Below are 120,341 nucleotides of genomic sequence, written 5' to 3'. Positions count from 1 at the left end.
AGCGGAGCCGCTGAGGGACCGCGGGGAGCAGGACGGAGGGACGGGAACACGGGGGACCGCGGGGCTGGGACGGGAGAGTCCAGGGCAGGGAAGGCGGTGCAATGTCCCCATCCTCCTCCCGTTCCGCTTAGTGGCGTGCTCCCCAGCCCTGCTCCTTCACCAGCTCTGGGTAGGCACTGAACAACCCCGTGGTTCCCAGAGGCTCTGAGGAATGGCGGTACCATTCCCTATAAAGGTCTGCTTGGTAGTGGGAGCGGAGAGGGTGAATTTGAAAGAGCTACATGTTACTCTCGAGTTGATACTGACCTGAGCTGCTTATTGCACCTCAGAAATCCCCTCTTGTTTTCTCTCTTTTTATTTACTTACTTATTTTTTTCTTTTTTTCTCTTACATATGTGAACTGCTGTTTATGCCAGGTTTTAGGCAGACTTTCCTCTACAGAGGAAAGTTACACTCTGGAAATTAACCAAGAGACTGACATTTGGTGGACCCAGCAATCTGAGAATAGGCCTGGCCATTTATGGAATGAGTGAGGTGATACAGAGGGAAAACAAAACAGAAAAAAGCAAAAGACAAACAATCCCAAAACAGCAGTAGTTTAAATGCTTTCATTTGTCAGGAAAACAAGGAAGAACCTTACTCTTGTTAACCTTTAGAGAATCTCCAAAGAATTAATTAAAGAAAGATTGAGGCATATATATGTGTGTGGAAGTTTTTGTGTGTAAGAAACACATGGGTTTCCATATTGATTCAGTTAATGAAATGAAAGAAATATTCTTCAAACATTGTCTGTGTGGGTTCTTCAATACAATTTCCTAGACATAGGCTATCACTGGTGGGGATCTGTTATGTCTGCCATGCTCTTTGAGAACATGAGGGGAAGCCAGCCAGAAGTCCCTTTTTTCCCTACCAGACTAGATAAGGAAAAGTACCTTTTAGGAATTTTTCATCACCTTTGATGCTTCCTTTGGATTATTTTGGCCATGTTTGAAATAAATTTCTGTTTCAACAATAATATATTTCTAATGTCTCTTTTAGGAAGTGAATTTTCTCCTGACCTTCATCTGACCCAGATTATGGTATTAGATGGGGTATTAGATACATTCCTATCCAGCAACAGCATCAAAAGTCTTATTAAAGCCACCATATCTACTGGTTCTTTATCCACTCTAAGCCTGTTATTCTGTGTATGATTGGACAGTGGAATTCAGCCACTGCAGTGATTAAGAAAGGAGTTAAAGGCAAAATCTAGAAACTAGTTGGCTTACAAATTGTCCATATCCACTAGTTATTGCTAGTAAAGATTATAGGGAATGTGAGACATCTTCTTGTTGAAGAGACCTTTACACTGTAGTCAGTGGGGGTAGATTCATCCTCCAACACTTCTTCGTGGTTTTGTTTGTTGTGGGTCTTGTTTTTACCTTCTTTATCTTACGTGCTTATGTCATCTGGGATAGTTACTAGACTGGGCTGCAGATCAAGTCTAGGGTAATTTGTCTCCTGTTTCTCATCATGTGGATTCTTTAGTTTCTGATGGGGTTCTTGGAGCATTTCTTGTCCTGTCCTGCATTCCAGTGCTGTCAGAATGCATCTCTCTTCCTGTGTAATTGAATCAACATAACTAATTAAATGTAATTATCCCCAGTTAAAATGAATGCATTACTATTGCTCTAATTCCATTGTCTTAAATGGAATTAAATGAGACTGTGCTGTAAAGGCATTTTTCTCTTAATGTGTCTCTGTTCTTCAAAAGAGTTGTCTGATTTCAGTTTTTATTTGGCACAACTAGTGAGTGCTGTTTGGTGTGTTTCTTACACATTCCTCATGGCTGGTGTCATAGCAGGGGGATAGTTATGAGGACACTGAATAGCCTGGCTCCATGGAATCCATGGAAATTTCTGCTGGCATGAATAAAGAAGAAACACGGGGTGGGAACTTATTTGGTGACTTCAAGAAAGCCAAATTACTGTGAGAAGACGTAAGGAAATATTAATGTCTGTTTGCTCTCAGGTTTCTGGCTGATAGAAGGAAAATGGAGTTGTTTCTGTTTGTCTGCCCCTCACTCATGGTGATAATATACCTCCCTGATTTAACGACTGGCTACTGATGGCAGGGGCTTTCTGGTCTTCTCCCTTGATTTGCACTGGTGCATTCCTGCCCTGTCAGCAGGGGCACTCCTCTGTGCCAGTGAGCTAAATTGGCAAGAAAGTATCAATATAAATGGAGGTGTATTATTTTCTGTGTATTTAGCTCTCTAAACTGGCTCAGGTTTGGGTCAGGTCAGCTGAAGAAGTAGAGAAGAATTACTGGTGGAAGGGAAGGAATGGGGAAAGCCATTTTCACTGGCAGCTGGCTGTTGATTAATTAGTCTAATCTCTGTAGTAAGGTGAAGGGCATAACATTCTAAGCTGCATGGATAAATCCTCCTTTCTGCATGTTGTCCCTGCCCTAGTACAGTAGAAGTGCTTTGGAGACAAGGCAATCAGGGCTAAAGTAGGAGAGATTATTTGTAACCTGAATCAGGTTTCCCAGTCCAGTGCATCTGAGATAATGCTGGGCTGACAGACTAAAGAGGTCACTGCAGGGTCAGTTTGTGGCTCGAGCTGGCCTCTTTCCTGAAGGGCTTCCTGACCTGTGCTGACTTGTTGGCCTCTAGGAAACAGAGAGATAACCTCAGGGTGAGTCCTCAGAGCTGGGTGAGTGCTGTATCCTTGAGTGACCAGTGTCCCTTCATTCTCAGCAGCAGTGAAGGGAATGTGGCTTGATGTTTATCAGGTTCAATTTTGCACAGGGACTTTTAGATCTGTAATGGCAACAAACCTTTAAAATATTTGTCATCTGTTATTCCGTTTCATCTTTACCAAGGTAGCATTAGAATTGGAATGGCAGCCCTAAAGTAAGTTTGGTTGACAGTTGTAAAATGTTCTAAATAATCACTAAGACCTAACAGTTCTGGATTAAATTTTAGCCATAGTGAGAATCCTGCTCTTTGTGGTTTGGAGAGTTAACCCAAGGATTTCACAGGATGCTAAAAATTTTAAGGTTTAACTCTGTTTGCTTGAACAAGTTATTTGTGTGTGGTTTGGTTGTTCTTTAATTGGTTGAAATCTGTTCTTTGTGCACAGATACTCATGATCAAGTAGACAATTTGTGAGTTTCACAGTATTTCCCACTGTGCAAATGTGAGGTGCTTATTGCATTTTGTCATGCCTCAGTAATATTCCAACGGACAGGGTACTGGGGAGATGATATAAGAATGGCACTGAAATAATACATGGAAATTCTTACTCCTGAAGATTCTTAACGTGCTTAGCAATGTGCATGGCTTCTCTTAACTTCTAATGCTCTTGAAGCATAGGAAATAAATGCTTTGAGCAAACTGCATTCAGTTTAGTCTGAACTCAGTAATTTTGTCTGCTGAGTGGTGGAACAAATCCTGTTTATATTCATTCCCTGGTAATAACTGGTGCCACAGAAGTATTCTGGAATGTTTTTTAATAACCTTCTTGAGCAGATACATGGAAGAGAGGAGAGAAGTTTCTTGTGGATCCAGATCAATGATTCCCTGTAGTAGGACAAAGGCTTGTTTAAAAGACTAGACATGGATGAACTGGGCTTACAGGCCACTTCCGAGAGGGATTTAATACAGTGCACGAGTTCATACTGTCAATAGTTGCATTTTGGGTGGTTCTGTGCTGTGAGATTGTGTAACTGGAAAAATGACTGATGTTCATTTGGGAAGGAGCAGCTTCTGGTAGTTTACAATGCTTTTGTTTCATGACCAGTTTTCTTCTTCTTCTTTGCCTTTATGAGGAGGAGAAGTAAACATCAGTAGCAGAGGAATTCTACATTGCACAGCAAGAAAAGGAGTCTGTCGGGTTTGATACAGAAAATCCTCTTAAGGACACGCCAAAGGGAACATCCAAACAGTCCATGTTTAGTGAACAGTAAAATGGGTGGAAAGGATCAGACAGTGGTATTTTATCTATGGTTTTTAAGTTGAAAGTGCTCTACCATGCTACAGCTGTATGTAATTCTCCAGGGTAATTCTAAAGCCCCAGCCTGTGCCTGACCATTCTTTTTTTTTTCACTCAGAGAAGGATCTGTATCAATAGTTGCTTTTGTTGCAGCGAGATTCCTCTTGAATGTCCTCTTTCCATGTCTTTCTGTATTTTTCTAGGGCTTTAGAAGATTTTCAGTGAACAGGTGTTGTGCACTGTGAAAGTGAGTAGGTCAGGGCTTTTGTGGGAAGTCAGACCTACAGATTGAATGTTTTTATGCAGGGATTTAATGTGTGCTAATGGCCCTGATGAGGCCATGCCATACAGATCTGCTCATCTGTGGAAAGAAGCTGTGTGTCCCACTGCCAGGAAAGCAGGTAGGTTTGGTATAAGACATTGAGAAGGCCTAGATTCTAAACTGCTGAAAATTTCTGTTATTCTTTGACTGACTGTGTGGTCATAGATTCACAGAATGGTTGAGGTTGGAAGACACCTTAAGATCATCGAGTTCCAAGTCTCTGCCACGGCAGAGGCACCTGTCACTATACAGCAGATTGATCACAGCCCCATCCAGCTTGACCTTGCACACTTCCAGGGATGTCCACAACTTCTCTGGGCAACCTGTTCTGGTACCTCATCACCCTCCCAGTAAAGAATTTCCTTCTGAAATATAATCTAAACCTGACTTTTTTGGTGTACAGTCATCATCCCTTTGTCCTAACACCACATACCCATGTAAAAAGTCCCTTTCCAACTCTTCTGTAGACCCCTTTAGGCAGTGGGCTGCTGCTGGATATCTCCCTTGGAGCCTTCTTTTCTCCAGGCCAAAAAACTCCCCCTCTCTCAGCTTCTCTCAGCACAGGGGAGGTGCTCCAGCCCTCTGATCCTCTTTATAGCCTTCTGGACTCACTCCAGCAGGTCCTTGTTGTGCTTATGGGAGACCCAGAGGTGCATGCAGTAGTCCAGGTGGGGTCTCAGGAGAGCCAAGTAGAGGGAGAGAATCTCATCTCTCAACTCACTGTATGCATCTCATTTTTTTGTCAGATACCTCCTTTTTCTACCCTTCATTTGACTTGTTTATTTGGATAATATAACTATTAAATTCTCTGTTGTCTGGACAACAGCTTGTTGTTGACAACCTTGATGTTAGCCTGTAAGCATTGTTGTAACGTAAGCAGCCAATTCACAGAGAGAAATAATGGCAAGAAGATGAAATAAAAGGAAAAACCATAATAAAAAAATACATGAAAGAGCAAGACAGTATTGTCTATGCATGTGTTGGAAAGCCAGGGTTTCTGTATGTTAGGTTAAAAGCTTTCTTATTAATATCTGGAATTTCAAAGGATATCCTGATATGATGCCCAAGCCTTCATGCTGAGAAAATGGCAAAGTTGTTTTGTTTTTGTTTTTTTTTTCTAAAACCAGTATCGGTTGATTCTGGAAGTAAACATGTGCTCCTTTTGCTGCAGTGATATAATTCTCTGTATCTACTTTGCTTTTAAGGAAAAGAGTTTTTAACCCCATCATGATAATAATGATACACAATGCCTGATCAGGACAAAAAGTTGAAGAGCACAGCAAAAGCAATAAAAACAAAAGCCTTCTGGGATCTCTATGAGGTGTAGTATCTGACGTTTTACTTTGAACTTCAGTGGGACTCGTGTGGAATTTACACTGGCCGCCAAAGCAGAATGCTTCAATTTGAAGTGCAGTATAAACATGACAACTGTTACTCTGGTCACAAAGTTTATTTATACCTATGTTGACTTAAGGCATTCTGGAGAAGCTGTGAATTCTGCTGTACGCAAAAGTGGACACCAGGCAACGCTAGAAAACTTTATTTTCTGTCAGTGGCATTGTTGCTTGTTGACCTTTTTTACACTTATGGAAATACTTTTATGTAACTATTAACGCACACTGTTGTGGTTTTTTCCTAGGGATTATTCTGATCTAAAAAGGCTTCAGTCTCTCTTAAGTGTTCAGTCAAGGAACCAACAGGTATTTTTCAATAACTGTTATTAAATGTGCTTTAGAATTATAATTAATGGTGATTATGGTTTCTGGCATATGCTTAGAACATTATGTACTATAGTGACTAAAACATGTTAGCAAAATCTTGAATGGAAGATGTCTTTCATCTTGTCTCTTTTTTCTTGGCAGCATTAGACCTTCTGTGTGGCACAAATCACATTTAGAATGGGTAAAACCACGAAACTGATCTATTTCCCACTCTACTACACCATATTTTTTATTTTAACAGAAAAAAATTGCTTTATTTTGTATCTTGAGCAGGTTTTATCCAGTTATTGTTGCATATATTAAAGTAGCATAGCAGATTTTTTTTCCTCTGTGCCCTTTTGCCATGTCACCCGAAGGTAGGCTTAAAGATGTGTGAGTAACAGCATGGGGGAGAGTGGTACAGAATATAAAATAAGATCAGCATTTTAACCATAAACAATTTGTCTTTGAGGAATAACACCTCAGCTAAAAATATCCAGGGCTTAAATACCAACTTACAGGAGAAAGTCAAATCTCCTTCACCTCAGCTCACTTAGTAAAGCTTGTATTTGCCATTTGAAGCAAAGAAAACCAACACATGATTATGGGTGTGAGTCTGGAATCACAGAACATTTTCTCCCTTTCAATTCTGTAAAAAGATATGACAAAATGACTAAAGGATTCATCCATGTGAGGTAGGAGTTACGCACTTTCTACCTGGTTAGAGGCCTGGAATTGCTTCTGAGCAGAAAGCTGAAACATGTGAGTTGTACAACCTAAAAAGAATGTGAAGACTGTGCAGTTGTGGAGTTGGGACAGGTAAGAAACACAGATAATGAGCATGTGTTGCAGATTTTGTCAAGCTTTGCTATCATAAATTTAAAAAGATGTCATTCTTCACATTTTACTTACCTCTCACTACTTGTTTTTCAGTCTTGCTTTGCATCAGTTTTCTACCACGTCAGTGTTGTTTTCCAGAGGAGGTGTGTGTTTTCTAGAATGGCTAGTTTTAGGTCCAAAGTTCAAGTCAGAACTTGAGAAAACGTACTTTGGCATGATAATATTCTCAGAAAACTTAAATTGCAGCATTTGCCTCATGACTACTATCCCTTCCCTCTTTAGCTTCCAGCTAGATATATTGAAAGTGGTCAAACTAGTGTGACAAGAACTTGGCAAAATGTCAAAAGCGATGAACAGCAGTCCAATGGTCAATGCCAAGCATCAACAGAAGCTGTTGAGCTTGAGAAATTTAGGTAAAAATAATTTAAAGCTGATGATGACACACTCATATCCCTGAACGAGAGATACCTTTATGTATCTAAGGGTATCACCTTGTTGAGGTGTTGAAGGCATTTGTATTTTTACATATGTACTATTTACTTGTACTTTTCATGTTAATCCAGTATTTCAGATGAGAATTACGTACTTCAAATTTTTACACCTGTTTATGTTCCTGCCTTTGTAAGTTTCAACCTTTCCCACTCAGCAGAGTATACTAGTGAGAGTTAATAAACTCATTTAAAATGTGATCATTTCTTTATTTGGAAAAGTTATACCATTCTGAGAGTCCCAAATTATGCATGAGACAGACTGTTAATGTCTGGCAATCTGAAATCGTGTTATTCTGTGGTAACTGCTGGTATGACATTTCTTAGTTTTTGTTGCTAGTTTTAAGTTGTAGCAGAGCAAAACTATCTTGTAGCAAGTTAAATTGTAATTCACCATTTTTATTTTTTTCTTTCTTTTTAGTGTGACCTACAAGAATGAGAGAAATTTTAGCAAGATCAGTATATAAAGCACATTCATAACCAAGCAGGCAGACTACTTTATTGAGTTCCATGAGGAAGCAAGATGTGTGGATAATGTCCCATATTGTTACAACACCACACATTTTTGTGGATATTACCAGCAGCACTTGTGGTTGTTTTAATTAACCACTTTTGTATTGGCTTTGAGGAGCAGTGGCCAGGTTAGTGGGGCAGAAGAACACAGGACTGGGTGCATGACAAACCTTGGATGACCAAAATCCTAACTGCTATGTTTTCTTGATCATTCATCTGTACATGGTGTCTGTAATCTATTATTTGCTTTTCTAATTTATTGTCCTGATTCTATTTGTATTTTATGGACTGCTGCCTCTATAGTGAAAGGCCCGTGGTTTCCATAAAATTCAGATGAGTTGATGCCACTTGTTTGTGTTTATTTGTATTTCTGTGTATGACAGGATTGGAAAGGGTAATACCATTTCTTATGCTGTTCTCATTTGTGTGAGGAAAAAGTACAGGACCTTACAAAAATAGAGGGGGCAGAGAAAGATATTTTCAGGGGAAAAAAGGTGTATTTTCTAGATTTTTTTTTACTATTCTCCTTTGCAGTGTATTGTATTTTCCTTTTTAAAGCCCGAATACATTTTCTAAAAAACCCTTAAGTGGTACAGAAGTTTAAAGATGGAATCCTCAAGCACTTAAAGGTATTAATATGCTACTACTAGAGGAATTTAAAAACATCACATGGTTTGCTTATACCTTTATTCACAACCAACTGGGGAACTAGGGGTGTCTTCTTTGATTATCTAAATGACAGTGAGTTTAAAACAGATTATTTAAGTGGTTTTTAAATCTGGTACCTCTTTTTTACATGTGAGCTCAGTATTCACCAGTGGGAGGTCAGTGGCTCAGCTTCATTTGCCAGAAATCCAAGAATAGCTTACACTGTGATTTCCCAAGTTCTGTTTATACATTGTGACATACTTGGCTTATATTTTGGTTTTCTTTGGTGTTCTTTGTGATAGTGATATTGCAAAACAAGCCTCTTGTATTAAGAATGAAAGCACCCAGGCAAGGTTGGTGAAACAAGCATAAATTAGTAGATATGTAGATAAGCTGGATATACCCTGGTGTGTCTAGTAATGTGTGTTGTAAATGTAACTGTAGTAGAAGGGGCTCTCAAATGTTAATCAGGCTCAGGGAGTGACTGTCAACCATGGTAATATCTTCAGGCCACTTTAAAATCTGACCTACAAATTTTGCATGCTGTTTTCTTTCCATGAAAGTTTTGTGCTGTTCTGAAGTAGCCAATTATGGAATCATAATGATAAATGGTATTACTAGGGCAGAATATTGGCATAAAAGGGCTGAGAGTTTGTTAGTATCTATTTGTAAAACATTTATTTTTATGGAATTATTTTTAGCTGTTGGCGTCATTCCCAACTGCAAATGATGAAATGGGAAGAGAACTGCCATGACCCATACACTTTTTCTGTTTCCAAGAAACCTATCCAAACAAATTTTGTCCTCTCAGTTAAAACAGCAACAAAAAACACATGGCAAAGATGTCTAATTTTAGGTTTATTTTAAATAGGAAAATGGGGATATATACTTTCAACAGGCAATGGAAATAGTGATTCCTTTACTGGTATTTTGTGCAGGATTACTGCCCCTGGACACTTTCTGCATATCTGATTTGTATTTTCTGCCATGTCTTATGCTGGTGAATCATATGGAGAAATATAAAGGAGGAAGTTGTATAACAATCCTATTTCAAGAACATTTGAACTAAATAACAATTTATTTCTAGCATAATACAATTAGAATTTTTAAAAGCCAGGATAGATTATGAAAATTCAAAAGAATATTTTAAATATAGCTATTTTTACTTCTGTAGCACCCATATTTTTGTATAAGTGTATTTTGTGCACTGAAGTTTGCTCTGTGGTTTCTCATTTACTTTGCTCTTTTGGCCTCAATTCAACCACTAAAAGTTTATATCAAACCACAGTTAGTTTGTTCTTACAGATGAGCATTTACTTTCCCTCATCAGTCCAGTGATAATAAGTCATGGCTGGTAATGCTCCTATAATGTAATCAATTTATTTACAGCTGCCACTGTGATTCAGTATAAATGGTATTAAAAGTTCTATGGTATAGTATGTTGAGCAGTTGTTGTAGCTCAGTAATGATGTAGTCAACTGATCCTGAATCAAACTGTTTTAAGTATTTAAACACTTTTTAAATTGCATTTGATTTATATTTTAAATATTTAATTTACAGGCAATGGGTTACTCAAGCTCTGTGCATGCATTTTCTTAGATCTTATTATTCTGCCTGAGATTATTAATAAGAGATCCATGCTACCAGGTCAGTATGTCAAAACGTTTCTTGCTTGGATAAGGGGATGCTTGTAAGTGCCACGTGTACAGTTGTGTTGGTGCTTGTGTATAAAAACGTTTGTTCTTATGAATGCACATGTACATGTATGCATGTGTATTTCTGTATGTGAGGGTGAGAATTGCAAACAAACTGATTTCAAGGGTGATTTTAAACCATTACTGTATAACTTGCTCAATTTCTGTTGTTCTTTATGTCATGTCTGTTGTTGCTGACCCTATCAAGGAAACTGTAAATCTCCATAACAGATGGCTTGGTCATTGCTCTGAGCCCTAGACTTGGTATTTGACTTCATCACAAAGATTTGTAAAATTCCCATAATGTAGTTACTGAAGGAAACTGAAAGCTCCAGTTTAAGAACCTTTAACATTCCACCTCTGTGTTTTTATTTATCTACTTATTATAAGTAATTCTGAAGATTTTTTTTTTTTTAAATTTTCCTGTAGGAAATGCTCCACAGCCTGGGTGGAATTGAAAATCTAGGTCAAGTAGAATTTCTCATAGTACCTTTGTCCATTATGTTGCCTGTCAGTTTATTATGATTAAAATGATATATACTGTAGAAAGCAGTGTACAGATATTCTTGGTTCATGGAAAGAAGTGAGTCTGTTTCTCTGTTTTCACATGAGAAGTTGGTGTGGGTTTTTTCACTAGTTTTCAAGACAACTGTCATATAATCTAGCTGCATTCATCTAGGATTTCTAGTTAGGAGACTTCAGAAATGCCTCCTGAAGTGGGAGAAGAATTAGAAAAGTCAATGCAATTGGTTCAGTCAAAAGAAACTGTAGACTTTTGAAGGAAGATGAGCAAAGTCACCCTGCACTGTAGCAAATGACTTTTCAAAGGGAGAAGCATTCTGATAATTTATTTTTTAAATGTTGAAACAGGTTTAAACCTTGTGGCTACACCACTATTGCATTACAGAATTTTTTTCATGAAACAGATGCACCACCTGCAGGCTCTACCTGTGAAGAACAGTCTAGGTTTGTGAAGTCTGCAAACTTTTTTGTCTTAATGGTATCCTTTATTTTTCCTCCCCTTCTTGTAGTATATGGAAACAGTAGCAAATCGTTATCTTAATTACAAGGAAGAGCAGCGCAATGCAGACAAGTTGGTCAACATGACATGTAGATGCAGTAGCTGTTAACAGAAATCATAAGGCTACCCACAACTTTTTGTGTGAGGCTTAAAATGTTTAAAATACTTCAGGTTGTCATGAAGTAAGACAGTAGTATATTTACTGTAGGCATCATCACATGAGTAAAAGCTAAAATTCCTGTAGAAGGGAGCAGCTTGTTTTTCTACATAAGTAATATTTCTTTAAGAAATCACTATCTTTTTAAGCATTGAAATAAAAGAGTAAATTGTGCTAGTTATGGTTCAAAGAAGTTATACAGTATTTTTCTCTGTTATCTGACTGGTAAAATAAAAATATTAGTGAGAAAGTCAATTTGTGTGTCTTCCTTTGTTCCATAGGTATTTTCCAAAACCTTGCTGCTGTTAGAAATCAAAGAGAATGACTTATAGCAAGTGGAGCACATAAAGTAAGTGCTCTATAAAATTGTTAATTTTATTTAATTAGCTACTTAATAGAATAACACATGCTTTACAGATTTGACCTAGGTGGGAATAAATTCCTTACCTTGTCAGTCTTGTAAGGTAAGATAATCTCTGTGTTTTAGAGATGTATTAATAGTATCATAAAAAGAAGTTCTTCTCTGTAAGTTAATTGGTCTGATGTATGATTAGTGGCTGTTTGAGAGAAACAGATTGTAAAAATTTGGACTAAACACTTGTTCTATAAAAAGTAGTGCTCCTGTATACACTGTCTTGAGGTACACCTTACTGTGATTCAAATAGTTTTATTTTTAAAATTTTATTTTATTTTAAAATTTTCTTGCACAAATTTCTGCTGTGGTTTTTCACTTGTAAAGTATTATGTGTCTAAATATTCTGTGTCAACCCAGACATCCATTACTATACATTACCATCAGTCTAAGAATCTATAATTAACTATTGCTGGTTTGTGGCTAAACTGAGATACAGTTGAGATCAAAATCAGTATAACTAGGCTTTCATGATTCTGTCATGCTGCAGAAAAACAAAGGCAATTGTGATCATATGCAGACAACCTATTTTTAGAGAATCTAGACAAATACAGAGTTTATTTAGATATTAATCATGAACAGAAATGCAGACAGGGCCTTAAATTACTATGCTGTTTAAATATAAGCTGAATATTAACTTTTTACTTCAGGAGGCCTGAGTTAGTGTTCTGAAGCGTTACACAAAACCAAATTTTTACAATGGTGTAATAGAGACATTTTAGCAGTCAAAGAGATACTAATTGTAATTTGAGAAGAAACATCCTTGATTGTCCTAATGGGTGTATTCTAAGATTTTAGTGTATATTTAAGTGTACTTTAAATGGCTTTTAACATATTGTGTAAGGACTTGCTACCTTAATTTTTACATTTCATTAAATATTTCTATATGTTTCTGAGCCGTAAAATAAAGTAATATACTTTATATTTACACAGAATCACACATTTACTTACCTTTTTTTTTCATTTTTTTTCCACACCTTGGTAAATTTATTATCTGCCAGAGACAGTTATGTGTTTTTTGGTGCCCTCCTTGCTCCTACTAGCTTAGTAGAATGGTAGGTTCAACTTAATGTGCTATAATTAACAAAAGTTTTTTAATGTTTTCTCTTGACAGAATATTAAAATTGCTCTTTATGAGGAAAACTTAAATGTTCTTAATTTTATATTGAAGCAATAGAAACTACATAGAAACTTTGGTCTTTGCAGCAGACTTCTTGTTCATGTGGATGGCTCTGCAATACTGGAATCACAGAATCTGTTTTTTCAATCCTCATGCAGGATTCTGGAATTCCTATTGACTTCGTGCATATGAAAGTCATCTGTCCTCAGCTTAATATAACAGTGCCTCACAATAATCAGGTAGAATATTGTTCAGTGTAGTAAATAATAAACTCATGCAGTCAAATCCATGTATATGTGCCCTCTTCTCATTAATTAGTGGTAAATAAAGATTAAAAGAGAAAAAGGAGCCAAAAGCGGGACAGAGCAACTTTCATCTGTAATAGTATTATAGAAGAAAAACTGCTGTTATTGATCTGCTGTCTTCCAGACTTCCCAAAACTCTGATTCAGTTTAATTTGGTTCTAATATCTGTGTTAATTTAAATGATGTTGTACATACATTTTCAACTTCCATTTAACTTTCTTCACTGAATGGAATGTAGGATTTTGTGTTACATTTGGACTGGGCAATAAAGAGTTTGTGGTATATTACAAATGTTCATAGAAATTGTGGTTGTTTTTAAAAATTAATTTCATTTCCTTAATTATCAGTAAGACACAAAATTTAGTTGTGTCTTTATTTTTACACATTCACATTTACTTTTTTTTTGTACTAGGAAAACTGGAAAATTGTTGCACTATTTCTCTTGACCCAGCATATATTTGTGGCTTTAAGTGCTTGTGTGCACAAGTTGGTATTATTACTTAAGACTTGGGGGAAAATAATTCATCAAATGTACAAAGAAGGAGGCTAAAAAGCAATGTGTGTTTTTCGTATAATTTCATCTGGTATAAATGCCAGGAATAATCAACTTGTAGTCCAGAATGTAGAGAGGAGATAAGTGAGATTGTTGAGAACTTGCTGGTGATATTACATGGATATGATTTTCTCTCTAACGGGTGAGAGTTTTTGTGTGGATTAATTATGTTAAAATAAATTTTGACTTTTTTATTTAAGGATGCGTGTATTTAGAGGAATTAGAAAACATGACACTTTAATATAACCAAGGTCAAATTCTGAAACCTGAGTATTTTCAGTCACATACTGATACAGCAAAATCTTTTCCAGCAGTTTCATTGTAATCCATCTTCTCTCTCTCTCTCCACTGTTGGCCTCCAGTTGCAAATGAGTTACAATGTTATCATAAAGTGATTGCAATCACTTTTCTTGGTCCATCTCTTCCTTGCTCCTGGCGGACTTGAGGGAAAGCATGCTGAGCCCTGACAGTTCCTGGGATGCCCAATATAAATGAGTAAAATTGCAAGACCTAGAACTGCTGTAGTTTATGCCAGAGGCTGAGTCAATTCCAAATCCTCTTCATCAGAAAATCATCAATGTTCCTTCAATTGTTTAACCATCTCAGCTAAGACTGCTAGCAAAGCATTACTGAATTTTAGTGAGAAACAAAAAGACTATCAAATTTGATAATACATCACTTATCACCTTTAAAATTCTGAAGAGGTTTTAAAAATTTCATGCTTAACTATTTCACACATATAAGTGACCTTATATGTGACTAAGAATAGACAAAATTAATATATGAAAAGGTTTTATTTAGTTTCTGTGTCAGAAAATGCTGGGCCATATGTAAATCAAAAGTTAGATGTAAGAGTTGGAATTTGATTGTAGACAGGAAGATGGTGAAGTTCAGTGCCAGTTAAGGATAATTTTAAATTCAGATATGAATCTGAATTCACATGTTTCATTAAACACACATGGAGCTTTTTGCTTCAAGTGGAAATGGATATCCTTAACCATATTTTCTATGGGAAGTCCACCTTCATTGCAGTTAATGAAAGTCTTATAAAAACCTTTTAAGATATATATCCAATCGCTTTCTAAATATAATATTCAAACTATACTAGAGAAGAATGATGCATTTTTGTGTTATCTGTGGAACTAGGCTATTTGAGTTCCACAGATGCACTTCACAAGTCCATGCAATCAGTGCTACTTGTACTACTAATGCCATTAATAAGAAGATGGTAGCACAGATAACTGCAGCCCACCTGGCCATCTCCCAACCTGGCTGGGGATGCCTGGTTTTTTGGGGTTTTTTTTGGGTTTTTTTTTTTTTCAATAGGAGATCTCTGTTCTTTTTTAAACTTCCTGTGTTTTTCCCCCTTTTCTAACTGACAATACAAAGTAGTGATGGAGTTATTGTTGAAATTTCTTGCTGATTTTTTTTTTTAGGTTCAGAATAGAGTTGCTATGACTCCTTTGTGCAGAGTCATGAGTCAAAGAGCAAATAAAAATGTACAAAGGAATTCCAGTCTTGCTCAGTTTGCTCCATTCTGATCGCATCAAAATTCTATGGAGTGCAGTTTGGATTCTGGTACAGGTTTGTGAAGCTCCTGAGACTAGTGTGGAAATTAGGATCTGGGGTAGAGTCAAGCAGCTCCTTCATATGTTGCAGGAGTAGGTTTTCAGTCCTCAACATTGTGGCAATTGTATAAGACTGTTTGTTCTTTTAAGATATATTTGACCAAGCCCTGTTTTATGAAAGAGCATCTTTGGCTTGTTCAGCTGTATGTGATACCAGCAAAATTAAAAAGACTATTTAGAACATAATGAATAAGCAATATTTTTTCCAGCCTTTTGTATTTCATTGTTATCCTAAGGTGTTTTTCATATTTTTAATGTGTAAACTAAATAATGAATAAGTCATAAATATGGCATTACTGTCTGTTTAGTTCTCCTATTAATCAGACACCTATTTAGTGAGCTAGAATTGTGAATATAATTGATGAACATGGTAAAGGAATTTTCTGTTTAAAGGCTTCTTTTCTTTTTCAAAGTGTTAGCTAATTTAGTGAAAACATACACATTTTCAGAACTTCATGAATGGTTAACAAACACATATTAAGCCATTTTTAACACTGCAACTGCAGCAGGGAGAATCCAGTATCTTCATTTGTCAGATGAACTGAGTCCTGATGAGATACAAGAAAATACTTTCTCACTTCAAGCAGGTAGGTTTATAAGGTCTAGTACTCTGTTATGTCTTTACATACACTTGTGCAAAAGGATTAAAATATTACAAATTTGTAAATAATTACACCTGCTTTAGGGAGTAGGAGCATCAAATTGGATTTGTTTATTTTCAAATGAGTGATACCAGCACTTATTTTCAAAAAGTATACTTTTGTTAGAAGAAAGCAAAACATAAAGTATTAAGAATCTGGGAATCATATGTATTTCTTCACCTGTAAAAACAGTGACAAAAGAGTTATTTATTTATTTAGTTAGTTAGTTAGTTTTGTGTTCAGTATGAAATTATTTGATCATACTTTTCTTCACTATTTATATTTTCTATGAAATATCAATATGAATCATATGATTTCAAAGTAGTATTTTAATGACTTGTATTTAGGTGAGGATTCATTTGTAGTTGTGGAGCAAATTCCTTTTGGAGGAGATTTCTCAATAGAGTCAAATGGCCCTAAATGTTACTTCTGGATTTTTATTCTAGCTAGTTGTGCTGCAATTACTGAACTAGTGCTCAATGAGAATAATGCTTACTAGGTTGTACAGGTAGGAAGATTTTATTCAGTAAAGTTTATAATTTATAAATTATAGTTTATAATTTCACTTAATTGTTGTTCTTTGTTATCATAATTTAAATATGCCTATCTATAACTTTAGTAGTTCTGTTTCTTTATCATTTTACACACAGAGACATAGACACAAATGTTATCAACATAGGTGTCTGGAAGAATAAACAGCTTTATTCAGACAAGGTTCATTTTGGCATCTCTTACTATGCTTTTGTCATATTCAAAATAGGACAGTAAATAAAAGTAATCATAGAATAAACTGAGAAATGCAAATTCTGAATTTCTTGATGTTTATTACAGAAAGCTGTGCACCTAAAAATTGACATGTCGCTGTTTCACAAACTATTTCTCTTTTCGTAAGAGTGTGATATTTCTGAGAGGACTTCCTAGCATTCTGTCTCCAGGGATAAACCATTCTTAAAATTCTTGGCTAAAATCCAGACCTAGTCAAAGATATAAATATTAAGGGCATTAATATCAGCTAAAAGCTGTGGCCAGCTGTTAAACTATAAATGTTAAATCAAAACCTTCAAGTTAGCTTAAAATCCAACTAGAGGTATTCCTGGAGGAACCAAGAGAACAAGAACCTTAAATATGAACAGGAAAGAAGTTTGTGAATATTTCAAAACCATTGGTTAAGAGAAAATGAAAGTAAGTCTAGAAAAAAAAATTATTATTTTTGCCCACTAGAATTGTCACTGAACTTGACTGATTTAGACAACTTTTATCTAAACAGTATAAAGATATATTTTATGCTGAGACTGATTTCAGTAAAATAAAATATCACTTGTTTAAATTAAATGGATTTAACAGAGAGGTTTTCTGCATTGCCCCAACAGTGCATGGTGATTGTTCTGTCAGTAAATCACTTAAAAATTGATGGTACAATGTGCAGAGCTGGAAAAGGTGTTTCAAACTTAACTTCCTCTGCTCATTATGTCAAAAGACACAGACCTCTCAATTTGTTTAAACACCAGCCAACATCCCCCTTTCAAATCAGGACATAGCCTCAAGCATGTTCTTTTCAACTGGAGTTCCAGCCTCCAATACCACTGTAGTAATTTTAAATCCTACCTCTCTCTTTTGCTAGTATAACTTCAAGAGTTGCATAATGAGCAAGGTGAAGCAACTCACTTGGGTTAAAACAGAGGGAAAGGTGTGCAGCTTTTTCAGTTATGTGCCAAGGAGGTCAATCTGAGTAACCTGTAAAGTTTTATATCCTTGCTGTCAAAGGGCTCTTGGGAACTTTTGCTTCTGTTGTAGCTGCTCTCTACCTGTCTGTCTGTCCTCTGTCCTTGTCACAACCTTAGCAACAGTCTGCAGTAATTCTAGTAGCAGACAGAATGTGTTTGATCAATGGCTCTACTGCACAGCCCAAAACCTAAGCTTAACCATGGTCTAAGCCTAATTCTACCTTCCTGACCAGTAGAAGAAAACATCAGGAGCTGCAGAAGGGCCTCTGCAGAGCTGACACAAGTCTGCTAAAGAGGAGACTAGTGTCCATCAGGGACCTTGTCAAGTAACTGGGAACAGTACTCCAACTAAATCTACCAGTGCCCATCTGTCAGACCTACCAAGTGGAGAGAATAGTGGAGGATACATGGTTGCATGAAAATGGAAGCTGAATTCAGTATGGTTTTCACAAAATTCTGGAGGCATGGATGAACTTCTCAGGTTATCACTTTTGGTGTTTCTCCAATTTATTTTTATTAAGACTTGAATTTTGTTTGTGACAATTCAAAATATGGTGCCACATGGTGACAGGAGATCTATTGCTGCAATTTCCTTCACCTATAGAGATAGAAGCATTTCTTCTTTATCTGTTCACAGGCTCTCTTTGTGGTATCAGTTTAAATGTAACAATGATTTAATTCTTATACATGTTTAAGCTTATATTTTAGGTGTGCAATAGGATGTTGAGAACATGTCCATTGCTATTAGCTTCTGATTTATCTGAACATTGATTTTTATTTGTGGTTTGCATGCAAAGGGGCATTATTAATGCTGACCTTTTTCTGTTTCCAGGCAAATGCAATATATACAATAGCAAAGCTAATTTTATCAAACAAAGAAAGGAATGCTGAAAAAGCCAGTTTATTACAGGTAACTCCCTTTATTATCATTGCACAATGAAAGCCCCAACAGTCCCTGAGAATTTTTTATGAATGAAAGTTTATTTTGAAGTACAGTAGAAAAAAATCATATTTAAAGGGGAAACCCCTACACCAAAACAGTAGCCCAGGAACTGAAAGTTAGAGACTCAATTTCTGTTCTGATTTACTTTGTTTCTGGCACCTCATATAGTGTAAAGGAAAGTCAATATTTTTCTTGTGATAATCTTTCCTCTACTTTTTCAGGCTGTCTAGCATCAGACCTTTATAGAGCCTTGATGTTCATTGAAACTTGCCCTAGACTTGACACTCTACTAATATCTGTTTATTTCTGGAGCATTTTCTCTGGATGTTAAATATACATGAAGTCAGTGTATAAAATAGAGAAAATTTAAGTGTAGAATAAATATAGGCCAAATAAGCATAGAATGCCTCTTGGTTTTGCATGCCATTACCCCTGTAAATGTACTGGTTAGAGTCAACTTAGGCTAAAGGTCATCAATAGTAATTAACTAATTACCTGGTAGCTTTTCTCAGGCTCTGTACAGTGGTGTCTCTCTAAGATATGGGAATGTAGTGCTCAGGGGTTCAGGGATTGTGGATTCTCTGTATTTTCCACCTCTGTCAAGGTAGGGATTGAAGGCACTTGAGACAGTATTTCATGTCCAGACTCAGGTATTTATTATTTCTTGTAAGTGTAACAGCCTCACAACCATGAGTCCTGCAGCCTTTCATTAGCAAGGCACAGAATGGCTAACTATCTCTTGTTCCAAGGTCTTTTAAGACTAAACTATCCAGTTAAGAAATGACACCTAGATTATTTTCCCTTTTAACCCAATAACTGATCCCTCTAAGCCCACAATGTGGACTTTTCTGTCCAATTACAAAATACCACCCAAACTGTTAAAGAAGAAGGTGAAGAAGAGCAACCTGCCTCCACCCAAAAATTTCCATCTTGCTGCATATTTATTACTATATTCTAAAACCCCAAACTTTAAGTTTTCCACCCTGTGATATTGCACGCTTCTAACCAACTACACACCTGTAATCCCAGTGCTGTTAATCAAATTTGGAAGTCTTCTCCACAGCCTCAGGTCAAATGCAGTGATCTCTTGCAAGTCTGTGCCTTTCAGCACAGAAAGTTTAAAATTCTCTGCATCCAGCATTCCAACAAGGGATGAACACAGCTGCTGCTGCTGTAGTTGGCCAAGTCCTTAGCACAGCTGCATGCATTCATGATCCTGCCTCTCACATGGTCTTTGTTCTGACATAGCCCCTAAAATGTGTGTATAGCTACTCCACTAGCTAATCAGGTAGGTGTGCTTGGATAGCAAAGAAAGGCACTTCCACGAAAAAAAAAAAAAATCATTCTACTGCCATCTGTCTCAGCACAGTTCTTCTAGATTAGAATTGGAGGGCAGATTCAGTACAGTTGGTGCCTTTCTACTGCAAGGAGATTTTATAGTGCCCTTCATCTTAAGGATGAGATAAATACAAACCTTCCTGGTGGGTAGGTATATGGAACTAACATGTAGTCTAACAAACTGGAGGATATGCTCAGTATAGTTGCCTCACACCACTGTAAGAAGCTTAATTTATGCCCACTGGGGTTTTTAGATTCCAGCAGAATGTGTAGGAAATAACTCACAAGAGCTACCAAGCAGCTGTAGTTGGGTTGAACATGAAGCCGTATGAATTAATAATGGACTTAATGATCACATATGAAAACTAAGTCTGTTTTGGACAAGAAGTTTATGGAACCTTGTTCAGCTTCTCATACTGCTACCTACATTGCCTTTGAAAATGTTACTGGTATGAAATAGAGTTGCAGATATGGGAATATCCTTTTTGAGTTTCACAGATATTTTTCTTAGAATATTTGCAGTGCTTGTGTGGTTTCTCTACTGACCCATTGTGTGTTTTCAATGATGAAATTTTCATCTTCCTTCTGCCATGCTACCTTAGTGATCTTAATTCATGACAGTCTTTGTTTGCTCAGCTATAAATCTGCTATATCATTGGGTCTTGACAAATAGAGCTAGACATGAGTTGCATCAAAGCATACATATTAGCCACCTGTCAGTAGCTGTTTTAAAGGTAAGTAAAAACCTTAAACCTTCATAGTTTTAAGAAGTTGTATTTGTGCATATTCTTAGCACAAGACAGGCATGAAATATTTTAAATTTATTTATTTGTCATGTAATTTATGACTAGGAGGATGTATTGAAGCAAATTGCTGAAAGTACTGAGAACATGAATCAGAATAAGGCACCCACAAATCGTGTAGGCAATGATGCAATTTTAGAGCACCTTGGCAGTGGAGCTTTTGGAAGAGCATGTAAGGCCAACCTTTCTTTTGCTATTATTTTACAGACTTGAGGAGAAGCTTCATGAAGAGGGTCTAATACCTGTTCTAGGCACAACTGTCTTTTGAATTTTAGTTGGAAAATGTAGCTGCAAAAAGACCTTTGTGGATCTGAGCTTGTTGTTAGTGTTTGCTGTGATTTTGTTTGTTCTATGTTGTACTTTTATGATTGACCAGTGTATCTCTTAGGTTTCCTACCTTATTTTCTCTTAATTCCTTTCCACTAACAGCATTTGTCTATTGCAAAGGCTAATCAACCTGTGCAAAACCACAAAAATTCAAGCATGTTTCATCTGAAAGGCAACACTGGGCACAGATAATATTGCTTCCAATACCATGCAAGTTCAGAAGTGTACTGCTAACCTGTACTGTTGGATTGTAGTTCTTCTACTAATCACATCATACACAAAAAAAGCAATGATTACATATTCTGTGAGAAAATTTTGGACTCTGATAACTAATCTGATAGCCATAGTACCATTCTTCTGTCCCCGTCCTATATTTACTATTCAAAGGTTTTACCTTGGTTATAGGTTAGAAAGCATAAATGGACAACATCTCCTGGCAATGAAAGAAGTCAATTTACACAATCCAGCATTTGGAAAGCACAAAAATGACAGAGATAGCAGTGTAAAAAATATTGTCTCTGAATTAGCCATCATCAAAGGGCAGGTGTTTCTTATGAACTCTAGTTTGATATGCTAGCATTCTGAATTACTGACTGTGAGTTCTCATGTGGGAAGCTGCCTGGTGGAAAAGGAGACCTGGGGCTGCTGGTTGGCAGCTGCCTGAACATGAGCCAGCAGTGTGCCCAAGAAGGCCAAAGACATCCTGGCCTGTATCAGCACAGTGTGGCCAGCAGGACCAGGTCAGTGATTGTCACCCTGTGCTTGGCGCTGCTGAGGCAGCACCTTAAATCTTGTCTTTTGTTCTGAGCCTCTCTCTACAGGAGGGGCATTGAGGTTTTTTAGCTGAAAAGGGGAATGGAGCTCGTGGAGGGTCTGGAGCGCAAGTCCTATGAGAAGTGTTTGAGGGAGCTGGGAGTGTTTAGCCAGGAAGAGTACCCTATTTTCCTGCTGATTACTCTGGTAATGTGCAACGTTTCTCTGCATTTGGGGTAACAGTGAAGGAAGGTGCACTGGAGTTCCTAGACAAGTTTGTAGAATCTTTGTAATATCCTTCCTTCCTACGTGTAGCTGAATATTTTAAATACTGTGCCATCAGTTAAACTATTCTAAGCATCTGCATTTCTTTCCTCATTGTAGCTTATCATCCAAATGTTGTATGGTATTACAGAACCTTCTTGAAAAGTGAGTATAAAAGCACAGAATTATCACATTATGCATAATGAAGAAATAGAACTATATAATAAAACCATTTACAGGTTGGCAGGAGCATGTCAAATTTGAGCAATAATCTTTCTTCCAGAGCTGGTACAAGTTCAAACAGGCTTATATTCCTTTAAAATTGAAAAAAATAATGAGAAATAGTGTTTGTATTTGTTTATCTATTAGTAAAACTAGATGCAATGTAAACATGTAGCAAGCATCATTATTCTCCTCTAAAGATCCAAAGTGTACAATTGAAATACTAAATAGGGAGAAAAACTATGGTGAGTAGTAGAATGAATGATACAGATTGCCAGCCATATTGTTTTAATTTGCTTTTCAATAAAGAGTTACCTACATACACCTGCCTGCTGAGTGATTATCAGGCAGTGGTTTCCTTATAGTTCCTGACATAAATTGAGGAAAAATGAAAACAAAAAAGAATGGAATGAGATTAAGCTGTATCTATCTGTACAAATACAATTTTTAAAGACTAAAAAGTAACAGCTTTTAAAATACATTTTAACCTCAAATACTCAATTTAAAAGTTATTTCTATATAAATACAGTATTCTATTAATTTCTTTTATGAGATGACAGGTTGTATATAGTGATGGATCTCATGGAGGGGGTGCCATTGGGAGACCAGTTTCACTATTTCAAGAAAAAGCAACAACAGTTTACAGAAGAGGAATATGGCATATATTTATCTGAGTAAGGGCCTCCATTCTTTTTGCCAGGATTTTCCTACCTGTAATTAGTAGCACCATGTTTTTAAGCTAATAAATGATGAAGTAATGTTTATTATATCAATCATTAATACATAGCTGTGAATTTAATATGTCTTTATTTAGGTTGTAGTTAAGAATCTTTGTGAAGCTCTTTCTGTTTGGTTTTTAACTTTGTCTAGCTCTTTGTTATTTGCATAAAGAGAAAAGGATTGTTCATTGAGATCTCACTGTGAACAATATCATGTTGGAGGATAAAGACAAAGCTACAATTATTAAGTAGAACTGCTTTGCTTGGAGACAATTTCTCAAGATGTACCTGAGAAGCATTTCTTTACTGAAACTCTGAGACGGTTTCAGATTCCTGCGTGTTGGTTATCATTCTTAGAAGCTAGTAAATTATTGCATTATTATACTGTTGTATGAAATCATTGAATCACAGAATGGACTGGATTGAAAGGGATCTTAAATATAATCTATTTTCAACACACCACACCCCCCCACGCAGAGGGCCTTTCTCTAGACCGGGTTGCTCACAGTCTCATGCATCTTGACCTTAAACACTCCCAGGGGTGGATGACCTGTTCCAGTACCTCACCACCCTCACAGTAAAGAATTTTTCCTAATGTCTTATCTAAACCTACCTTTTCCAGTTTGAAACCATTCCCCCTTGTCCAGTCACTATGTGCTGTTGTTAAAAGTTCTTCTGCATCTTGCTCATGGGCTCCCTTCAGGTACTGGAAAGCCCCTATAAGGTCACTCTAGAGCCTTCTCTTCTCCAGGCTGAATAAACCAAGTTCTCTCAGCCTCCCCTAACAGGAGAGGTGCTCCATCCCTCTGATCATCTTGTCGGTAATCCTCTGGACTCATTCCAACAGGTTGATGACCTTCCTGTGGTGGACCCTAGAGCTGGATGCAGGGTTCCAGGTGGGGTCTCACCAGAGGGAAGCAGAGGGGCAGAATCCCCTCCCTTGCCCTGCTGCCCACGCTGCTTTGGACACAGCCCAGGAGCCATTTGGGTTTCTGTGCTGTGAGTGCCCATGGCTGGATCACGTCCTCTCACCCACCAGCACCTCTGAGTCCTTCTCTCCAGGGCTGCTCTCCATCTGTTCATTCCCAGCCTCTGTTGATACCAGGGGTTCCCTGACCCAGGTGCAGCACCTTGCTCTTGGTCTTGTTCAACTGAGTGAGATTCCCATGGGCGCATTTCTTGAGCTTGTCCAGGTCTCTCTGGATGGCATCCCATCTCCAGGTGTGCCAACTGCACCCCTCAGCTTGGTGTCATCTGCAATTTATTTAGACTGATCCCTCCATCTATGTCAATAATGTATATATTACAGTATGGATCCTGGAGGGACACTGTTTGTCACTGGTGTCCATTGGGACTTTGAGCCATTGATCATTACCCTCTGGATGCAACCATCCAACCAATTTCTAATCCATCTAGCAGTCCACTCATTAATTGCTGTTTTGGGGAACCATGCCAAAAGCTTTTCAGAACACTTGATGAATGACATTTGTAGCCCTTCCATTGTCTACTGATGTAGTCAGTCCTTCATAGAAGGTCACTATGGTCAGGAAGGACTTGTCCTTGTTGAAGCCATGCTGACCATCTCAAATCACCTCCCTCTCCTACATGAGGCTTAGCATAGCTTCTAGGAGGATCTGTTCCATGACCTTCCCAAGCACTGAAGTAAAATAATTGCTGATGCAAATATTGTGTCATCAGCCAGAGCTATATTTTTTGCAACTATGGATGGTAAATATCATGGAGATGATTTAGCCTTAAAATGTTTAAACTATAGTTATGCTTCAAGGCCTGTTTTTATTTAAATTAGCAAAAATATTGAAATAACCAGCTGTCTATTCCATTCCAATTCTGTCATGAAATTGCAGTGAGGTGCTTTTTGTATAAGTTTTTAGTAGTGAATATTCTTGAGTAATGCTTCTGTAATCACCACAGGGTGGAGGAAGGAACCTAGACAGGTTTCAAGACAGACTTTGAAAGCAATATGTGTGTCAGCAGTACAAAGCATGGCAGAGTTTTAGTCTTTGAGCAAATTAACACAACCTGGTACACAGAGCAAGCCTTCCAGGAAATTCAGATCTTGTAGTTTTTGAAGTTCTCAAAGAACTGCTGCATGTTTTCTTGCTGCGCATGACACTGAAGAAAACAAACAATTTGAATGCTGCAGAATTGTTGGGAGAAGTCTTTATGCAAAATTCCATTTTTCTTCTTTAAATATAACAGTAAACTGAAGACACACATGCACACCCATCCACAAAACACTCAGCTATAAATAGTTAGGAACTGTTGTTTCATAGTAAATATTTTTACCTCATGATCTACATATTTAAATTTATTCATTATGAAATGGTATGTGCTAAACACCTTTGGAGTCTTAGTAATGATGCAGTTTTAAAAGACTGAGATTTAATGGTGCAATTGTCTTTGAGTGATGAAAATAAATATTCCAAATATTATTTTAAAGTATCATATAATTGTATTTTATATCAACTACTGCCACTGAGGGGCACTCTTGTCTCAACAACCTTTCCTTATCCTTAGTCCATTCTAAATATGGAGAAGTCTAAATGTACTTTCAAGTATAAGCTCAAAATTGCCCTTGAAAAGCATTTATATTTCTGTCAAAGATTTACAGGAGTTCAGGAAAATTGGAAGAACAGAAACTTATTTGGGTCATTTCTACAGCAATTAGTTCAAAACTGTTTCAGTATTTAAACAAACACTTTATTTAGTCCTACAGCTACTACTAGTGTAGTACCTAGTGAATTTTTGGGGAGAGCTGAAGAAATTTTATCTATTGTTTCTGAATTTTATTAAGCCTTGCTTTTTTATGACCTTAATGAAATTAAGATGAATTTATTTTCTCTCTGATGATAGTTAATATGTACTGTATAGATGCATGCTGTGGTATTGTTCCTAACTCATACAGTCCGTGTATGCCAAAGACTGGAGCGTTTGTGGTCTTAATGATTATGTCTCACAATAGCTGAGGATAAATTTACTGTTCATTTAGTACATTTCAAGTGTTCTTGGTGAAAGTTTGTCCTCATTTTGTTTGGGATAGAGTTAATTCTCTTTCTTGTAGCTGGTACAGTGCTGTGTTTTGAATTTAGGATGACAGTATTTTGATAACACACTAAGGTTTTAGTTGTTGCTGAGGAGTGTATACTCTAAATCAAGGACTTGTCAGTTTTCCATGCACTGCCAACGAGGAGCTGCACTACAAGCTAGGGCCAGGGAGTACATCCAGAATGGTTGACTTGAGCTAGCCTAAGGGATATTACATACCATGGAATGCCATCCCCAGTATATAAACTGCCAGGAGTTGCCAATGGCTGCTCATGGACTGGCTGGGCACCTTTCAGCAGGTGGTAAGCACTGCAGTGAACATAATTTATTTTTCTTGAGTTTTATTCTGCCCCACCTTCTTTTAATTACAATTGTGGTTAATATTATAATAAATTCTAATACTACAATACTGAAATATTACAATAATTTATTTTGTTTCAGTCATCAAACTGTTTTTACACTGACCCATTTTTAGTTCCTTTTGTTGTGCTTCTCCTTCCCAGTGAGGAAGGTGAGAAATTGAGTGCGTGGTGCTTGATTGTTGACTGGGTCTAAACCATGACAAAGTTACAACAAAATGTCAGATGAATGTGAAGCATATGCTAAAATGCTGAGAAATGTATGAATTTAATTTTTCCTGTCAGGTTTTTAAAAAGAGAAGGTCTGCTCTAAGATCTACTAAAAACGTTACTTCCGCGTTTACAAGCTGCAAGCTCATCCAAAATAGAGAGAATTCAATTTTCTGGAGTCTTTCAAATCTGAAAACTGACCCAAACTTGCCTTGATCTTACTAGAGTAGTAAACTGCCTGTGAAGCAGAGTTGTGTGACTGTAAGTGGGATATGGCTGAAATTATTTTGCTTTATGAAAGAATCTTATAATACTGCTCTATTTTCTTTTCCTCAATCAGTCCTTCTGGAAATAGTAACTCTTGTTAATCTCTTGCGATGAGAATCTGCAGGCTGACAGTATAATAAAGGCAGATCATTTGTCTGTAACTAATATTCTTAAAAATATTGTCTTTAGAGATGTGCCTTTGTTTCAGACTCTTATGGTGTATTTTCATTAAAAAAACCTAGTGAAGTGATCAATACAATGGAGAAAGACTTTTTAGAGATTCAGACTTTAATTCTGCAACAACCACACCAATGAACTGCTTTAAGAAAATTCTTGGATTCACAGATAGGCATTTTGTACTTTCTGTATGAGAATGGGATCATCATATTCCAAATCCCTTGAAGATCTCTTACACAGTTTCTTCTTTCATGTTGGTCGAAAAGGATAGGAGTGCATAGAGTGGGAGACACTCCCACCTTGCTGTCAGAGTGGAAAACAATAAACCTGATAAATAATTATACTTATTTGTCCTGAATTCATGGAGAAGTGTTCTACAGGTGGCACTTGTAGAACAATTCCAGCAGAACTTGGTAGGCAGGGACTTATGGTGAAAGAAAACAAGAATTCGTACAAAGAAATCTGCAGCTGGCCTGGCACAATGCAAGATTAAATTTGAGGGACCTCTTCTTGGGATGGTCTCTGAATATCATGTGTATAGGTCTTATTGAAAAAGAAATACAATACCTGAGATAATACTTCACTCTCTGGTAAGACCTTTCCTGAAGTACTGTGTCCAGCTCTTGGGTCCTCAGCGCAAGAAGGTCATGGACCTGTTGGAGTCAATCCTGAGGAAGGTTATGAAGAGGATTGTGGTGGTTTTGCATGGGAGATCTGACGAACCAAAACCACTGCACAGATTAGAGGAGTGGAGTACCTCCGCTATGAGGAAAGGTTGGAAGCGTTGGGATTGTTCAACCTGGAGAAGAAAAAGCTCTGGGGAGACCTTAGTGCGCCTTTCTGAACATAAAGGGGACTATTAAGAGAGCTGGAGAAGGACTTTTTACAAGGCCTGTAGTTGCAAGACAAAGGGTTATGGCTTCAAACTGAAAGAGAGTAGACTTAGATTAAATATGAGGAAGAAATTATTTATGGGGGCAGGGGGGTGGTGGGGCTCTGGAATCAGAAGTTCTGGATGCCTTGTCCCTAGAAGTATTAAAGGTCAAGTTATATGGGTCTCTGAGCAGCCTGGTGTAGTGAAAGATGTCCTAGCCCATGACAGGGAGCTTGGAACTAGAGAATCTTAACATCCCTTCCTACCCAAGCCATTCTACAATAATATTCTGAGGAATTTTTGAATATTTATAGTCACACTGTGTTTTCTTTTTCTTAAGCAATGTGTGTGGTTAGATACTTTCTTTATTCAGATCTTTCTTTATGGTTTTGTTTTTGATTTTATGCAAGACAGAAATAAAAGTTCTAAGCCCAGGAGGTGCTTCATTCTAATGTGAAAATTGTATAACTTTTTTTTATTTCCCAGGACATCTTTAACACATATCAATTAAACTTGAATTATCCTAATCTTTTTCAGGCTCTATAAAGTTGTGTTTTGTTGCAAATGTAAACAGACATTTACAATCTGATCCCAGTCAGCTGTTTCTGACTGTAGAGAACTTTAAGCATGTTGTTGTTTTGTAGTCTCTAGAAGTGCCCACCCTACTTAGAATTAAACCTTTCTGTTTAATTCTTGACATAAATTCCATAGGAAGGGGTCCATAACTACCATCTCTTATGCTGGTACAGCATTTAATCATAATTGATTGAACTACCAATGCTATGAACATATAAATATTAAATCATGCCAACCTGCAATTTTGTAAGACATCTCAGTCTAAATTGATAGAAAAGTACAACCAAAACTGTACATCTCTGGTCAGACTGAAAGTCTCATGTATTGTCTCAGACATACACAAAAAAGGTGGAATTTGAAGTGCAGCCAGGTTGAAAGTTGTTTTGTTATAGGGTTTTTGAGATTGATTGAACCAATATTGTCAGTGGCTTTCCTTTTCATCTGCCCAGCCTTTTTATATAAGACATTGAGAAGTTACAGTTCTAAATTGAATATGTGTATCTGCTTTTATTGCAGCTATATTTTACTGCAGCTGTGTTTTGGTTCTAGCACAGTGTATTTCTGTCTAGAGCTCCATAGCTGCATCTGTTTGTAGGACAAAACAGAAGACTCTGTAGATCATCACTTTTCCTCAGTGTCATTTAGCTGCAGAAAGGTTTACACCTTAATGGTCAGAGGGCTGTGTGGAATCACTTTCAGACACCTTTCAGAGCTGGTATCGAGGAGAATTGTGAAGGGTACTCTACTCTGTTTTAGGAAGTATGTTCTGTTTAATGTTTAGTTCACATGATAAAATAGCATCTGGAAAGATCTGTATGGGTCTGAACCTAGGATTATATAACAGCGGAATGCTTGTTTTGAGACAACTCACCTGTTGGATAAACTTCTAATCATAGCAGGCAGCCATGGAGTGTTAGAATGGTTAAATGAATGTGACTTGGAAAGTTCAAAGAGTTGCTGGGTACTGGAAGAAAGTTCCCTGTTAGTTTTATAATTCAGAATATTTGCTTGAGTGTGTTGTATAAAACACTTACTGGCTCTGGATTCTGTTCCATGCCCAGAGAAGCAGTGGCCATGAGATAAAGTGGACATAACCAGTGTCTGTTGTGTGTTAGTCACTGCTCAGATTCACTTGAATCAGTAAGTGCTAATTTTTTAGCAGATTATATGGCTCATTTATCTAATATTCATAATCAGAATTGCTACCCTTCACACTGAGGTTCAAGGAAGTCCTTGTAGTACTTTATTTTTAAAGTTATTTTCATAATACGCTGAGTGGAATCTTCTACTTTTTTATATTCACATTGTAATTGAAACATTCTGGAAATCATTGGTGAATTAATACCATGATCACATCTCTCCACAAATCTCAGTTCTAGATGTGGATCAGTGCTTAAGTTCCTAGTGCAGAAGTTACAAGCTTCACAAATCTAGCAGTAGATTGTTTACAAAGCATTATTAAAAGCACACAGAAAGGAGAATGATAGAATAGCTAAAAGATTTATTTGGGAATGAGAAGTTAATTCTGTTCACATTCTATCGGTGGGTAAAAGTAGAATAAGTATGTACTGTTGTTGATTAAATTGCAAATTATCTTGATTTTGGCATATGTTTTTATAGAAAATGAAGTTGTAATTTTATACTCCAAATCGCTGTACCTCAGTAAGTTGTTTATAAATCTGCTTGATAGCAATTGCAAACTTGCTGAAGAGAAGCAAAGGGTTTTTCTCCCATCCCTCTCTACCCTTCAGGGTAGAAGAAGAAACTGTTCAGCTGATACACAGTGAAAATCTGATGTGAGCAAGTCTGAAGTCCATAGATGGGGTGGATTTGCTGTTCTTTTTTGCGCTGCTTTTGGAGAACAGAAAAGAACACCAAATCCATTTTGTATTTGATTTTAGGAGAAATTAATGGCATTTTCAAATGGAGTTCAGATATAAATTAAGGCAAGAAACTTGCAGATATGAAATCAGTGTTGTTAAGTTATATCTGGATAATTTTTGTCTTGTTTATATTGCAGAAGAAAAATTTAGATCAGAATTTTGGGAAATGAAACAGCAAATGAAAATCCAGATTCTCTTAATAAAAAGAGTAATAAGAAAACCATTGCAGGTATCGGAAATGCTCATTGGAAGAGACTGCTAAGATTTGGAAAGCTTCTGTAATTTGGCTATCATGAAAACTGAGGAGACCATTAATAGGAGGTTAAGATACTATCTAAGTAAGCCTAGTCCTATTTTCATAGTTCTGTCTTTCCTTCATACCCTCTTCCACAGATTTTTAATCTTTTTTGAAACCACCTTGCTTCATTATCACTTATTCTGCAACTCTAAACATAGTGTAAACAGGTGAAAAAAGAGAAGGAGGGTGATCAGAATCTAAAGGGTTATGACTACATCATATTATTTTAATTTTTCTTCCTGTATGAGGATTGTCTTGTATACTTGTTTGACTAATTTTTAACAATTTTTAAAAAATTAAAATAAAACTAATTAATAGGGGTCACCTTCCTATTTGGTCATATCTTCATTTAATGATAAATGAGACAGGCCTGTCACAGATCTCAGAAGATGTTTCATTTGTTTGTTAGTCATTGTAGCAACTTTTGGCATCACATACCAAATAATCATGGAATATTAAACTTTTTAGACCTATTTATTTATTTATTAAGACAAATGCTTAAATAAATTAAAAGAAGCAATGTCCTTAGTTTTATGTAGTTCAACAGTTGGCAGTTCTTTTTCATTTGAATCTCTATTATAGGCTTGAAAAAGCTAAGAAAAAAAATTTATGCTTAATGTAAAGCAGATTGTCCTGGGCTTTACATTCCTTAGCTCTGGCAGCACCAGTTTTATGTAGGAGTTTCTTGCTGGTGTCAACAAAGTTTAGCCGAATTTGGAAAAAATAATTGCCACTGAAAGGGTTTTATCCCTCCATTTCTGAGGACTTAAAGTGAAGAGAATATATTTACTCCATCTGGCTGATTTTTCCCTCGCTTTCTTTTTTTCTCCATAATCACTCATGTTGTATTACAATCAACTACTATTTCCAGAACTGAGATGTTCAGCTGCCTTCTTTCCTTTACTAAATCTCTCAACAGGAACTGAATTTATGAATTGTTGTAATGTCTCAATACTCTTCCTTCATCAAATATTATTTGAAGAATTCTAAAGAAAGGAATTTAGAATGATTCAGCCCAATTAATACAGGGAAGTATCAACACTGCAAAAACCTCTGGTCCTTTGGGGATTAATATTTCTTGTGGTGAGCTGCCTGAGGACTGCCTTAACTCAAGGGAAAAGGGAGGCTTCTTGGTTATCCTGTTAATTTAGCATTCTTTCTACTTAGATTTTCCAAGCACTGCAGAGCTAGTTCTTCTTTGGACATTTTGTTCAAAGAAAAATGATCTGTGGCTTGAGCGTCTAGATTTGGCTTTCTTATCAAAGGCCCTTTCTGAATTCAAGAACTGCTCTTTTTCAGACCCTGAAGGCTCACACTGAGCAAGAGCCAACAGAAACTAATTTTTCTTACCTGTATCTCTTCTCATCTCCAGCTTCTTTTGATGGGTAGTTACACTTTGAAATAAAATTTTTATGAACTGTGTCAGAGTGAAAGCAATTGGAATAGGCATGCTATGGGCTCTGTCCAAGTAGAACAGAAGTTCTTAGAATATTTTAAACATTGTGATTTGTTACTTACAACAAAAATCTTCTTCTGAAGTTGCGTTGCAATACAAAAATTATTAACAGGATTTATGAAGTACAATAATGTTTTCTGCTCTTTGTGTTTGGACTTAATGAAGTGTGATGCATCTTAACTGCATTGTTGTGTGGAGGCAGCAGTAGAATATTGAATTGGGAAAAACAAACTTGAACTGTTTGCATGGAACTTTGATTAAAAATATAATCTCTAAAGACTGTGTGTGCCATTTTGTCAATGACTACCTGATAATTACACAAGGCACTTTATTAACATAATTACATGATCATCTAAATCTACAGCTTTTTTCACAAGCTAAGGCTAAGATTCACCATTATTTCTTACCAAATTTCATTTTTGAGCATGAACTACCAAGCTATTAGACCCCCCCACCCCCATGCTCCTTTGAAATTAAATTTCTTGTAAAGTCCATCCTTCCCAATCATCATAATTTCAAGGAAAGAAAACTAATTACCATAGATTTAGATTATTTGAGATTAGTATGAGATCACTGCTTATTAGATACATAGCATTGTCATATTAGTAGTATGTTTATTGAAATATATTAGTAGAAACCTGAAACTGGTCATAGTTTACACTGAAACCATCAGAAGTGTGCTTATGGTATTTTTAAAGCAGATAGGCCTAATTCAAGTGTAAGTTGTGGATGAATGTGGAGATAAAAAGATATTATAGTCAAGTTCTGTGAAATGTAAAAGATAAAAAAATCCCAAACCTCCCTTTCACCCTCCCCCAGCTTTTCAGCTGATGTGACTGAGCACTGATTGTCTTCAATCAGTGGAGGTGGTGGCTATTGAGATGTGAATCTTTTTGTTCCCTTTTTTTTATTGTTGTAGCTGACTTTGGTCTTGCAAAGTGAAGGCAAGTAATCTGCAAACTTGCGTAAGTAATGGTATCCTATAATATAGGTAATCCTATAGTTATTTATATACATATATATATAGGTATACCTATCTATCTATATAGGTGTTTATATATTACCTATAGGTAATCCTATTATCCTATAATAATAGGTAATCCTATATTTCTGGTAAGTACTCCTGCATGTAGCTTTTAGTCCAGGGACTTCCCTCTTCATGGTTACTCTTGGAGCAGACAGGGAAGTTGCAATGAAGTAAGGAACAAGGTGTAAGTCACGAGCTACTCTGCAACAGTTGGTTGTCTCCCTATTTTGATGTTGCCTGTTCTTAACACATGGTGGTTACTGTGGGTTAAGTTGGTGCAAAAATGAACGAGCTGCAGTAATGTAGTAACTTATTCATCTATATATAGAATACCCTTATAGATAAGGAAATGTGTGTTTAAATTATAAAAAGGTGTATGTAAACAGTATCAATTACCACGACCATATGTGAAGGCCTTACACCTGTGAGAATGTTTGGCCTGCAGGATGTGATAACAAATTAAAAGGTCCAAGACATGAGGGGAGCTGATGGTTGTTCCTCTGAATTAAGAGTCAAGAACTCAGGCATTTGGCAGTTGAACATAATTCATTTTGCCATTTTTGAAATTGTTGCTTGTGAATTCCTAGTGCCAGAATGATAATGATTGACACTTATTCCCTAGAAATCCCTAAATCCTAAAATGGCTTCAAGAGTGAGACCTTGTAATATGTTATCACATACCTTGGAAGACATGCTTATAGCTCTTAGTGAGCAAAGGTAAGAGGATTGCAAGGCTGCCTTAATTGCTTATCCAAATATTCCTGAAGCATTGCACAATTTCTGAGTGACATTGGATCTGTGAGTGATAGCTGGGGTATATAAAGTGTAGTAAGAGTTTGGTGTAACTAGTTATGTGCCATCTTTTTTTCAGCTTCTCTGAAATAATCAATTTGTTTTGTTCACTTACAGCTGGGAAGAGAAGCTGTTGATGAGAATTTATTCTGCTCTTTTAAACATCAGTTTAAAAATAGAGGTGTCAGAGGTGTCAAAACCATGCTGCCATGGCCCCGAGGCACACTGAATTGTAATTTTTCTTATCCCATCTACATTTATTTCTTCTTTTTCCTCTGTTAGATGCCTATTTTGTTTTCACTGATATCTTTTGGGGTTTTAATATTTTGCAGGAAATTTTTCTTTGAGAGTCGTGTTCTGTATATTTAAATACTTTTTAAAATATAATTTTTGCTTATACTATATTTATTATTATTCTTATACCCTGTCTTTGTACATAGAAGTTCATATCAGAGCTAGAACTTTGGCAGGTCTTTTTCTACCTCTTTATCCAGTTATTTGGATGCAGGATTGAGGATAAAATGTCCCTTACAAGTTGCAGTCTCTCAAGTAAGTGGTCTTTTGGGACATTACTTGTCAGTTCTACTCCACAGGCAAAATTATGGAAGCAGTGATCCTTGTCTGTCTGCAGTCAGAAAAGAGAACAAGGATAGAGTACAGATGTCTTTGTATTTAAAATATATGCTTGAGTAATATTTAAAATGACAGGCTAAGATATTAGTCCTTCCAATGTCATAATAATTTAAGAATGCTAAAGAGGCTTTGCAAACAGCACCATACACTGGAGGCCACCTTCAAGGTGCTTGGTTAGTTCTGGGTGTGACAGTGGGCTTTTTGAAAGGAAGCCTGTTCACAAGGAATAAGATGAACTGACAGAGTATTTTATGACAAGTCTTGAATGAGAAATCAGACCCTGTAGACTTAAGCAGTGCTTGGACTAGACTTTTTAATGGTGCTTTTTTGTATGATTTAAGTAGATGTTAAAGGCTATTAAAAACCAAATAAACTGCCTACTTATCAATGCACGAAAAAACCCCCCAAACCAAAAAGAGAAAGAGAAGTGAGAGATTGTTTTCATCTTAGAATGGCAGAAATAGCTTTCTTCTGAATTGACAGGTAATAGTTTTGAGTAGTTTGAGATGCAACCCACCCTTCTTTGAGCAGACAATACTGTGCAGAAGAAAGACAATAAATATCAAAAGTAGCATTTGATGCTTATTGTTTAAATTTGACTAAGAAATATTATGCAAAATGCTTCAGATTAAAACACACCACCGTATGTACCAAAATGTTTGTATTTGGGCTTGGCTGAATCAATTTGTTAATGCAAGTTTTTGAACCTTGTGTCATCATAAAATAACTGCAGACACTGTTTTTTGTTTAGAGAGGGGCTTATATAATTATATTTTGTAATTGTGATGGTTTTTAATTTTACTTCATACTAGGTTGCATTCTACTATCACACGAATTAGATTCCTTTTAATTGATTATCTCCCTGAACTAAAAAATCCAGCAATGTGTGTGTTTAGAATACCAAATGTATTAAACGGAGGTGTTTACACTTAATACATTAAAAGTTGAGGAAAAGATTGCTTTAGGGAATTGGTAATGAATCCTGAAGTCTTTTCGCAGCTCATAAGTCACTAGAAACAATCTGCTCCAAGTTAGTGGTGACAGTCTTTATTATTGTGCTGTCTCAAAGGCCTTCCCAGAAGAGACACAGCAATTGTCCATTGTTATAGAGAATGGTGTTTCCTTTCAATTATACCTTCCATTTCTTTGTTTCAAAAAAAGGATTATGATTTAGGAAAAAAAGGATATATTGCCAGCAGATCAAGAGATATATATAACTGTATATGTATAGAGACAATTTAGATGAACTCTGGGAAATTAACTTAATTTTGAGATTGGATGGAATTGAGAGTCCCATCATAATTGCTCGAGAACTTGACTGATCTTTAAAAGCTCTTGAGAAACTATGAGTAGATCCCTCAGGTGTCATTAAGAAGCGGGCAAGAAAGTTCTGCCTTAGTTGGTGAGCTAACTTGATCTTTCTGAAACAAATTTTTTTTCAAATGTTAGAAAACTGATGCACAGAACAATTTTGTTTATTTAGCTTTTTGTGCCAGTGTTGGGGAGTTTTCTTGCTGTGGTGTTTTGAAGAAACTCCCATTTCAGTGGCAATTGGACATCTTATTTTACTCCCTCATCTTCTCTGCTGTGGAGGAAAAAATATTCGTTGATCTTAATTTATGTTTAGGGAGTACACACTTTGTCTGTGTATTGTGTTGTGTTAACCAGATTGCTTCTCTTTATAACCATATGTTGTGAGAGCATTGCATAAATCAATAGTCTGGTATGATTTCTCATGTAGAGACCTGCAGTAGCTGCATTGCTTATTATGGTGACATAATATTTTCGCTTAATTAAAGAATTTTTATTTTGGGAAAGGTAATTTAAGTTGAGGGAGTGTGTTGTATTTTCAGAAATACTTTATTTTTAGCGTTTATGATGCTATATGGTCAAACTGATTATGAGATTTCCCAGCAGTACTTTATTCCTCCAAAAATAGAATCTGAAACATTTCACCAATTTCAAGTATGTTTGAGAGTTTAGCTTCTTTCAATGTATGTGAAAATTTGGTGATGGTTATCAAGTAGCGAAACAATTCAGTCTTGGTGAGAAAAGTTTTTAAATTCATCTGAATTTTTCCAAATTTCCAAAATAAGCTGCAGGATATGCTGTTGTGTGACAGCAGTTTGGTGTGTTTAGATAACCCAGAGAATAGGAAACTGAAGGTATTGTGTGATGGTGAGAGGAAGCAGAAAGCTAGTGGAAAATTGGTCTTGTGCTAGTTTTGCCCTTCATGGAACAGATGGCCCCTGGAGGGGATTTGTTGATTTGAATAGAAAGGTAACAAAAGTTAAATAATGCTTTCAGTACATCAATACCGATTTTTTTACCAGAGGATCTTCTGAAAGTTGTTTAATACAAGTGTTCACTCTGAGAATGAAAGATAGCAATGAAATACAATTGTGAAAATTTGGTTGTAGTGTAGACGTAAGTTTATAATACTGTGTATCAGCAAAATGTCCAGTCCAATTAGAGATGGAATCCACAGGGAGAATATAGGTTGGACAGGCAGGCAGCACTGTCCCTGTGTGTAACCCACAGGACAGCTCTGTTTAGAAATTATGTTTCATTGTGAGCACCTGGACTAAAAAGGTACCTGGATAAACCTCAAGGAAGAACATTATAAATACTTGACAGAGACTGCCTTACAAACAGATGTTCAAATGATTTAATTTTTATAGGTTTTATTAAGTAAGAAGTTTGTCTAGTTTACTGTCACCTGACATTTGAAATATACATAATACCATGTTGTGAGATAGCATTATACTTGGGGGTAAAACTGGAAATTATGTGAAACAAAGTAAGAAAGCATGAAGATATCTGTATTTATCTCCAGAAAAATGTTCCAGTGGCAATTATACAATTCTCACCATAAGAGATAACTGAATACTAGACAGGAGAGAAGGAGGAAAAAAAAAAATCTTGGACTAAAAGAAAACCAGCCACTTTATAAGTAACATGAACTAGTCCATATTATGAATTTTTCCTAACCTGAGTAGAGTTGTACTCACAAGGGCTTGTAAGTAGCCTAAAGTCATAGTGCAAGTTGTTTACATGAAAGGGAATGTGAAAACAGTTTTCTGTACTTCTTTTCTATCAAGTGAATGGTGCTGATCCAGCTTCTAAAGAGTTACTTTAATGCTGAGGGGTGGAATGTAGCACCTAATAATTTTATAGGCTCCATGGTGACTTCAGACTGCTACCTTGAGGGAAAAAAATAGTACTGTTTTACTACCATAAAACATTATAAATCAACAATGTACTTCTCAGAAATAGTTATTTCTGTAAAACTTATACAAGTTCTACAGGAATTATTTTAATGTATAATAATCATTATATTATTATCTCTTTGGAAGAGATAATAATGATAATGAACAAACACTTAGAATAAGATTAGTCATTTAATCAGACTAATTTATCATCTTCTAAATGTCTTTTAGTACAATGTTACTGGCATTTGTTTGCTGGAATTCTTCTTTCATTTTTGTTTTAAGTAGTGTTAAATGAGTTACATTAAGATAAACTATGTTCTTATGACATCTGAACTGCAGGACTTAGAATAGTTTTGGTGAGTTTATTTCTGCCTTTTCCATTCTATTCTATATGCAAGATGCTAGCTGTATTAGTACCTTAGCAAATCCTTACTATTTCTAAATCTTACTATTTCTTGTTCTCCTTTACTTTGCTGCTCAGTATATAGTGTGCTGTTTGAATTTCTTGTGCCACTATGTGGCATCTTTCTATCTTGGATATTTCCTAAAGACCCTCTTTGCTATTTTACCATTTCTTTGATGGTCAGTTAAAGCTGTTTGCTCTTTTCATTTGAGTCTTGGGGTTTAGTTTCTTGTCTGGCCTTGGTTCAGGTGCTTGCTTTCTCATAGAAGCCAGATTTCAAAGCTCTATCAAGGATTGTTTAAACTTAGTCTTTCCTTGGTTTGTTGTATCTATTCCAACTGAAAGAGTTTGAATTTAAATACCCTGTGGTTTCAGACAGACTCATGTGTCTGCATTTGTTCTGTGGAAGAAAGCTGTTTTCCTGGGTTACTGCCCAGTATCTCTATTGTAGGTTCTCCACAATTTAATCTACACAAGCAGGGGTAAATGATTTTATGACTAGAGAGATAGTACAGTGTTACTAACTATGTGATACCTCTTTCAGACAACTAGTCTGTGTATTTTTATGGAGAGCAATGTGCCAAATTATTAAATTGGGAGAAGAGGATATGTAAATGTAATTTGTGGGTAGGTTTTGTTGATTATTATTTACAAATTCGTGTGTATGTTGATTTTCTTTCTACTTCCCATCTCAAGGAGAATTTATAAAAGCTTTAGTTTATCCTGAAAAGGATTTTTAGAGAGAATTTGGTGAAGAAAGCTGTGGAATTAAATATTTTTCTCATTGAAGGATCATGTGACACTTCAATTTGGATGTCTTGTCTTATTTTGCTTCTGGTCTATTTCTCAAGGATGCCCATTGCTGGGGTTTGGTAGTGAGATGAACAGAATGAGGTGGTATCTCAAATCTCTTCCTTCCTTCTCTTTAGTCTTTGCTCAGTTTCCCATGTAACCTTACTTTTTCAGTTGGTGTAACCTTACTTTTTCAGTAAGTGAGGTAGGAAGCAATACATTTCAATAAAAAATACAATAAAATATGTATAGATTATTGTGTTATAAGCCTGTGTGTTTATTTAATCTATTGACTTTCATCATGGTTGTTGGGGGCATCTGGATCAACAGATCCAGATTTTATTTAGATTGGAGAATTTTAAATTCTATGCAAAAGAAAACAATGAAGTCCCCATCTTATTAGGTAAAATTTTCACCTGTCTGCTTTTTTTCTTGGTTGTTTTTATTTTTCCATTTAAGCCATACTGAATGTGATAGACAGAAGAGTTGTTATTAGTTAATTATATTGTGTATTATTTTCCAGCAAATCCAAATACTTGCAAAGTCATCTAATTCATACCTTATTGTGAGACACAAGTTACAGTCAGAAACAAGTCTCTGTGTGGCTGGGATTCATCTTATGCAGCAATTTTTAAATTGCTTATATGCAGCAATTTAAAAACTGGGCATCTTACTCAAGCAAGCAGCTAGATTACTGAAAGTAATGGAAAAAAATGGGCATTCTGATAATGAATTTCATCCCATCTACCTTAAACAGTTATGTTTAGTTGATGAGATGAATCAACCACATGATGTGTCTATCTTTCATTTGCTACAGAGGGATCTTAGCATAAATCTCTTAGAGGAGTTTAAAGTTAGGTGAAATTGACACCTTCTTTGAAATCAGTTATCAAAGATCTCGGTTTATTTTAGACTTGTTGTAGAGTAGGATTTGCTATTGCTTGTGTCGTCTTTTTGCAGATACTTACTTTTCCATGTCTCCCTCAAAAATGTAAATATTCATGCAATTTCTTGATAAGCTTGGTTATCCAGCTTTTAAGCCTGATAAAGGCATTGAATAAAGTTTATTCTAAAAGGCATGTATCTCAGTATGCAAAATCCTTTACCATTTTTAACTGTTCAGATTTCTGTTCCATAGATAAAAGGAAAAAAATATTTTCTTGAGCTGTTTGTACAGTTACAGACTTAAGGCAATTCTTGAAATATTTTACAGGAAATTGGGATATGAATTCACTGAAAAACATCTCTAGTTGGAAGGAAACTCTTCTTAGAAGAATCTGCCAGATGCATGTTAGGAGTACCTTTTTAGTATATGAGTGGTTCAGGTTTTTACGTGTATGGATAACGTTTGCCACAGCTTACAATTTGTCTACAGCATTTCTTTTAAAACTGACAGCTTGACAATTTGCTAGGTATTTTTGTATAAATGGTATAACATCCCATGGGTGGACCGTGCAGTGATGCTTGGTTTTGATAATATAAATAACAAATCATATCAAAAGGAAATTTTGGTTTTTTTAAGTTTCAGAATGCAGCTTATACTTCCTTGTGTTGTTTTATACTTCATCTTGTTCCATGATGTGTCTGAAGGAATGACAGATATAAATTAGAACTTTAATGTGCTTTTCTGTTTTAAGCCTCCCAGCAGTTCTGTATGTAGTACTGGAACACTGACTTACAAATTAATGGTACTGTGATTTGTTCTTATAACTTACTCAAAGATGCATGTAATACTCTCAAAAATTCAGAAGTATAAAAAAGGTGAAACAGCTGTGCACATTTTGAGTTTAATTAGGTAAGTGTATTTTTATCCCAATGTGAAAGGTGGTACTTTGTGACATTCTTTAGTAACAGTAATAGAACTGAAGAAAGAATTGGCTTGATGTAAACATGAACTTTTCAAATAGAGGCAGCAAGACTTTTTAAATTGTCCTTGACACAATTTTTTTTTAAATGAAGGCCGAGAGAGAATAGTATTTTTGCACACTGACTCCCAGCAAGTTTTTTCAGCAGATCGACAAATACAGTATATAGAGGAGAAGACCAAATTCAAGCAGAATTGTATCTTTATGGTACATTTTCCCAATATGCCTATACACCCTATCCTGATGAAGGGTAAAACACATTGCCAATAGATCTGTGTCATATTTAACCCCAGCCATCAAGCAGGCCCATGCAGCCACGAGTTGGACTGGAGAGAGAATCAGGAGAGAGGAAGCTGAAAAACTCATGGGTTGAAATAAAGGCAGTTTAATAGGGAAAGCAAAAGCTATGCATGCAAGCAAAACAAAGCAAGGATTTCACTGCTTCCCATGAGCAGGCAGGTGTTCAGCCATCCCCAGGAGAGCAGGGCCCCATCACATGTAGGGGTTACTTGGGCAGACAAATGTCGTCATTCCAAATGTCCCCCATTCCTCCTTCTGTATATACAAAGAATGATGTCATATAGTCTGGAATATCCCTGTGGTTGCTTTGGGTCACCTGTCCCATTCTGTCTCTTCCCAACCTCCCATGCACCCCCGATTTCCTTTCCAGCATGGCAGTACAAAAAGCCTTGGAAGGGGCCTTGGCTCTGTGTAAGCCCTGCTCAGCAGTAACAAACACGTCTCTCTATTTACCATGACTGTGTTCTGCACAAACCCAAACACTGCCCCATTCCAGCCACTGTGAAGAAAGTTAAATCTACATCAGCCCAAACCAGCACATTGTGTAACTTTTTAAGAAGTGTATAGAAGTGCTTCAGTTGAGGGTAAATGCACATCAGGGCTCATGAAACTCTAATATTTTTGGTCTACTTGTAATAAATACTTTTATGATACTTCTATGTTGAGTCCTGGGCCCTTGGATTATGTTAAGAGTTCTCCCAATTTTTGCAGCCAATATAACTCAATAGTACTGTACCCTGCAAGTGCTCCCAAACTTCTTTGTTTCTGAAATGAAACATTCTGTCTGGAAAATCCTAGAGATCCAGAATACATCTTTGAGCAGTAGTACTGTGTATATATGTATACACACATATCTGCACGTACATATATATATATGCATATATATACTGAGATGAACAAGGACGTACACATACACACACATATATGTAAAAATCAATGAGAGTGTTCACAGTTGTAGGGACTTTAGTTTACAGAGTGTAAAACAGATTCTATCATGTTTGGTTTTGTGTTTGGCTTTTTTTTTTTGGGGGGGGGTTGTGGTTTTTTTTTTTCTTTGTTTGTTTTGTCTTTGTGGGGTTTTTGTTGAATTTGTTGTTCCACAATGCCAAATTAAGCATAGATTGAATTAGCAACACTCTTTATGGCATAGCCACATATTCAGGAAGTTGCTATATTGATGTCTCTCATGCTTTCAACCTATGATATTTTACATAATGATAATTCTTTTTTTGTTCTACTGCTCTTAAGCCAGTGTGTCCTAGCAGGTGGTGTCCAAGCACACAGTTGCCATAGCTGGGAGTTGTTGGAGGATGTTGTTTTTTGTATTTTCAGACATGGGAACATTTAGAAATGGATGTCCCTTGGAAGCATAATCAGGAAATATATGTGAAATATATCCTTCAGTTTTAAAGATAGTTTTACAAAGACACTTGTGTAATGAGCTGCATTGCTCTATGAAATTCAGAAAGGGCTGAGATTTAGCATTTATTTTCCCTAGCACTAGAAGTTCATGTGTGTAAAAACAATGAAAGTATAAAGTTGCCACAAAAAAACAGGTCTGTCTGCCAGAGATGTACACTCTTGCAGAAAAGGTACAGAGTTCAAAGATGGGAGAATGTGTAGTAGTTGAATATAACTTGCTAGTCTTCTGAGTATGAAAACTAGTCCTGACAATAATATTCTTCTGTTCCTTTCACCAACTTTTTATCTAGGCTTTATGCCCAGAAAGAGGAACTGGTAATAGATATGCTGAAGTTTTTTATCCATTTTCTTGTATGGTTATATTTTGATTGACTTAATTTTTCTTGGTAAAGGTAAAAGAGAGTTTCAGTTCAGCATTATGAGCTAAGGGTAAAACTGAAAGCTGTGTTTCAGTGAAAGCTGATTTTATATTTCTAAAGCTGACTCCTTGGCAGTTCTATTTAGTATCTCTCTTCCACAGGAAAAAACCTCCCAAACTTCTGCCAGTACCAGTTGTTTCTGAGGCTGTGATAGAAACTGTGTCAATGAAATGATTCAAGGCAAAAAAATCAAATTGTGACAACAACCACCCAACCTAAACCAGCCATGCTCCAGGGCAAACACAAGAATTTAGGCAAACATATAATGATGAACTAGATTAGAGAACTGAGCTGGCTTAAAAATATTTTAGGTCTTTGATGTGTAAAGCAGCTGAAGTACTTGTGCTGGCACAGGAGAGCAGACCCTGGTGGAAGAGAATGACTGGGAACAGCAGAAGCAAGGCACCATCTTGGCTTTCAGTATCTTTTGAACATACAGACTAAACTACTTACCCCACATGAGGCTGTTGTGGTCTTCACAGTTTCATATTTGGTCTAAATTTTTGATGGGGGGAAAAAAGTAGTTACAAGTGTCTCTTTGCACTTAGGAATTGGGAAGAGGACCTTGTGCTCTTAACATGCTTTTGCCTTGGGTATTTAATGATTTAGGTATGAAGAAGGTGTTTGTTTGGTTGGTTTTGTTTAACAATGCAATATGAGTAAACAACAATAGAATAAACCTTTAAAAATGCTGTTTGATTTATATTCATATGCGGCAAGGGTGAATTAGAAGTGAGTTGGTGGCAGTTTTTCATGCATTCTGGAACAACGTCTTATTACAGTGCTAGGGACCAGAAGTTATTTTCCAAATTTCGTATGTTTGGCATTGCTATGCAATGTTGTATAAAGTTGACACACATAAAAGCTTGAAGGTTTGTAAATTCAAAGAAATATGAATCTGTTGCTGAATGTTAACTGAATGTCCATATCTTTATTTTCAAAAATATAGAATAAGAAACCCAAGAAAGTAAATTGTGAAACTTCTTGATTATTTCAAACACAGACGTAGTGAATTGTGTTGAAAGGAAGCAGTAAGTTAGTGAGTTTTCTAAATTGTTGATCAACAGCAGTGTAACTGAAATTTACACTGGTTTATTACTGGGATCTTGTTTTTGCACATTTCTCAATGCTCATTAACATTTGAGATTGAGACAGACTACACAAATTTACAACTATTTGCAGTGAAAAGCATCCTTCCACATCAAACCAGGTGTTTTTTTTGAAGATATTAGTAAAAATATAAGGTGGGCATTATGCAGTCTGCTGTATCCTACAGTTATTAGTGGCCTGTCACTGACTGTGAATTGGTTTTGCCACTCTGTAGAAGAAATTATATGAATGTAGCAGAGCTTTCTGGGCAGAGGCAGGCAATGGTTGGACTAGGAAATGAAACTGTTGAGATTACACTGATGAGAGAGCAATTATAGACATGGAGGTGGCCTCTCTTAGCTGACTTCACCCATTTTAAAATTACATTCCCCACCTGGTGGCGCAAGGATTTTTCACAATGTATAATTGCCATCTGAAGATAGTAAATTTCTTCCCTACCCCTGTACATTTTAAAACTTGGTGGAACTGATTAATAAGTGATAAATTTTTCTCTAAGTGTCAGTAGAAGTTTAGGATGTCTGCAAAAATGTCTTTTGTGAATAAGAAATTATATATATATTTTTTCCCAAAAAATATTTAACATAATTTATGGAGAAAAATGTATGGAGAAAAATGGTAGCAAGTTAGACAACAACATAATAAATTATTATAGACTTCCTTGGCCATACTTTTTCCATTTCAAAATAGAAAACTGTGAAGGTAAAATTTTAACTAGTGATTGAAAATCCTGTTCCTGCTTCATCACTCAAGGGATAGACAGAATATCCCCAAAAGGCTTGTGTTGAATTCTTTATGTGGGTGAGAAATGCAAATAGCTTTCAGCATTATTCACAGGACCTCTTTATTCAAACTGTCAGTTTTGTGGCTCGTGTTTCTTCTTCCATTGGTTTTAGTGGTAATTACGAAGCTATGGTAATGAATGTGTATCTGTAGCTTGCAGCAAACTATCCAGAGAAAAATTGTGACATGCAGCAACTGCTTTTCTATTTTTCATTTTGGGATTGTGCTGGTGGTGTTTCTTTTTTTTTTTTTTTTTTTTCCTCTTCCTCTTTCCTTTTTTTCCTCTTCCTTATTCCTCTCTCTTTCTGTGACTCAGAAAACTGATTCTAGAGTAAATTTAGGGGTATTTTTGCAGTGGTCTCCAAATACTCACATATTATCCTGCAGTAGTTTGGCAGAATGAAGATGGGTTTGTAAAAACCTAGAAATGGTGTCCAAACCAAAACATTTTCTCATTCGTTGCACTGCAGTGCATGGTCTTGGATCTTTTTTGAGAAAATAGACATGAATTGAAAGAGATTCTAACTTGATATATGCAAATATTTTTTTCTTACTTGTAACAGTAAAATATGGAAATGAAAGGTTATGTAGTCTTTACCTCTGAAGATTTTCAAGGCACTACAGGATAAATCCCCATTTATCTGGGCCAGGGAGCAGCAGGTTTCATTTTTATAGTATTCATTTTTATTGTTGCAGTCATAGGTACGAAGATTGTGAAAATCCTTCTCTCTGCTTTGCTTTGGTGAGTCCTGCCAGTAAGTAGTAAGGCTATCCATTGCAAGTGAGTATTATTATATAGGTATTTTAACAAAGATATCGACTTACCTGAACTTAGTAGAAGCTGCAGAGACTCTTAGCATTTGGGACCAAAGGAAACAAAAACCCCCATTGATCAGAGTTTGGCAAGCTTGCCTACTGTCTCTCCTACTGTCCTGTCTCCAACAGTGGGAAAAAAATCAATAACCTTAGGAAAGGGAGAATGGGATAAGCATATTGGATTCTTTGCAAATTTCCAGCTATTTTCAGCATGGATTATTTCCTGAAATAGATAGGGTTTCTAGGCAGGAGTGCTTGTATAGCTAATACCTACTATTCTCCATCAAAGTTTAAGTAATGAACTGGAGTTATGTTAAAAGCAATAACTGTCATTGTTAAAATCCTCAGCACTGGCAGATGATTCTTTGTTTAGCCTTTCATTATAACCATCGCCTTCTCTGAGAGTCAGTCTTGAAGGATCACTGCTGTTTTCGTTCATTCCTAACTGTCCAGTTGAAACCGAGTCTCATTTAAAAGTGCTCCTCCTACTGCGGGATGCCACATACCAGTGTGTTCCTACACCTGTTGGAAGCACCAGTGAACACTGCACCAAGATAAGTCATGAGTGGCTCTTTGAAGTTCTGTGCAGCTTGGGAAATCTTCACTGGTTGTGTGCCATGTAAAGTCAGCCTGAAAGTGTTAATAACATTCTTTAGAAGTTTCAAAGGCTCTAGAAAATTAATGCTGTTTTGGAAACATCATTCCCTCATCTCCTTTTTTCCTTCCTCTCCAAATTCAAGACTTCTTTTTTAATTTTGACACTTCTGTCCACTAATAACTAATGTGGACACGAGCAAATCTAGTGAGGATAGTCATCTTTCATATAGCTGTGTGGTAGTGCAAATGTAGCAGACTTAGATACAGTCTGTTTAAATCTATCTTAAAAGTGTTATTAAAGAAAAATAATGGTAAAATAACATCAGTAAGCAAAATTATAAATGAAAGCTTGATGGCAAAACTATCTCTAAGGCCATGTAGAGGTTATTTGGTTAAATATGCTGATGTGTTTGATATTTTACAAGTAGCACTGTACTGAAATATTTGTTTATTATTGTTTCTTTTCTAAAAAAACTCCTAATTATAAATGTGGTGTAGTATGGAAAACCTCTTCTGGATTTAGAATAGCTTCTTAATTTTGTAAAAAGGAGTTCAGAAGGAAAAACAGCTATTTGGATTAAGCAGTGGCTCATTTTGAAGCCATGGTCACGGATGATTCTATTATTAAGAATAAAAGCAGTGGTGGTATGTTGACCTTTCTGAGAAAAAATTATAAAATTGTCTGTTAAAGGATGCTGAGAATTTGAATGGTTATTCTGGGGATATAATTCTGTTTTTCATTTAAAAGAATTTAGTCTTGCATTTGCAATGGACATTTGTTTAGTGAAGGACTCCCTTACATTTAATATAATGATGCTGGAGTCAGCTTTTTCAGCTTGAATATGTAAATTGGAAATCACCAGTGATTTGCAAACTTAGATGAAAATTATCTTGAGCTATTAGATGAAAAATATCTTAGAGCTGTTATCTTGAATATGTTAGCTGCAAGAATTACATGCTGCCACTTCTAGTAGCTGTGGCTAATAGCACCAGCACTGCTGCTTAGTGGCAGTAAGCTCAGCCCTTGGAGCAATGGAAATTAAAATCTTTATAATCTCTTACGGGCTCCCCCTTTTTGTATTCTGTTTTGAATGCATTTTATGATGTAGGCTTCTGTTTGCTAAAAATTTAATTTGTACTGCTGTCTGATTTCAGTCAACTGAGTTATCTTCAGCTAAAAGTTAGAGTACTGCCTTTACAAATAATAATTATTAAAAAGTAATACTAATGCTTAAATTCTCAGTGTTTGTGAGTAAGACTGGTTCCACATATTCTTTCTGGTCTTGACCAGGCAGTGACAGTTTATACACATTTGTCATCTGAATTAGGCAAACCATATGTACTCCCACCACGCTCCTGTTGGTGGGTGGCAGTGTACAGGAACAAGAAGTGGGTACTTTCTCTGCTTGGCATCCCTGCCACTGGGGATCCAAAACATGCAAATTGGCTGCAGAACTGTTTTGCTGATCAACAACTACTGTACCCCACCCACATTTCTAACTAGCAGATGGTGAGGCAAGCCTGTAGAACATGGTGATGGATTTTACTACATCCCTTGAAAAGTAAATAAATAATATTTGAAAATCCTATTTAAAAATCTAAATTACAGAACTAATGAGCTACAAAAGCATAGCATCATATAAGTAATGGATTTATATTCTCTGTAAAACTTTCATGGTCACATTAAATAAACATTGCTTCAGTAATTTAAAGTACTTCTTAAGCAGGAGACAGTATTTTTTAAGGTGTTGGTCATCCTAATGTTCTCAATATCTGAGGTTTCTGACTAAGACATTCGTTCTGGAAGAAAAGAAACACTATTCTGCTACAAGTCGCTTGATTAAAAAAAAAAAAAGAGGAATTAGATAAGCATTTAGAACAAGAAATCTTTCAGCATGAATAAACAGAACAAATGACTTCATTAACTTTCAGCTACAGTGCATTTGTGTTAAACTATGCTAAAACTATAACCCTGTCAGCACTGTATTCTTTCTATGATTTGCAAATCACAGTATGATTTTTCCAAGTCACCAGCTGGTGGGCTGCTGTTTGCTCTGGACATCAGGCAAGATTTTTCCCTGAACAAATCTTCAGGAATCAAGATGCTGTAGGCTAGGTCATGGTTGCCTCTGTTTCTCTCTCAATTGTATTCAGCTTATTCTTTCTGTGGCTGCTGCACAGCTTTTTGCATAGTTACATAAATTTGGCTTGAATAATCGAAGTTTGGTATTTTAATATAATTTAGTAATATAAAATAATATTTTTTAACTTGATCTCTCTGTGGATGAAAATTATCCTTAGAACAAAAGACTAAAATTCAATTCAGATATTTTTTTCTGATCAGGAGCATTCTTAGAACTTGACTAAGATAGGTGCTTTGCCTTATTGAGCTCACCATCTATATGATAAGTTGCAGTATTAATGTTTGCTAGTAGACACTTTTAATACACAGAAAGGAAATTTTCACAAAGACATCTAATGAACTAGTGTCACAGGCAGTGTGATTACAGAAATACTAGTATGTCCTAAAACAATATTCAGTACCCACTCTGTAGTTATGTAACAGCAGCAGCAAGATTCAACGAAAATTGCTTATTAGATTTGACTCAAGAATCTGTATATTGCTTGATAATTTTATCAGAAGAGCGTGACCCTGTCAGTCCCTCTCACTTCCCTGCACTGTGACCTCTCTTCTGACTTTCTATTGTAAAGTTCACGTAATTAATCTCATCTTTTGTCTAGGGACCTCATCCCATATATTTTAAAAATCTGCATTTTGTATATAGCAGCAGGATATCATCTAGCATCACTAATTGAATTTACACAGTACCTCTGAGCATCAAAATAAGGCATTTTACCAAAGATATCAGTACTATAATTATGGAGAAAAAGTAGCTCCAAATTCTAATCTGAAAGGAAAAAGTAAACAAGTTGGTTTTCAAGTTGATTTTACAGATTAGAGTATTTTTCTATATCTCTGAATGAAAAAAACCAAACACATTCTATGATATGATCTTTGCTTGCTGCTAAGACTTGAACTCCAACATCAGAATACACTGACTAGTGTAAATTGTTATCATCCAGGTTCATAAAAAGCACTGAGGAAATTAAACAAAGGAAGTAAATGCTGTTTTGTACTGCATCAAAATTGAAGTTACTGCCTTCTTCCATTTTCTTTAAATGTATCTTTACAATGTTTTTTGTATTATCATTTGGCTGCCTGCTGAGTGTGCATGTTGCATCCTCACAAGGAATGCATTACAGCAGTTTTAAGAGGATGAAAATTATACAATGAGTCAAATTCATTTACTTACATTAATAGCAAAACTATATCCACTATCATTCTAAATACAGGAGTTGTATCAAATCTTTCTGATATCTGGATTATCAGATGAGATATCTGATAATACTTATAATATGTAATACGTACTTATCTGTTATTATTACTTATAATACGTACTTATTATTATTACTTATAATACGTACTTATCTGTTCTCTAGTCTGTTTTACTGAAATGTCATCATTGTAAACTTGTTCTAAATGCTGTAGTTCATGTCCGGTAAGTCCAAAGACAGTGTGAGTGGAAAGGACAAGTGAACAAAATGTGAACCCCTAGTGTTGTGAGAAAAAGTGCAGCAGAATTTGAAAATCTATTTACTGTACTTCCCCTCAAAGAATTTGGCTGGTAAATGACACATATGCAACCTTTTGAATGTAATTGTGTGTGTAATTATGTTGTAGTGAGTAACTAAATATTGGGTGAGTTGGGTGGTTTTTTTGTTGTGTTTTTTTTGTTGTTTTGTTATTGTTGTTGTTGTTGTTTGTTTGTTTGTTTTTTAAAGAAAATAAGCCCACTTCTAGGGGAGTTAATAAAACACTTGTGGCTTGCATCGCTTTCTCCCTAGTCCTGAAGTTGTAAAGGGTGAGCTGTGTGGAGAGAAGGCTGATGTCTGGGCTGCAGGATGCATCCTTGAACAGATGGCCACTCTGGGCCCACCAGTTTACAGCACCAATGTGCCCTCCTTGGCAACTGAGGTATCCACATTTTCCAGATCAACCTCCCAGTTATTTCTGCATCTGTTGTCATGATCAAAGAGAATTTATATTTAAGTTTATTGACACAAAACTGCTCTCAGCTCTAATGTGTGTGGCTTGTGAACAAGCAAAAGTGTTAATCATTGTATGAATTTCTATCTTACCATTCTAATTGCAAAAATTGCTTGTAAATGTTCAACATTGTAGCTCTTTAACCTACAGTAATTACCCTAATGTGGATACCTGACTGAAAGAGACAGTCTGTATCTAAGTTTTTCTGCAAGTTAGAGCTGCTGATGTAATGCTCATCAGGTAGTTTTAAAGGGACAACACTTATCATATTGGATGCTGAAATAAATACTGGAGTATTTTTCTTCAACAAACTGTAGATTTTTTTTAATCTTTCAGATAGTAGGGGCTGTATATGAACCTGTGCCAGAAGGACTGTACTCTGAAAATGTCTCATTTACCATTAAGAGGTAATTACTCATTTTATTTCAACATCCTGCTGTAAAGATGTTTTTGTTTTGTATGCTTCCAGCAGAGATAATGTGACAGTTTGCAGACTTAAGCAACTGCCAGTATTTGTCTCTGAATAGGGAATATCTTTGGATTTAAAGAAAAACAGAGCTATCTCCTTACACCAATCATAACATATAAAATATAGCTGCACACATGCAACTGGAAAACTCATACCAATATAATCAGGACATTGATTTAGCCAGTATAGGCTTTATATTCAGTACTGAAATTTACATTTAACGGTATCAGTGCTGTGCTTAATACCTTGCACATCATTTTTTTCCCGATAAAAATCCAGAATCTGAATAATTTTCAAATGCAGGTTGTGGTCAAGGAAATAACCCCATCAGAATATGTTATTTACAGATCACTGTATGATCATATTCATAGTTTTTTTCTGTTTATTTGACTGATAGAAATATGTCTTTCATTACCTTATAATTCTGTTAGCACAGCAGCAAAGGTAATGAAGCAATGGAGGAAAAGATGAGCCTGTACTTCCTACACTCACTCATCACAAATTTCTTAGCTACGTTTATATTTTCCTGGAGATAATGTAATGTGTAAGGCAAAGTATAGAGTGAATTAGAGATTTAGTTAGCTCCCTTGATTTTTCCATCTTAGAAAAAAAAAAGCTACTTAGTACAAAAATGCTTATACTTTTTCATTCAGATATTCAATTCTGTCTCTAAAAAGCACATTACAAAGAACATTTGTGTAAGGTTATAAACTAAGGTTTTTACAGTATGTTTTAGTGTACAGAAAGGTTTCTGTTACTTAAAGACCTTGTGGATAAAGGACAACAATGGAGAGTACAGGAGCTAATAGAACTAACATTTAAGTTGAAGAGATTCTGAACTGAATTTTAATGAAAATATTAAAATCTTTACACAAGAATTTTTCTACATATTTTACTAACAGTGGGAGGCATTAAGTGTTTTTTTTGTTATTGTTAATTTTTGGGGGGCTATTGTTTTTAATAATATCTCTTACTATGGGTTAAGTCTTAAATAATTTGTTATGTTTAGGTTTTTACTTATGCTTTGTGAGCTATTTAGAAAGAATAAAAACATTAAAGAAAAGCAGTAATAATGAGATTTTAGTTATATAGATGAGAAAACATTAACAGAAAAGATGTTATTTTCAAATGACTAAAACAGAACACATTTCAAAGATGAATGTTGGAAGTAAAAAAATAATTTCTTGATAATGATTTGAAGAAATATCGAAAGCTTCTTGTTGCAACTGTAAATTTTCATTTAGTGTTTTCATTACTATTCTTTAGTATTGTTATTAAAACAGGCAATTAAAATAGTTTTATTGCTTTAAGCTACTAAAGAATGTATGGCTGTGGATTCTATTCTGGAATCATAGCCATCAAATTCCAAAGTATATGGATTCTGTTCTGGAATCATAGCCAACAAATTCCTTCAGAGTTGAACATCAACCTACTTGATGTTTAGTCATAAATATTTTTTAGTCATAAATAATTTTTCCTGTAAATAATTACAGGAATTATTATGCATGGAAATAGATGCAGGACTTATTAAAAATCTCTTCTAGCTCCCTTTGGTCTTGGAACTTTTGCCCAGTTTCAGTGAATTAAAATAAAAAATCAAAAGGAAACCCCAACCCCAAGTATTTTTTAAGGATGAAAACTTGCACCTCTTTCAAAGAAATAAAAAATTTAAAGTGAAAATATTTTTTAAATTATGAAAATTAGTGAAATTAATCAACACATTTAAGAAAATTTAAACAAAAATATTAAAATCAGGAAGTTCAAGCACTGTAAAGCATTTTCGAAAGTGCTACTGTGCACGTCAATTGTATTTTACTTAGAAAGAACTGCTTTAGAAATCATAAGTCATTCTATGACATATTCTTTGAAGAAGAGTGTTGGGTTATATGTTTGTGTTAGCAGATTAATGGTCCTATGCAAGGAAATCATAGTACATGACCCTGTGGTTTAACTTATGTCTCTTGCCTCTTGCTCTAACACTGTGCATCCCTGAGAAGGATCTGGCCAGGCCTTCCCATTGTGCAGGTAGCAATTAAATCTGAGAACAGGTGGTCCAAGTCCCTCTGACAGCTGCCCATGTATCCCTGCAATTCATTGTTCACAAACTGCTGGAAAATGCACTCTCTCCCATGATCTAGGTCATTAATAAAGACATTAAACAGTACTGACCTCAAGGCTGACTCCATCTCCCCCATCCCAGGAGAAGGCCCCAGGCACTCCTGAGTGTGTCTGGGAGTGCACAGCCACAGTTCCCAGCAGCAGTTCTGTTGGGTCAGTGTCAAGGATAATTGATGCTGATGCTGGAGGCTGTGCTCTGCTGTGGCAGCACCAAAGCTGCCCAGCCTCAGACTGTCCCAGGCAGGATGAGGGAGCAGTGCTGGCTGGCATTACTCCATAAATACCAGGGCAGGAATTCATTGGTGGAAAAGAAACAAGTAAATAGAGAATGTTCTTCCTGTGGCTGCTTGACTCCTGATGCAGAGGCACGTCCAGACATGTTAGAAACCACCTCACTTGTGCCTCATGTGATGATGAAATATCTGGAATTTTTATTCACCTCTCATCTCATGCTGGAGAAGAAACTGGATTGGGAGAGGAGACAAACCCAGTGGTACTTCATGGAGGCCAATTGAAATGCAGTAACTTATCACCATCAACTTCCCATTTTATCACAAGTAAGTACATGTATTAGCTTTATTTTTTGTTATTGTTATTTGCCATATCTGAGAAAATAAGGTGCAGAAAAGCAGAAAATGAATCAAAATTAAAAGACACATCCTTCTGTAACATTTTTCCATGCAGGCTCTTTAATTTATTTTTAACAAGGTATTCATTAATTTTTTTTGGACATTCTTATGCAGGAAAAATGACAGTATCTTAAAACCCAATGTCATTCTGTGTTGGAAAATGGCATTGTTATGGAGGTTCTTACCTCCAAGTTTTGATAATATCTGATAACATTTAATTATTATGGCACATTTGTGAGTGGTTTGTGAATAGAAGAATATACGCTTGATTAGGGTGGAACAAGTTGGTAATCTTGTGTATGATTCATAAACGATGACACCTAGAAAATGGAACCTACAAGAATAAAATTTTTAATTACAGATTGCAAAATACAGACTAGTGATGCTGATAAGGTATTTGTTCATGTTTTCTAACTCTCTCATACAGTTCTGCAGAAATACAGTTCCTCCATTTGCTTCAGGCTGTGTTTTAAGCATCCTTCATGAAAAACATCTGTAGTTTACCTACCATATATAATCTCAGAGAATTAATTTAAAAAATACAAGGACAATATCTTTGTGTAGCAAAATTGCTCTTTGAAAATTGTTATAAAAATTCCAGTATAATTTACACAGCCACTCTTATCTGTTCAAATATTACATCTCTTAGATTCCTTTTGTCAGGGCTCAGTAGCTTGTACAAAGGACCTCTGTGTAGGAAAATGGTTTTCTAGAACACTTGGTACCAAACATTCTAGTTTTCACCTTCCAAAAATAAGTAACTTGTATCAATGGTTAATATTTTTTTCAGGAGTTTTTTGACCTATCAGTCTAAGATCATTATTTATATTACACTATTTTTTTCAATAAAAAAGAATGCCAAAACCTGCCAGCAAACTGTAACAAACCATTGCCTTTTAAAATGTAAGAGATATTGGTTTGAAAGGAAGATACAGAGTAGGATTTGTAAGTTAAGATACTGTAAGCAACTTTTCCATGTGTTTTTCATTTAATTTTTCTTAACCTACAGATTTGGAAGCTTGTTGTATGCCATTATCTTTTGTATCTTGATATAGTCATTCTCATGCATAACTGTGATGAAATTTGCAGAAAAATGTGCTATAGATGTAAAGATGCTAGATTTGGGATTTTGATGCAGTTATTGTGTCTTTGAGAAAAGAATGCCTTCTCTGGATATTTGTGAGATATGGTAGAATGGATAGTTTTACATAGAAGTTAGAATACTTGTGTTTTGTATAAATACTTGGAAAATACACCTATCTACAAAACTGCCTGTGTGTTTTAGGCAATAATGGCTAGTTTTCTCAAGGAGGAAACTCTGAAGTTCTAGTTCCAATTGATATTTTTTTATGCATATTAAAAGAACAAGAGATTCTGACAAAGACCCAGAACACTGAAGAAATGGAGGGGAATATGGCTTAGTAATGAGACCTAATGTTGCAAATTGTTATAAATAAGAATAAATCAGGCTAGGATCTTTCAAATTTCAGAGGCATGTTACAGGGCTTAGAAACAGAAGGAGCCATGTTGTTTCTTTCTTCCTGGTATTTAGGAAAACTTTATAAAGTTGAAGGGTTTCTAATAAAGAGAATAATTATTCCTGAAAAGTTTGCCTTTTGAAAAAAAAAAACAAAAAACAATGTTCTGACTAAAAGTGCTTGGAAGAATTTCAAGCAGCTGCTCCTGAAATAAAAGCTCTGTGAGATGTAGACAGCCTAATTTATCTTAGTCAAGGCCCCAGCAAGTCCACACCCAAGTAATTTGTCATTTTTCCATGGTGTCAGAGAATTTGGTGTTTCTGCCATGTAGTTCAATGTTTTGTTGAAGCCAGCTAGCTTATATGCTTTCTCTACTGTAATGTACTTTTGGCGTCCTTTTTCATCCCAGTTTTGTTATATTGTGAATGTTTCTGAAATTAGGACTGTACTCTCTGTCCTTATATATGGAACTGAAGAACAGAGATATTTTGGAGCCAGAATGGAATTTGTTTTATAAGTAGTTTAAAACTACAGTTTGGTAGCTGGAAAATAGGCAGTTGAAAGGCAGGTAAGTCAGTTAGTTACCTTGTGTGGTAAGGAAAGCATAAAATCCATGCTTGAAAATAATCCCAGTAAAAAGAATCGTCATCAGCTCCCTACACAAATTCTTATATTTCCTAGTTTTCCACAGAAACTGTTTATGTTAGAGCAGAAACAGATATAGGGGTGACAGGTGTTTGATAGAATTTGTGTGTTCAGTTCTGAAAGGTTAAGGTTGCTGACATAACACATGGTACAGAAGACCCAAACAAGTAAGAATAATGGCAATAATTCTTTCTCGTTAACATTAATAATTCATGTTGCAACTTTCATTTCAAGTTGATCAATATTATATTTTCATGCTCTGGGCAGGAAGAGGTGGAAAGGAAAAAGGTAGTTTGTGTAAGGTCACCAAACAGACCAGTAGCAAATTTGAATTTTCTGTGTTCCAAGGCAAGGATAAGTCTCAAAACAGTAGTTGATCTAACTAATGAATTGTCTTTCTAATATTTTCCTTTGAAGAGATAAGTGTATAGCCAAACAATGATTTGATTGCCTTTTGAAGTATAAAGATTTGAAAAATGGATTTTGTCTGTTTAGAAAACAGTGAAAATAAGTCATTTTTATTACTTTGGAAACATGCATTTCATTACATGGGCATCATCCATTATTGTTTCATTTACTGTATATATCCTAACAGGTTTTCAACTTTTCTCTCATTGCCACATTTTTAAATGTAAAATATACATATACCTAAAACAATATAGAATGATGAATATTCTGTTCAGTCCTGTCCTTTGAATGTGTTAGACGAAAGTGTAAGTTTTATAATTGGAGTCCATCAGCTAGAAATATGAACCTTTTATACCTTCTGCTACTCTGAGAATATATTAAAAATGGGCAGACATGGTAGACTACCTGGATGGTCAGAACAACTTCCTTTTCTTGGTTTCTGTAGTTCTGATCTGTGCATAAGGCACGTATATTCTGTCACGTTCTTTCTCTATGCTTTTCTGTATTCTTTGGGAATTTAAGCTTATTTTAATTTTTGTATCAGTAATGTTGCTAGAATACCCATTTCATTTTAAATTCATATATGCAAATCCGTGTATTCAGAGCGAGTTCCCAGTTGCTCTGAGTAATGGGGGACGATGATACTTAGATAATGGGAAAAATAGGTCCAATATATTTTTCTGAGTGTAGTCTGATCTATGAAGTGTCTCCCCTTTCCATGTTAGTTGGGGCTAATAGGGAGTCAGAATTCATTAACTGTGCTTGGTTTGAGCGGGTTCATTTAGGTTGCCCTTAGCTGAGTGCTTTGTCCTAGTGTTCAAATGCATGAGAATGCCAATTAGCAAGGCTGCTCTCTGCATTTTCCTGTTTTCACACTTGGATGCTCTTTGCCTAACCCAGCAATCTGCTATATAGACCACAATGAGGCATCTTCCATCTAGATAGGATTTTTAGCTGCAGGTCAGCACTGGCCCTCCCAGGCTAGGTCTGTAGGTATCAAGGTGCTATGCTACTGGACTAGGTTGGTGCTGACAGAAAACATACTCTGATTATTCCTCCTGCAGGCAGCTTGGCTACTGCCCATGCTAGGAAGTCTGACTATCTCTCCTGCAGAGGCTCTTCAACTCTTTGTTGGCTGAAAATAGTAAATGAAACAGTGTAGCTGTTTTCAAACTATATGAAACTACATTTCAAACTACATTTAGTAAATGACTAAATTTAAACTAAATAACCTGACCGAACCTGAAATAGCTGATGCAGTTTCCTGACCTTTATCTCTGACATAAACCTTCATACTCCACATCTAGATGATTATGAGTTGATTGTATTTTGTATTTTTGAGGATCATAGCTATATGAAGGACCAAGAAACACAACATAATTTAACTGTTTTTTCACCCAGTCATTTTTCTCCATGTCTAAATTCAGTTCTGCTCTGCTGGCAATTGTTGTGCTAATAATTGTGTCAGTTTCTAAGCATCACCACATGCATTACAAAGTAGTGCTTAATTAGCAATTTGATTTGAATTAATCAAGTTTTTTTGTTAACTCAGAAAAAGACATAAAGATTGGATTAATGTTCATTTTAATTTCCTTTGTGTTTAGAAATAGATTTTGTGCCATTCAGTGCATAAAAGAGTTCTTTCTTAAAAGTATGTGTGTGTGCAGCAGTTGTTTTGGTGTTTGTTAAAGCAATGAGTATAATTGAGTTTAAAACACTTGACATGCAACAGGTTATTAATTTTTCAGAAATATGGTCAATAGAGAAGATTAAAATATTTTTGTTAAAATTATCACTAAAACTTGTTAAATTTTTATAAAATAAAAATGTGGATGATCATGACCATGCACTGCTGCATACATAAACCTTTGGAAATGAGCGAGGACTCAGGAATGTCATGAAGACTTCCACAAATTGTTTTCTAATTCTTCCACCTTTCACTCCATTGTAACCATTCTGTTCTGCTAATTAAGGAGCTTATGCCTAAATTTTAAAAATGTTGGTGTGATTAAAAGAAAGGAACCTTTTAAAATTAATACTATTTAACTTTGGAGAATAAAGCGACAATACAAGAATTGTTTTGAAGGTATAATTTTTTAAGAGTTGCAGAATGTTTAATTTGTTAGTGCTTCAAAGCTTTTTAATAGAATTGCAAAATGTAAGGGAGGAAGAGTTGTCAAAGATTGTCTTGTCCACTTCCAAGCCTTAGAGTTACCTGTCACTCCTGACAGGTATTTGACCAGTCAGTCTTGAAAATGTCATGTTATAGAAACAGTTTGGAAACAGCAGAAATGCAAATACTGTCTTTACAGTCAACAGTGATATGTCTGATTAAGTTTTTTTTTTTTTCATATGAAGATAACATCTGCATTTAGTCTGTTGCTTGCAGAAAATTTTGGCCTTTGCTTGAAAGGGTTTAGACTTCATGTATGTCTGGTTTCCAGGAGACTTTAGATTGACTTATGCCTGTGCACCTATGGGATGTATATGGCACTGGAATTTTCAGACCCAATCTTAAGTGTCATATAAGGATCCTAATAGCACTGAGTCCAGAATATCCCCAAAAGCTGTTTGCTGTGTGCATTCAAACCTGTTACACAGTGAAATATGAACCCATATTTCTGTCTGCAGGATCCCAGATAGATGCAATAGTTTAACACTTAATTACAGGAAATTTCCTGCCAACACTGGAAGTATGTAAAAGTTATATATGGTTTTTCTCTTATGTTGTATCCCCCCCAGGTTTTTTTTTCTTTTTTTTTAAATTTTATTTGAGCTGAATAATAAAAAAAGTGGAGAAAGAGAAGGAAAGAAATGAGAATAATCAGAAGTCTATAGAGCATGACTTAAGAAGTAAGATTGACATGATTTTAAGTGTAGTGATCAAAATTGGACCTAATTACTTCAACTGAGAATCTCCTTGGTACAAAGTTGAAAGAATACAAAATTTTCAGAATTAGTCTCTTTTTATAAATCCCAGTATGATGTCTACCTTTTCAGAACAGTATGGTATTGTAGTATAATCAGTTTCTGATCCAGTGAACTCCCCATGTCTTTTACTGCAGAGCTTCTGTCACCAGTCCTTCTCTAGTCTGTGCAGTTGTATGGTTGTTTCTTCTTGCTCTCAGAACTTTGCAGTTTCCCTACTTAAACTACATCAGTTCTTTTAGTTTGTCCAGTTTCTCAAACTTCCTTTGACGCTAGCTGTCACTTTGATTGGCACAGCTCTGTGTGTGATGTATGTGCTGCAGTGTGATACACAATATGAATGGATCACAGTCCGGGCACTTCTAATAGGCACTCTGCCTATCCATTATGCAGATTGTCACTGTAATTCAGTGGCAACATTCAGTGCTTTTGGAACAAGGTCAAAAAGGAGCCTGATAAATTGTGCTCACTACCCATTTTCAGTTTAGGAAACACTCAAAGAAGTTACCAGGTTGAATATAGTTTTATGGTCAATTATTCAGCCAACTGGTCATGATTTTGTCTAGCTCACACTTCCCAGCTTTATTCTAGGACCTTATGAAAAACATTGTCAAAAACCTTGCTAAAACCCACATATGTAACATCTACTTCTTGTTCTTAATGCACAGGAGCTGTTACCATCTTACTGAAAAAGATATATTGGTTTAGCCTGGTTTTTCCCCTGTCAATTTCATGTTATATATTACTTTTTTTATTGGTAGTTTGCCAGTGGAAATAGGTTGTAGTTTGTTCTTGTTTTTGTTTTTTTTTTTAATAGAAATTCAATTGACTAGCATAATGCTGTAATTGTAAATGTCTCTAATGAAGAAGATTAATTAAATGCTCTTTGCAAATGCCACTAGAGAGCTCTATATTTCATGAAGACAGAAAAGTTAATTATTCTGGACAGTAGTATAACAAAACAGAGCTAAATAAAAGATCAGTATCTTTATTTTATTTCAACCTACATTTTCCTTTCTTTTCCTAATAGCTTTTAGATTCTTGTTGGAAGTCAAAAGCAGCAATTCAGGTTTCACTTTTCCAGAAACAAAGTATATCTCAATTTTAGTGTTGATAGTTACCAGTGAAGAGATAGGACAAATATACAGGATCTGAATGAATACAGAAGTTTTCCTCATGGCTGGGACACAAATTTCCAGAGATGCTTTTGCTCAGTAATAATGGTAGATAAATGCTGGAAAAAAAATGTTAATTGGTTCATAATTTGAACACTTTTTTGTGGGCGACTTTCTCCTTAGCTTTCCTTTTCAGCTGTGTTCTTTATACAAGAAGGCAGAATTTGTTTCAACAATTAATCTTATGACTTGGGAAACTGAGGCACTAGTTTATAAGGAAAATGTGAAAATACACTGTATAAACTGATGGAGCCTCCAGAGAAATTTGTAAAATACTGGACTCCAGAACCAAATGTAGGTATGAGCACAGTTCAAATGAATACGTATCAACTGAATTCCTTTTTCAATGTTTGGGATATTTTGAATATTCCAGTTTCATAGACAGATAAGCATCTGTCTTTCTCCTTTTCTGAAAGAAGCCTCTCTGAGACTTCAAGGCATATGGAAGTGATTGTTTCAATGTGTTGGAGTACACTTTTCTCCATGAACTTACAAAAAAATTATGTTATTTATAACCTTATATCCTTATGTAGGCCATTTTCGTTCCTCTGCTATAGTGAGCAAAAGTGACATTGAATTTGCCTTCCATCCTCTTCTAGCCAGGGTACTTTTGTTCTTCTAAATCAGTCAGTGTCTTACTCAGAAGAGAAAAACCAGTACATAATATCCCTTTTAAAAATTATTAGCTATTTTCTAGGTGGAGTAAAATATATCACAGCAAATTTATTTATTATTCTCAGATTAATAATGAAATACTATAGTTTTCTGTGTTCAAGTGCTTTGTCAATGGGCCAGATTTTTTTTCTGGACAGGTTATAACTTTACAGTTTGCATAACTGCTTTAACACTTTAGGATGTGTTCCACTGATATTTTAAGAGTTTCTCTAGTAAGTCTGTCCATTATTTTCAGGCTGAGGTCTATGGAATTCCATTCAGACATCTCAAACAGGTTTCCTTTCTTAAGGGACAGTGGGATCTGGCACCAGTTGGTATGAGATGTCTTTTTGATCTTTTTTCCCCCCCCTCAACTCCACCTGATGTACAAGTTATTGTTAACAATGAATCTTTTGAGTATGAGATTCAATACTGAAAATGTTGAAAGGAGATTTGAGTTTGAAATGTCCATGCAGTTTGACCCTTCTCTGTCTTTGCTTTGATTCCTTTGATGTGGAGCAGGTGGACTGTTTCTCTTCAGTAACTGTGCACTGACTGTTCAGGGCCCAAGAAGTGTGTTCATGTGTGCCAGGACTGGAGTGCTCTCTTAAAGTCAGCTTCAGAGTCATCGTTAGTGGTTTTCATGCTGTGCTACACTGCAGTCTATTGTGGCATCTTGGACATAACCTCAGCCCAGTACTGAAGTATAAAATGACCTTTTTCCGCCTGAATTTAAAGAGAAAACCTTAACAAGCCATCTCTTGGCTTGTTATAGATTTGGGACTAGAACAAAGGATGGGGAGGTAGTTGAAGCAGATCATTATGTAGACAGTGTAGTATATGCAGTATACGTAGTAATGCTCAGGGATACAGTGAAGTTTCTGAGGAGTAATTTTCTAGTGCATTCACTCCTCTGTGTCCTAATAAAGGCAAAATACTTCATGGGAAAAACTTTGAATGACTGTTGTCCTAGATACAAGACAAATTGTCTTATGCAGAGTCGGTAAGAATATAAGTTTTAGGAATGTGTTATCATCTGAAATGACTTTAATATTAAATATAGTAATTTGTTTAATCTGATATAAATATATAATTCATCTCCTGTCCACCTTTATTGTGCTTTACTTTGACAGGATGGAATAAAAAAAAATGAATTTATTTACACACAACAGAAATAACAGAAATAGTATGTGAAGATTTGGAACAATAGGAGATCATAAAAAGTCTTCCTTCAAAATAAGTTGCATTAAAATAGAAGCAGTAGCAGGGACTGGGGATTTCTATTCATTACAGAAAAATGATAAACATCGACAGCAGCAGGGGCAGAATTTTCTATGCATCAAATAACAAACAAGATGCAGCACTTAAATGTTACAAGCAAATAATTTGTATTCAGTGTTTTGGTTTTCTTAGATCTGCTTTGATAATGCTAGCAGCATTTGGTCATTTCAACCTTTATGTCTCTCTAGCGTCACATCTGTATTGCTTTGGCGCAGCCTAGCTTTAGGTAGCGGGGGGGTCACAAAGATGGATTCTGTGGGAAGCTGCTGGAAGCTTCCACCATGTTTAGAAGAGCAAATCCTGATGGCTGTGAAGATGGACATGATGCTGGCCAAAGCTGGGCCAGTGAGAGAGGCTGGTAACTTCTCTGTGATGACATATTTAAAAAGGAAATCAAAATAAAGTTACAGGTTTTGTTTCTAGTCAGAGAAGAGGAGGAGGTGAGAACATGTGAGGGAAGCAACATGGGGACACCTAGGTCAGTGGAGAAGGAGGGGAGGGGAGGAGGTGCTCCAGGTGCCAGAGCCAAAATTCCTCTGCAGGCCCTGGCGATGACCATGGTGAAGCAGCTGTGCCTCTGCAGCCCATGGGGATCCACAGGGGATGCAGAGATCCACCCACAGCCCATGGGGATCCATGGGGGATGCAGAGATCCACCCACAGCCCATGGGGATCCATGGGGGATGCAGAGATCCACCCACAGCCCGTGGAGGAGTGGGTGGATGCCTGGAGGAGGCTGTGATCCAGTGGAAGACCTGATGTAGAGGGAGGGCCCTGGCTTCCAGGCTGGAGCAGCCTGTCCTTGGAGAACTGCACCCCGTGAAGAGAGACCCATGCTGCAGCAGTTTTGGGAGGACTGTGTGACCATGGGAAGGACTCATGTTTGCAGCAGGTGCAGAAGGCTGCTGCTCATGAGAGTGGCCCCACGATGGAGAAGTTCATGGAGAGCTGTCTCCAGTGGGAGGGACTCCATGACCTCACAGGGGAAGGACTCCTCTCACAGAGCAGCAGAAGAAAATCCCAGTGATGAACTGACCAAAGCCCCTATGCCTTGTCTCCTTGCACTGTTAGTGGGAAGGAGGGAGAGGCTGGGGAGGGAATTGTGTTTTAAGGACTTATTTTACCTCTCATTATCCTCCTCGGATCCTGTTAGTAATAAACTTAATTTTGCTATGGAAGTTGCGCCTGATTTGCCCTTGAAATATTTCTCCCGGTCCTTATCTCACTCATGAAGCCTTTGCTAACTTTTCTTTGCTAACTTTTCTTAGTTTTCATTTGTTTGTGCAGGTATTTTCTCTGAATGACAATCAGATAGACATAGTGGACAATTCAAGCAGCTCCAGTTCAAGTAATTTGGAAGAGTCTGCTGTTGGTAAGATTCTTCAAGAATGAAATGTACAAAACTTTCTAACAGTGAAGCAGTTGTTTAGTCCAATATATGAGACTATTTCCTGATTTGTCACAAGTTCACAATCTGCTGTTACCTAAGTGAAGAAAATCACTGTGCCTCTGTGACAGCCATGTCCAGTTTCATACATTTGGTACCACCAGGACTTTGTGTAGCTTGTCCCCATATTTTGCAGTAGCAATTATGAAAACTGGAATATTATTGAGCTTCTTGAGAAGGAAGATGGTTTTCAATTTAAACATAAGATGACTAATATTGATACGAAACAGATGGAAGAGTGTGAAGAAGAAAGTTGAAAGAGGCAAGTTTTAGCTGTCTGGAAGAATTGACTGAATGGAACTGAAGGAATGTGCCAATTTAATTAGGACAGAATTATGTGGCAAAACACAGCATTAATTCTGCTTATAGTTATTTATGGTAATCAAATTGGAAAACACCAGCTGTGTTGTGTGCAGTAACAGTTTTTTGGGATTATATTTCCAATTTGAAAATTAAAAAAAAATCAGCTCAAAAAACAGTAGCACTAACCACTATGAGTTTGCAAGATTGTGAGCTACCATGACCTACCTATTAAATGCAGTGGGATTCTCATTAGTGAAATCAAAGTGCATTTTATACTAGAGAAAAAAGAGATGGGTGTTAGAGTTAAGCAAAATTTAAGGTTTCCATTAATAAAATATGGGGATGATTTAGATGTACTTTTAAAAGGTAAAGGGAATGTAGTTGTCTGAAGATTAGAAAATATTATTGCTGCAAATGTCCCAGGCTCCAAAAAACCTAGAATAACATTATTTGTTTGTAATCCTATTTGGTAGCTAGGTTTTGTTTCATATTTTGGCCCAGATACTAAAGAGCTCGGATGAGCTCTTATTACAGAAGCCATTAGTGCAGGGCAAATAATGATGTGGTAATTCTACTTAAAATCCATTAAAATGATTTGCTAATTGTAACTGGATATTCTGAAGGCTGGAGGACCTGTGGCTAGCCAGCCCTGAGATTATTGTCAAAATTTTCTTTAAAAATAATAATTTTAGAAAGCACTTTTTTGTGGCCCCATTCTTGTGCTAAGAGAGTAACAGGAGAAGGTTGCAGGATACAGGGAAGCCTTGAATAACTGTGGGAAGGGGCTGCATAAAATGAAGCCCTGAGAAAAAGCAGCTTCCAGGGACAAAGTTGTATTCTATGTTCACACTGAAGAATAACACATTGTGTATCTCACAGGAATGCAATTCTTTGTGGGCTAGTTCAGCACTGTGCACAGAAATTTGAAGCCTTTCTGTAGTTTGTAACTCACCACACCCAAAGCATTAGTGGTAATAATTTCCTTGTAGCTAATTTTTCTTTGTTAAGATTTTGACTTTAACAAAATATCAGCTTTTCCTAATATTTCAATGTTCCGTGCCATACTGCCATAGTTTTAATTAAATATTTTAAGTGGAAAGATTCCCTCAGTTCTTATCAGTCCCAGGAGCTTTAATCAGCATTTCTAGAAGTCATCCATTTTTCTCCTGGCAGAGAGTCTAATTATTATATAGATACTTCAGGATTGCTTTTTCAGGAAAATAACTGCAGTATTACATTCTTAGATCAGCTGTAGTTTCTACTTCATGTTGAAGTCAGTGTTATAGATCAGTTGTAATTAATGCTGGAAAATGTTTCTACTTCTCAGGGGTAAAGAAAAGATAACTTAAAAAAATATAAATTCAGGATAATTGGGTATTGCTTGAGAAATGTTCCATTCATTAATAATAAGTGGGTAACAGAGTTTGAATTATCAGCCATGGTTTTGTCAAGCATGTCAGCATTACAGGGGAAAATGTGGCCAACTTTGATCGAGCTGAATTGGAAATTTCTAAAATGAATATGAGAGTTTTAGTTTCAGGTATATTGATGAGGATTGGAAAAGGATTTGTCTAATCGTTCTGTCATCACATCATTCTCAGAGAAAACGTGATCATTCTAATTTGAAACTAGGGTGATATTTTGCAAAAAGGTGTGATATGCTGAGCTGTTCAGTAGCACAGACACTGGTATGGAGTCCTATATTGTCATATATTTTTAATAACTTTGCATACTCAGTGTTTTTCAATTATGCTTTAAAAAAAGAATTATTCTTCTTAGTACAGAACGTATAGACAATGTATTTCTACATGACCAACTCCTTTAACAAGATTGCCAAGTTCAGGGTGTGTAGATTCTGGAATAGTTGCTCCTGGTACTTGAAATGATTAATCCTACAGGAACAAGATTCTGCACATTTCAGAAGCATAGAGGCAGCAGTGACAGATGCATATTTCTTTTCCTGAAGTAATTATAATTTCAAATTATGAAGATTGACAGAGGATAGGGACATACTGAGTCAAAAAGCTGTGAAGAATGATGGGATGGTAACAGTTTATTAGTTGCACTTTTTTGCTTAGTTTAAAATTACAAAGTGCCCAACTTTACCTTAGCTTTGTCATATTAAAGGGTTTTTTCTTTCATTTGGTTTATAGTGTAACTATATCTTCACTTCTATCGGTAAAACCAAATAGCAGGAAAATATGTGATATGTCTTAATGCATAGTAGTCCAGTAGAGCCAGTGTGTCAGTTGGGTGAAAGTTGAAAAATTTACTTTTTGTCCGGGAATGCTCTTTTGGACAATATTTTTTGTTTCCTTTAATTGTGCTCATTTTCATCACAACCAGGACAGTGTCCTAAATACATTGAAGGACAATTCTCTGTAAAACCTGCTATTAGAAAACCCTGGTCTAAGGCTTTATGTACTCCTAACCTTCCTCGCAATATAGAGGCAGCATGCAATAGATTCTTTTCCAAATTGCTCAGCCTTTTCAAGAGAATAGTAAGTCTCAAAACACAGTCCTGCTGTGCAGCTGGATCTTGTTTAAAAGTTTTTCTCTTACCTCATAATTTCATTTATGCTTCAACTATTTGGAGGAATGTCTGCACTTTTATATCTTGTGACCATTAAGCAAAGACACTGATATTCATGATTCCTTTCCTGTAAGAGTATTCAAAGTCACCATGTAATGAAGACACCACAGACATGCCTAAACCATATTCTAGTGATGTAACTCTTAAAGGGTCTCCTATATCCTTCTTTGAGAAATGCAACTGGTTTACACAGTGCCAGGACTTTGTGCAGGTAGTGCTCGTATCCAGTTGAATAATTGAGGATTTCTAGAACTAGGATACTCTCAAAATAGGAACTCAGTGTGTTTTATGTAGCAAGTGATTTGGCTCATCACTTAGGTCATGAATTTAGGTTATCACTTCACTCTAAATTTAACTATTTACTTTTGAGGATAACAACAACACATTATGAAATAAACCCCCATTCACTAATGTAATTTGTTTTCTGGAGCCTGTGATTTGGGCTACATTGCAGATAGCAACCTTATATCTTGAAAGTTCTGTAGTCACAGAAATGAGCCTTTTTTTAAAATTCAGACCAGTTGTATTTGATAGATTTGGTGACTTGAGAAGACATTTTTTCTTTATTAAAATGACTAGATAGTCTGGTATGTTTTTGGAATAAGATTGTCTGACATCTGCTATATATGGTTTTCTGGTTTGTGAGGAGAAAGTTTAGGGAATTTCTTGAAAATTGTTATTGCACCAAGAAATCTATCATTTGAGCAATGGGCTGTCTGTGAAGAACTTGTGAGACCTTAGTGTTTTGTATTCTTGCTTTTCATTATTTGTCTGAGATTCAGACTTCTCTTGAGACCTCAGGCTAATGGGATTTTGTTGAAGTCATCAGCCAAGACCTGGTTTTCCTATATGATGCCTGAGTTAAATTTGAAGTATGTTTATGTCAACTTCTGTTGCTGTTCATGGAATCACTGCTTGCAAGAAAAAAAGTAGTTGTTTGCTCTGCAAAACAGCTTAATTAACCTGACTGGTATTGTCCATTCCTGTGTAGTGATTTGAAGGACAGCTTACTAAGTTAATATTTTTGAATAAATAGAGGTAATTTCACCTTACTCCTGAAAAGATCATTGAGCTGTCATTCAAAAAACCACTCTGCTTCCATTTCATTCAAGGAGATGTACTGAGGTTCTCTGCTAATACAAAATTTTAATTCTATTTTCCTGCTAGTCTGATCAAACTTGGAGAGGTTTTCAGAGGCTTTGGTTTTTAGATACCATTGAAATGAAAATTAAATCCAAAGCAAAAGTTACTCTCTTCTCAGGTTTTTCTGATCTCATATCATGTAACCAGCTCTTCCCTTGCAATTGCCTGTTTAGGTGCCTGCAAGAGCAGAACACTAAACTTCATATTAAAATGTATTTGCATGATTTTTACTGGTGTTGATGCATGTTAAGAAGTTAAAGTCTTAGAAGTTGCTCTAATTACATCAGCTGCTAAAGACCAAAGTAGCAGTCAGAGAAATTATTTATGCCTCATTTAATACTTTTTAAAATGTCCTTAAGGAATCTGCATAGAGCTATTCAGAACAGGAGGCTGATGAGAATTAAAAGCTTTGGCTTTTGTGTGTCTTTCACATTCTAACAAAAATGGGCACAAAACAGGAAAGAGATGGAAGCTTTGTATTTCATTTTCCTTGAGATTGTCTTGCACTGAAAAATACCCTCTTGCAAGGCATTTGAACAGAACATATTGCCCTGCTCTTCCTATCCATGTCAAAGGAGTAGCCATGGTAAAAGGAAATATGGCCCAGGAAACCCTGAGCTGAACACCAGGATACACTATGTGCTCCATGACTTACGTGAGTCACCTTGCCTGCACATCTGTGCTGTTTCTTACTCCCTGACTGGCTTTGTATGATTAGCATAACTCATACACAGAAGACTAGGGATTATGAATAAAGTTATTAGTGTTCCTTGAATGTGTGGGTACACATGTGAGTGTGTTTGTCACAATGATTTTTAGTTCACAATGATGTTTGAGTCTCCTTGTGTTTAGTCATTAAGGAAACTATTTTCCTGTTTTCATAGTGAGTAACATAATGAGATTCCTCTCTCAGGTCTAGCTGCTCAGTGGGTCTCTAGCATAATAAAAAGCAATAAACATAGGCCTGAAGGGTGTTTGCTATTGTTTAGTGATGTTCACCATCTTTGGCATTTTGTTTTTTAGCATTAATAAGTATTTTCCTAACTTTAGCATATGAATCAGAAAATATTGCACCTCTGCTGTGTACAGTCAGGGGTGATACAGACTCTTTGGTGTGAAATATCATGCACTTGTAAATACACTCACACGATGGCAGATTAGCAAGTCAAATGTGGTGAGTCATCAAACTGATCAAACAAATTTGGATATGAACCCTTCCCTGATGAGAGACCATTTATTTGATACAGCCAAAGGGTGAAATATTTCAAACCCAATTTTGTAGATGGATACTTTAAAAGGGGATTGTTTTTTATACAATTCTAACAAACATCTGTGTTCACTCTTAGCTTTCTAGGCAAGTGGTTTTAGTTACAGATTTTCTTGCATACATTCACATAATACATTATGGTATATGTTGTGACAGAGAGTCTGAGGTTGCAGCTCAAAATCCTTACCCCAAGCAACATGACTCACATTCACTCAGAGTTTCTACTTTTGTATTTATGTTATTTTGTCTGTGTCCTAAGCAGGTAAAATATCTGTCCTTTAATAGGCACAATAACATTTTTCATTTCTTTCACTTTCTAGGCTGTGGGCACTCTCTTTTTCTATTTTTCTGTCTCATTAACAAAGTTAATTGAAGAACTTTTGCTTCTACAAGGGCCTAGTTTACTTGCTGTTATGTAATTTATCTGCTCTTATCAAATAGTCTTTTGTGCTAGCTAACACAAAATTTTGGTGTCTGTTTTGCTAAGCAAAGTATCAGCAAAGATTAAAATATTGTTTCTTTCTTGTTTCTTTCTCTTTCATTCTCTCTCTGTTTCTGTGTCTCCTTTTCAGGGAGACAGATTTGGCCTAAAGATGTATAATTTCTTTTGGTTTTAAAGTGAATTCAGTTTGACAGATGAAAGCCTCCCTCAGATTTTTTTTAAAATTTAGAGGATCTCAGAAAAGTAGTAAAAATATTTCAGAGTACAACACAAAAGTATGTTTGAACACGAAAAGATCTAAGACTCTCAAAAATATTTTTGCTCTGCAGTTGCTCAAGAACTAATATAACTGCTGTAACAAGACCAACAACGGGAAAACAAGTTTAAGTTTGACATAAAATCTTTTTTTTTTCTTATCTGCGTTTGAGTGATTAGATGCCTTTGTTCTTGTTTAGAGATAACGTTTATGATGTTACTAGTGTGGGAGAAAAATCTCATGTAGACAAAGATGCAGGCCTTGTATTAAAATACATTAATTGTATGTGAAAATTGTAAGAGTATCCTAATCTTGCTACTCAGATTTTCAGTTAGCAGAATTATCTTTTCATTAAACATACTCTCAATCAAAATGAGATACCAGGGTGGTCTCAAATTACCATCCAAATTACCATCAAAAGAAAAGTTTTACAGGAATGATTTAAGACAAATGCTTAAGACTAATATTTGCTTTAAGACAATGCTTTCCAAGTGCATGAATAATAGATGTCATCAAACATTAGCTTTCCTTCTACACATTTTTTGGCAGTATGCAATAAATGATTTCAATGTTTACATTCAGTTTTATTGCTGATTAGATGTTGGCCCAATAACTGGTCATACTGCTGTCTTCAAGGCCTTGACTTCAGTAGGATTATTTTAAAAGGAAGGTATTGCATGTGTTATTGCATATAGATAGCCACCAAATGGAATGGTGGCAGTAAATATCTGGTGAACCTCTAAGAACATGGGCAAATATTCTATCTCCATATCCAGCCTAGAGACAATGTTGTGGCTATAGCGGTAGCAGTACCTGTAACAATTTAATGCAAATCCTGATGCATATTCTGTGAACATCTAGTCAGCCTGTGTTGTTACTTTCTGTAACAATTTTCTGATATAATTTATTAAAATACTTGTCAGGCTGAGATTTTTGTTATGATGCAAGCAATTTTTTGATACATCAAACAGCAACTTGATAGGTGGAGGTTTGGAGCTTTTTTAATGCTGTTTTTTAAAAGTTGTTTTGACAACATGTCTGGGAATAGAAGATATTAACATACATGTTGTACATTTCTTTTAAACAGAAAATAATATTTATGTGTTTGTTTCAGGTATAATTAAACAAAGTTTCAGTATTTCTGAAAGACAGCCTCAGATAAGGTAGGTGTAATTTGATTTAAATATAATTGATCATTGTTGCTATCAGTTCCAGCTGGTTGTTTCACAGTGGAACAGTTCCTCAAGTTCCTTGTGAAACGTCCTTGGTTACATTTGACTTTATTTTACCTCAGCCTAGGACCCCAATTCTGCTTGAGGATATGTTAGAGGGTGTATGGGCACAAAAGCTTTACATGATAAATAGTTTTAACAGTGGACCATGCTACTGAAACTTAAACTGACATCAGTTTATTAGCCAAATTCTGGTTTTATATTTTTAAGCAGATGCTTTTCCATAGAAAATGGTGCTTGTGTATTTGATAGTTTAGAGTATGCTGTAGTAGTCTAGAGTAGTACCTTGTCTCTTTGAAATCCTTTGGACTTTCTGTATAAGCATAAACACCCATTTCTTGCATTTTGGAGGCCTCATTTCTTCAAAAAGGAAACAAACAGAAGCAGAATAAGTCATGTCATCCGACTTCTAAGGATCTTCCTTTTTCTTCTGTGTCTTCAGTAATATATCAAACACATTCCCGACCATTATTTTTCTGATCACTTTGGCACCACCCTTATGCATAAATGCTGTCAATTGTTTCTTCATTTCTGCTTTTCTTCCATATCTGGGAAAAAACTCTCAAAATCACTCCTGGCAGCATCTGTCTCCCAAACATTTTTTTCATTTTACCTTTGACTTAGCAAGGTAAGTATTTGTAATGATTGCATTGATTCTTTTGCTGTGTTTCTCCACAGACCCTGTTTGAGTCAAGTGCAATATTTTATTTTTGCTTTCAGAATGGTGCTTAGCATAACACCCATCCAGTCTGTTATTTATCCCTTCCTAACCTTACATGTTCTGCAGTCCTGTTGCAGCCTCCCCACGCTTGAGCGTTGAAGAAAGCATTTTCTTTCTCATTGTAGAAACTCATTACTATACAAATCTCTGCCCCTCACATTATCATCTGCAAAACTGTTTCCTTGTCTTGATTTGTAACTACTCCTTGAAACAGTGGTTTTCCCTACTGCTACAAAAATAGATAAAAATTTGGGCTATTGTGGCTGCCATCCATCAGGACATCATGCTTGTTCTTTCAGTTTCCTGGTATCTGTGCCCATTTGTTATTGCTTTTCTCAGATAGTGAGATCTGCAGGCTGGGAAAGTATTTGTCTAGAGTTTAGAGAAGGATATAGCATTGATACATGCAGACCTGTATTTCTGACATTGAAGTATTGCCTTCCTGGTGATGGAATACCAATTTTTTCCCCATTTTACTAGTACTGACCAAGGAAAGAAATTTTTATTTAGTAGAAGTCATTCTATTTTGGGCATGCAGAGTAAACCAGTTTTTAGAAATGGACAGTTGTAAACTAGTGAATTTGGACAGATTTCCTTTAGGTGAAACATGAGAAGGAATCAAGGAATACTGCTATTTTCTGTACAATCATTGATGCCAAACACAATTAAAACTTGTTTCTTTTTTTTTAAAAATGATAGATTATGTTGACAGTTCTGGATAAAGACTGCGATCAGGTAATCTTGTGCTCACAAAAAATTCAAACTTTAACTTACATTAAATCTAATGATTTTCAAGTTTTTGAACATTATTACATTATTCTCCCATTGCATATAGAATGTTTCCTCTTTTATTTCTTCCTCTTTATTGCCTATTGATTTGCTTTTAAGAGTACCTTCACTCACCCACAGGCCCCACACTAAGAAAATCAAATGTTTCTTCATGATGAGATGGCAGTTTCATAGTCTACCAGTTGTAGCTCTTTGCAATGTGAATCATCATGGTTTTATTTATAATTGTATTTTTAAATGTTAGAAAAAGAGATAATTACATTTTACATACAAATATCTTATCTGAAGTATCATTAAGGTACTTCTTAAGAGTATGAATTCCAACAGTGAATCAGTAAGATCTCATATTAATTGTCATTATCCCAGCTAAACTTCTGCAGAATGAAATGGGAAATTCTCCTGTAAAATGAATATTTCATACAGCTCTTGCAAATTATCATGTATTTATGCATCATGATTGATGAAACAAATTTTCCATTTGAAGTACTTTTACCGAGAAGCTTCACACCCTGTAAGTTGCTAAGATGTGATTTCAGAATGCATATTGTCTGAGTTAAATAATATTTGAAATAAAATTATTTTGATCAGTTAGGATATTGATCTTCACAAAAAAGTGCTTGTTGTCTGTACTAAGTTCTATTTTACAGCTTTTAATGTAAAAACTGTATTAAGAATTTTAATTATGCAGTACAAATCCAAATTTGATGTCAACTTTCTGTAGTTTCAGTGCTGTTTTCTAAAGGGTGCTCTGTAATAACAATTCAGTTTAAACATAATGTCTGTGTGCTATAATGAGCTACAAAAAATACTTTAGCCTTTGTTGATATTTTCAGTTCTGTGAGTAAATTGAGTGAATACATTATCTTTTGTCAGTGATGTTTTTCTTTTGGATAAAAGTCTTAAAAAGCTTTGGTCAAGTCTTCAGCAGCCTATTCACACATGTACCCTCATTTTCCAAATAATGCTTCTGTATTTAAAAAAAACCCCAAAAAACAAAACAAACAAACAAGGAACTTGGAGTGGTCCAGTGTGTGGACTTCATGGGAACTCCTAAAGTCTTTGAAGCACACAGGTGCTACAAATAGACATTAAATCTGGTACTCGTAGATTTTTAAGTCAAATTGTTGCTGTCATCCTAGAAAAGAGAAAGAGCTCCTTAAGCTGAATAACAGAGAAACCTAAATGATGTCCTTCTTGGTCTTTGCTGTTTGCTGTTATCATTCTAAACATATTCCTATTCAGAAAAAAATAATTTAAGACCTACAAAAGAAAAGGCCCTGACTTATTTACTTTTGGTTTATAATACAAGCCATTGACAGGAAAAGAGGAGACAAATACCACAGAAGAGAGAGCAGTGAAAAAGGGAACATGTCAAAGCCGTGAAGGTTTTATGAGTGTTCTTAACATAACTGAAGATTTTAAGGCAATAATGGCAAGACCACACTGGATTCTTTTGGGCCTTGATTATAACAGAACTGAAACAGTTGGTAGAGAGGTGAAAATTAGGCAAAAATAAAACCTAAATCAGAATTGTTCTTTGGGTGGCATATATTTTTAGATTATTATAGCATGGCTTCCACTGTCACCTTGAGCAGAACCAACTTACATTCTTCTTTAAGTGACTCAGAGGAAATGCAAAGTTTTTTTTTGTCTTACTGATTATTAAGAGAAGACCTAGGAAAAATATGTCAAACTGAATTTCACTTGGCTTTCTCAAGACATTTGCCAAAAGTCGGTGCAACAAAAATCCCCATAAATATCAATGATGTTGTCTTCCTGAGCCTACTAGAAATGTGTCTCCCTGTGGTAGAGAAGGATGTTTATCTGTATTGCTTTGTTTCTGTGAGAGCATAGTTCAGATCTGGATGGTCTTTAGACACTAATATTTGTGACTATCTTTCTTCTTATTGAAGTAGCCAGCACAGAAGTTAATCAGTAAAAAAGTAGTAGTAGTTCTTTTGTGGACTAGTTAATGTTGGTATTTGGATTTCGTCACCCTCTCAGTAGAATTTTTAATCTGGACATAAGATCACATTGGGAAAAAAAAAAAAAAGAACATTTTCTGTGGTTGTAAATTTATACATCAGACTTGATGATCCTCAGGGTGTTTCTGTGAGAGTAAATGTTAGAATATCTAAATTAGTCTCTGAAGTGTGATTTAGAGAAAATTGTATTTAGGAGAGGTACAGGGCTGCTGGCTGAAGTTCAATACTTTGAGCAAAGCTCTTTGCTTAGCTCCCAAGTCTAATGGTCAACGTGGAAAGATTATTTTGTGAACTAATGTTCTTCTGTGATCCACTAAGTGTTTTATAGTGGAAGCCTGCTGATAAACTTTTATTTAATCTCCGAGCCTAACAATGTGTATGACTTCAATATACAAGATAAAAAATCCTGAACAATAGATTTACCTCATTGAAATAGTCCACATCAGACATATTATTATAATGCTTAGGGTAGAATGAAAATAAATTCAATAACATCAAAATATATGAAAAAATATGTTTTGTTAGTCTATGTAAAAAAATCAGTTAAGAAAATTATATTCTCATATATTTATCCTTTTCAATAAGTATGACAAAATTTTAACGATTGTTGAGGTACATTAATACTGCTTCTGTCATGGAGTAATTTAGTGATTCAGAGAAAGGGATTTTCTTTTGAAACACATTGTCACTTATATTGTCTAAATTTTTAACATTTTAGATTATCCTTTTTTTGTTCCCAGAATTATTGGAAAAACAAGTCAAACATTTCAACTTGGTATTTACAGCTGCGAGTTTTAAACATTCTATTCTATTAATGTGCTAAGGCAACAAAATGAGCTGCCCTCCTGATTTTTCTCTTGCCATCTACAGCATTGGCAGGAATTGCTGTATCACAAGGAAAGGTGCATCAGATCAGTGACCCTGTTCAGCAGATTCTTGTTCAGCTGCACAAAATTATCTTCAGCACTAAAGTATGCATTACTGTTGCTTTTGACATTCTGTACTTTTTAGTCATTTGCTGTTGTCAAAATGATGTTACTGCAAAGTGCTGCTAATTTAGTTACTGTTCTTTAAAAACAACAGAACTTGACATTTTTGCAGATGGCAGGATGCTTTAAAAATATATCATTAAAATAAAAACTAACTTCGAATATTATTATGTGGAGGATGGCAATAATTGAGTCATATAAAAAAAAGCTGTAGCTCACCTCAGAAAAATGGATTGTACAGTAAAGTATTTTTACAACATTCTGTCATACCAGCAATATGACTACTTAAGGTGACAATATCATATACTGACATGGAGAGTTAATGAAATGCTTTCTTCTGTGGTAATAGTTTTGATAATTTTAAGTTGTATTTTAATTATCAGTACATAGTAATGCTCTCTTGGGAGTTTTAGTGCAATAGATGAAATCCTGAATATGTTAACTTTTTGAAATGTCAGATATTTTTCAAATTTAAGACTTATTTTAAAATTAAGTCCGACTTCATAGTGAGAGTTGAAGTTATTTCATTTTGATTCCAAAACAAAAATGGAGCAGAGCTGATACAAAATCTGCCTTGAATTCTCACATAAAAATGTGACTGGAACCTCTTTATTCTGCGGAAGGATGGCTACCATGCACCTATTTGAAACATTTGCTATTATTAGAGAAACAGCTTTTTATTTTCCAAAATGAAGTTTACATTTGGGACATGATGTTTATCACCTCAGGGCTTTTGAGATTTATCAGCCAAATTTGTTTGGTTTTGTTTAGAACAGAATATCATAACTGAACTTGGGTGTGCTTTACATGTGTCCCTTTTGTTTTCTTTTTTCTTTCCTTTTCATTGTCAAGCTTATCAAAACAGGTAATACAAGAACTAAATTATCAGAGACAAAAGAAACAAACATTATTTAAGACAATTGGAAATTATATCCTTCTCCTATCAGGAGAAATGAGGCAGTTCAGTTTTTACATGGTATTTTAGGAGCATGTCAAGGTGCTCATTAGTTCTATCCTATCCTTTCTGTTGAAGGAGGTTTTCTCAAGTGGCTTACTAATTAGTATGTGTTATTGTCATGTGGATACTCGAGAACTGAGAACTAACAGCAGCTCAAAAACTGGCTCAGAATTGACCACTGAAGCAGTAGCACCAGCTTTTCTCTGATTTCAGAGAAACCAAAATCCATACCTGTACTTGTTTACTATGTTCCACATGCCTCCCTTGCACTTGTTTATGTTTTTACAAATCTGAGGTCGAGTATTTTTTATAATACACAGCTGTTTTCTCAAACTGTTACATATTCCAGTTGACAGTTCTAAACTGAAGTTTGCAAGGAGGAGTTCTTGCCTGTTAGTTCTTGCCTGCCAGCAGCCTTCCCTGTTTCCATGGGAACAAGAATCAGAGTGATCTCTGGAAAACAATGTAAGAGAAAGCTTTTTAAAAAGCATTATGTAAATCCTTAGCTTTTTTTTTTTTTTTTTTTACTGATCTGACAACTGATTTGATTAAAACAAAAGCTAAAATTGAACACTAGTGCCTGAGGCAACTCCAAGTTTCTCAAGCACTGGACTTGTTCTTTACCATTTCTGCTTCAGAATATCCCATTATCCCCATGGTACATTAACTATACACTGCAGTGGTATGTAATCCATAGAATATGTTGTCAGCCTTTCCTAGGGCATCATTTTTTTTACTCTCTCATAGGCTAAGGAACATTCAACTTCTGACTTAAAGCAAATGTATAAGGCCTTATCTGCATGAGAAAAGAGTAGTGTCTGTCTGGGAGAAAAAGAAAAATCTCTGCATGCCAGCAGCTGTCTGGAGAAGTCTTTTGTGCTTAGCATGTGACATTGATCCCTGGTTTGTTAGAGCAAATCAGGACTCCTGTGAGGCCAATAAAACCATTCTGGATTTATTGCTGTCTAAGAGCAATAATTTGTTCCAGTGGGATAAATGTCTCTATAATGTCTCCTATGGCAGGGTTTGAATGTGAATCATTAGGGGTCAACCCCTCCCTAAGTAGTCAAAAAGCTTCCTGAATTCAGTTGAGTGGTACTTCATGAATTCACATCAACGAAATTATTATAAAGTTTGTACGAAATGGGAGAAAATCATAGTTTTTCAACTATGCAGAAGCAACAGAGAAGATAAATTCAAAAGGGTAGTAATGTACCATAGAATTGTTGTCAGACTGGGTTGATGTCATTGCAGTTACCAACAGCTGAAACTGTACATTTGCTGTTGGAACATAAAAATTATTTTAAAGGAAAAAATATTTTAAAGTCTTTATTGAAGACTTTAAGTACATTATTTGTGGGGGTTTTGTTTGGGTTTTTGTTGTTTTTCTAAATATAGGTGAAAGATATGTTCTTTTTCAACGAAAAGGATACAGGAAGAAAAAGTATATAAAACTAGTTATGCTTCATAAACAAGTGAAAGGTAAATTACCCCCCTCAGGAAGCTTAGAGCAAAAGGGGTGTTCTGAATTGTATGAAGACCCTTGAGGACATTAAAGAGGCCATTGAACCCATTCTATACACATTCAAGGAAGGTCTAAGTTTCTTCATTAATTTCAGGTAGAGAGATTCATTATAGCCAACATGAAATCTAAGGCAATGTTCTATGTGCTTCATCTGTAGAAAAATGTCCCAAATACTGGCACTTTGATCAGGGAGGCAAATCTGGTATTACCAGTGTTAGGCTAATAAAGATGGTTACCTTCAAGACTAGAGGAACTGAGTTCATGGTAAGCTAAGCCTAACAGAATGGGCAAACAAAGGAGCCTTATTCTAATATGTCACTAAATCAAGTCTTACACTGTTGTTTATCACCATGTCATTAGATAACGATGTTTCTTTTTTCAGGGTAGCTACATTTCTCAGTAATGGCACTTCTGAATGGGTCCTTTTCATGGCAGGTGTAACTGAATGGTGAAAGTGCATTTCTTTGTCTCATGTAGCTTCCTCCAGCTTTGCAATGCAACTTGGAAAGGAGTATCGTTGAGAGATTCAAGAAGTCCCTTTTCAGTCAGAAGAGCAATCCTTGTAAACTGGAATCAGAAATCAAAAAGGTGTGGTACACCATGTACTACTTGTGTTCAAGATTGTCTCTCTTTCCATTCAGTCATGCTATTGATATCAGTATCAGAAAAATGTAAGTGTAAGAATCCATTTTCAAAAGGAAATATTTTAAATATTCTCCAGCTATCCTATATTTGGAAAATATGGAGTCTCCTTAAGTAAGAAATTTTTGCAGGATGGTTTCAGGTTTGTATCTTGTCATTAGAACTCTTTCTGTAAATGGTAAGGACCTGCTAACTCCTAAGACACAAACCCAGATTTCATCTCATCAGAGCTCAAAAAGACAAGAGGAAGGGTAACATAACTAGAGATTATATAAGCTCTTAAGTTATACAAGCTCCGCTTGATTTGATTTGTTAATAGTTCCTTAATTTTTTTCTTATTTTGGACTGTATTCCTACTTAAATCATTAATCTTAAGAGAGCAGTGTCCCAGAGTACCTTAAATATAACATACCTTGTCCTGCTGTTGCACAGTGTGTCAGCAACATTTTAGTGTCATCAATTTAAAAGTACTGCAGATTTGTAAGAATGAAAAAGCATTCTTGCTTGTTTTCCAGTGACATGCTGGATGCTTTCCAACAGAGAAAGATCTAATGACTAATATCAGAATTTCTAAATGTTCCTTCACAATCTCCTGAGAGGACTGCAATCAGCAAAGGATTTGAACTTTACTTCCTTGGCATCTGTGTACTGTGGGATACTGAAGCTAAGATGTTTCATTTATGAATTGATGACAAAGTAGTTATTAGTTTTATTACTGTACCTAAAATTTGATGACTAAGGTGACTTATTATCATTCACATAGTTCTCCCTCTGTAACTTAATTTGATTATCACCTACTTCCACTGAATTATGGAATCTTCTATGTAATTGTTTGCTGTGTGACAGACTCATCCCAAATTCTGGGTCCTTCCTTTGCTTTTGTAATAATTAACCTGAGGTGCTAAAACTTCCTGGAAGGTGGCACATTTGTAGTACATTAGATGCTTCTAAGGATGGTTCTTTCTGAGCTATCAGTTTCATGCTGTCCTGTTAAGTTGGAATTTGTATTAAATATTCCAGAATTTCAGCCATAACATTAAATCTAAGAAATTCCTGCTCATTGTGTATTGAGTTGATGTTTTCAGAAACAAATGCCCAAAAATATGGTAAGAAAAAGGAAGTGTTTATTATAAAATTAACTTAATTTTCAGGTGTTCAGAAATAAAGGAAATTATTTGTAAATGTTATCAACTGTAAAATTGTGTTAGCTTCAAAACTATTGGACTTTAACCTGTAGAAAAAGAAATAAATACTTTATTTAGAAAGTAAATGGTAGTAAATTGAAAATGCTTGAAACATTGAATACAATTCTGGGCATTCTATCTTGAAGGAAATATCATTTGGAGGTAATGGGAAGAACCTAAATAGAGAAAAGAATGATGTTGAACTCTTACGGCAAATGTTGTTATGAGGTTTTCCAATTTCTGGAAATAAAATTTTAAAATAATGGTGTTTTAACTACATCAAGTTAGAAAACCTAATAAGAATTACAGACAAAAAGATTCCTCCATAAATCTGTGGTGGGGTAAAGGTCTTCAAACAACAGAGATTCTTCTGTTTCTTAACTGTAAAAGTTATCATGTTGCAGAAATGCGTAACTGAGATTTCTCTCCCATTCACAAAGGTGGTCCTGTTAGGGTTGTTACCTTGTTACCTGTAGATATTTTCAAAACTAGATGCTTTAAGTTTAATGTCAGTATCATTGCTCATATAATCAAGCAGCTGAACTGACTTTCAGATTTCAAAAGTGCTGGAATTCCTCTAATGGGAATTATGCCACTTGAATATCAGCTAAAAATTTCCCTTGAAGCCACAATTTTAAAAACCAGAGTCCTAAGCTGCTTCTCTCATAGGTTCAAGAGAACACACTTTCCTTTTTATCTTCACACAAATGTATAGTTTGTGACATTTTTTCAGATAATCTGAAAAATTCAGTGTTTTATACTAAGTGCAGCTTGCAATGTTCAGTGTTTCTGGAGAGAAAAAGGTAGAATGTTCGTAATCATGTTCACCACTTTTTCATTAATCTCAAAAGTACTGAAATTTCTTTTGACTTCTGATTGCACTGGGAAACATAAGTGTCAACTGCCTCCCAGAAGTCTGAAGTTTTGGCAAATGAGAAGGAGGAACTTTTCAGGTGTCTTTATTTGTTTGGTCTCTTTTCTTTTTCCCTAGATGCTGCTGAATTGATTGAACCCAATATCTTCACAACAGATTGGCATGGGGTACGTCTTTCTTCAGGTGGAAATATGCTGCTGCCAGATGATAGAAAAGGTAAGCGAAGCATCACAATCTTTGGTAGTGGCACATATTTTTCTAATAAAATGTATAGTATCAATGTATATTTTTCTAATAAAATGTATGGTATCAAAGCAGAAGGAATTGCTACTCTAAGATCAGTCTTTAAAGACAATGAAGTTATGTTGACCAATACTGATTTTCAAAGGGGCTTATTGGTTTTTGGTTTGGAGTTCTTGGTTGGTTGGGTTTTGTTTTGTTCAATTCCTGGTAAGATACACAGCTCAGCACTGCTGGAACTTTCTACTGATTGAAGAGAGTACACTTTGAAATTATAAAGAAATATCACAGATACAAATAGTTCATGATTCATCCATGAAAGTTAATAGAAATGTTTGTAACTGAAAATATCATCTTAAGGACTTAACTGTCCTTGTGTATGACTTTTAAATCAACTATGTTTAAACCCTTATGATGTTCTTTTGTCATGTTTGAAACAGTCGTAATTGGTTGATTTAATTACATAGATCAAACCATACAAACTTGAGGAGGGAAAAATGCACATATGCATATATATATATATGTGTATATATATATATATATGTGTGTGTGTATATATATTTATATATGTATATATACTTTAGAAAATATATCTATATATGTGTCAATTCTACTTTGACTAGTGATACTCAGCTAGACAAATCATACACACCATGTAAAATCAAACCTGCCAGCTGTGGTGTCACCCAGGGTGGGGAACTACAATTCCTGGTTCAGAGACGTTTTACATCATGTGGTTTTTTGTGCAGTAGACATAAGGGAAATGTGCTGCATGTATTTTGGTAATTGTCCCAATTACATTCTTCTAAATACAGAAAAAAATGGACTAGCAAATACAGTAACATTAAAATCTCTGGCACTAGAAATAAGAGTGAAAAACTTTAATTTTGATGGTCTTTGTGTTGAAAATAGCATATCTGTTCCACAGCTTATTGCAAAAACCAGAATTAATACTAGGTGTCAAGGGTGACATTGGAGTAGGAAATGAGTTCCTAACAATCTCTTTAAATATGAGCATTATTTTGTTCCTGGAGACGATAATGCAATTTGTTGATATGCTCATTATCTGTAATTTTTGAATCTCTTAACCTGCAGACAATACTTTTGTCCTCACAAATTGCTGCTGGATGTGTGCCCTTTCCACTGTAAATTTCCTCTGTAAGTGGGAAAAAATATGAAGGTTGCATTTTTGAGTTCTGTTACATTAAGTCTTTAAATTATTTTTCATTGGTTAGAATATTTCCATAGTGCATGTGCACCAAATGTTCATATCATGCCATAAAATGACCCCACCTTTTCAGGGGGTCATTATGCTCAGTGGGAGTTACTGATCATGAAGCTTCTGGCTTGTCTTTGTGTTTGAAGTGGAATTGCTAAGAAACTGATAAGGGAGCACAGATTCCAAATTCAGTAGTATAACATTACTTGCCTTTTACTTGAAGGCATTCTTGGCACTTCTGGCATGGCAGAAGGGATGACATATGAGCAGTTGCAGGTAAGCTGTATATTTACCTATTCATTTATTACTCTTAATGAGTATAATTCATTGAAATTAAGTTCTTTTGTGTTGTACACTCTAATTGAAGAGGCTCTAGAGGAAAGTGGTTATTACAGTTTCTCTTCTTACAGGTCAGTCTAGTCAATTTAAAAAGAAAAGGTTAATTATGAAGTGCTAAACCCAAATGTATCATCTTCCTGTTTATGTGACTGCAGTTCACTTTAAACTTGGTGCAGTATGTGGTTTATTATAATACATGGATGCATGGACTGGAAGAAATGTGTGTGGGATATGTTAGCTAATATAAGCAGCTTTTTTTGACCACATCTGTTTTCTTCATTCAGATGAAAGAGTCGTACAAGTGTGGCAGCAATTTCCTCACATTTTTTCCCACATAAACTCACATTTAAACAAAAGGTTAATTACATAGAAGAATATTTTATTTTAACACACTGCCATTACAGGATTTAAAGGACAAAGCTGATATCTTTAGCAAAATATTAGAGTACTGTGCAAAAGCCAGTATAAGTGTTTACTAGCATGAAAGTGCAGGGGATGAAAACAAATGTGGTGGTCTTTGAAACTAGGCAAATGCTTTGTCCTCAAGATGGTATATCTTTTCCTGCAAGAAAATTTTGACACAAGAGAGAAAATTAACTATATAATTTTTCATGTTTTTCACCTGATATCCTATTATTTGTCATCTCAAATATTCTTTAATGCAAAAGAAACATTAACTGCTTCAATTAAGTAAGTCTTTCTTGTCTTTTCATTAATCACCTTTTTAAAGTCTGAGAGACTGCAGTTAGGTTTTCTAAAACAAACGAATAAACAAGCATAAACCCTCCCAGCCCCTTGCCCTGCCTGTTATAAGTATTAGGAAATTTTAAGAATGGTTCCTGGTGCCTCAGCATACTTTTCAGTTATTTTTTATCTTTGCAAGGTTTTTGGTATGATTCAAACTCAAAAAATTTCTGATGGTAGTCTATAGGCTACTCATTAAACTGATATTTCAGCTGCCAGCTCAAAGTACTGAAAATCATGATTCAACACTCCCAAAATAAAATAACAGTTCAATCTTTAAACCTTCAGGGTGTGCTTGAATTATGTTTACAGATTACTTTTTCACCCATGAGGTCTAACAAACTTCTTCATGAATGTTTTCAAGTATTTTAAAATTTTTGTCCTCATAAAAATCTCCCAGAATTTGATGCTTAGAAAAAGCATTGCACAACTTATGGGAAAAAAAAAAAAGAGAAGAAAAAGACATCAAGGTCTGCCAAGTCCTGTTATAAATATACAAATGTGTTGTAGTTTTATAGGCATTTATCTCACAGACTAGTAAAAAGTGTCTAACTGTAACAAAGGCAGTGAATATGCTGAATATGGACTTCAGTATTTTTTTTTAACAAGAACTACTAGAGACATAAGGTGTCTATTAAAGGAAATCAGAATGATAATGTGTCTCATTTTGAATGGACATGTAAGGATTGAGTCCAACTCCCTGCTCCTCACAGGACTTTCTAACACTAAGCCATATGACCAAGAGCTTCATCCAGATACTCCTTGAACTCGGACAGGCTTGGCGCTGTGATCCCTTGCCTGGGGAGACAGTTCCAGTGAGGAACCTTTTCCTCATGGCCAGTCTGAACTTCCGTTAGCACAACTTCATTTCATTCCCTTGTGTCCTATTACTGTGAATGTAACTGCTAAAATGTAGAGCACACTTCAAGGTTGCAGGCACATATGGTGATACTTTCAACATGAGTGCCACAGAAATGCACATGGGATTAACAGTGGTGAAATAATTAACTGTCTTTTTTTCCTGATTTATTCAGAACTTTTTCTCTGCTCTGCTGGAATTCCTTAGAGGGTAGCTGTTCTGCAGAAAACTAACTTAAGATTCTAAATCTTTAAAAATGTTTTTTTAGGGGAGGCATAAAAAGTTGTCCTTCATAGCTACATGGGATGACAGCATAGTATAAGGAATTCTTCTTGATCCTGCAGCAGGAAATGGGTGAAAGAGTGAGCAGTACATTTCAACACATATGTAAGCTCTGGAGAAGGCCAGGGATATTCATCCTTAATCACATTGGTTGATGTGCTATGTCTTTGATTTTCACAGAAGCACAGCAAAATTGGAAAGCACATTTTGTTTTCCCTGAGCCACACAATTTCTTTAGCAGCACTTCGAGTATGTTACCCACAGTCAGTGCTGATCTGTGTTTTCTTCGTGGGTTTTGTAGCAAAGACAAAATTGATTTTGGAGTGAACTTTGGAGGAATGGAGTGAAATCTCACAGGTGTGAATCTCCTTAGAGGCAAGATGTATGTTGTCTAGATTTTGTTGGGGTTTTTTAATTGCTTAGATTTGTTAATGGCATGCACAAAACTGCTGTTGCAGACTTTGCCTGAGTCCATTGCATGTGTGTCACTACAGCATGTCCTGGCTTTAGCTGGCAGGTACAAGACAGTTGTACTGCAACCTTGTTGTTGGTCTGTCACCAGCAACTTGTTTGTTCAGTATGTTTTTTGTGGTGGATTGACCGTGGCTGAATGCCAGGTACCCACCACAGCTGCTCTATCACTCCTCTCCACAACTGGTTGGGGGAGAGAAAATGTAACAGAAGTTTCATGAATTGAGATAAGGACAGGGAGAGACATCACTCACCAATTCCTGTCACAGGCAGAACAGACTCGACTTGGGGATATTAGCTGAATTTATTACCGATCAGAATCAGAGCAGGATAATGAGAAGCAAAACAAATCTTAAAAATCTCCCCACTCCCCTCTCTCCTTCCTGGCTTTACCTGCTCCCCAAAAGGGGTGAAGAGAGACAGGGAATGGGGGTTACAGTCTGTTCATCACAGGTTGTTCCAAGGAGAGGAGTCCTTCCCCTTCTCCACTGTGGGGTTGCTCCCACAGGAGACAGTTCTCCACAAACTCCTCCAGCCTAAGTGCTTCCCATGAGTTCTGCATGAACTGCCTCAAGATGGGTCACTTTTCCAGGGGGCATAGTCCTTCAATAATAGCCTGTTCCAGTGTGAGTCCCCCACAGCATCACAAGTCCTTCCAGGAAACCTGCTTCAGTGTGGGTTCTTTCTCCATGGGTGTGCAGATCCCTGCCAGGAGCCTGTTACAGCATAGGCCTCTATGGGCTCACAGCCTTCTCTCAGGCATTCACCTCTCCAGTCTGGGTCTCCTGCATGGGCTGCAGGGGGATCTCTGCACTCCCATGGACCTCCCAGGGCTGCTCCATGGACCTCCACAGCTGTCTCACCATGGTCTGAAGGGGAATCTCAGCCCTGATGTAGAGCAGCTCCTGCCCGTCCTTCTCCACTGACCTTGGTGTCTGCAGAGTTGTTGTTCTCACATTCCTCTCACCCTTCTCTTCTCTGAGCACAACTAAATCTGAACAATAACTTTTTTCCCTTTTGAATCTGTTATTACAGAGGAATTATCACCATCTCTGATGGGCTCGGCCTTGGCCAGAAGCAGTGCTGGAGCCAGTGGGCATTGGCTCTGTCAGACCTGGGGGAGGCTTCTGGCAGCTTCTCACAGAAGCCGCTCCTGTAGCTCTCCAGTACCAAAACCTGTCCATGCAAACCCAGTTTGAACACTATTATTTGCTGTGATGCATAATTATGTTTGGTTCCCTTGTCACTATTATGTTAATTGTTTCCCAGACAAGGTTCTACTCCCAAATAACTTACATTCTTTCCTTCTGAAAACTGACAGACCAGGATTTAGCCTTGGCTGTCAAAAACGTCTATATTTCTATATTGCTGTATTTTCTGAAGTGTGTTCTGCTCAGTGCCATTCAGAGCCTTCAGAACTTGAGCAATTTTTATTTTTTGCTGCTCACACTCTGTCCAAAAAGCCAGAGTCCAGTTTTGATAGCTGTCCAGTATTGAATGATTCATTTCGTTAGCAGACAGGATCATTAGGTTTCACCTCAAACTCTTCAAACAACATGAGCAAGCTAGAAAAACAAATCAGTTTCCTGAGCTGCACTGCAAGTCACTTATCAGTGTCCACCATTACCTGGTTTTATTCCATCACACAGTAATTGGTTTGCAGCCCTCACAGCAACACCCCGTCAGCCATTCTTGCCTAAAGCTGATTTCAGCCTGGCTGTACTTCTTCTCTTTTACATACACTGAGACATTTCAGAAGCAACTGCAAATTTTCTAGCAGAACCTCAAGCCATCCTGCAATCCCCTTCTTAGAAAAATGTTCACAGAGGAGCTTTAGGAAAAGGTACTTAGAGTAATGAATATCTGTATCTTACTTGCTTTAGCAACATATAGGGCAATACTATTTTTAAACTTACGTTATGTTAAAAGTTTTTAGTTTAGACGGGGTTTTAAATTTTCTAAGTTGTAATGGTGCAGCATGTGTGGATCTTTCCCAGTGGAAAGAGAATGACAGTGCTTCTAGCAGGAAACAAATTGCCTTGCCTTCAGCTCATAATATAGTTCTAGCTTGTCTAGTAGAAATGAGAAGGAAAAGAACTTCAAAGGCTCAAAAGTCCTTAGAAGGTACATCAAAATACCACAAACTTGATTTGAGAACTTACAAATGTTTAAAGGTGCTTTACATTTTAGGGCCAAATTTCCTCACATTTTCTGACCAAGTTGACATTGACATTATCCATTACATACATTGTAAGGTTACAGGGTGAATCTTGGTTTAGAACAAACAATTGGGATGAGTGCTATGGCTAAAAGCATGGTTAAATGCAGAATAATTAGCTAGATAACATAGTAATGCAGTCTTCTACCTCACTGTGGAACACACTTTATAGAGAAAATTCTGAAAATATGTTGCATTTATTTTCTGGTTTGGGAGAATTTCTATGCATTGTCTTTTTCTCCCATCACTGTTGCCCCTGGCTGTGGCCTTCTAAAATACCAAGAAGATGGGAAATTAACCTTAAGTGAGGTGATGACATGAAAATTGTAGTTGGACAAATGAACTGTGTAAAGAGTTAAAAATAATTCAAGCAACTTGATTGGGTGATGAGAGAAACATGAATTCTTTAGAAATTGACAGCTTCATAAGAATAATGTCATGCTGCTTTTTTTACCCTATTTTCATTATGGTAGTAATTACTATCTCAATACCAGTCATTTCATGGGGATTAATGACCAGCTGAGGATAATGACCCTCAGCTTTATCTTGAATAATCAACTTGTGCCCATTTATCACTAATCTCCTGAAATTACTCAGCACTCCAATTGTATTACTTATTTATACAGAAATTTGGTAAACATGCATAAAAAGACCCTGTAATGTTTCCAAATTATTCTGCTCACATTCATTGTGCCACTCTCTCTTTTCCACCTTCTGATTTAATATTATACTGCACAAGAGGCAAGCTCCTTGTTTGTGAGGCTATTTATGAATAAGGCAGTGAATACCAGTTTCAAAATTTCATGCTGCTTTTTTATATTAAAGTACACATGTAATACCCAAATTCATGCAGAAATCTATTTTTTAATAAATTGCTTGAAGAGACCTAATCCAAGCAGAAACTCAGTTATAAGAAAAAATGCAGTGGTTAGAGAGAGGAGATGTGTTCAGCTGAATGCTCTAGCTCTGTTGTGGTTTCATTCCCATGGGCAGCCTCAGCACCACACAACCACTCGTGCACTCCTCTGCAGTAGGACAGGTGAGAGAATTGGAAGAATAAAAGTGAAAAAGCTCTTGCCTTGAGATAAAGATAGTTTACTAGATAAAGCAGAATCTGCACCTGCAAGCAATGCAAAAGAAAGAATGCATTCTCTGCTTCCCGACAGCAGACAGGTTTAGCCATTTCCAGGAGAGCAAGACTCCATCAAGTCTCACAATTGCTTGGGAAGACAAGTGCCATAACTCCAAATATACCACCCTGCCCTTCCTTCCTTTTTCCTCTAGCTTTTATTGCAAAGCATGATGCCACATGATGTGGGGAACATCCCTTTGGTCAGTTAGGGTCAAAGGGAACATCCCTTTGGTCAGTTAGGGTCAGCTCTTCTGGCTGTGTGCCTTCCCAGCTTCTTGTGCACTCCCAGCCTAAGCACTGGTGGGGTGGTGAGAGATGCAAAAGTGGCCCTGGTGCTGTGTAAGTGCTGTCCAGCAATAACAAACACTGCTATGTTGTCAAGGCTGTTTTCAGCAGAAATCCAAAACATAGCAGCATGCAAATTGCTGTGAAGAAATTTAACTCTAACCCAGCCAAAAGCATACAAACTCAAATGGCCATGTCTGTTTATGAGGAATGCTTCCACATTTGTTTTGTAGGAAAGAAAATGGTTGCAGTGCAAGTAAGACTAGAAGGAAACAGGCTTCATAATCAAATGCATATTGATATGTTGTCACATAATTTCTTAATTTTCTTCAGTGAAATTTATTCCATTGTAATTAAAATTTTAGAAACAGAGAAGCAACTAATTTTTTTGTTAGAAAGAGCTATTTCATGAAGAGCATGTCAAGTCTGCCTCTAATGATAGCTATACATTTTTAACTATTCAAAGAATATCTCAAGGTATTATCCCCAGAAGGATTATATAGCTCAGGAATGACAGCAAATTCTGAACTGTGTCTGTTTGAGGCAGCTCTCATTTGTATTTGGTCTATGGTTCATAATTTGAAAATAGAAATGCAGTAGTGGAGCTTTTGCTGCCTGCAAATTTTTACCGTGTTAATTAAGTATTCTTCAACATAATGTACCACTTTAATTCTGTTAGATGGCTAACGGATTCCCATTTGTACTTCGTTTAGTTAATGTTTTGTTAATGTTCTAGAACATACTGAGCTAGGGAATCCAACACTCCTGGAATCTAAAGCAGACTTTTGACTTGGTGATACTTAGGTGATTTAAGACATTCTGGTCCTTTTTATTCTCGCCTGGGACCATTTCCACTAATGCTGTGAGGTATCTGTTAATTGTTTTCTTCTTCCAAATGGTTCTCCATGTAGGTTCCGAGTTCTCACACATACAAGAGATTGTTTTGCCCAGCAAGTCATACCAGCATTCTGCTGAATTGTCCTTCTCTCCAAGGAGGTAAAAAAGTTTGCCAAAGCACAGAAGTACTTTTTACTACTACTACTACTATTATTATTATTATTATTATTATTATTATTATTATTATTATTGTCTTACTATCATCATTACTACTAAGCATTCATGGCTGCAAGAGTTTCATTTAGCCCCCTGCAGTTCTGATGGCTGCCAGCTGAGGGTCTGTGTGGCACTGGAAGTTTCCAGTCCCATTTCCACAGACCAGCATTCACTTCACCTTTTGAGTCAGCTGTTGTTCCACTAAGAGGCAGTATTGGCCTATCTTTTCTAAGCCATAGATCCTACGAAAATTAAAAGCAACATAAAAACCAGGTGTAGCAATTGATCCTAGCTTTAATTTCATCCAACTCCTGGGGTTAGACAGTGACTAATATTTGTCACATTGAGGAATACAGAGAGTTCCAATGGCAAAAATCTGGCCATGAGATGGATTAAAAGACACTTGCAGGACAGGGTTAACTGCTGCACACGGTGATTGTCACAGTATGCCTTTTCACACTTGCTGGAGAGATAATTTTAGCCAAATTGTTCCAGCTGCACAGATATAGGCTGCATTCAGAAGATATATGTCCAGGCTTCATGGTAATGGTAGAAATTTGCAGAAATGATGACTTATAAACTAGGAAAAATGTATGCTTTGGATTCTAGGATATTACAACTCTTCATGTCAAAATCAAATGATCAGGTGTGAAAAATGTATTGAAAACTCTATTTTTAGAGAAATGCAGAAATGTTCTGGTTATTTCATGGGTAACCAGTATGCTAATAACAAAGAGTCTTTGAATTTTTTTTCCTGGTATTACAGTGCCATAACAAGACATTTTTCCCACTTTGGTTAGTAAGTCAGTGTTTTAATTTTTTTTAAAATTTATTTGAGTCTTGTTTTTCCTGTGAGTCAGAATGAAAAGGGCTGTGGAAGAAACTGTTTATTGCTTTTTAGCAACTAGTAAGCATTAAGACTGCTAGACTTGGCTCATATTTGTAGTGCTAGGTATAAAAGATGGATAACCTGGCTGTTATTCATGACATTGTGTGGTGTAGAACAGAGAAAGTAATCCATCTGGTGCGAGTACCAGAATAATCTGATCACGTGGTAGGATTGTCATTGATGCAAACCTCTTCCCTCACTCAAGCTAAGGATTATCTTTAGCAATGAGATCTGTGGAAAGATGCATTTCACCTCTTGTTGGAAAAAATGCAAGAGCATCTGGCCTAAATTTAGGCTGACTGGTAGGTACTAATTCATTGATACAGTTCAGGGATGTATAGACAAAATCAAGTGGTCTCCTGGCACTAGGAATGCCTGAAGTCCACAGTGCTTGTAGAAAATTGCATGTTTATGAAGCTGTCTGTCAGCATTTGGACTGTGGGAATGACTGTTTTCAACAGCAGGCAGATGGCTCTGGTCCCTTGCAGAGATCACATGCCCTGAGTTCTCAGACATTCTTCTATGAGCTCTCCACCTTTGAGTGGAAGCATCTGTCATCACAGACTTGTTTGGCCGAGATAAAATGGGCTTGCTCTCGCAGTTCTGAAGCAGGTCTTTCTACCAGTTTGATGAAAAGATTTAAGAACAACTATTGTGCATCAGAGATGTCTGCATGGTGGAAATTGTGTATAGAGCATAAATAAACTCGAAGAACATCAAATAAGGAGGCACCTCCCTACTTAAGCTGGTTCAGAAAGCTCAGTATAGTCTAAAATCATTCTTGTGTAAGCATTCTTATACAGCAACTGTGAACTGAACACTTTCAGTTGAAGTAAAGGGGAAGGGTTTTGGGTGTGTTCTTTTTTTGGTCGGTTTGAGTTTTTTGGGGCAGTGTAGGGTTTTTTTTGTTGTTGTTGGTTTGGTTTGGTTTGCTTGGTTTTATAGGCTTTAATGGTTTGGTCCAGTGGGCCAGTTTAGCTGCTAAGAATGTAATATCCATCCATGTCATAGCAAGATGATGTTTAAAGGCATTTTGGGAACTCTTAGACTAAATAAAAGACAATCTGAAAGTTTGGGAAGAAATGGAAGATGAAATTGACCTTAGTGCTCAGAAATCAGGGCCATACAAAGGTAAATTATTTTTTACCTGTTTCAACATCTCCTTAAAGATTATGGGTAGAGGAGGAATTGCAGAGTTACATAGGTGGGTGTTTTGATATAAGGTTGCAAGACAGAACAAAAGCTATTCCAGGATGTAAGTATAGTACTAACAGACACAGTGTTCCTCTAAGTACTGTAGTTGTGTCTTGTTTTTGAGTACTCCCTTTTTACTAGCAGAACATCTATTTACTGGTAAGGGAAGGTCAAATATTCATGTTTCTGACATGGTACTGCATAAAGATAATTTTTAGGTCTTGTCATAGTATCAACTCCAGTTTTGAAACTTAATTTGAAAGCTTTTACTAAGACAAATCATGGGAAAATGATATAAAAAGAAGGAATAACTGTTTTTCTTACTGTGACATTGTATGTGTAAACCCTCTCAATCTTCTGAGCTTTCCATGTTTTCATGGAGTCCTGCAGTTCTAGAAATCTGTTCTGTGGAAGGATCTGAAAGATTTTCGCCTTTACAGCACTAAATGAAGGCATTTGCCCTACCTTGCTTGCCCATGTTAAAAACATTCTAGTGTTGTTTTCTTGATTAACTTGTGTGCTGCAGCAAGGATTAGCCAGAAAAGTACTTTTTTGTTTGTTTTTGTTTTTGCTCACAGGTATGAATTTAATCCTTCACTTAACAAATCTGTGCCAGTGTCATAATTTCAAAAAAACCCACAGTAGTAGGTGTATGCTTGACAGTAGCCTTTATAGAGTACTGAAATATCTGAAATAGTGTCAGGTCAAGTCTAGACATCAGAACAGAAAGTGAGGCTGTCTCATCATCTTAAGGTGATGCCTAGGCAAAGAACTGATAAGGAAAACTGATGAGATAGAAGGTAGGAAATGAGAATACATCTAGTGCAGAGCCAAGAACAACAGGAGATGGAATGCAGGAATTTTGAGAAGGAGATTGGTATGGGCAGAAGGAAGAACAACCTCTAGCTGGGACTGACTAAGAGAAGAGAGAATGGTTTGCAGCTGGGGCAGATGGTAGACACATAAAACAGGAATCAGGCTCAAAAGCTCAGACAAAAGAGAATCCAGGGAGAAATTATTACAGCATTTCAATAATTAAAAGGGCCTTAGAAGGGAATTGTTGTTGTGGTTTTTTTTTTGTTTGTTTTTTTGGGGTTTTTTTTGGTTTGTTTTTTTTTTTTTTTTACCAGGGCCTGTAGCAATCAATAAGGGGCAACAGTTTTAAACTTAAAGCTCTAGATTTAGATTGGACGTAAGGAAGAAATTGTGGTGACAATGCTGAGAACAGCTGGAACAGAGAAGTTGTGGATGCCCTACCCCTGGAAGCGTTCGAGTTCAGGTTGGATGGAGTTTTGAGAATCTAATGATAGTCTTTCCTGCCCCTGGCAGGAGCATTGGCCTACATAATCTTTAAAGGCCTTTTTGAGTCACAACCATTCTGTGATTCTAATTTTTGCACAGATATGGTGCCTCATCAAGGATTATGTTATCCACCTAGCAGGCTAAGTGGAAGTTTGCTGTCAGCCTTTACTCCATGTGTTTTGTTTTCCCTTAAGTGCACTTGACAATTTTAATAACAATCTTTCATCTCAGTGAATTCTATCTACCTTTGTTGAAGTGTGCATGCAAAGCTATAAACTATTTTTCATATTTTTCCTTTCCTCATTCCTGGAATACTTTGATATCCTTCAGTACTCCAGTTATCAAAATAACACTGCTTCCCAAGGGACCACATGAGCAGAGGAATGTTTGCAAGGCCTTTATGTATCTGAATTATACAAATTGTATACAAGTAGTCTGGGAAAATTTCAGAAGAGGTCTTATACTTGTGTTGGAGACTGATAGAGTTTTTGACAAAACCAAAACATCCAGTTTTCCTTTTTCACAGCATTGATTATGAGAAATCTTTACATCATATTTTCATAGAATAATTGTAAGACATAATGCATCTTGATTATGAGACAAGTTTCACCAATATAAAGCTGACAGATGCAGCTCCATCACTTTCTGTGCTAATTTTCCATGCAGCAAGCTAAAGAGAAATTAGAAAAGGAGAAAGAAGTGATGTTAAAGACTTGCTTTCCACTTGTTCTCCATAGTGCTGAAGTTTCTGGATATGTTACATCAGCAACATAAGTTAAAGCTGTCCCACAAATACATTATGTTGCATTCAGGCTTCATTGATTATCTGTGGGGGACCTTTGCACCATGCTGTTCTAATTCTATTTGTATGCTGTGGAGACTAGTCCATAAATTTTGAGTCAGAGGATCATTAGACAAAGTAATTCCCAGTGTGTAGCATAAATGATAGAGTTTCACCCAGAGATTTCTGCATCAAACTGTTGTAAACTATGAACTAAAACCATTTCGTTTGATAGACTTTTGAGGTTCCTTGGCTTCTCCATCATGCTCATACAGCAGCTTTCTGCTGGTAGCACAAAGATTGATCCCATGCCTGGTGAGTGTGAATAGTGGGAAATCCTTCCACCTACCTACCAATTTTTTCCCTCCAGGTATCTCTACTGTACTGAAGGGAACAAAGAACTATTCAGCAAAAGAAGAGAATGTGTGGTTCTAAACAGAGGATGTGGAATTGTTCCTAATTAAATCAACCTTTCTGTACTTCAGCAGAGGCTGATTACCAAAGGGTCAAGCTTTGCCCATTGCATTGCATACCAATGTGGAACAGCTTCAAGTATCATTTCCAGATGTTACTCTTTAGATTTGTTTACAGCATAAGCACTTCACAAGAAGCATTGTGAAAAATGCTTCTAGGTTTATACATTAGGAAAAAAGCACAATTCTCAATAGTACATATTTCTATTTTTAGAAATTTTTTTTTAAGCTGTTGCATTGTCAGGTTTTCTGGAATGATGGTTTGGTAGCCTTATTTTTATTCATGTATGCCTTCTGTGTAAAGAAAAAAAGCTTTATAATATGACCAGACAGAAAATACATGTCGATTCACTGTGCCAGAATTAGAAAAAGATTAAATACCATCAGTATGGTTTTAATATTTGGAAGAAACTTCACTTCTTACATTTGGATAGTAGCAAATTCTAATGCTGATTTGATGCATTAATAGTCACTATTTGCAACTGGCACAGCTTCTGAAATCAGTGTTATTTTAAAACCAGCTGGTTTTACTGCTATTTCTGTCTTCATTTTATATGTCTGGAGCCACACATTATATAGATCTATGTACATAAAATGAATCATGTATATCTCTATACATTTTATATACACAGTCATTTTACTCTGTAACAAGTTTAAGCAAATTAAATACATTTTTTGCTGCTAATGAAAAGTACTTAAGGACACTTCTAGAATTTCAATTTTTATTCACTGTGTTAAATGTAGATTAAAATGTCTCACTCCAGTAGCAGAGAAGCTATGTTTTTGTCTACAATTTAGTAAGGAATTCTTACTAAGTGCAAAGGCTTTTCCCTGCAATTGCTACTGTGGCAACCATAACTGTTTCAAATAACCAGGATGCACTTGGTGATTATTGTTGTTGAAAATTGTTAGCTTTATAGCAATCACACGATTGCTTGTAAGTAATTTGATACGGATGTATGTTGTGTACATTTTTCTTTATTTTTCCCCCAGTGGTTTGTTTGTAACTTTAAAAAGCTAATTGGCATTCATTTTGTAACGATTTAAATGTATAATTTTATCTTTGTAACTTCAATGCCCTGAATTTTGAAGCAGTGAAAAGGGCCCCAGTGGACAATGCAAAAAAACCCCAAAACAACAGTAGTTAAACTGATCCTCTTTTCACATACATATTATGTTGAAAGTCATCAGGCAGTGCCTTTGCATCTGTACAATGGTGCAATATTGACGGTAAAGGTCTGCTAAGGGTCAAGGCATGTCATTGCTAAGGTATCCCCAGCAGGGAGCTGTGGATTCCACAGGTAGCTACAGTTTGCACCATGAATCACCACAGATGATGCATTTCCTGCAATGGTGCCACTCAAAATCAATTTCTATTCTAGTTCAGAGTGTTAGTTTTGCTTTGCAAGAATGAAGAAAGGGAATGCGGTATGGTTAAGTCTGATGGATTATAAAGCAAATCCACATTGTATATGACTGCCAGTGGAACAGATTACATGGTTATTTTATCCAAAATTCTTCATTTAAATTCAACCTTGATATGTTCTATTCAAATTGTATATGAATTCTAATAATAATTTTCCACTGAAATAGCACGTGACAATCTACACTTAAAGTAGCCTTTTCAAAGACAATTTTTTCAAAAATTTTTATAATTCTAAACTGCCAGTGTGCACTGAATACCCTAGAAATAATTTTGACTTTATTTCAAGTGTGTTTTGAAGTATCACTGTTTATATTTTGTCTGGATTTGTATGATGTTAATTTATAATTTATAGTGTTGTTTTTATTGAGAAGTAGAACATAATTAGTGTTACTGCTTTTTTTTTTAATGTACTTTTTGTGCTTTTAACTTTGAAGCAAATTTTGTGCTTGTTTTTGTGGCAGTGAGAAGTGGAATGCTAGGTAGTGGCCAGCAGAGCATCAGTCTTCTCTCCAGTAACTCCAAGAAAACTCCAATTGGGTTGGTGGCATGTGCAACCACCAAGGCTTTGATTTAAAGCAGGAAATCAGTGGTCTTTTCTGTTTCTTTCCCAGTGTTCCATAGGATTACTTTTCCCTCCCTGGTTGCAACAGAACAGACATACTGTTGTAGGAAGGAGCTGATTGATGCATTTTGCATGTAGGGCAGCCAGTGGCTACAGAAGATCCATTATCTAAGCTGTTAAATAGTTTATGGTATGAGTACATAGATGGGCTCCACTGATACCAGCTTCCACTGTGTTTCCCATTGTATGAAAGGGAACAAGAGCCGGTTCTGACATGAATGATTTCTGTATGGCTAAATTCTGTGTAGATAACATGGGCAAAGCTTATTTAGGGAAACACAGAAACCAAACCTAAGTTGCTCAATATCATTCAGCAAATAATGAGCAAAGTTGAGAATGGAACTGACATCTCCTGGGTGCCAGTCCAGTTCATAACTGTATCCTTCATGGTGCGTAGCTCTTTTTTTCCTCATGTTTGACGTCTTTAATATAACCTGTGCAAAAATCTGAGAAACAGTTGTAGCTGTACTTACTATTTAGCTAATTGAAAAAAATCCTGCAAAGTGTGGTAGTAATCATGTTGAAAAACTGTATTGAACTAGAGGTAATTTTAGATAATTTGTGAGTTAATCTAAACTGTGACATATGCAAGCCTTTCAGCTTGCTTGGCTGCAGTGGAGTACCTGAGATTATGTAGTGTTCTGTCTTCTATTATTCATGCTCTCACTTACTACAGTCATCTGGTTACAAATACTTTCTCAGGAGAATGTACCATGTCTGTATTCTGTAGCCTGATTTACATATGTTGTGCTCTGTCTGAATAATTTCCCAGTCTCGTTTCATATCCATCTGAATAATCAGATGTTGACATTGGACCAAATCATGAGTTATATTTCTGTTTACAGGCACAAAATAATGTGTTTAAAGACTCTTTCTTACTGTCATTGTAACTTTGTGGGATTAGTGCCTGGTTATTGGTATTTCACATCAAGAAATTTGACTAATTAAGGAATTTTTGGATTTATATTCATTAAAGAAGAAAGGCCAAAAAATTTCCATGCTGTAAACAGGAAAGCTCCTAGCAGTGACTTCTCCAAACTGAATAATAGACACAATTTTAGCATGTATGAATTCTGCCCTACTTTTGGGAAGAACCAAGCATTCTGAATGACTGCATTTCAGGAGATGTGAAAAGAGGAAGCCACTTGAGAATATTTGGGTTTGACTGTATGAATTCACCATGCACTTGAATTAAAAAACTTCTCAGCTGAAGGTTTCATCATTCAATTTGTCTAGACAGATAACAGCAATTGGAAACAAAGGTCTTCTAATTAATTTTGTTTCGTGACTTGAAGGAAGATAAATTGTATGAATACTCTGTATTCAACTGTTCTCAACAGGAGACAGTGAGAACTGTGATGAGAAAACTAGTAATTAAAAAATATTTAACATTTGATTTCTGAACAAACTAAAACTTATTTCTACAAAAGCTTTATGTCCATGATTGAACCCATTGTCTACTGGTGAAATACATTGGCTGTATTTTGACCTGTTTCTAATTTCCACCAGTAAGAACATGTTCCCTGCCTTCAACTGTAATTGGATTTACTCAGTTTTGCTCCAAATTTAGGCTTGGTGTAGTTTCATTACTGTCTTTTGTCTGCCTCCATATCCATTGGTGCGATGTAAGCAAATACAGGTTATTTTTAGTGGAGAGTTTGCTTAGCAATAGAATCTGTAGTCAGTTACAGTCCAAATCTTTATAGACAATGAAGACACACATATCTTTATAAATATGTATATGTGTATAAATAAATTATAGAAACATACAAGTATTTTTTTAAAGGTAATATAGTTGAAATCTTAGCAATCTAATTAAAGAATCATTATTAGTCTAGATCTCTTGCAGAAGAAAGAAAGAATTATAATGGAGTTGAATTGTTTTACAAACACTTTTTAGCTTCTCCCCATTCGGGGTAGTTGTGCTCACCCTTGCAGTGCTCCTTAGTGTCCCAGGGTCAGTGGTTTGGCTCTGGTGGGGTTGTCAGCAGTTGTAGTCCTGTCCTAGAAGAACAGGATGTTCATACTGATGGCTCCATCTTCCTCACCCTAGGATCCACCATTCAGGATCATTTTTCTACATTTGCTAACACATTTTTACTCCTTTACCTTTTCTTTGTTGGTTTGCAGCTCCATGAGACATCTGGATTTATAATGTATGGTGCATTTTACACATGCTGGGTACTGTTTCTCTGTTCTCTTAGATACCTCTAACCCCAGTTTTGTACAGGCCTGCATTTTGTTGCTGATCATGGCTGATTTATAGTTACCACCCTGTGCCTCATCCTTACCATCCCATACCTGAATTCCTCTATACCACATCCTGAGTTTTAAGGCACAGCCCTCTTAAGGACCCTGCTGTCTGACCTGGCCCGTGTCTCTTCATACTACATCTTATGTTAGTCTTGTAAGTATCTTAGTATACATTGAGTAACCACTTTTTACAGCTCTCTGCATAAAACTGTCCTTGTTCAAAGAGAAATCAAAAAGTAAAACAATTAGAGGTATTGATCTGGTCAGTTGGAGGAGTCACAAACACAGCTGTTCCAATTGAAACAAAGATATATTCAGACAAAGCACAGCTGACAAGCCTCAGGACTTGTGAAGCCTTGCAAATTAAGCATTTATGGCCTGTTGGTGGTAGTGGTACTGCTTTATTGCAGACCTCTAAGGCTGCAGCTTCCAAAGATTTTAAAAATGTACTGACTCTTGCTCCTGTACCCCATGTACTGCTCTTAATGCCTTCAAAAGGTACAAGTCATTAACACCATGGCAATATTCCCATGTGTCAGAAAAGAAGGAATACCTTGTTGCTGAAGTCTGGTGTCTGTGATCTGTCTGTTGTGTGATCAGCAATATCATTTAAAGAGGACTAATGTTTCCATGCTTGCCGAAATGGTGAATTGCAGTTGCCAAGTGTGCAACCATGTGGCTAAAAGTGTCCAAACATTGGAGCCACCCTTTGGACTAGCAAGCAGTGCTGCTGCAGGGTAAAAAGGAATGGATGAAAACAGGAGGTGCACCTCACCAAACAGAAAATGAGTCTCTTTGCCAAAGGCATGGTTTGAATACAGAGGACTCACTGTCTGTGCATCTGGTGCAGCCTACGCTGCAGTGCTGGTGGATGGGAAGAGACCTCTGACTTTGTGAATTGAGCAGAACATGCTCTGTGGTGTTCCAGCAGTCTGTGGGGATCTTGGATCCTTGATGGCAGGGCTCCATGAGGAATAGTTTGATTATTACTGATTGTAGTCACTGGAAAGATCATGACTATGAGGGTATGCTATTGGGGAATGGAATGTCAGACTATTTGCTCTCTGAGCTTGCTTAGAGCTTTCTTATTTCTTCTACCTGGTCCTCAGACAGCATAGGGATGGAGTTGTTCCACAAAATACTTTCTTGAGTTTCTGCCACAGTGTAATACGTATAGATTCTACAAATACATGCATAAAAGAATTGAAACAGTAGCCATTGAAACAATATTTATTGACATTATTTAGAAAGATTTTAAAAATTGTTTTAATTAGCAGTATTTGGAATCAAAGTTTTGCCTTTCTTTAGCATGATCATGATGATTAATTCTTTACCTTTTCTTAGGTAGGTCATGATACAGTGGAATTATACAGGATGATTTATGTTAGCAGAACATGTCAGTTTGGTGTAGTGCGTCTGACACTGGCCCACAGCTGATGACACAGCATATACCTGAAGGGATGTGAATCCACTGTCTGTTGTGATCCTTTGTAATCCAGTTGTAGGCAATGGAAATAGACTGTGAAAATAGACACAGACCAATGTTTCACCTGTTGGCAGTGTTGGTAGGAATGATCCTCTCCTGGAGACCTGTAGGAACCAGTGAGAGCACAGTAAACCCCAGAGATTTCCGTAAACCTCTACAATGCAATCTGTTAGTCCTAAATTACGTTGTGCTGTATGGATCATTTCTGCAATTAGTTTTATATTGCAGAGGCATTAAATAAATGAGTGAGGTGTAGCACTCTGTAACTACAGACAGCTATTTTTAAAGATGTCTTCAATGGGGCCTAAATTAAGGTTGACCTATTTGTCATCTTCACTTCTTTGAGACAGACATTTACCGTGATCCTTTGCATACAGTTTGAATATCCTCTCTGAATAAGAAAGCCTGGCAGTCAATTAGAGCTTTGCCTTGAGTGACCTGCCCACTGACTTTCAGAAAGATTAAATGATGATGCAATACAGTGATATTTTATTGAAAAATAATTATAGAATGGATGGAAATAGATGTTCCTGACATGAAGGAGTAATGGACAAGGAAAAATATCATGTCCCAGTTAATCAACAGTGAACTAACTTCTCCTACTCCTGTTCTCAATAAGAAGTCACTGCTGCGAGACATTCTGGTGAAAATCAGCGGTAAATCCCATTTTTTACCAATAGGAAACTCACTTTGTGTTCAGATTTCACTAGGTGAAACTGAGTGTACTTGATAGAGCAAAAGTTTGGAACAACTGTTTAAAAGTTGAGTAAATTAAAAAAAAGGTAATAACTGAGCACTATTCTGCTGAAATCACTATACATTGTGAAGTATTTGAATATCTGATCAGGCTACTTCTCTGCAATTTCCGTTATTGAGACATGAGACTTTCCATACTGACAAAATAAGTATTATTAATATTCCTAAGAATGAGTCTCCTCCTTCATGCATTTTCTGAACCATGTGACCTTTGCATTGATGCACCTAGCACTGAGGTCACACAGAGAATCAGGATATATTGCTATAGAACCTGGGGATCAGCTAATCCCCAGGAGGTATTATAAGGGAGATATTCTTGCAGATTTTTCTTACCAATGTAACACAGAAAAACAGATAATATTGCTGAAATATAGAGCTATAACAGCAAATAAACACCCACCGCACTGATACTATCCTGATGAGTGCTCAGGGAAGACTTTGTTGAAGCTGCCACTGTAGAGGCTTTTGGGAAGCTGACTGTGCCCTAATTGCAGGAAGCCTGAAAAGTATGTATAGCATCTAATCAAACTGAGTTTTCTCAGAATGAGTAGCAGGAAAAAGATAATCTGCACATAATCAAAGCTAGGCTCATATTTTTAACCTAAGTTTTTATCACCTTCTGTTTCAATTGCTTCATGCACTCCTGCTTGTTTTGGTGAGCCTGTGAAGAGAAGATAGTGTACTTATATGTGGGAGAGAGATTAATTTCCTCAGGCTATTTTTCAAGATTTGTTATTTGATTTTGTGTATTCCTCTGTAGCTGCACTGTTCTTTTGTATACCTCAGAAAGATCTAGAAGATATTCTTAGTTCTTCAGCCAAGCATGTTTGGCAACAAACTGCATCTTTTTGTTTAAAAATGAAGAGGGTTACCCATCTTTTTTGAAGTGTGATTGTTACCCCTCTCTTGTCTCATTTCTGTTTTTCAAGACTGCACATTGCAAATGTTCACTGTTTACTGTTTCAAAGAGGCAAGCTGAATGCACTGCATTCAAATAAACTTAAAAATAAAATATTGAAGGGTATCCTAAAACATGTTTCAACATAATCTGTAAAAGAAAGCCCGGTGAATTTTGTACTGTAATCTGTAATTCTGTAATCATCACTGCAGCACATACTGCTGGTTTTTTCCTAAAGCAAATTATATCCATCCTCTTCACTAAAATGTGTTAAGTGCTTGACAGTAATTATTCTACATGTTTGCTTCATTAGCAAGTAAAATATTAAGTCTTAAATACCCTTAATGGTAGGGATTGACGTCCTGCAGCTTTGACTCATTTGTATATTTTTAAAAAGCCTTCTGATTTCTTGGTGTTTCAGTATTAGTCTTTTATATCTGAGAAGGTTTTTATCAATTTTTTTCCCATTCAGTTTTAGAGGAAGGTGAAAATTATTACTGTGTGTCACTGGGGCAAAGTAGATGGAGGAGGGGGAAAGAAGTGTGGGAAATATTTTGAAATTTCATTATTACAGTGGAGAGTTTTGTTTAGATGAGAAAAGGCAGCTGTATTTTTTGTAATGTATCAGAGGATATAGTGATAATTTGCATTCCTGTACAGCTTTCCATTTAAGGCTCTGAAGTGCTTTATAGACATCAATTAACTAAACCTTTTAGCACCCAAACTAGGTAAAGATTAAGATCATCATCTCACAGATGCAAAAGTTATGCAGGGACAGATGAGCTAGCAATAGCTTTATTCTTTTACCCATAAATCAGAACTCTAGTGGAAGGTTTTGTTGAGTGAAACAGCACATGTCACAATCGAGAACAGCTAGTTCTTGAGAATTGTTGAAGACCTATTTCACTTCAGGATGTAAGATCAAAATTTCCTGAAATTTTTACTTGTATTTTAGCAATACATCCTCTTTGTTTTCTTAAAATAAGATCTTACATCTTCTTATTATGTTATATCTGAGAATATTATTATAATTATTGTTCGGAAAAATAAGCTTTTCTGTGTGCTCCTGAAGAGATCAAACCCAGTTTCTGTGAGCTTGGCTCACTGTCTGGTCCTGCTACTTAGACCACAGTTAATAATTAATTAAAAAATAAAATCTGGAAGCAGAAATGTAGTGATATAAAGATGCCTTTTCACCTCATTCCTAGCTGCTGTTGATGTAACTGATTGCACAGATGTCCTAGTACTGCCACTAGCAAACTGGGAAAAAACCAAACACCAAAAGGGCAGAAACTAGAATGAATGAATATGTACAGATTCATTTTTACAGAAAAGGACTCAAGTTGAACATGAGCCAGCAATTGTGCCCTTGTGGCACAGGAGGTGAATGGGATCCGGAGCTGCATTCTGGGCAGATTTGACAGCAGGTCAAGGAAGGTGATCCTTCCCCTCTGCTCGGCACTATGGAGGCCATACCTGCAGTGCTGTGTCCAGTGCTGGGCTCCCTGTGCTTGAGAGACATGGACATTCTGGAGAGAGCCCAGCAAAGAGAGGCAGACAAAGATGATGAAAGGACAGGAGCATCTCACATAGGACTAAAGGCCGAGGGAGCTTCTACACATGTAGAAGAGGAGGCTGAGGAGGGTCTTATCAAAGTGCATAAACATCTGAAGGGAAGGTGCCAAGAGGACAGAGCCAGGCTCTTTTCAGTGGTGCCCAGTGTCAGGACCAATGTCAGTGGGCACAGAGATGAAAACCAGGACTCTCTGCCTGATCACATTTTCACTGTGAGGGTGACCGAACACTGACACAGATTTTCCAGGGAAGTTGTGGATTCTCCATTCTTGGAGCTATTCAGAAAGCTTCTGGACATGGTCTTGGGTACTGAGCTCTCTAGGTGGCCCTTCTTGAGCAAGATGTTGGGCCACCCTCAACCATTCTGTATTTCTGTGAATATCCATTATTTTATCGGTTTCTCTGTATCCTTGGGATCTACAAACTCCAGAAGTTTAGAACTGGTCTGCAAAAGTCAGTTTCTAATCACTGCTGTGGATGTCAGAATTTCTAGTTCTAATCACAGATTGTTCTATACACAATAGTCATGAAAGAATTTGAGAAAACTGCAGGCTGGCATTGGGATAGATTTTTGAATGTGTAAATTCTAACTGCTCCTGTGTGATGGTCTTACTTGATGATACTGAGCACACATGGAATGACTTCTTTTTTGAGTTTTTCAGTGGTAAAAGTGAAATGGTACAGTACACTATAGAATAAAAGAGATAAAAGATATATAAATGATGAAATGTGCTATTTAGGAGGATTGTCTAACAACAGTCAATAAATCAGTCTTTTTTCCTTAGCTTGTTATAGTCTAAAAAATGGTCTGTAAAGAATATTAGGAATGTGAACATGAATATTACATTTTGTAATATATTACAATATTACAAAATGTAAAATCAAGAATTATGGCATAATTTGGTCCTATATTGCTCATAGTATATTTTATGAAACTGAAAATAAACTGAAAAATAAAGTAGCATGGAATTGGTAACAGAAGGTTGAGAAAAATTGCTCACAACCTGCTGAAGCAATGATCCCAAAATGAACACTTTTCTCATATTTAATTTTCTTTATTAGATAAGAGAATTTATTTATTAGATGGGGGAAAATGGTAAGCTGTATCTCTGTATCAAGGATTTTCAATGTATTAGTAACATATTTTTTATTAATACTGCTTCCTTTTGTGTTGCTTTCATGACTTATCTTCTTGTGTGTGTGTGTGTGTGTGTGTGTATTTCTCAGAATCTCAGAGATGGCATTAGGGCCACTTGGAAACATTCAGCTTTAGTGATCCTGTAGAAATGTGCTCTCTGCAGGGAGTGTTGGATTGCACACAAGTGTGCAGACTTCCTGTCTTCCAGCTGAGCTTCTTGGAAAATGTCATCCATTGCTACACAGTACTGCCTAGCTTTTTTTAATTGATGAATTTTATGTTATTTGATCAGGTTCTCTGTATCCTTGGGATTAGAAACTTCATGTGAGGATTCTCTTTTTCTTATTATGCAGTAAAACCATATATTTTACATGATGCCTGGAACAGGCTAGTAAAATTTGATCTTTGTGTAGTTTCAATCTCTTGTCTTGGAAATTCCCAACTACTGCAGTATAGTGCCCTCCTTCACATACACACATCTCCTTCCTTATTTAGGTGCACTTTGTTTACTCAAACTTTTTATACCATCATTAATTTCAGATCTGTGTGGTCAAAATCTTTCTGTGTAATTCTTCTTTCTAAATGTTCGGGATGTTTATATGTTCACTTCTTACTTATAGAAAATACGTTGTTGTTTCAAAAAGAGCTTATTTTGTTCTCTGTTACTTGGAAAGTTGCAAGTGCTCCAAGGTGCCATCGGATGTTCTCCAAAATCTACTGACAGTCCTTCTTACTAAAATATCAAATTTTTATTCACAAAACTTAAGGGCATAACTAAGTTTTTTTAGAACACAATGAGGCATGAAATGTTATTTATGACTTCTAAAAAAGTATATTAGGTATACAAATGCTAACTCTCCAGTTGTTTTGTATATAATTTTGCTTAATAATAATAATACTGACAGAAATGTCTTGGCTTTCTATAAATTTCCATTTGCTTGTTAGTGCGCTCTTCAGGTCCAAATGTAATAATATCTTACAAACATATTTAGACTTCTGTTGTTCTTTTTTGATTAGTGACAGTGTCATTTGCTTCCTGACTGTTAGACTTTTTATTTAATATGCATTAGCTTGAAACATTCCATGAAAAATGTGTTGAATGTGAATTTTAATATATTTCAGTGACTTAATAGATATTAATAGAGCAATAATACAGTAGCAGACACAGACCAGATTACAGCTTGTAAATTACAGCCAGTGTACTGAGGGCAAACACTATTAGGAAAACATAATTTGAACATTAAAGAAATTGTGATTGTAATCAGGACATCTGCCAAAACCATATCCAAAATGTAGAGGTCCTCTAGCACACTTCTTTTGCGGCTTGCATCTGTACAACCTGATGTCTTCATCTGCCCAATTGAATTAAGTATTCTAAAGTACAGCCAGAAGGATAATTGCTACAGGAATACCAGATACAGATACAGCAACTTAAGTGGTGGTAATGTTTGCAAAATGTGGTCTGTGGACAGGCTTGGATGTGGAACTCTTTATCCACAGTAGCTGGTGGAGTGATTCCTGTCCTGTGTGGGGACTCACAGAGAATCAAGAGAACTGGGTCATTGCTTTGCTGTTTACAGTCTCTTCCTGAGACTACATTGGTGTGTATCAACCACCTGAATAAGAACAGATTTGAGCTTAGTGTTGCTTGAAGAGGAAAGTGATCTTCCTAGCTGGAGACTGAGTGTGACTGAAAATCAGAAGGAGAATCATTTGCATTTTATATTTTGCCAAGGTTTCTGACAGTTTGTCTGCTTTGAGATTTCTGTTAAGCAAAGCAATCATATCTTCTCAGGTGTTTCAGTGGTCCCTGTATGAAAAGTTGTCATTTTCCAAACCCTGTCAACATCTCCAAACACTTAAGACAAACCCCAGACCTGGGACCTAATTCCATGTTGCTGAAGAATTTTGAAAAATTATTCTGGAAAGAAGGGGTGAAACTTGAAATGCAAGATTATTTTGCATTGGACAAAGTGCCTGAAAAGTGATGAAAAACAAGGAATTTTGTATCTGTTCCGTCCTTGGTTTGTGTAATGCAACAGATTGGCATCAGTTCTGTTGGTAGATTTTGACATGATATCTATCAGTGGGAAACAATTTCTTTGAACTCCAAAGAAATTGCTTCATAGGAACTAGAATTTCAGATTATTAACAGGTCATAGATGGTAAATGACAGACACCACTTTTATAAAGATCCATTTTCAAAAAGTGACTGAGAACAGAAAGGCTAATTAGGAAGCTATGGACCAGCCATCTAGCTAGAACATCATCACAAGCTCAACAGCTGTTTCATGTCTAGCTCTGCAAGTCATCAGGGACTTAGCCATTGATTTTTTTGGCAAACTGCTGAAATTCTTGAGTTTGCTCTCTACGTGATTCAAACTCTAATAATGTATTGGTTTATTTGTGTGCTTGCCTCTGTCCATGTAACATCTTTCTACAGTGGCTCTTAGGCACCTCCTGCTGTGTTTCCCCCATCTATTTTATATTTTGTTTCTGTTGCTCTCTAACACTGGCTGTTGTAGTGTGCTTGTAGTCATTTTCACCAAAAGTGGACTGGCTGTTCAGCTCTCTTACAAGGGCTCCACATGCTTATCATAAACCAGGTCTTCCCCACCTTGAGGAATAAGGGGCAAGATCATTTTCAAGTTGTGTGATACTGATGGACTTCAGCATTTCCAAAGAACTTTCCCCTTTTTTGGCAATGACCCTTTCAAAACTAGTTTTACAAATTTTCGTTGTGCCCAAGAGCCATCCAGGACATTTAGGCCCAAAGTATTCATAACTCCACATTTTACTTAATTGACAATATGAAGGCATTTAAATAACCAGTTGCCAAATATTCTTGCCTGACAGTAGTCTTGATCACAGGTAGAAGGGGACAGGAGAGGAAGCGCCACAGTGTTATTTCAGTGTCAGGGTGTTTTCTGTAGATGTTCTGCTGTATTTTACCTTTGGGCTTTGTTGCAGGCTCCCACCCTAGTTTCATGCTATTCAACCTATTCATGAACCCAGTTTTTAAAGCTTATATAGAGATCATGGCAACTTACCAGAGTGTGAAGCTGTCACTCCATCCCTGCTCTGGCTCTGCCTGATTTATAGAGACAGCTCTTCATTATGCTGTACACACACCGTGACCAGAGCAGAAATGCTGGTTGTGCATTGAAGTTGAATGTTTGATTTGGAAGCGACAAAAGAAGGGTTCTCTGTTGTTCAGGCACCGCAAAAAAGGGGAGGATTTTGTATCCTCTGGGGTGCTGGACAAAGAGCATCATATTTGCTTTTACCCTACCTCAGCAGGAGGTACCCAGCAGACTCAGAGGCCAGAACAGCAGACCTGAACAAGGTCTTCTGATGCCTGGAGCCTCCAGGTTGTCAGGCTCCATTCCCAGACTTTAGTTATCATGCATTAGTTACCACCCATGCACTTTCCTATATGCTGGAAGGACCAGTATCCCTACAAAAAAAATATGCCTTGAATCACTTTAAGGCTTTGCAGCCCTTTCAGGTTCCCCTACGTTATTATTTGTGTGTGAAGCTAACTCATGCAGTAAATTAGGCAACTGTTGATTAAATTAGAGTGACCTGAGAGAAAAAAAATAGTAGAAGCTAAGGAAACATTCTTAAAGGAAATGTTTTTAATGGCTCAAAATCTTCAAACTGCTGCAGAGCATAGCTGGAAAATCAATTTGGAGTTTCATTTGTTTCTGTTCTCAGAAATGACACAGATTTGGCAGTTGTGATCCAACATTAATGATTTAAGGGACTTAACCTTGCTTCATGAATAGAATTCAATCCAGCCTTAAGGCAGGTTGCCAATTACTGCAATAGGTATGTGCATGACATGCCTTAAAACTCCATATACATTGCAAAAATGTGGTGAGGGGTGGGGTTTGTAGGGGTACAACAAACTCAAAAGGAATTCCTAATGGCACAACTGCATGCTAATCTTTATCTAAACATAAAGATCATATAGTGCAGGACAAGATATTGGTAATATTTGTCTCATGCTAAGAAGGCACCATGTCAGGTAATGCAGGAGAAATGAGTATTCTTGAAGTAATCAGACTGAGAATGTTGGTATCCCATAAAGTGCTGCCTAAAAGTAAGTGAATTTTCTGAGAACAGTGGTGGAAATTGACTACTACTATTATTCAGGTAAGTTTTTGATGAGGTGGGACAAAAAACAAACTCTTGAAGGCCTGGAGCAAAATCAATGAGTTTAAACATAAAATACTGATGGATCCATTCCTGATCTTAGCAGTTATTGTTCTCCCAAAATTTTAGAAAAGTAAAGTTCTTGATTAATATAAAATAATAAAATGGTACAAAACTATCCTAGATTTGGTAATCTTGTTTGTACGGGTAAAGAACAGAAGAAATGTGCCAACTTTTTGTTCTCGCTGCCGTCTAACAGATTCTGCAGGAATTTTTCCTGTCTGTTCGTGCAAATTTGCTCTGGATCCTTCTCATTTCCTTCCCATTTATTCTTACAGGAAGTGTTAGATATTGTCTTTGTAACAGAAGTGTTGGACTGAGATGGTGCTATCTTTCTAACATTCCCCTGAAATATTTATCTGTTTGCTGTCTGAATTGTAGCTTGTCTTCACATTTGATTAGTGAATGCTTGTCACTTAAAAAGGCAGAGTAAGATGGAAAGAAGTGAAACGTTTCAACAGGAATGGTAAAATAGAAGCATCTGTAGACTGTTTTCTGATCTTTAACTCATGGGACCATTTCTCAAGCCATTTCACAAATTTTTTAATCAGTGTTTCACATATTCATACTGCTCATTTTAAAGAAGGCCTTCTATCTGCATATAGTTACATTGGAAGAAAACTCTGGATTACTTGCATGTGTTGACTCTCATTAATGCAGAATAGGCATCCCTGATCTCTTGTAGATCAAAGTATCTGGAAAATAATAGCTTTAACAATATCCATTTTCATAAAAGCAATGAAATATATAATTATATCCTGCAGCTCATTTACTAGTGCAATTGGTGCAAGACATATTTTCCTCTCTTTCTTTCTCTTAGCTAATAGGATCGTTAGAATAACTGAAAATAAGGCAGGAAAGGATTTTGGGATTGGTTCTTTTGCCCCAGGGTAGGATCAGTTAGACTTGTTAAAGTTCACACAGATGATTGCGTGTAACTAATTATTATTTTTACTTTTTTTTTTGCAAGTTTCAAAGGTCATTTCAGCCATTTACCAGTCTCTAAATGAGCAAAACCTCAGTAGTTCTGAGACATATAAAGAACCGGATAGACCTGCTACCTTTATAATTTGTATTTGCTGCTAGCCTTAGTTGAACTGGTGTTGGTAATTAATGGACTAATGGTTTTGGTAATTCACTTGACAGCCAGAAGTTTTGCTCTATGCTCAGGTAGACTCAGGCTGCTGTGTTGGGGGGTTACTGAATTGCTGCTGACTGTTGCTACTAATTATTTGCAATTACACTGGATTTTGACAAAATCTGTGAGGTGACATATGACCAAGAAAGTCACATTGAAAGAAAATCTCACAAAATTTAAAATCTCTCCAGGTGCCCCAGGCCACGCTTTCACAAATGTTAACATTAAGAATTTTTTTTGTGGTCTAAGTTGAGCTTTTTCATTTTAAAGTCCAGTTTTGATTCCTTATTTGTTACCCTTTTCTTTTTAATGAATACTCTTTTCTCTTTGAAAAACCTTTTATACTCTCTTTCTGTGTTCTTCTGGTTCATCTTTGGTTTGAGAAGTTTGATTTAAATTTTTCTTAGAACCCACTGTCTGAGAATAATAATGTATTTAAAGTCTTCCTTTCCTTCCAAGTTTTGCCATTGGTTTCTCTGGAAAAAAGAAGTACAGAATACTACCAAATTATTATATTTTGGATATTAACTAGCCCTTGAAATTGATTTTTAACATTAAATAGTTTTTTAAAAAACCCTCCTTACACATCCTTGTAGAGATTGTCATGTAAGAGGTAGAGACCTAACTTTCTGATACATTATTAAAAAACAGGAGAAAGGTAATGGTCATAATCTTTAGTTTCTGAAGTAATCTTGGCCTGTCTGTTTCACTTTGCTTTCAGGCTAGATCTTGCTTTCAGAGTTGTGATCTGTCGGATCTCAAGATCTCAGTCCTGGGATGCTGAGCCTCCGAGACCCTTGGGGGGGCTCGGGACTCCTGGAATGTTGCCAGAAGTGTCTGGTAGCTGGACTTTAACCCTACACAGGAGACGACAAGGATGAGGGCTTCACAGGGTGAATGGTGAAGGGATTAGTTAATTAGAGAGTGAGAAACAGGGTTTAGGATTTATGTACAGGGGGGTTTAGAGGAGTAAGATGGAGGAATTGGGGTGTGTCCTGTCCTCCTTCTTCTTCCTCTTCTCCTCCATCTTCTTTGGCCACGGTGGCACCTTTGGATTGGTTATTACTGAGAGTACACCGAGTTATAAGAATAGATGGTATTGGGGAAAAATGATAAATATTGTACACGTAACAAAGGGTATAAAGATACGTGGCTGCCCGGGAGAGAGACAGTGTGCCCATGGCTGACTGCTGAGCAGATCTCTGTCCGGCTGAAAGAACATCTTTTAGATAAACAATTAATAAACATAAAAACAGAAAGAAGAACTGAAGCCTCTTCTCGTCCTTCGATACGCGGGCTGCCCCAAGGCCACCCGGGCCTTTCCAGGCCCCTCAAACAGCCGAGGTAACCGGACAGTGATCTGCTGTAATGACATGATATGTCAGCTGTACACACTCTGTTGTACCTGTTTGGTGCACTTGTCTCTTTTCATTAGCAGATTGTTTCTAGATAGTCTGACACAGAGTTATTGTTTAGCTTCACAAACACCATTTCAACAGGGGTGCAGGTAATTATGGCTTCATGACTTTAGATTGTGCTGCTAATATCCTCTAATTATAGTAGCTACAGCAATATGTTAGTTGGCCTTGCATGTTGTGTTCTGGTATGGTTGGGTTGCTCACAAACTATAAGAGTGATTCTAAAAACTTTTAAACAAGGTTAACAATCTTTTTAAAGTTTAAAAATGTAAAACTGTTTTGTATGTGAATTCTAACACAGGGTGATGTTTAACACCTAAATATGTGCTCACTGCTTCTGTTCTGTAGTAAACTGGTGCACAGTTCAGAGGCAGCTTATGCAGCTGCAGAACCTGTTTAACTGATGGACTGTTGGGTACAAATCTTCTTTAAATTGATTAGGTCATGGTCATTACAGTGAAAAAGAGCATTACCATATGATCAGTGCTTTCCACAACCCAGCAATCTAAATGAAGATCAAAGCTCAGGAAACTAAAAGCCTAAGAAAAGTGAGATGAAATGCAATGTGCCATGTTAAATATTTGAAAACTCTTTTGTCAAATGATTATTGATGAAATAATGAGATCAGAACTGGAATTCATCACACAAAATCAGTTTTAAGTAGTCATGGGAAAGTATTTTACTGTCACATGGTGAAACTAGAACTATGGTTGATATGGGGAGTGGGCTACAGATTTAAACACCAATGAAATTAGGATGATCAAAGGTATACTAAAAATTAATAAATATGGGACATCATATTGAAAATCAGCTAAGCATTAAGAATGGGAAAATAATTAGATATTACAGGGAATGGCATAGGCCAGTACAGGTTGTTAGGGCAGGAGCTTGAGATAAAGGGTAAGAAAAGGAAAAATAAATCAGAGGTAAGGTAGAGTAAATGGGAATGTTGCAAAAAGCAACAGCATGAAACTTGGCACAAGATTGTGAACTGTGGAAGTTGATTGTATATAATCAATGTACATTCCTTGACACCACATAATCAATTTAAGTACACAGATTATCAATTGCTTTTACTATTTACTCTCATTTATCAATCAAGTCTAAGATTGGTTTTCAGTAGTTTGATGGGTTTTTTTAAATTTGTTTTGGTGATCTAGATCACACCAACTAAGCAATTAAGCTTTTAAGTTTTTACTGTTAATCAGAAAATTGTTCACTTATGTTAGAAAATGCTATCTATACTCCAAAATATGAAGTAGTGTGAGTCCTGTCCCTGTAGGTCCTCAGAGGTGTCAGAACCCAAACCAAAAAAGGACTACATTTCATCTGGTTTGAAGGTACTTCTCTTTCTATTATATTTTTTTTATATTTTTTTTCTGATTTCCTGGAAAGAACTTAGATTTATTGGTCTTGCCCATGGAAATGTTTCAATTAATTGTCATCAGATTTCCTTTCCTCCATTCTTCTGATAATATGTCTGATTTCAGTGAGGGTTTGCATCTCTCAGTTAATAGCTCAATTCCTTCAGCATTCTTCAGAGCAACCTGGTTTTGATGCAATTTTTTATGCTTCTTCTACTGATTTGTTCTAAGACATTTGTACTGTTTCTTCAGTTTGACCCACCTCTCCTAATTGCCCCTGCAAAGCACTGTGTGGTTAAAGATATCTGAACAAGCTCACCAGTGCAAAGCATTCATTCATCTGTACCCCTCCAAGTGTGCTTTGTTGCACCCCTATGACCCCAAATTCTCCTGTTTTTCATGCTCTTGATTCTAGCCAGTAGCAGGTTGCAGCTATTCTATCATGTTCTATACTTCTAATGTGCCAGTACTAAATGCTGTGTTTTGGCATGGATGTGATTTGCTCTCTAGGAGATTTTTTAAAATAATCATAATAATTTAATAATCGAGACTCTCTTGGAGTCTTTTTTTAATAATCGTGATCACTACATCAGTATCACTTTGATCCAAGTCCAATAGTGTACTCAGGAAACAGTCAAGCATTGCTTCTCCTTTTCTGGGTGTTAGTTGTTCCAAGAAAATATAGTTAAGGTGGTGTAAAATTGTTTCTTATGTGCTGTTGTGACATTTACTCCATATGTAGAAAGGTAAAACTCCTCTTCCATTATTAGTCCTCTACACTCACACCCTTTTCCCAGCAGCTCCTCTGGATAGTTAGGAAAGTAATAATAAAAATAACAATAGCAACAAAAATAGTAATCCTTTTCAATTTGGGCATTCAAAATTCAGCCTTCAATGTTTCTTATTGACACTGTTAATTTTTGTGTAAATACTCCTTCACAGATATCCCTACTACTATATCACTCCTATATAATTAGTTCTCCTTCAATATTATCATGCATCACATTTTGGACTTTTCACCAACTTTTTGAGCTATGTTATTATCACATAGAGCTAAGCATTTAAGACTACCACCTTATTTTTAGGCTCTTGAAAAGTATTTGAAAGGATGATCTTGAACTGATAATTTCTTTTTACAGACCTGCTTAACAAGTTTTATATTTTTTTGGCACTGTAATTCACTGTTTTCTGTTAGATGTTTATCAACTTTTATGCTAAACTTTATTTAAAAATGTTATCTTTAGTTTAATGACTTAATCCCTTAAATATCTTTTAACATATTATGTTGTTCTCCTTCACATCTGTTGGCTTTTTTTAGTCTTAAAAAGCTGTTCTGTGTTGATTTTAATTTCAGTTGTGAACAAATTGTTTTTGTTGTGCAGTGAGACATTTCTTTCTTTGTAGGCTCATCTACCCCAAGCTTTCCCAAGTCATAATTAATTAAACCCACTCTATCTATTATTGTTTCCTGTATTATGCCTTGAATAACTCAATGGGATCTACCTTCCTTATTTTGTCCTAGTCAAGACACAAGAAGCACCTCAGAAAATTGCTCTCAGAGAGATCTAAGGTTTGAACTGCCTTGTAGTAGTTTTGCTTTTTGCCTTGAGCGACTTTTGCATCTTGTTCCTTCTCATTGCACTGTAATCCCTTCCCACAGCCCAAAAACTTATGATTTTATTGTTCTCTACCCTGACTGTAGTTCCTGTTGCGTCTGAGTTTGCCACATGAATTTACTTATTTTTAGCTTGTTTCAGCATACACTTAACATAATATGCATGGGCAGAAAAGCTTACGGTAGTGTGTTTTCCAGCTGTGATTTTTATGTAAAATGATATTTTGCTGTCTGTCCAACTTGGGATATGAGCCAACAATGGAGATACCATCCCTTGACTTAGTTGTGTTTATTGCTCCCATAATAATTTGTTGATTACATGGGTTTTATTTTTCCTTCCAGGTTAGTTGCCAACTAAATGAATTTAGTTCACCAGGAAGATGGTAACATATAGAAAGTGGATAAATAGAAAGATCAAGAAAATCTTTGGGGAAATGTGAGAAAGCTCTAGAAGATTGTGACAACTGAGGTCTGAGACCCAGGAGTCAGCTGGCAATACCGAGAGTCAAGCTAGTCAGACAAGCTCAGGTTCAGGGGGCATCTTAGCACAAATGAAATGATTTTTTATGGCTGCTTAAGTGAAGCTTCTGTTAAAGCCTTGGCAACAGCCCAAAGTAAGTCTGTGTTGAAGAGATTTAACTGCAGTTGGAACAAATAATCCTTATGCAACAACTGAGTCAGTGCTGAGGAAGGAGTGCGTGTTTTTCACTTGTGTATACAAGAAAGAAAGGAAAAATCTCTCATCTTTTGCACATCCAGGAAAAGCATTCAGGATGTCAATACCTTGTTGTTTGTCTTGAATCTCACTTGCAGTGCTGCATCACAGGGCTTCTGTATGGTAAAAGTACGCATAAGAAGTTTGAGATTGCTTTCCTGAGATCATGAACTCTTAACCTGCGAGTTTTGTTTGCTGGGAGGCAAACTAGTTTGCTAGTTTAAATCCCTCTGACACATGGTGTGTTTCTGCCAGTGTTCTTCAGGCAAGCATTCTCTTGCATTGTGAGGTCTGTGCAATAGAGATAAGCCTGGCCTCACACTCCTGACCAAGCCTGAAAAGACATTTTTTCATCAAGAAAGAAGGGATTATTCTAAATTGCAATCCAGACTGCATCTCAATCTGGAAGCTTGAACCTAACTCTACTGACCCTTGCAATAGCCAAAAAGATTTATGTTTCTTCAGGACAAGTAAGGTCGATGGTTCATTTTCGTGGCTTTTCTTCTGGGAGTTCCTGACCATAAGAGGCATCTGTTCACAACAAAGCTTCACTTGCACGTGGGACCTTTCTGACCACTATCAGAATGTCACTGCCACTAGGCAGTGCCTCTGGTGCTTTGTTTCTGAGTGTTTTGTTGTGAACTGGTTATTGAACTTTTCCTGCCACTGCCAAGAGATCTGTGTTTGTGAAACTGGTGACACAGATGGATGTCTGTCACCTGTGCACTGGGGAAGCAGTGAGCCCAGCAGGCCATGAGGGATCAGAGTGCTCAAATGTGCTGTGACAGCTGGGTAGGGTGATGGCTGTGACCCTGTGCTCTGGCTGACAGGATGAGGAGCTCTGCAGTGTGTAAGGGATTTTTCTGCCTTCACAAACAAAATCTTGAGACACAATCTTTGTACTGCCTTGGGACTTTAAACATTTGAGTTTCAATTCTTTGTCTGTCTTTTTGTTAGTGTTAACATAAATCAGTATCAGTTAATGTGGTTTGCATTTCATGTGGGTACATGGCATCACCTTGCCAAGACCCACAAATAAGTTTTATAGCAACAGCTAAGTATTTCATTTTTGAAATCTGAAAAACTTCTAGTGAAATTAATCACAGCATAGCCTTCTAAATTTGATATAATTCAATATGAATCAGATTTAATACGCAAGAGGATGAATCAAGGCATTGCTAATAGGATACAGAATCTTTAGACTCCCATCTGAAAATCAGTGCTACGTAGATATTAGTGAGGTGGTTTCTGAGAATTGGATCTGACAATATCTTTGCAGTGTCTCTGGCAATACCTGGAGTGGATACATTCTGCTGTTCACTCTACAAATCTTCATTATTCATATTCAGCAACTGGTGTGAAAACCCTGCATGAAAATCAGGCCACAAGCTGGGATGGTGCACCCAGCTTTGTAGGGGAAGGACTGAAATGCTGAACCTCAGAGCACTTTGCAGGGGGCATAGGTTAGTCTGTGACTGTAGATAAGACATCTTCAAATTAGCTCACGAGCTCAGGAGGTGGTTTCAAGAATGGTTGCACTGACATGTCATCTTCGTTGCTGATCACAGTTTGTAGAGCCCTGGGCAGATGGGAACTTCGCAGAAATTTTTGCAGTTCTTCCATGGATGAAAGGAGGTTCCCTTGGGCATCAGCTTAATGACTTCTGTAGACATTCCAATGGTTTTGGAAATAACCAAGAATAGTATGTAGAAAGATAGCAAAGGAGTGAAGAAAAAGGTTCTTGTCAGTGAACATATTTTTACTATTTTGGTTTCTAATATTTTACTATTTTTACTATTTTTAAACTATATTTTTACTATTTTGGTTTCTACAGGTATTCAGCCATCACTACAGTACCTAAATTACTTCCAGCAATATCTTAACATGTGCAAATAGTCTCAGTCAGGAGTAGCTTTTCCTTCTTTCATATTCTTTTCAACTTGAAACCTCAGGATATATTTCTTTAAGGAAAAAAAATTGGTACGAGGTTTGTGTAAAATGTGTACATAATTTTTTTCTTTCATATCATTATATATGAATGTGTAGATATAAAATACTACATCTCTCTATTACAAAGACGATAGGTTATAGGTTACTCTATTTTATATATATATATGTTTATATATTACCTTTTTGGAGCCAATAATGAGGAGATTCTGCAGATTATGAGAAGGAGATTCCATTTAAGGTAGTGATCAAATGCAATGGAAAATTTAATATATGGAGCAAAGACAGCACCGAAGCAAATGTCTTCTTATCTTCATGACCAGTATGTCAGTTGAGGCTGCAGGCTGGATATTTGTTGAAAGAAAGCAGAAAAATTATGCTTTGCTTCTGAGATAGGAATGCTTCAAGACTTTTGAAGAGTACAAAAGAATTACAGCTTTGTATTAATGTGGTTCTGAAGCCAGAAGAAAGGAAGGTGCTCTCTAACTGTTGCAGCACAGCCATGAAGTATCTTTTCCATAGCGTTGTCCTAGAGAAACTGATTGCTTGTGGCTTGGATGGATATGCATTTTGCTGGATAAAAACTACTGATTGAGCCCAGAGAGTGGTGGTGAACAGAGTTAAATCCAGTTGGCAACTGGTCACAAGTGATGTCCCCCAGGGATCAGTGTTGGGGCCAGTCCTGTTTAATTTCTTTATCAATGATCTGGATGAGGGGATCGACTGCACCCTCAGTCAGTTTGCAGATGACACTAAGTGGGGCAGGAGTGTTGATCTGCTGGAAGACATGGAGGCTTCAGAGGGGGATCTGAACAGGCTGGAATGATGGGAAAAGGCCAATTGTGTGAGGTTCAATAAGGTGAAGTGCTGGGTTCTGCACTTGGGTCAGAACAACCCCATTGAACACTGCAGGCTTGGGGAAGAGCAGCTGGAAACCTGCCTAGTGGAAAAGGACCTGAAGGTGCTGCTTGACATCCAGCTGAACATGAGCCAGTGTGTGTCCAGGTGGCCAAGCAGGCCCATGGCATCCTGGCCTGTATCAGCAATAGTGTGGCCAGCAGGACCAGGGAGTGATTGTCACCCTGTGCTCAGCCCTGGTGAGGGCACACTTTGAGTGCTCTGTCCAGTTCTGGGCCACTCACTTCAAAAAGGACATTGAGGTGCTAGAGCAGGTCCAGAGAAGGGCAATGGAGCTGAGGAAGGGTCTGGAGCACAAGTCCTGTGAGGAACATTTGAGGGAGTTGGGGGTGTTTAGCCTGGACAAAAGGAGGCTCAGGGGGGTGCTTATCACTCTCTACAGCTGCCTGAAAGGAGGTTGTAGCCAGGTGGGGGTTGGCTCCTTCTCCTGGTAACGAGCAACAAGATGAGAGGAAAGAGTCCAAGTTGCATCAGGGGAGGTTTAGATTAGACATTAAGAAACTGTTTTCACTAAAAGGGTTGCCAAGCTTTGGAACAGGGTGCCCAGGAAATGGTTGAGTCACCATCCCTGGAGGTGTTTAAAAGACTTGTAGATGTGACACTAAGGGAGATGGTTTAGTGGTGGACTTGGCAATGTTGGGATAACAGTTGGAGTCAGTAGTCTTAAAAGACTTATCCAACCTAAATGTTGGCTCTGGGATTCTGTTATGTACATGGATACCTAACTTCTTTCGTGGACGTTTGTTTAGGATGTGAATGGAAAAACAAAGAATGACTAATCCTTTGGGGTTTCAGTAGGTGTATGCTTTGTGTGTCTGTGCCTAACAGAGGCAATACTAGGAAAAAAACCCAAAACTTCAAGGGTTGGAAAATGGCCAAGCAGGATGAGGACACTTGTCAGCTGCTTGTGGTATGTGAAGAGGAGATCTCCTGCAGTTTTCTAGAAGACCTACTAATCTTCTCTATCTGTGTGTAGTTTTCTATGTGCTCTATTTCGTACAACAAATGCCCAGTGTCACAGGAATCCAATCCCAGCTATCTCCAATTCTATTAAAAACTCTAGTTGTAGAAGTCTGGAGCCCAGAATGGATTCTAAGGGCACAAATGAACATCTGCTTTTATGTCCTCTTTCTTAAAATCTTCTTTCAAAAAAAATCAGAATTGTATTTGACACACGAAGGAGCATTTCTCTTCTTTCCCAATGCCCTCCTCTGCCACCAAAACCATAGTGTAAGTACCAGAGTGTGGGCGAATTTGCACAGTTAACACCTTTGAAAAGATGTTGGGTGGTTTCCCACCAACATCGTGTTCTCTTCTACCCTTAAACTTTAAAGGTAAGATATGGTTATTTATCTCACCTCTCTTTTGGGCCCTTGAGAAAAGATGAGAGGATAGATATTTGTGCAATCTGATCCTCAGATGAGCCTGATAGATTCAGCTGCCAGAGTTTAGTCACTGTCTCAAATAAGTCACCTATTGAGGTAGAGTGTGTTGCACAATTTTGCAGTTTACTCAAGCTGTTACTTTGCTTGTTTACATAGTCCATCTAAACCTTATTGTGGAAGAAAGCCTGAAAATGTGAAACAAATAGCTGGATAGATTAGAAAATATAGTATTTATTTTTAATTCAAAATATTTCAAGCAAAAAAATTCTACCTTGCTAAAAGGCCTGATCCGTTGGCTTTGCATACTTCAAGAGTGTCACACTGAATGTAGGTACAGATACATGACCTGAAAACTTTATGTGAAAAGCAGTGTAACAGTGAGATGGTTCTGTAGCTACATGTGGCCTACAGTGCCAGGTTTATATCATACAAACATAAGGAGACTGAGCTGACATGGAGTTCTTGAGCTAAAGTTGGGTTTGTGGATGTGGAATCAGGGAAGGAAACATAGGCGGTGAAAATATTCTTTCCAAGCTGGCCAAGAAAGTCACCCTTTGGGTCTGAGATACTTGGATGTGTCCTGTGAGGATTTTTAAACATATGAAGGATTTGACATGTAATTGAAAGAGGAGAAAGACTGGTCATCTCTCATCAGAAAATATGCTTTCCCCATGTTGCCTAACTTCTCCTTTTGGCAATGCATATTCTCAGTGCTTCAATTTGTATTTCAGTAATGTTTCTGTCCCTGTATAGAACCACTTCTCAGGCAAAGCTGGAGGCTGCTTCTGATAATAGTCTGCAAGCTTTGTGCTTTTTATTTGGGAGGAGGCCAAAGGTAACGATGATTCTGCTGTGGTAAGAGCCAGTTTCTAGGGAGATGAAAAACCTCAGTTTCCAATGAATGATCAGCCCAGTTTTTGTTCAGATGTCTGCTCCACTAGTCCAGCTCCTGGAGGAGAGCAGACAGGCAAAATCCTTACTTCTTTGCTTAGCAGGAAGGGCAGGAAGGTGCAGAAGAATCCCAGTGTACTCCCCTGTGCCTCTCCCGCCTCGTGTCACCCTGCAGGAACATCAATGTTTGGTCAATTTTTACAATGCTAAGACTTGAAAGGGAGGAGTATGGATCACAAAGCAGGAACTGAAGGTTTGAAACCTGGGAAAAAGGTGGTGGTCAGGCTCTTTTTGCCTGGAAATTACTTGGAATGAGAATAAGGCTCCCTAGAAAAGGCTGGAAGTAAGTAACTGCCACTCCTATCTTCAAGGGAAAAAAAAATAATCTGGAGCGGATAAATAATCTAC

At 36.5% G+C, this 120,341-nt stretch overlaps 1 protein-coding gene across 1 annotated transcript; it reads left to right on the top strand.

The window, feature by feature from the left end:
- Window positions 1–5,545: 5,545 nt before the first annotated feature.
- NEK10 (NIMA related kinase 10) lies at window positions 5,546–86,002 on the top strand. Its single transcript, XM_064703184.1, is given in 40 exon segments — window positions 5,546–5,590; window positions 5,592–5,620; window positions 5,939–5,999; window positions 7,122–7,252; window positions 7,749–7,786; window positions 7,956–7,968; window positions 10,049–10,088; window positions 10,091–10,135; window positions 10,612–10,653; window positions 11,214–11,292; window positions 11,642–11,709; window positions 12,748–12,827; window positions 13,812–13,892; window positions 15,187–15,434; window positions 15,484–15,513; window positions 15,861–15,965; window positions 16,466–16,527; window positions 18,576–18,653; window positions 20,876–20,994; window positions 21,551–21,717; window positions 22,292–22,336; window positions 22,947–23,067; window positions 23,220–23,356; window positions 33,198–33,216; window positions 35,276–35,298; window positions 42,246–42,279; window positions 50,353–50,482; window positions 50,891–50,961; window positions 53,467–53,698; window positions 63,627–63,711; window positions 70,905–70,953; window positions 71,647–71,650; window positions 72,579–72,759; window positions 75,388–75,488; window positions 78,467–78,579; window positions 80,586–80,593; window positions 80,807–80,905; window positions 82,372–82,426; window positions 82,505–82,558; window positions 85,879–86,002. Coding segments are annotated over 40 exon segments (3,246 nt in total).
- Window positions 86,003–120,341: the final 34,339 nt, after the last annotated feature.

Source organism: Zonotrichia leucophrys, chromosome 2 (assembly GCF_028769735.1).
Source record: "Zonotrichia leucophrys gambelii isolate GWCS_2022_RI chromosome 2, RI_Zleu_2.0, whole genome shotgun sequence".
NCBI classification, from domain to species: domain Eukaryota; kingdom Metazoa; phylum Chordata; class Aves; order Passeriformes; family Passerellidae; genus Zonotrichia; species Zonotrichia leucophrys.
This window is presented reverse-complemented; position numbering and strand designations above follow the sequence as displayed.